Genomic DNA, 144,179 nt, shown 5'->3' on the forward strand with positions numbered 1-144,179 from the left:
ATGAAATGAGATAGGGCAGCTCTGATCTTGAATTATCAGCATGGAATCTTAACATTAGAAAAGACTTTGAGGCAGTGATTCTTAAACTTTTCCAAAGTAGATGATATTTTATTGTGTGTGGTTTTTGTCCTCAAGGAATTTATAATATGCTTGTTTTGGAGGATCCTTAAGTTTGGTAATTCGCTAGAAGGTCTCACAGGGCTCAGAATATAGTCATACTCCCGGCTATGACTTATTACAATGAAAGGCTATAAAGCAAAGTCAGTAAAGGGAAGAAATGCATGGAATGAAGTCTGGAAGAAACTAGGTACAAGCGTCCAAGAGTTCTCTCCCAGTGGAGTTGCATGTGCTTAATTTCTCCAGCAGTGAGTATTGTCTACCAGAAAGATTCACCTGAGCTCAGGAGTCCAGGGTTTTCATGGGGGTTCGTCCCGTAGGCACCCTCAGCTTAGAAACAATTACAGACTTCCAGAAGGGAAGCAAGTGTTCTGCACAAACCACATTGTTTGTTCAAATGGTGCAGGCACAGTAAACTACCCATATCAATTAGGTAATGATGGGAACATTCCTGAAATTCAAGTTCCCAAGCCAAAGGCCAACCTTGCAAGCAAGCTTTTCGGAGATAGCAGTCTCAGCCTTCTGGGTTAACTCTTAAGCACCCTGCTAACAGAGACAAAGCACATCTTTGTAAAAAGCTAACTAAGAAATGTGTCCACATAAAAACTTCTATCTGAATGTTCATAGAAGCGTTATTCCTAAGAGCCAGAGTGGAAGCAACCCAGATACCCATCATCTGATGACTGGATGGATAAAATGTGGTATATACATACAAAATGTATTACATGGGAATGATACATGCTACAACATGGGTGAAACCTGAAAACATTATGCTAAATGAGGAAGGGCAGTCACAAAAGGACACAACATGTATGATTCCATTTATATGAAATGTCCAGAATAGGCAAATCTATAGAGACAGGAAGATTAGTGGTTGGCGAAGCTCAGAGGGAAGGGTGGGACTGAGTGCTATTTGGTACTGGGTTTCTTTTTGGGGTAATAAAATATTCTAAGATTGCAGGCGAAGGGGGCAAAACTCTCTGAATATACTAGAAAATAGTTAGTTAGTCCTCATCTGAGGATATTTTTCCCATTGATTTTTAGAGAGAGTGGAAGGGAGGGGGAAAGACAGAGAGCGAGCATTGATGTGAGAGAGACCCATTGATTGGTTGCCTCCAGCATGCACCCCGACCAGGGCCGGGGATCAAGCCTGCAACCAAGGTACATGCCCTTGTCCAGAATTGAACCCAGAACTCTTCAGTCCACGGGCCGACTCTATATGGACCTAGTCAAACCAACTATGGCATAGAAATCATATATATATATTTTTTTCTTTTTTTTCTTTTTTATTTTTTTAAATTTAATTTTATTTTTTTAATTGTTTGAAGTATTACAAATAGTAGTACATATGTCTCCTTTTTTTTTCCCCCATTGACCTCCCCCTGGCCTCCCCTACCCCCCAGTACATGCCTTTACCTGCCCCCCCCCCACCCCAGTGTCTTGTATCCATTGGTTATGCTTATATGCATGCGTACAAGTCCTTCAGTTGATCTCTTAATGCTGACGACGCCTTGCCACGCTAGCAGTCAGCAGCTGTGCGACGCAGCAGGTTGCCTAGGACTAAACCAGAGAGGGTCAGACCTGCATTGCCACCATGCGCCCACCATCCAGATATCATTGCTGACATGTACACATAAGGAACTGTTTGATATTGAAACAGGGACTCAGAACTGTTGGACATATATATATTTTTAAAAGCTACCTAAGATTGCCCTGGTTGGTGTGGCTCAGGTAGTTGAGCATCATCTTACGCACAGAAAGGTTGCCAGTTCGATTCCCAGTCAGGGCACATGCCTAGGTTTCAGGTCAATCCCTGGTCAGGGTGCATGTGGGAGGCAACCAATTGGTGTTTCTCACATCAATGTTTCTCTCGCTCTCCCTTTCTCTCTCTCTAAAATAAATAAAACCGTATTTTTTTTTTGTTAGAAAATATTTAAGCATAAGACCACCAAAGATGAAACATTTTTAAAAAAGGCTACCTAAGATTATAGGATGTGACAGGCTAAGTGCCAAATGAATGGTATGAACAGGCCAAGAAGGGGAGGAGAGCATGCTGCTTAATTCACCAGTCCTTTACATGCACCTGTTACTGAGCTCCTCTGGCATTTTTACTCATGGAGATGCCTGGCATGAAAATTCATGGTTTGTTTAACAAATTTTATTTAAAGCATTATCTAGATGTAATCTATCTCTAACCCCACCTTTCTTGGTGGGGTTTGTTAGAAAATGAATAATATAGAGGGTCTGTGGAACCGCTGACCCACTGGAACTACCTGGAAACCAAAAAAGGTTAATGTCTGCAAGCCTATACCATTAATTCTGGACTAATGGGAGGTTATTCTTTATGGTTGAACTCCTAATATGTCACGTATTCTTTCTGGATCTGTTAGTATCAGTCAAATCAGAAGCTAGGTGACTATGCAGACGTTCACTCATTCAGTGCATTTTTTTTTTTTTTTAACTCTACTGTGTGTCAAGATTAAATGATCTCTTCCTTAACTTCCCAGACTCTCTGGAAAGTTAAGGATAAATCTGGATAAGGATATTTACAAGTATAGTGGACCCTTGAACAAGGTGGGACTTAGGGGTGCTGACCTCACATGCAGTAAAAAATCCACGTATAACTACAGTTGGCCCCTCACATATGTGGATTTCCTTGAAGCCTTGGAGTGACCCTTGAAAAAATGTGAGTTTGAACTGTGTGAGTCTATTGAGAAAAACCACACATGCAGTTTAAACCCATGTTGCTTAAGGGTAAGTTCTACTGAGACCCCCAGAAGCAGATTATCTTCAAAACCCAGTTATTCTCTATTAAGCATTATAGTAGGTTGGTTTTGATTAAATACTGAAAATGTGGTGTGTGTGTGTGTGTGTGTGTGTGTGTGTGTGTGTGGTGCGTTGTGTTGTTTTTTTTTAAAACAGGGAGAAGTGGAAGATAGGGTGGAAGAATTAAAATTTGATCGTTACTCCATATTTAGACCTGGGTGAGTATTCACGCTACCTAAGAACACACCACTGTTGGTTATTCCCTAGAAGGGAGTTTTCATTTGAAGAGGCTGACAACTAAGATACCTAGGACATTAAAGAAGTTGTCTGGAGTTGGATTTTTCTCTGAAAAGCCCACCTTTTGGCTTTGAAGGAAGGGGTGGGCAGTTGGTGGTGCCAGGTTCAGAACAGTGTGGAATTTCCTGGGTGGCTTTTGCTGCCTTCTTTTTAAAAATCCTTTCCATGCACCAAATTAGACCTTTTACCCACTGTGTTAGTCTGCTCAGGCTGCCATAACAGAATAACTCCATAGACTGGGTGGCTTACACAACAGAAATTCATTTTCTTGCAATTCCGAAGACGAGTAGTCCAAGATTGAGGTGCCATCAGGGTTAGTGTCTGGTGAGGCCTCTCTTCCTGGCTTGTAGATAGCCTCCTGTGTGTCCTCACATGATCTTTACTCTGTGTGGGCAGAGAGAGAGAGAGAGAGATCTGATATCTCTTCCCCTTCTGTAAGGACACCAGTCCTTTCAGATTAGGGTCCCACGCAGGGGTCCTCAAACTTTTTAAACAGGGGGCCAGTTCACTGTCCCTCAGACCGTTGGAGGGCCAGACTATAGTTAAAAAAAAAAAAAGCTATGAACAAATTCCTATGTGCACTGCGGGCCCGGGACGAGTCGGCTGCTAAGCAGGACAGGCAGCGGCACCCGGCGGGCCGGATAAATGTCCTTGGCGGGCCGCATGTGGCCCGCGGGCTGTAGTTTGAGGATGCCTGACCTAAAGTAACCTTAATTACCTTCCTTAAGGCACTGTCTTCATATGCAGTCACACTGGGGGTGGGGCTTCAACATGAATTTAGGGGAGACACAGCTTAGTCTATCACACTCTCTGGTCTGAATGCAGTTTACCATCTTCTTCTCTGCTTTTTTTGTTTTCTCTTTAGAGTTCTGTTATGTGATAGGCAAGAATCTCGCCCAAGTGAGTGGTTGGTTAGGAAATTCTTTGGCTCCTTACCAGAATCTTGGGCCAGTGGGCATTCTGTACCAGTGGTGACTGTGGTTAGAGCGATGCTGAACAACGCAGTGAGACCAAGTGACAAGAAGAAGGAACTGCTGGACAACAAGGCCATCCACGACCTGGGGAAAGCCGATGGCTCTCTGAAGCCATGATCACACCTGAGAAGTGCTTTTTTGGTCAAACTCAGCACCCATCATCTAATTGCTAATTTAAAGGTAAAAAAAAAAGCATGCTTTAACTGAGGTGTCACTATTTTCAGTCATCTGGGTCCAATTAAAAAATAACTGTGCTCTGCCACAGCAGTTTGGAGCCTGGTTGTTGACCCTTGAACAACATGAGTTTGAACTGAGCACTTCCATTTATATGTGGATTTTTTTTCAATAAATACTATAAATGTATTTTCTATTCCTTATGTTTTATTAACATTTTCTTTTTTCTAGCTTATTATTGTTATTATTTTTTTTGGTGGGGAAATCAAGTTCTAGTTCATTTTATTGTAAGAATACAGTATATAATACAAACAACATACAAAATATGTGTTATTTTACTATTTATGTTGTTGGGGAGACTTCTGGTCAACAGTACACTATTAGTACAGTTGGCCCTCTACATCTGCAGATTCCCAACCTCAGATCGAAAATATTGTTTTCAATCCACAGTTGCTTGAATCTGTGGGTGTCAAACCTGTGGCTATGAAGGGCAGAGTGTAGTTAGGTTTGGGGGGCTCAAAAGTTATATGTGGCCCTAACCAGTTTGGCTCAGTGGATAGAGCGTCGGCCTGCGGACTGAAAGGTCCCAAGTTCGATTCCGGTCAAGGGTATGTACCTTGGTTGCGGGCACATCCCCAGTAGGAGGTGTGTAAGAGGCAGCTGATCAATGTTTCTAACTCTCTATCCCTCTTCCTTCCTCTCTGTAAAAAATCAATAAAATATATTTTTAAAAAAAAGATATGTGGATTTTCAACTGCACTGGGGTGGCACTCCTAACCCACATGTGGTTCAAAGGTCAACTGTACAGCACCCAGGGAGCTTTTCAAACATGGAGCTTCATAGGCCCTGTCTCTGCCTCAGACCCTCTGAAGCCAATATTTTGGGAGTATGGGCACAGGAATCTGTTGTTTTGTGTAAGTTTCCCCTGGTGAATCTGATGCCACTGGTGCGGAGGCCAGCTCTGAAGTGCTTGTCTGCAGAGTGATGGCAGCAGTGCAGACCTTACGTAGCATACAGACGAGTTCTGTTCTAAAATTGTTGACATTCGGGTCTTCAAGATACTCAGTGCTGACTGCATATAATTGTGTAAGTGAACATTGTGCCTTACTACTTCTTTAGAATATATAATAAGATGTATTATACAACTGAGCTTTTATAATTCCTAATTAAATAGAGGAATAAAAATGAATGGACAAGTCCTGGGTGCCTCTTAGATTGTTAGGAAATGCCCAAGTATCAGTGGTAATATGCAGTATTTTGGCCAATGGGATGATATAATAGCAACTAATATTTATCAAGTGCTTGCTAAGTGTCAGCCTTTACACATGCTATCTGTCCTTGAACCCTCCAAACAATCCTTGTAATGGTTATAGGTGGTGCTTGCTGTTAGTGAACAAAGGTTCACTGCCCACAGCACACAGAAGCCAAATCATGGCATAGGCTTTTCTTTGAGAAAAGAAAGGAGCTTTATTTGCAAGTCAGTGGCAAGAACACAGGAGGCAAGGCTCAAATCTGTCTCATCCCGGGCTCTGGGTGGGGTTTTAAGAAGTAGCAGTTAAGGGTTCACAAGTGTTGCTGGTGAGTGGTGTTTCACAAGTGTTACTCGGAAGTGGTGTATTCAAGGTCTAAACGTTGGTTCCGGGCCTTGTTAGAAACAGGATAGGACCAGGCTCTGTGGTTACACTGTCATCCTCATATCCTAGATGGAGGAAACTGAAACTCACTCATTAAGTGCCTTGCCCAAGGGGCCAAAGCTAAAGACCTGAAGCTAGGAAATGGCAGAGCCAGCATTCTAACCCAAGTCAGCCTGATCCCATGACGTGTATTTTTAACCACTCTGCAAGAGCATCCACTATTTGTATAATTCCAGAGAGCTGCAGTGAATATTTGCTGGATCAGTATGTGCTGTGTGTGAATTAAATAAAAATATTTGGGTTTCTCCCTATAATGATTAACCACAAAATGTTCACATAGCAGTGAAAGTACTTCTCAAAGTGCTGCAACTTAAAAACTATGGAAAAGGAAGGGAAAAGGCACAAGGGTCAAAGTGAAGAGGAGCACGCAGTGATAATTTCCATCATGGAACAAAGGATGGTGGTGAAACTTGTCTTAATGTTTGTCCCGGGAGAAGCAAAGTTATTTGAATGGTTCAATCAATTTTTTCAGGGTCTACAGTATGCCAAGTACATTTCAAGTTTCTGTGGGCACTGGAGGATAAAGGCCAGTGGGTCCCCCCCCCCTCTCCCCCCCGGTTTGGGGCCAGTGGGCTTTAGGAAGGAGATGGGCCATCTTCCTCCTGCCAGGTGGGGTTCCTTTGGGGCCAGACTCTGAAGAGCCTGTGTCTTCGGGTGATAACAAGCATGGGCTCCAAGAAGCAAGGCTGAAGTAATGGCAGTTAAATCCAGTGGCCAGTTTTAAGTTATTCTCTGTATGTTATTTCCTTGCCCACAAACCTTCTGTTGGGCCTTGTTCAACACTCTATTCTGGTCTTAATAGTGAGTGGGATGATACGGGAGAATCTGGGCTCATCTTTAGAGCAAAGAGCTACTCCCTCCCAAGCCCAGCTTTATGGTGAGGCATAAACTTGAAGGGACAAGATCCTGGCCCAATCACCCCTCTAAACTCGGTGTTACTTTTTTGTTTTTACTGTTAACATTGAATGATCGGGTGTCACTAAGGCAGTGGTTCTCAACCTTCCTAATGCCGCGACCCTTTAATACAGTTCCTCATATTGTGGTGACCCCCAACCATAAAATTATTTTTGTTGCTACTTCATAACTGTAATTTTGCTACTGTTAATGAATTGTAATGTAAATATCTGTGTTTTCCGATGGTCTTAGGCGACCCCTGTGAAAGGGTTGTTCGACCCCCAAAGGGGTCACGACCCACAGGTTGAGAAACGCTGCACTAAGGGGTTTAGCAGGCTTCCCTTCAAATGTTATACTGACAGGGAGAAGATGGGCCTTGCTGGAGAGTTTATGTCAGAAAGATGAAGGAAAAAGTTGGGTGGGCCTTGGTAATGAAAGGCCTTGAATTCTTGCATTCATTCAGTTTATTAAATACCCCTGACGTGCCATGGGGCACATAGGCCGTTCGGATATATCAGTGAACAGTAAAGCCAGCAATGGAGCCAGCAACTATTCTGACAATGCCCTACGATGTAAGAGGCTTCAGACTTAATAGTTGATGAATTCTGTCCTCTTGGAGTTTACAGTGAAGGGACAGAAGTATATGCAGAAGAGTTTCATCATAATACAAGGCATTTGTTTCATTCAACATATTTATTGATTGCCTATTATGAATTAGGCCATGTGTTATGTGTCAGAGAAATGAAATAGAGACGTGGCCTTACCCTCATGGTGCAAACAGTGTTGTCGGTAACAAAGAAGAAAAAAAAAAGAGAGAAAAACAAGCAAATGGTAGGTGCTAAGAAACTTAACAGGAGGCTGTTGGAATGACAGTGGATCCTACTTTAGAAACAGTGGTGTGAGGAACTTTCTGCTGAGACAATAAGTACCTACCTATTTGTAGAGTATTCTTAGCAAAGGCCTTGAGGTGGGAAAACGATGAGTCCAAAGGAAAGGTTGGAGGATGGGGCCCAAGATGAATGGTTGAGTTGGAACATTAGGCAGGATTATGTAGAGCCTGGTAGGCCATGGCAGTCGATTTCATTTTAGAAACATGTGCCATAAGCATGCTAGCCTCTGGGGTTAGAGTTTGGAACATTACCTACTGAAATTACTGTTGCCCACTCCCACCTAATAAAGCAGTCTATGGTTTGAATAGATATAGGGAAGGGAAGAAAGACATGAGGCATGGAAAGGTTTGTGTTCCTCCCACACAGCAGCCAGAATGATACTTTCTAGCGATTTTCAACAGGTGTGCCACAAGATTTTTAAAAACATGCAATACCTGACTAGTCAGGGGCACTGACCTCTTTTCCCTCAGACTGCCACATAAAAAATGACAACTACCAACACAGTAGCCATCTGGTGTGAATAAATAAAAATTATACCTATTTTGTCCTGGTCGGGTGGCTCAATTGGTGGAGTATTGTCCCATACACCAAAAGGTTGTGGGTTTGATTTCCAGTCAGGACACATACCAAGGTTTCAGGTTCAATTTCCAGTCGGGGTGTGTATAGGAGGCAACCCATCAATTTTTTTTCACATCAATGTTTCTCTCTCTAAAAAAATCAATGAAAACATATCTTTGGGTGAGGATTAAAGAAAGAAAAAAAATCATACCTATTTTTTGTCAGATAGGCAAAAAAACATATTTTTTTTGGTGGGCCGCAGAATTTTAGTGATTAGTTTATGTGCCAGGAGATGAAAAAGGTTGAAAATCGCTGTACTAAACACATCTGACCGCCCTGGCCGGGTAGCTCAAGTGATTAGAGTGTTGTCTGATACAACCAAGGTTGCAGGTTCGATCTCTGGTCAGGGCACATACAATAATCAACCAATGAGTGCATAAATAAGTGGAAAAAGTTGATGTTTCTCCCTCTAAAATCAATAAATAAAAACTTTTAAAAAATAAAAATAAATAAGTAAATACATCTGACAGTATTACTCCCTTGCTTAACCAAACAGGTCAACTGCTTACCGTTATTGAGGATAAAGTTAACACTTATGTCTAAACACTCTACATGTATTAACTCATTTTTATCCTTACAATAATCCTGTGGTTAGTGCATTATCTCCATTTTGTAGTTGAGGAAATGGAGGTAGGGAGATATCAAGTAACTTGCTGAAAATTATAGAGTTAGGCAGTGTCTACAAAAGAAATATCCAAACCTGTAGAGAATTTTAATAAGTTTATTTGAACTGAACTGATGACATATGCTGGGGAGCAAGATCTCAAGTGCTCCGGAGAATAAGTCTTGCAGGTTCTCTTATGCATTTAAAATTAAGGAGGGAATGTAAGGATGATTACATAAAGGTGGGAAAAAGCAAGGCCAGGATTGGGTTACCGGATAGTTAACGAGGTTCTGTGCTTTCTTGAGGGTGGTTATGGTTAATTTCAAAGGTGTATTAACCCAGATGCACAGAAACAATGGACAGGGCTCGCTTAAGGCAAAGATGAATCTTTTACTAAAAGTTATATGCCTGGGGTTGATTACCCAACCTGACTTGCCCAGTTAGGGATTGATGGTCAGATCACGCTGTGAAGTTACTTTCCATGGAAAAGGGATAGACGAAGGAATCAAACCAAGTACTAGTAGGTTGGCTACGGAGTCCATGTTCTCACTTTACCACTGAACATGAAAGACTGAAATCCTTAACGCAGCCTGCAAGGCTTTGGTCTGTATACACCCACGCTGGCTCCCGCAGTTCCCTCTCCCCCAGCTTTATCGCAGGGGGAAGGGTGGGGGGAGAGAAGCCCAGGAACCAGAGGAGTCCGGCTCCTGCCTGCGTTCTGCCTCCTCCGACACCAGAGGGCGCCGCGGGCCGCTCTCCCCTCCATGAATCCAGAATGGGGGAAGCTCGGCGGGCGACGTGCCGACTGCAAAACCACTGCGGCGTCTCCCCACCTCTGGGCGCAGGGCTGCGGGCGAGCACCATCCGCTAAAGCCTGTGGCAGCGGGAGGAAGAAACTAAAGTCGTGTCCAAGGCTGAGACGCTCAGACCTCTTTTCAACGCGCTGACTCCGGGCGCACTGCGTCAACACTGCGGCGGGAGGAGGCGGATCTCGGGCCTCAGCCCCGCCCACCCCGGGCTTTGCCACGCCCTCCGATCACGTGATCAGCGCCGCCATCTCGGGGCCGGAAGCGCTCCCGAGCCCGCGCGCGCGCTCTCGCGTGTCTAGGTGCCCGTGAAGTGCCCACAACTCCTTCCCTGCTGCGCGCGTGCGCGCGCCCGTTCCTGGGCCCCGGTCCGGGAGTTCCGCGAGGGCCGCGCGCGCCGCTCAGCCAGGTCCCCGCCCCCAGCACGCCGGGCTCCCGGGACACCTCAGCCATGTGCTCGTTAGCGTCGGGCGCTACTGGTGGGTACTCCCGGCCCCTCAGCACCCGCGCCTCCGAGGGGCTGGTGAAAGACCCTTTCCTCCCGGGCGGTGGGGCCTTGCTGGGGGGTGTGGGGGATGGGGGAGGTGCCGGGGAGCGGGACGCGGGCGGCGCTCCCCTGCAATGGAGCCCTCTCCCCACCCTCCTCCTCGTGCGCCGGGCCGGCCCTGGCATCCGAAGCGAACCTGACTTTTGCGTGTGCTAGGAGGCCGGGGCGCTTTGGAGGATGAGGAGGACCTGCCAGACCTGTCCGACAGCGGGGACGAGGCCGCCTGGGAGGATGAGGACGAGGACGATGCTGAGCTCCCCCACGACAAGCAGCAGACCCCCTGCCTGTTCTGTGACAGGTTCGTCCTCCTCAGCGCCGGGCTCCTGCCCGGGGGTGCCCTGCCCTCGAATTCTCCAGCCAGTGGTTTGGAGTGAGGGCTTGTGGTGAAGGAAGACCCCAAGAGATATGGAGGGAGGAGCCCTGAACTGGAAGCCAGGTTGTCTTCGGCGGGCCTCAGTTTCCCCGTGTGTAACATGGTAGGGTTTTGAACTGGATCTGTGGTTCCCAATTCTGGTTGTGTACCTTTGTCACCTGAAACACTTAGAAAAACACACAGATGCTGAACTCTGCACCACAGTCCTTCTAAGTCAGGATTGCGATCCAGGAATCGTCTCTATTTTTATAAAGGCCCCAATCTCAGAGTCACTAAACTAATCTCTCAGGAGGACCCTTCTAGTTTACCACTCTGTAATTCTCTGACAAGCAGAGAGCTTCTCAGGTGCAGTGCTTGATTTGAACCATTTAAAGAATAACCCTTCTCAGGTAGGGCTCCTCCCCTATTGAAGGGGAAGGAATTGATGCCTTTTCACTTAGGTTAAAAAAAAGACTCCGATATCAGTAACTTTCTCAAGGTCACACAGCTGTGGTTTGTCATATCCAAATCCATGTTCTTTCCACGTACAATTCTGCCTCTTCATCTCCACAAGCATTGACTTTGGGTGCTGTCCTGGCACGTGGGCATGAAAGAGGCCTGTGTGGCATCCGCCAGGGTCACTTGAATAAACATTTTCCAGTTTTCCTTAAATCTGGGCATGGTGCTGGTTGGTGGTATGTTCGCCTCTATGGATTCATCATTGTTTGCACCTGTCGCCTCATTTGGGTAGCTATAGATGCGTGAAATTTGTGGAGCATCAGGACGGACTTCTTTGTGACAGGCTGCATAAATACTGAAAAAATGACTGGTCTTGGTAAACATTTGTTGAAAGGTCACTGCTGCGTGGCACCGTGCGAGGCATAGAAAAGAGATAAGGCAGCTTCTGTGCTGTGTATGCCTACTTTGCGTCCTTCAGTTTTGCATCCTTCAGTTTTGCAGGTCACATAATCGAGACTTGGTCCTCACAGTACTTGTAATGCAAGTACTTTGGGAACACTGCAAGATCACCTTTGAAGTACAGCACTTAGGGAATATGCCAGCTGTAAAATTACATTTTATGCTTTATTTCTGAAAGTACTTTGAGCTTTGCCAGTTCAAAGCCTCCAAAAACAGAATTGACACTTAAGAGGAGAAAAGAGACCTACGTAGGGAATTTTCATATCTTGAGAGAAACAGAATCTATCAAAGGGAGTTCTCTTTCTTAAAAGACTTTTGGTAAATTCAGTGCTTTTAATTGGCAAATGAATTACCTTTGACATTTAATGAGTAGTTGGGTTTGTTTTAGGTGTAAAATGGAACTGAGAAGTACTGATTCCCTTTAGAAGTTCTGGTTCCTGACTCTACAGAGAATGTTTTCTCTTAATTGGGAATAAAACTAGAAACCAGCAGGTTGGGGGGTAAAGGGAGTGTATGTTTAAAATAAAATCAATATTTAGACTTCCTGTGTACTTTTTCATGAAGCTATTTATTGCTTGATTTTTCAGGTTATTTACATCTGCTGAAGAAACATTTTCGCACTGTAAGTCTGAGCATCAATTTAATATTGATACCATGGTCCGTAAACATGGTGAGTATTTTTTAGAATAAGGAACATTTTAGTTGTGAAATGTAAGTTCAAACTGTACTTTTCCAGACCTTTCCTTTTCTAAACAGTAGTGAAATATATAGCAACACCCTACTTTTTTTGACAGTGGCCTTTGAGGAAAGATTAAATATAAGTCATTCTTCTAGGTAGGATTTCACTGTAAGCTTATATTGACTTCACAACTCAAAAGGGAGTCAATATAATGATTGCATTTTTATCATATAAATATTAGAATTAAGGAGAGTAAGAGAATATATTAGAATTAATGGGAATAAGCATAAAGGTGGACTTGGGAAAGGAGGTGGAACATTATGAAAAAAGACAACTTGCCAAGTGAAAGCTTAACGTGAAATTCAAGGCATACAAGGTCGAGTTTTATAAGGAGTTTGGTAAAAGATTATAGAAAAAGGATTGATGAAATTAAGGTGGTAAGTAAAATATTTAGATGATTCTTTTGAGACTTGCATTTAACCATACCTATTTTACTAATAAAGCCTTCCACTTCTTTAAATGGATGTAGAAGACCTGCACTCTTCCTCTAAAATTAAGTACAGAATTGTTTTTTTGGCCCCTGTATTTACTAACAACTGCAAAGGACATTACATAAACGTGATATAATATGTTTATAAATTATAAATTTAAGTGCAACTACTTTTGAAAGGCATGGATAACTTAGTCTCATTGGATTTTTTTTTTCATGTTTTTAACAAGCATTTTTAAAGTATGACTTGGAATCATACTGTAAATATAACTTTGTACTAGAGGTCCAGTGATCAAATTCGTGCACCGGTGGGGTCCCTCGGGTGGCCTGCAGGAATAGGGCCCCAGCTCATGCTCCCAAGCTCACAACCCCAGCTTGTGCCCCCAGCCTCGCTGCCCCACCTGGCACCCCGCCTTGGCTTGGCGCCGCCCCCTCACCTGCTCCACTGTCCTGCCTGTGGGGCGATCGATTGGGGCTGGGTTCCCTGCCTGGCTCCCTCAGCGCCTGGGAGCCAGGCGGCAGCCCCATCCCCCACCACTGCCGCTGGTTGCCATCTGTGGGGTGATCGGTGGGGCGATTGGGTCCCTGCTCGGACCCACCTTGGCCTGGCACCACCCACTCACCTGCTCCACCATCCCGCCGCGGTCCAGCTCTCATTGGGGCCCATTGGGGCCAGCAGCGCCTCCACTGCTGCCCACTGCCAGCGCTGCGTGGCTGATGCCTGCCATGTTCTGCACCACCCCCTGGTGGTCAGCACATGTCATAGTGAGCGGTCGAACTCCTGGTGGGACAATTTGCATATTAGGGTTTTATTACATAAGATTTTTTTCTCACCACATAGGGATTTTTATATGCTATTATGCACATAAAAACATTATGTATGCTATTATGTTCCTCATACAACATTTCTTAGGAGAGATCTGTTGGATATGCTAGTGACTGGAACTCAAACCTGAGACCCTTCAGTGCTTAGGTAGATGTTCTAACCACTTAACCACTGGCCAAGGCTGTTTTCCCCTGTTTTAAATGCTGTTTCATTTCTGGAAAGATATGGGAACCAGATAACAAGCCTCATTGTTTTCCAATATGTATCATTTAACTTAATGTTAAAGCTCATATACTTTGTATATTCCATATTCTGGCTAAATTATAATTTGGTAGGCACTGTAAAAACTGGGGATGTAGAAACTAAGTTCTAATATTAACTGCCCTATACTTGGAAAAGTCTGTGACCTAAGTTTCTTGATTTGTAATGCTCTTAGAAATGAGAAGAATTCTAAAAATTAATTTTCTATATTTTAGAAATGCAAGAAAAACATTAAAAATTGTCATTTATGCTAGCTGTTTCTCAATTACAATATTGAGAAGTATCAAAATTACTATTTCTAGTTCTTAATAAGAAATTAAAAATATTATAAGTTGTAGTTTAGAGGACAGAAATATTTTATTGTCTAACCAGAGAAGCCACTATAGAACAGATCAATTAAACAAAACTCATCTTAAAATAGGTAAATTATCTTTTTTTCCCCCTTTAGGACTTGAATTCTATGGATACATTAAACTAATAAATTTTATTAGGCTTAAGGTAAGTTGGTGACTTAATTTACAATTTTGTTTTGAAACTAAAGAAATACCACTACCAGTGGTGACTAAAAGAATATGAAGAACTGCTTTACAAGAAACTGTTTTAAATTTGTCAGACATCATGTTGGAATTATGGACATTAGGAAATGCCACAATATATAGGACCAAGTATATCAGGGGTGGGGGAACCTTTTTTCTGCCAGGGGCCATTTGGATATTTATAACATCATTCATGGGCCAAAATTATCAACTTAAAAATTAGCCTGCTATATTTGGTCAAACATTTAATTAACTCACCCCTAATACCTTGGCAGGGTCAGACCAAATGATTTCACGGGCCTTATAGGCCTGAGGGTGAGATGTTCCCACCCCTGAAGTAAATGGATGCACACTATGCTTAGTAAGTGTCATTTTTAACTGCATCTAAGAGATGAATCAATGTTATATAAAAAAGTAATTCAGAGTCAGATAAAGGGGAAATACTGAAAGTGTTTCTGTAAAATTCGAAATAATTCCTAGTGTGATTTCAAGTACTCTCTTTGTTCTATTTTTCAAATACTTTGTTCTTCTTTCTGTTCTATTCAAATGAGTATTTATATTGCCACTTCCTCCAGATCCAAATATAACATTGTGCAGTGATACCATTGATTAAGCAGTCATCCAATCAAGTTAAGGAAATGACAATTGAACATAGAGATTTTGTGTAATGTCAACATGAATTCCTTTTTTGTTTAATTTTCCTAGTTTTTGCTAAGGGAATTTTATGATGATACTAGGGGCCCAGTGCACGAATTCATGACCTTGAAAGGAACTGTGGGCTGCGAGGCTACAATGGGCACAGGGGCGGGTCTCGGCCCATCCTTTGTGCCCCCGCCCGGCCCTTCCACCACTGCCCCCGATCCCCTCTCTGCCGGCAGCCCCACTCCTGCCGCCGCCGCCACTTCCACATGCTGACGGTGCTGGTCCCGCTTGCACCCGCTGACAGTGCCAAGTGTTTGTGACCGGCACCAGGTGCCAGCAGTGGGTGCAAGTGGGCTGTCGCCGGCAGCCGGTGTGAGAGGCAGCTGCTATCCCCGATTGCCCCTTAGGAGCAGGGGGAGGTGAAGAAGCCCTGAGGGGTGATCTGGGCTGGCAGCTGCCTTTTTCACCCGCTGATGGCGCTGAGCGATCGGGACTGGCACTGGGCGTTGGCAGCGGGTGTGAGCGCCAGGCAGGACCGTGGCACATGGGAGCAAAGAATTTTCAGTAACCACCAGAGCTTTGCCCCATGACAGTGACCAGCATCCCGCTTTGGCCTGGTGCCCCTGCTCACCTGCTCCTCCATCCCACCGTGGCCAACACCTGCCATGTCCTGCCTGCTGCCAACGCCCGCTGAGTTCCACATGCGGCCCCTGGTGGTCAGTGCACGTCATAGCGATCGGTTGTTCGGTTCTGCCGTTCGGTCTATTTGCATATTAGGGATATATATATATATATATATATATATATATATATATATATATGCATTGAAAAAACATGCAATTAATTTTACATCCAGAATCCTACAGTTGAGTATATGAATTCCATATGTAATCCAGTGCCTTGGGAAAAAGAAGAGTATTTGAAGCCAGTATTAGAAGATGACCTTTTACTTCAGTTTGGTAAGATGAATATATCCTTTGTGGAATATGTTTCAAATATTATACTTACTTAAAAAGTAAACTCCATTTTATTCACTCAGATTTCATTAGTTTTTCCCTATTCTCCCCTTTCTGTTCCAAGATCCCTTGTAGGATAAACAGTATATTTAGTTGCCATGTCTCCTCAAGCCCCTCTTGGCTATGACAGTTCTCAGGCTTTCCTTGTTTTTGATGACCTTGACAGTTTTGAGGGTTACTAGTGTACAAAAATTTAAAGTGGAACATGATTTGCATAGTTCAAAGTATCGTCCCAAGAAATTTATTTTATTTTTGTTAATCCTTATCCGAGGATATTTTATCCATGGGTTTTTTTTCTGTTTTTTAGAGAGGGTGGAAGGGAGGGAATGGAGTGGGGGGAGAGAGAGAGAGAGAGAGAGAGAGAGAAACATTAATGTGATAGAGAAACATCAGTTGGTTGGCTCCCACATGCCTGGGATTGAACTTGCAACCCAGGTACATGCCCATGACCGGGAATCAAACCCAAAACCTTTTAGTGCACAGGCCAGTGCTCTAACCATTGAGCATACCAGCCAGGACCCAAGCAATTTATTAATTACAAAGGAAATGTTAACTTTTCAGTGGAGGAATCCAGTAGACCGCAACCAAGTGATTGAGGCAGGCATGAGTTTGAATCTTAGTTCCTTCATTAAACAGCTGTATAACTTTGGGCTAGTCTCTTAATTTTTCTAAAATTTATTTTCCCCATGCATTAATCCAGGGATAATTTTTTATAATTTAGCTTTCCTTTGAGGATTAACTGAGATGTAATGCATGTATATGAAAGATAGCTGATAATCAATAAATACTAGGGTTTTTTCCTTCCACTTTTTTGTTTCTTCCAGTATTTGGTTCTGTATAATTAATGCTTATTTATGTGTTCAATTTAGCCAACTAATGAAAAGCATAAACTAACAGCATGCTCTTTAAATTCAAATTGAAGCAGTTTGGATTTATACATTGATTTAAAGTACTTTTACTAATTTTTTTTCAATTGGTTGCATAATAGGCATTTAGTATATATGTATTTATTCCTAACATATTTATATATTTACTAGTGGCCCAGTGCACGAAATTCGTGCACGGAGGGGGTTCCCTCAGCCCAGCCTGCACCCTCTCTAATTGGAGACCCCTTGGGGGATGTCCAACTGCCGGTTTAGGCCCACAGGATCGGGCCTAAGCCAGCAGTTGGACATCCCTCTCGCAATCTGGGACCACTGGCTCCTAACTGCTCATCTGCCTGCCTGCCTGCTCGCCCCTAACTGCCTCTGCCTGCCTGCCTGATTGCCCCTAACCCCTCTGCCTGCCTGCCTGATCACCCCTAACCACTCTGCCTGCCTGCCTGATCATTCCTAACTGCCTCTCCCTGCCTGCCTGATTGCCCCTAACTGTCCTCCCCTGCTGGCCTGATCTGCCCCAACTGCACCCCCGTGCCGGCCTGATTGCCCCTAACTGCCTCTGCCTGCCTGATCACCCCTAATTGCCCTCCCCTGCCAGCCAATTTGGTTCTGATTGGTCAGTTTCTATGCCAGTCACTGTCAAAAGCTCCACCTCCTAGGCAGCCATTGGCTCCTCAACAGTTCACCCAGATTTGGTTCTGATTGGTCGGTTTCTATGCTAGTTAGCGTCTCTGGGCCTATCTCTGGGCCTGATCAGAGAGGCGGGGCTGATCAGCAGCCCCTGCAGAGGCTCGGAGAGAAACAGGCGTGGCTGCTGGCAAAGCCCGGAGAGACAAAGAGAGGCAACGGCTGATCAACAGCTGCCACGGAGGCTGCGGATCAGACCCTGCCTCTCCAGGCCTTTCTCCGGGCCTGAACTGCAGCCCCCTTGGCAGTCAGTGGTGGGTCACTGCACCTGCACCACCGGTAGTCAGTGCTGGGTTGTCATGGCAATCCAGCATTGACTGCAGGACTGACTTCCGGTGTTCGGTCGTTTTGGACGTGACAAACCCTGGCTCTTTATACATATAGATTAAAAGATGGCCTGATAATGTCCATTTATTTTTTTAGATGTAGAAGATCTTTATGAACCAGTGTCAGTCCCATTCTCATTCCCCAATGGACTCAGTGAAAATACCTCTGTTGTTGAAAAATTGAAACATATGGAAGCCAGGGCACTGTCTGCTGAAGCTGCATTAGCTAAAGCGCGTGAGGATCTTCAAAGAATGAGGTAATTTATCAGTCTATAAAAAATTAATTGTTTAGACCCACCCAAAATAATACAACTAATAATAAGATAGGATTTGCTAAGACATTTTATATACTGGAAAATACAATGTAGATATTTAATTTAATATGTTAAAGGGATACAGCAATATTTTTATACATTGTGACATTGTTGATTAACATAAAGTTCTCATATACTTTATCATTTTATACTAATGATAATTGTCTTCTTAAGTGTTTTTGTTCTTTGATGCTGCCTTCCTTTGAATTACCCTATTTTTAATAGATTTCTCCATTTTACTTTTCCTCTCCTAGGCTTTTTTGTTGTTGTTAATCCTCACCCAAGGATATTTTTTCCATTGATTTTTAGAGAGAGTGAAAGGGAAGGAGGGAGGGGGAGAGAGAAACATCGATGTGAGGGAGACATATTGGTTGGTTGCCTTCTGCTCACGTCCCAACCTGGGGGCTGGGGGTCGAACCTGCAACCCTTTGGTGTGAGAGCCAACGCTCTAGCAACACCGGCCGGGGCTGCTCTCTCAGGCTTTTAAAGTGGCAGGATTAATATTTCTATGTTTGGGAGGAATATGGGGTTAAAATGTTTGTTTATAAAGAATCAAAATATAATTATGGTATAGTATTTAATCAGAAAACCAGACACATATGATGGTTTTCTCCAGTGAGTAAATGAGCATTCTACTGGCTTAGTACTTCTCAGAATTTAATGTGCATGTAAATCACCTGGGGATCTTGTTAAACTGTAGATTCTGATTCAGGAGGTCTCTAGTAGGGCCTGAGATTTGCCTTTTTATCAAGTATACCTCTAGCTTTACCTCCTGGATTTGTAATTTGGTTGTTGCCCGAGTACCCACTTGATGGTTTGCCAGAATGTTGAGTAGGAAGGATAGTATAGCTGATTGCAGTTTCCCTTGCCTGTTTCTGAGATTTTATGCTGGGTAACCTAGTAACCACCAATAACTCTACTGTCTGCATCTTTGCACTTCTTCCACATGCATACCTTACAGATTCTTAATATGTGATCAAAGAGGGAATTAAGTTTTAGAGCTGCAGTGGATGGTGTTGGTGTATGTAAATCTCAACCTTATCTGTCTGTTGAGACTCCCAGTAGATAGTACATGTGAGTGTCTTTAGCACAGTATTCAGGAAATTCCAATATGGGTCCACTTTCTTCCCATATAACCCTTTGATGAGATAATAGGTTTTAAAGAATATTAATAGTGTTGAAATATAGTATTACATTGATTCAGCTACTAAAATAAGCTTTTGGGATATTAAGAATAATAAAGTTGAATAAAGGTAATGTGCTTATTTTATTCAGTTGAAAGATATAAACAGCTGTAATCTGCAGTTGGCAGTGCTTTGTGGTTTGCAGAAGAAATGCTTACAACTGGGTTTGAATATGCCATTGCTTGAGATCCAGCAGGGGGAGCTTTAAGTTGCTTATGACAGAATTATTTAGAAGGCTCATCACACTCTACTCACTCCTGCCCCCCCCCTTCCTCTTCCTCAACCTCTAGCCTTCCCTTTTTCATGGTCCAATAAACCTGTCTCAAGGGTGTATTTCAAATTGATTACAGACAATTTGCTCAGGATTTTGTGATGAACGCAGATGTCAGAACCTGGTCGGCATCTACTACTGCCATTGCAGACCTTCAGGAGGATGAGGATGGTGTTTATTTCAGCTCATACGGGCATTATGGGATACATGAAGAAATGCTAAAGGTTAGAAAAGAGCACAAATGCACCAAATCCATAATTAAGGAAAATTTTAATAAGACAAGTCCTTAATACATATGCTATAGAAAACTGGTTTCTGTTTTTTGGTGTTCTCTTTTTAAATAACTGCTTTTTAAATCTCTTTGGTGCTTGATAGCTCATCTTGGGTTGAAAATATTACAGAAGCATCAAAGTCATTTAAGTTCCATTTAAGATCATTATTAATCCTCGTTATGGAATTACTTTTGCTTTAAATAGAACATTGGTAAAAAACAACTGCTTTAGTCTTCTCAAGAACAACTATTAAATATGAATAAATAAATTATACTTTTGCCTTTAAATGTACAAAGGAAATGATTAATTTTAGTGTTTTAAATAGCTATACTGATTTCAGTTTGGGCAAATAATTCCTTGGTACAAAGTTTAATTATAAGTCATTTTCAATTGTTATGGCATAACTCTTTTACATTTGAAATCATTGATATATAGAGAAATTTTCTAAATTGCTTAAATCAGGTATTTAAGTTTGGCTGGTTTTAATTTTTATAATAGTAAAGTCCACATAAAATACAAGTAGATTTCTAGTTATACCTGGTAGTTACAGATTTCTAGTTATATATTTCATCATGTATTATATTATACATTGTAAACTAGTAAGATGTAATTTTTCAATTAAATAAAACTGAAAATATCTCACTAGAGTAAAACAGATGTTCAAATATAAAACTTATTGAAAATTTTAGATGTTTATCTCTGAATTTTAGAATCCACGACTTTTTCTTGAAACGAACAAACAAATAATTCCTTTCTAAATGATTCCTCAAAAGATTGTTTTGTTATGGAAGCCTCAAGACTATGTTCCCCTAAAACATATATGTTTGAAATAACCAGGGGATTTAATAATGTATGTATTTGGTTCCTTCAGTTTTGTAGATTCAAAGAATGAAGGCTTGCTGATTAATAGTAATTGTAATTAAGGTTTTTTTTTAAAGCAGTGCCATGTCATTTTTTTTTTTTTTTAGTAATGACATGTCATGTCATGATTGTGCTTCTTGTTGTCACTTGGGTAATGGCATAGCATTACAAATAGTGGTTATCTTATTAGAACTAACACATTAAGTCCAGAGTGAAATTGTATAAAAGAAATTCACTTCATTTTTTTTGTGATGGTTGTTAAAATTAATTTTATTGTGTCTAGAATATTTTCCTTGAAGTAGTTAATCTAAGCCCATGTTTGTCCTTTTACATCATCCCATCAATCTGAATGCCATAAACCTTTAATGCCTTTGGCATAGAAATTGTGTTGCATTTTACAGACAGATAAGGTTGAGACTCCCAGTAGATAGTACATGTGAGTGTCTTTAGCACAGTATTCAGGAAATTCCAGTTTGAGCACTTATTTCCAATACTCTGTCCGGGATACTTGTAGCTATATATCAATAACTAAAAGATCTTTTTTTTTAATTTTTTTATTGACTTTTAGAGAGAGAGGAAAGAAAAGAGAGAAACAGAAACATCGATGAATTGGTACATATCATTTATGCCTTCATTGGTTGATTCCTTTTTTATTTTAATTTAAATTCTTTATTGTTTAAAGTATTACATATGTCTCCTTTTTCCCCCATTGACCTCTCTCTGGCCGCTCTCAATACCCAGCACATGCCCTCACCCCCTACTGTCTGTGTCCTTTGGTTATACTTTTATGCATGCATATAAGTCCTTGGTTGATCTCTTACCCCCGCCTCCCTCAACCCTCCCCTGCCTTTGCTCTGAGGTTTGACGGTCTGTTCAATGCTTCTATGTTATTGGTTGATTCTTGTATATGCCCTGCCTGGGGATCAAACCTGTAACCTTTGTGTTGTATGTGACAATGCTCCAACCAACTGAGCCACCCAGAAGGGTCTAAAAAATTTTTTTTTAATAGTCATAGGAATAATACCATGACTCTTACTAGTCTTAAACCACAGTCTTGCTTTGTAGTATTGGAGCTCTAATTTTATTCTTTTTTGTGTGTGTTTCTTGGTTTTAATATGTTGGTGCAAAAGATGATTTTTTAAATTTCTGTTTAGTACCTTATTTTGCAATTAAGTGTTACTCTTTTGATGGAATGTATTTTTAGAAATGGTTATGAGGGCTAGTCTTTTATGTTTACATTTTCGTATTCAGTAGATTTTTCTTTAAAACTTCAGTTACTAAATTCAGACTGCTCTGTCTGAGGCACTATGTTAGGTATATTTTGGGTTTCATGGCACCAGGGTGAGCATATGAACAGTAACAGATGGATATATAGAAAGAGCCTGGATGAAGGATTATAATTGAGCAGAGCAGCAGTGCATGAACTTAGGACAGGAGTTGGGATGCTAATGATTAAGTTGGAGCAGTGGTGAAGCAATGTGATTGGTGAGGGTTTTCCAAGTGACTGGCTTCTTGACTGATGTTCCCCATTTATAGGTTTTATTGTGTCAGCAAAAATTACTGCTTATGGTATAAGAAGAGTATAAAAATGGCACAAATGTATGAAATGCTATGTTTTTTTAAGTTTTAAAATTAGTTAATATGTGTAAACGTATTTAAACATTAGATTTGTTTTTATTAATTCTTAAAATCTTTCTGGGAAAGATTTAATAAACCTGATTTAAAATGTTGTTTAGAAAGCCATTAGTAATAACCATCAAAAAGGGTGGAATTAATTATGGAATTCCCCCTTTTTAGATCCAGTATTTAAGTAAAACAAGTTTTCTTTTAATTTAAGCCTTCTTTTAAATGTGTTTTTTTTTTTGTGTGTGTGTGTGTTGTTTTTAAATCACAATATTGGCATAAAATTTTCTTAGGGGGGATGTATGCCTTATATAAATTTTATATTGTAGTATTTTGTGTAACTATTTTTTGTTTTAATTTACCTAGTGTGAAACCCAAAACTAGAATTTCTAGTTTGAGATATTTTTTTCATTCTCATTTTACTCCCTTGACAACAGAGCCCTTTGCTACTTAATTTGCTGTTCATATGTATCTCAAGTGAGGTAATTTAAAAGAAAATCAGCTCTGTTCATGAACCAACATAAATGTTAGCATTCAGTGCCTGCCTTGTCACAAGTCATGTGAGAATCCAGAGTGCAGAAGTCTCAGAATGTGAGCTGTAGGGCTCAAATGATTTACTTTTAAGCATCATTTCCTACTACAGACATTTGTAGAAGCAAGACAGGATTATAAATCAGATAGGTGCTGACAAATGACTTTCTTAGAAAAACCATACTCAGTTAAGCTTCATTTTTCATATGTAACTTTACAGTTACCTATTTTGTGTTTTTTTTTTTCCTCCAATATTTTAACATAACTCTAATACAGGGAGCCACGTTCTAGATTCCAAACCTATTTAAAGGAGCAAAATATCATGTTTATCTTCTATTAGCTTTAACTATCAGTTGAAGTCTTATGATAATGCATGTCAAGATGAAAATGTGTACATTTTTAAGAACTTAGATTTTATTTGACTTTCAGTGATATTCTTAAACTTTTGTGTATGTTTTGTTGCTATTTCTTTTCTTATTGTTTTCTTTTATGAAAATAAAATTAATCTTGGTTTTCCAGGCAGAAAGTAGCTATGGAAACTAACATGTGTAATAAAATACCAAATACCTTTCTAAAAATGTTTTTATTTGTTTAGACTATTCTATAAACACAAGTTTTTCTTTCTCCACCACAGGACAAAATACGAACAGAAAGTTACCGAGATTTTATATACCAAAATCCACATATCTTCAAAGACAAAGTGAGTGTCATAGGCTACAGATTTGTACTTTTCATGCAGATCTTGGCAAGTAGAAATCCTCTCTTGAGTTATTGTGATAGCCATTGATTGATTTAGTGTATTCTGGCTTTATTTCATGGAAGACTTTTATGATGTTGCTCTGTGGTGCAGAATACTGATAACAGAAATGCTGATTGGTACTGTTGTCATTCAGTATATTTTTTTTAACTGAAATCATTAATTACAGTGACATAGCTTAGTTAAACTTTGGTTATCTAGATAATATTGCTTAAACCATATTTTTTATTTACTGTGCTTCTTGTGAATTTCAAATATCTGATAAACCCCATACCAAAGCACACTTTGCATTATTATTCCAGTTTGTTATTTAGTTAAAAATTAATAATTTTAAGAAGTTACTGGTATGTAGGGACAAATAATGTATCATGTGCTTTCTTTTAAGACCTCATTTATTTGCCCCTTTATGAGACACTTTAAATTTTTCAATTAATCTTATACTGCCTCAGGTTATTTCAAAGATGATCTTTCACACTGTGTGTGTTTATGTTTGAAATTTGTATAATTTGTTTTTCCTCGTGAATTTTTTAAAATATATTTTTATTGATTTCAGAGAGCAAGAGAGAGGGAGAGAGAGAGAGAAACATCAGTGATGAGAGAATTATTCGTCATTGACCGGCTGCCTCCCACATGCCCCCTATTGGGGATTGAGCCTGCAACCAGGGCATGTGTCCTGACCAGGAATCAAACCATGACCTCCTGGTTCATAGGTTGATGCTCAACCACTGAGCCATGTGCACTGGGGAAGACAGAATTTATTTTTAAATAGTTTTTCTATTTACATGCAAGTATTAGAAAAATTTTATTTAATATATGTGTCTAAAAAAACACTTTGGCCCAGCCATTGTGGCTCAGTGGTTGAGTGTTAACCTATGAATGGTTCAATTCCCAGTCAGGGCATATGCTTGGGTGGGGTGCCAGCTCCATTCCCAGTAGGGGGCATGCAGGAGGTAACCAATCAATGATTCTCATTGATGTTTCTATCTCTCAATCCCTCTCCCTTACTCTCTGAAATCAATTAAAAAATATTTTTAAAAGTTAGAATTAAATAAAAACAATTTGTTTTTAGTGAAGCAGTTACCATTAGAAATTTTGCTTTATATTTATAATGAGATTATGCTCAGATTTTAATTTTATTTTTTTCTTAATATCTGAACATAGAAATTAAGCATGTACTGGTCTGGGAATCACTAGTCTTGCCTGGCTTCTCAGGAACTAGCTATTTAATAATTTTAAAGAAGTGGTGAATGTTTTTGAGCCTCATCTGTAAAATGATTTTTAAAGCCCTTTTGGTTCTAAAATTGTATTATTTTTGTTATAATAAAAGCACCATCATTGTCTTTCTTTGACTTATCTTTTCTTAATACTTTTTACTATGTATATATAACATAAGAACTTAAGTGAAGGTAAGTTAGGATCACAAGATTAATCATTGAAAAACTACATAACTATGAATATTTCTATTTATATGGAGCACATCTTACTGGGTTCATAGACCTTATACACAATCACTTTCTGCTTCTTGTTTTTTATTTGTGATAGTATTATAGAAATGTTGTATATATTATATTTTCAGACAAAATACATGACCAGGGAAAACATAGAATGTTTATTACCATTTTGTCTTCTGTGTGCTGCTCTTACTGAAGATATTAAATCTGCCAAAGTCAGAAAAGAGCTTATTAATAAGTTGGGAGTATATTTTTTTAGTTCTTTGCTTAAGACGCTTTTATTTAACTTATCGATGTGCAATTAGTTTTGCTTGGCATTTATGGTTTCTCAAAAATATACTGGAATGTAAAATATTACATGTATCAATTTCTAACTCCTTAAAGCACATTCAAGGGATGATTTTATGTAATTAAAAATATTAAATCTAGGGCTTTCATATTTTTCAATGATTTGGGATACTTTTCTATTATACTATGGGTACAGATTTAGAAAACATACTACCATATATTTAAATAGCATTTGATAATTTATAGGTTACTTCCAAACATGTTGCCTCATTGTTCCTATACAATATTTTCTTTACCTCCATTTCACACATGAGGAATCTTGACGCCAATACGGTAATTGACTTTTCCTAAAATAGGCCATTAAAAATAAACAAACGTGAAGGGTTTTAGTCCTAGTCTAGTGCCCTTATCATATGCCACTACACTTTAGTACCATTATGTTGAAATAGAATGAGTAATTAGGGTGGCATTCATTAGTTATATTTCAAGTCACACTATTTTTTATATAGGTCATATAGTTTCTGTTCACAAAATTACTTATATATAATTCTTTTCAAATGTATGAAATAGGGCTCTCTTAAGTTTTATTACCATTGTTTTTGTTTGCTTTATCTCCATTAGGTAGACAAACTTTATTTTCACAACACCTAGCTTCTATATCATATTACATAGTGCAAGAAGAGATTTATTTTTCAAAAAGATGTTATACTTAAAAGTGTGTTCCTTCCTCCTTTTCTTTCCTTCTCTGTCCATCCCTCCCTTCCTGTCACTTTCCCTTCATCCCTTTCTTAATATTGTTTCAATTCACAGCTCCTGTGGAGGCCATATGGTTTCTCAGATTTAATTTAACTTTGGGGGGCATTTAATTGTATTATCACCCATTCGTAATTAATTTCCATTTGTGGTCCATTGAAGAAATTCACAGTGAGGTGCCTCCTTTATGCTTTTGATTATTATCTACAGTTAAAATTCACTTTTTTCTTTTTTAGAAAAAGTGAATCAAATTCTTTCATGATTTTATGTATTAGTTTATTCTGTTATCATTTGTACCTCTTTGATTCTATCAAGTTTTAGTTTATTTCCTCACTTATCTAATTCCCAGCTAGATATAATAAGCTGGTGCATGGATTCGTGCACCGGTGGGGTCCCTCAGCCTGGCCTGTGCCTTCTCACAATCCGAGACCCCTTGGGGGATGTCAGATAGCCGGTTTCAGCCTGATCCCCGCAGGCCCGATCCAGATAGGAGGGAGCCCGATCCTGTGCATTGAGCTGAGCGTCTGCCCCCTGGTGATCAGTGCGTGTCATAGACACCAGTCGATTGCTCGTTCGGTCGCTTAGGCGTTTATATATATAGATAAGATAAAATTAAAAATATAATTTAAAATACTGTAGGCTTTAGAAACAGATTGACCTATATTTGAATGCTAGCTTTACAAATTACCATGATCCTGGACCTGTTTCTTCCCCTCTCTGAAGTTCACTTTCCTCATTTGCAAAATGAGGATTAAATAAATTATATATATGCACAATTATATATGTTTGTGTGTGTGATAGTCTTGCAAAAGAATACAAACTCTAATTGGAGTGTATAATACATATCCTTTTGTACTTATCTTTCATTACTCAGCAGTTTTTCTTAGAGATAATTCTTTTTTTTAAATCCTCACCAGAGGATATATTTTTATTGATTTTTAGAGAGAGAGGAAGGGAAAGAAAGAGAGAGAGCCTCTTTTATAAGTTTACTAATCCCATTCATAAGGGCTCTGTCTTCATGACCTAATCACCTCCTAAAGGCCCCAGCTTCTGACACCATCACCTTGGAGTTTAGGATTTCAGTATATAAAGTTTGGTGGTGGGAGAGATGGCATACACAAACATTCAGACTCTAGCAACCATATATCAAATCAGTGGGGGAAACAGGCTTTTTAATAACATGTTGGGACAACTGGTTAGCCTTCTAAACAGAAGTAATTTTGGAAGCATACCTCAATGTATACCATGATAAGAAAACAAACTGTATTAACGAAACTATAAATGTACTAGAAGGAAATGTATAAGGATGAAATAGGAGAGAACAGGGGGAAGATCATTCTAATTATGATCAAAATCCAGAAGTCATAAAAGAAAAGAGTAATGAGTTCGTTAGTAAAGAATTTCTTCATAGCAAAAAATCACTGTAAGCAGAATAAAAAACAAATATATGCTGAGCAAAAACATTGCAAGTCATATTGAGAAGTATAATCTCCTTGATTTATAAAGAACTCTTATTTGATAAGACTTGGTAAGAAATATTTGATTAGAAAATTGATAAGAAAAGGACTTAGTACAGCCTTGGGCAAACTACGGCCCGTGGGCCGGATCCGGCTATTCTATCCGGTTCTCTTGCTCTCCCCTCCGCTCCTTTACTTTGAATTTACATTAGTTCACACAAACACTCCATCCATGCTTTTGTTCTGGCCCTCCGGTCCAGTTTAAGAACCCATTGTGGCCCTCAAGTCAAAAAGTTTGCCCACCCCTGACTTAGTAACAATGGAGAAAGGTTATAAGTAGATAGTTCACATAATAAAGGACTACAGATGGCTCTGCAATATATAGAATGATGCTAAACTCCACGATAATGGAAATGCATATTAAAACTGAACTGGTATATCATTATTTTACATTTGCCAGATTGGCAGAATACAAAAGTTTATCTGTTCCATGGGCTAGTCTCGCCTATGAGGAAATTGGCACTTAGACATTGCTGGTTGGAGTCTTCATGAATAGAATTGCCCTGTGAGGGGCAACTTGGTTATGGTAAGCAGGGTTATAAATGTGTATATACTCTCTGACACAGTATTTTTAGTGTTTTCACTTCTAAAAATATATTCTATTGATTTACTCATGTGTGAATGGGGTTAGATATGAGGTTACTTACAGCATTGTCATAGTAAACTTTCAAAAGGTCAACTATCTGCCCCCTGGTGGTCAGTGCACATCATAATGAGCGGTTGAGCGGCCTTAGCATATCGTTAGCATATTATGCTTTGATTCATTGAATGGCCGACCGGTCGACTGGACACTTAGCATATTAGACTTTTATTATACAGTAGGTCCTCAGGTTATGTCAGAGATCCGTTCCTACGGCACAACGTAACGCGATTTTTGCCATAACTCAGAACCCACCTACATAAGCACCTACGTCACTCACATGGAGCACATACACAGCAGTAATGAAGTGAAACAGTAAAAAAAATTTAAAAGAAAGATAACAATTCCTGACCTTTACTTGTGGTAAATAATAAAAAACATAAAGCACATCTGTACATACGTCGAAATGACAGAACTTTTTTTTTTATATATATAAATGGGAGATGGCAATGTAGCTATGAAACGACGTACGTCGAGTCCAACCTAACCCGACGACTGCCTGTATAGGATTCTTGTGACCATTTTTAACTCTGTTGAATCAGGCTATCATGCTTAATTCCTGCCTTTCAAACGAGGTAGTTTATGTCTGTTAAAATTTAGAATTACTAAACCCAAATTAGTGCATGCATATATAATAAGGAAATTAAAAGCAAGACACTTTTCTATTAAGAAGTCTGTGGAAACTGCTTATTTCATATAAAACATCTCTTAAATTTACATTGTTGTGTCCAATTACAACAGACTATGGCCAGATACACTGTTATGAATTTAAAACAACCCACTTTAATGATATCTTTAGAAGTTACCATATTTGATAAAGTTTTAAAATTTAATGATCAATTCATAGTCAAATAGCATACTATATAAATAGAATTTAAAATACTAGATCTTTTCAATAACATCTATTTGTTTGTTTTTTAATTTTTATCACACTAGGTAGTTTTGGATGTTGGTTGTGGAACTGGAATTCTCTCTATGTTTGCTGCTAAAGCTGGGGCAAAGAAGGTTCTTGGAGTTGATCAATCTGAAATCCTTTACCAGGCAATGGATATCATAAGGTAGATGAATTTTAAGGCGTGGTTTAAGATTATTTTTAAGTTTGATGACTGTCAGGTTTTCTTGTCTTTAATAGCTGTCTAATGCCGACTCAAGACATTTATCTTTTAGTAAAAATTTATTCCAGAATAGTAAGATTTAGACATGTGTGATCTATGAGTAATCTTTTCACAGTTCTCATTGATGAAAATTATTTTTATATAACTTTCTGTCTTTCCAATTATAGCTATATGTATGCTAATCTATAATAATAAAAGCGTAATATGCTAATTAGACCAGACATCCTTCCAGATGTCCTTCCGGACAACCTTCTGGATGAAGCCAGTAGCCGGAGGGAAGCCGGGTCTTGGGTGCCTACCGGTGGCCCGAGGGAAGCCGGTGCCAGCAGCCAGGGGAAGGAAGGCCTACTTTTGCATGATTTTCATTCAGCGGGCCTCTAGTTATAAATAAAATTAGAAGTAATTGACATACATGATAATATTGTTAGAGGACTCTCTACAGAAATAAATATTCATATCAGTAATATTTCCTTTAGTAAACAGCAGTTACACTAAACCCTAAGGGTATCCTTTTCTTTTTGATGATATTAGATTCCTTTACATTAAAATAAGTAAATTCCAAAATGGCTACAAACAAGGTAGAGTGGATTTAATTTTTCCTCTAAAACTTAATTTTATTCTCTAAAAATATTTCCTCTCTTTGAGGAGGTAAGTTAGGTGATTGATTTTTAAAAATATATATATATTTTTGTATTGATTTTAGAGAGGAAGGGAGAGGGAGAGAGAGATAGAAACATCAATGATGAGAGAGAATCATTGATTGGCTGCCTCCTGCACACCCCCCAATGGGGTTCGAGCCCACAACCCAGGCATGTGCCCTTGACTGGAATCGAACCCGGGACCCTTCAGTCTGCAGGCCGACGCTCTATGCACTGAGCCAAACCAGCCAGTGCTAGGTGATTGATTTTACGATTGGCCTATGTCCTAATAAAAAGACCTTTATTTGAACTACAGCTTATTGAACTAGATTTCTTTAGTTGTATACTTAACAAAAGCACCTTACATTTGGATCTTACAAGTAATTTTCAGGATAAATAATTAATAGGAGGCCCCTCAGCTACTCTTTTTTCCCCCAACTTTATTGAGAATTGTCACACAGCACTGTGTAGGTTTGAGGTGTACAGTGTGTTGCTTTGATACATTTATGTATTGCAAAATGATTACACTATAGCATTATCTAATACCCCCATTGTTTCACATACCTACCATTTCTTTTTTGTGGTGATAACATTTAAGATCTACTCTCTTAGGAAGCTTAAGTACCTACTGCTGTAATCACCATGCTGCACTGTACCTTAGACCCCCCAACAGCAATTCTTAAATGATCTTCACTGATACTTATGTTCTATTTTTAAAATTGAATAATATTTATCTTTTCTGGGTAGTATAACATCCTATCTAATAAAAGAGTAATATGCAAATTGACCATCACTCCAACACACAAGATGGCTGCCCCCGTGTGGTCAAAGATGGCTGCCCCCATGTGGACACAAGATAGCCGCCACAAGATGGCCAGCAGGGGAGGGCAGTTGGGAGCAATGGGAGGCCTGCACAGGAGGGCAGTTGGGAGCAATCAGGCCAGCAAGGGAGGGCAGTTGGGGGCAATCAAGCCTGCAGGGGAGGGCAGTTAGGGGTGACCAGGCCGGCAGAGGAGGGAAGTTGGGGGTGACCAGGCCTGCAGGGAAGGGCAGTTGGGGGGGGGACCCAGGCCTGCAGGGAGGGCAGTTGGGGGGGGGACCCAGGCCTGCAGGGGAGGGCAGTTAGGGGTGACCAGGCCTGCAGGGGAGGGCAGTTAGGGGGTGATCAGGCCGGCAAGGGAGGGCAGTTGGGGGTGACCAGGCCTGCAGGGGAGGGCAGTTAGGGGTGACCAGGCCTGCAGGGGAGGGCAGTTAGGGGTGACCAGGCCTGCAGGGGAGGGCAGTTAGGGCCAAACAGGCTGGCAGGGGAGCAGTTAGGCATCAATCAGGCTGGCAGGGGAGTGGTTAGGGGGTGATCAGGCTGGCAGGCAGAAGCGGTTAGGGGCAATCAGGAAGGCTGGCAGGCAAGCAGTTGGGAGCCAGCAATCCTGGATTGTGAGAGGAATGTCCGACTGCCTGTTTAGCCCCGATCCTACCAGGCAGTTGGACATCCCTCGAGGGGTCCCAGATTGGAGAGGGTGCAGATTGGGCTGAGGGACACCCCCCCGCACCGTGCACGAATTTCGTGCTCCGTGCCTCTAGTTTAAATATGATTATGTAAAATGTTTAATTTTTTGGATTTTATGTCATAATATAAAAGTATAGATTTGTGGTTAAGAACACATGGTTTGAATCAGGCTTGGATTCAAGTTCTTTTTTTTTTTTTTTAAATAAATCTTTATTCAGATTATTACAATGGTTTCTCCTTTTTCCCCCCATAGCTCCCCTCCACCCGGTTCCCACCCCACCTTCTGCCCTTACCTCCCCCCCACTGTCCTCATCCATGGGTGTATTATTTTTGTCCAGTCTCTTCCTGAATCCCCCCATACCTCTTTCCCCCTGAGAATTATCAGTGCACTCCCTTTCTATGCCCCTGATTCTATTATATTCACCAGATTATTCTGTTCCTCAGGTTTTTAATTCACTTGATTTTTAGGTTCACTTGTTGATATGTATTTGTTGTTCATAATTTTTATCTTTACTTTTTTCTTCTTCCTCTTCTTTAAGAATACCTTTCAGCATTTCATATAATACTGGTTTGGTGTTGATGAACTCCTTTAGCTTTTTCTTATCTGTGAAGCTCTTTATCTGCCCTTCAATTCTGAATGATAGCTTTGCTGGGTAGAGTAATCTTGGTTGTAGGTTCTTGCTATTCATCACTTTGAATATTTCTTGCCACTCCCGTCTGGCCTGCATAGTTTCTGTTGAGAAATCAGCTGACAATCGTATGGGTACTCCCTTGTAGGTAACTAACTGTTTTTCTCTTGCTGCTTTTAATATTCTCTCTTTGTCTTTTGCTCTTGGCATTTTAATTATGATGTGTCTTGGTGTGGTCCTCTTTGGATTCCTTTTGTTTGGGGTTCTGTGCGCTTCCTGTCTATTTCTTTCACCAGGTGGGGGAAGTTTTCTGGCATTATTTCTTCCAATAGGTTTTCAGTATCTTGATTTCTCTCTTCTTCTGGCACCCCCATAATTCGGATGTTGGTACACTTGAAGTTGTCCCAGAGTCTTCTTACACTATCTTCAACTTTTTGGATTTCTTTTTCTTTTTGCTTTTTCGGTTGAGTGTTTTTTGCTTCTTTGTATTTCAAATCTTTGACTTGATTCTTGTGTTCCTTTAGTCTGTTGTTGGGTCTCTGTATAATATTTTTTATTTCAGTCAGTGTATGTTTAATTTCTAGTTGGTCCTTTTTCATACCTTCGAGGGTCTCGTTATATTTATCGGCCTTTTCTAGGATATTCTTGAAAAGCCTTATAACCGTGGTTTTTTTTTTTTTTAAACATATATTTTATTGATATTTTACAGAGAGGAAGGGAGAGGGATAGAGAGCTAGAAACATCGATGAGAGAGAAACATCGATCAGCTGCCTCCTGCACACCTCCCACTGGGGATGTGCCCGCAACCAAGGTACATGCCCTTGACCAGAACTGAACCCGGGACCCTTCAGCCCGCAGGCCGACGCTCTATCCACTGAGCCAAACCGGTTTCGGCTATAACCGTGGTTTTTAATTCTATATCCAGTCGTTGGTTTTCCTCCATTTCTTTCGTTTGTGATCTGTTTCTTTGTCGCCGCATTTTCACTGCTTCCCTGAGTTGGTAGGGTAGATTTGTGTGCTAGGTTTCCTACATGGCCCAGTGGGTCGGCCTCCCCAGTTAACCTGAGGTGGACACTCTTGGTGCACCCCTTTGTGGACTGTGTGTACAGCCTTGTTGTAGTTAAGTCTTTATTGTTGTTGGTATCACTGGGAGGAATTGACCTCCAGGCCAGTTGGTTGTAAGGATCAGCTGTGTCTACGCTGGGAGAAGTTCGGTGTTGGAGACAGCCTTATAGGATTAGACTTGCCAAATTGCAATAGCCTCTGTGCTCAGCTTGGATGGGGTGGAGTCTCAGGGCGGAGCAGACAGTCTTGGCTTCCAGTCAGCCTTGCCCTTGTGCGTGTGCGCGCCTACAGACCTCTGCCTTCCCTGGCTTCTGACTCCCTTCCACTAGGGAAAGCCTGTGGCAACCTCTGCAGCCTTTGTGCGCACTGGCATGCGCGCGCCTTCTTGCCTTCCCCAGCTCCCGAGTCTCCGCCCGAGAGTCCAGATTCCCCCCACAAGAGCGTGGGTCCCCAGGGGCTCACCTGGAACTGGGGTTCAGTGCAGTCAGAACTGGGGCTCAGTGCAGTCAGGAGCTTCTGACTCCCTTCCACTAGGGAAAGCCTGTGGCAACCTCCGCAGCCTTTGTGCACACTGGCTCGCGCGCCTCCAGTACCCTGCCTGCCGGGGCTCTCCTGGGTCTCCCCCGGGTCTCCGAGTCTCCGGGTGCCTTTCTCTCTACCTGACAGTCCAGACTCCCCCTGTATGAGCCTGGGTCCATGGGGTTTCGCCCGGGACTGGGATTCAGTGCAGTCAGAACTGGGTTCAGTGCGGTCGGGGGCTTCCTTCCCCCTTCCGCCAGAGAAAGTCAGCCAGGCTCTCAGCCGTCCTTCCCTCTGCGTGCACAAAGACCCTTTGCCGTACCTCCAATTCTCTGTGAGCTTTTCTCTTTCCTTCTAGTTGTAGAATTTTCACTCAGCCATGTTTCCTGTGGTTCTGGATGGTGTCCGTTCTGTCTTTTAGTTGTAGTTTTGAAATTGTTGTGCGAGGCAGCAGTTTAGGTGCTTACCTATGCCGCCATCTTGGTTTCCCCCTGGATTCAAGTTCTCCCTCTACCATTTGAACTTTGATTATATGTAGCCTTATTGAAGTCTTAGTTGTTCCACTGTCAAAATGAAAATAATAATGACTACCTCATCTGCTTAGGACAGAGGTTGGCAAACTGTGGCTCGCGAGCCCCATGCGGTTCTTTAGCCCCTTGCGTGTGGCTCTTCCACAAAATACCACGGCCTGGGCGAGTCTATTTTGAAGAAGTGGTGTTAGAAGAAGTTTAAGTTTAAAAAATTTGGCTTTCAAAAGAAATTTCAATCATTGTACTGTTGATATTTGGCTCTGTTGACTAATAAGTTTGCCGACCACTGGGTTAGGAGTAAGGTAAATAAATTATGAGTAAAATATACAAATTTTTGGCTTACTCCTTGCACGTAGTAGGTATTCAAAAGTTAGCTACTATTACTGTTAATTAACAAGTGCCAAATTAATTTTAATGAAGAAAACTATATTGATCTTGCTTAGATTATTCATAGATATAGGTTTGTGGTTATGATTTTCATGTTGGAGAATATGCATATACATTTATGTGCATATATATATGTGTATCCTATCTAACAAAGAGGGAATATGCTAATTGACCTTCATGCCGTTGCAAAGATGGCAGTGCCCACAGCCCAATAAGGAGGGAATATGCTAATCAACTGCCCCGCCCTCAAAGATGGTGGCGCCCACAGCCAATAAGGAGGGAATATGCTAATTGACTGCCCCACCCTCAAAGATGGTGGTGCCCAGTCCCCTTAGCCCCTCCGCGCACCTGCCTCCAGAGTCCCTCAGTCCCCTCAGCCCCCCAGCCACCCAGGGCCGGCCCGAGGTGCAGGCAAGCCTCAGATGGCGGCTGCCAAGCTGCCCAGGGCCACCCAAGGCTCAGGTAACCAGGGCCAGCCGAGGCTTGCGCTGACGGCAGTGGCAGCAGCAGAGGTGTGATGGGGCGTTGCCTTCCCCTGATCACCAGGTTGCCTCCCGTCCCTGAGGGCTCCCAGACTGTGAGAGGGGGCAGGCCGGGCTGAGGGACCCCCCCCCCTCCAGTGCATGAATTTTTATGCACCGGGCCTCTAGTGTGTGTGTGTGTGTGTGTGTGTGTGTGTGTGTGTGTGTGTGTGTGTGTGTGTATGTATATATATATATATATACATATATATATGCAGTTTTATAATTTAGTAAAAAAAAATTTCTAGTTGTTACACTACCATTTAGTATAACATCATTTTTGGGGGCCCATAAAGAGCATCCTCACTTGCTTGGGCATTGCTATCCAAACAATATGAGTGCCATGTCCCAAAGAAAAGATTGTTTTAGAGGATTATCAAAAATGTATTGTTGATAATAAGATTATAGTAAGAATTTCTATTAGAAGTTCTCATCTTATGGAAGACCATGTCTATGTATTAATTTGTCCTTTTTTATTTCTATTAAGTAAAACTAGATGTGCTCTCATTTTAATTTCTTTATGGAAGAAAAGAAAAAGAATAGTGATAACACTCATTTTATTTTGTATTGTTTTGTTTCACTTTGATTCACTCTCCTTATTTGTAGTGGAGCCAGGGTTAGATCCCAGGCAGCCTGATCCCACAGTCCATCTTCTCAGTCAATTGGTTGCTTTCAATAGTTTGATTTTACTTAGAACCTATAGACTTTGAAAATCACCTTTTTGTTTGGATAAGTCAACATTGTACCGTTTCTTCAGCAATGTTCTCCTTTGTTTCTTATGTTGTGAAAAGATATTTATTTCCATTGTGTTCATAAGTATCTCTTTGTCTTCCATTCAAAAACTTGAAATTTATACTGTAAAGTGAATTAACCTTTGTTATTCTGTTTGCAAATCTAGTATATTTATCGAGGCATCACTGCCTCAAATAATACTTTCTATTTGGTTGGTTATATTTCTAAAATGATTATTTATTACAACTATCCTGCCAAAATATAACTCTTTTCTGTATTGTTTGTATTTTGTAGTTTCTATTCTCTTACACTATAAAACTTTAAACTTTAGCCAGTGTTATTCTGTAGTCATTCTCCTCCCTTGAAATCTGCTCTCAATGTCTCTTACAGTTGTCTATTATTGCATACTAGAGACCCAGTGCATGAAATTCATGCATGGTGGGGGGGTGTCCCTCAGCCCGACCTGCACCCTCTTGCAATCGGGACCCCTTGGGGGATGTCTGACTGCTGGTTAGGCCCGATCCTGGATCAGGTCTAAACTGGCAGTCAGACATCCCTCTCACAATCTGGGACCGCTGGCTCCTAACTGCTGGCCTGCCTGCCGGCCTGCCTGATCACCCCTATGCCTGATCGCCCCTAACCGCTTGCCTGCCTGCATGATTGCCCCTAACCACTTGCCTGCCTGCCTGATCGCCCCTAACTGCCTCTGCCTTGGCCCCCACCCGCCGCTGCAGCCACCTCTACCTCGGCCCCTGCTGCGGCTTCGTTCAGAAGGACATCTGGAATGATGTCCGGAAGGTCATTCAGCTGTTCAGTCTAATTAGCATATTACACTTTTATTATTATAGATTGTAGCTTTCTAGAACTACCATCAGTCAGTGAAAACAGCTCTTCCAATTAGCAGGCTGTGAGTTGTCTTTAGCTCTTCTGAAACTTCTTTCTCTGTCAAAAATCTGTACACAGCAGAATTTCCATAAAACTCCATAAAGTTACATCTGTAAAAACACTTTACATGCTAAAAGGTAGATACTTTTTAAATGCATATTTCATTATTCTTTTAAATGTATTCTATTACAATCCTTGAATTGTGTTCAAAATAATTTTTATCTCTTTTCTCTATTTAGAAAAGAGATCTAACATCTCTAAAGAATTGAGTTTAGAATGGAGTAAGTTTTTTTTTTTTTAATAAAGTAATATATATATATATCTTAGGGCTTATATGTATAGTATATATCAATTATAAGTAAAAAGAGAAAAAGGTAAGACTTATAATTCTGAGGTTGCAGACATGTATAAAGAAGAATATAGATGTTCAAAGGTGTTATATCAGCAGGACCAAATAGAGCTCAATGTGATACATAGAAGGAATGAGAAATTGTTTTTTATTCTTGCTGTCATATTTGGAACTCTGCAGTGAATGGTCCTTTCAGAAACATAAACCTACCTAAGGATAGCAAAGCCATTCAATTGCCAGACAATTGTACATTTTCACGCTCAGGAAGCAGAGGTAGCTTCTGGTAATATTTTTATTATTTTGGTTGTTTCTCATCAGCTCTGTCATGGAATTGCTCATTATTCAGACTTTTGAATGTTATTGCAGAGGAGTTTTCGTAACAAGGTTGATCCATCATGTAGCTGCAATGTAGTATTTTCAATCTCAGTATGACATTAAAGATGAAATCTTTCATATTGCCTGTGTCTAGGATACTGTTAGAAATGAAACATTAAGAAAAGCCAAGAGAATATTTTGATCTGTTGTTATGTTTATGTGTCCTTCTTTAGTTTCTAGGATAGGAGCTTTGTCTTCTTAATCTTTTTAGCCCTATCACCTAGCAAATTGATACATGCTAGATGATGAGTATTGGCTTTTTAGAAGAATAAAGTAACAACATAATGATTTAAAAAGTAGTGATGTGTGTGTGTGTGTGTGTGTGTGTGTGATGGGGAACAAGAGAACAAGATACATCAGGATAAAATTCTTAAAGTAAGGGATGTTCCTTTATATTTTGTTTCTAAATTTATTTTTTTAATATTTTTAAAATATATTTTTATTTCAGGGCAGAAGGAAGAGGGAGAGAGAGAAACATCAATGATGAAAGAATCATTGATTGGCTGCCTCCTGCACACTCCCCACTGGGGATTGAGCCCGCAACCTGGGCATGCGCCCTTGACTGGAATCGAACCTGGGACCCTTGAGTCCGCAAGTCGACGCTCTATCCACTGAGCCAAACCGGCTGGCTAGGGCTTTGTTTCTAAATTTAATAGAAATTACAGAAAAGTGAGTTTAAACTGAACAGAATTTTGAACCACTGATGAGGCTAAAATGACAAAATATATTTTGCTGCTCAGAAGACACAGAATTCTAATGAAGGTTGCCAAGACACCTTACAAGGAAACTAAAATCATTTCTTCTCCCACCCTACCAACTCCTTAATTTCCTGTCCATTCAATGGTCCTATCTTGGGGGAGTCCCATGACTACCTAAATAGTTCAGTGGCTCCCTAGAAGAACTCACGTGACTCAATAGAACGTTGTATTCACAGCTAAGATTTATTACAGCAAAGGATATAGTCCAGTGGCAGCAAGAAAAGGAGAACCATTAGTAAGAGGTCATGTACAGGCTTCGAAGTAATCCCTTTTTCTCTGTAAGAGTACAGATGTACTTTTCTTTGTACCCGTGAACTTCAGAGGTCCTTGTAAGATGTCTCTACCCAAGGAAGTTGGCTTGAGTTTTAGAGTTCATAGTTTTCAAAGGGCTGGTCACATAGGCAGCACATACTTGCTTTGTGACCAGCCATAGTGTAAACGCATGTCAGATACCAGGTGCACATCAGGAATCTTCATGTTTACTTTAAATATGCTGTCATCCTGGTTTATCTTGGTTCATGGCCTCAGGTATATACAATAGCATCATTACCCAATAACTATGCGAATGCCTTAATTCACATTTTTACATTTCTCACCTGAATTAACACATCTGCATGTAACTGACTCAGTTATTTGTTCTTTGTCTTTGCTTCCCACAGCTCTGTCATTCGTTCTCTCTAATGCAGCCAATTTGACTTCCCTACCCAATTCTCCTCCCTTTTAAATTAAAGAAAGGGGAGATGTTTTTATGTTAAGAAGACATGAGAGAGAATAGAGAAGAACTGACAATTACCTATGATCTTGTTATGAGATAGGAAAGTGTTGATTTTTCTAACAAATTTTCACTCAAAAATTAGTAATTTCTTTGCCTATTGGATTAGTTAAGACAGTGGTCAGCAAACTCATTAGTCAACAGAGCCAAATATCAACAGTGCAACGATTGAAATTTCTTTTGAGAGCCAAATTTTTTAAACTTAAATGTCTTCTAACGCCACTTCTTCAAAATAGACTCGCCCAGACCATGGTATTTTGTGGAAGAGCCACACTCAAGGGGCCAAAGAGCCGCATGTGGCTCGCGAGCCGCAGTTTGCCGACCACTGAGTTAAGAGATTTACTTAAGATACCTTTTTATATTGCAATGTCATATTTCTATAGATTAAAGCTATGGTAGTATTTGAGCAGGTGTTTCCAGAGATAGAATTCATTTAGAATGTTTTTATGCTAAAAGTAAGGTTTAGTGAGAAGCTACTTGAGAATAGTAAGTAAAATCTATAGTTTTTTCATGAATGAGATATTAGATGGTGATTAAGGTAAATAGTCTCGTGAAAGAGGTTATCTATGTAAATGATATCTGTGTTAAGCAGTCTTAATACAGAATTACTGGGAATTATGGTCTTTGTCATTTATTTTCTGTGTATTCCCTGAAATCTTAATCTTTCCTGCTATATTTATATTTGAACAAGTAATTACTGATGCAAATAGGATTATGTCTTGTAGGAGACAATAAACAACCTGAGCAGATGGCCTCTTACAGAGCACATCTTGTTTCTGCATAAGCATTCTGAAGATATTTTTAGGCAATGGGAAAATTTTTCTCTTTTAAGAAGCTTGCTTTTGTTTGCTTTGAAGTGTTTGTAACTGTTAAAGCCTTAATAAATATTTCAGTCAATAATAAGCAATTGTAGCAATTACTTCAGAAAGAATTATATTAAATATTTCCTTGAAAAAACTCAAATATGATATAGGCATCCTTTTTTAAACTTTTGTATGAACTATAACAAACATTAAGTGTATGAAACATAAAAATATGTTATAATATGAATAACTAACAAGAACTATAATGAATGTATTTTATTTTAGAATTCCACCCACCTCCATTTCACTATACATAAATCTGACAAGGTTTTTATCCAGAACATGTAAAGAACTCTTTAAAACTCAATAATAAATTGCAACTGAACAGAGTTTTAAAATGGGCAAAAAATTTGCACAAAAGACAGTACAGGAAAATGACCATTTAGCATATTAAAATATGCTTTGTTATTAGGAAAATGCAATGGTGAAATCTCATCATGCTGTTAACATTTAAAATATTGCTAAATGTTGACAAGGATTTGAATGACCAGGAATGCACATATATTGTTGATGGGAATGTAAAATTGTACATACACTTTGTAAAACAAATGGGCAGTTTCTTTAAAATATTAGATATACACTGCCATTCGACAGAGCAATTCTACTTTCACACAAATATTTATAGCAGCTTTATTCTTTATAGCTCAAAGCTGGAGACAGTCCAGAATTCCATTCACAGTGGTGTGGATAAATAAAATTGTATTTTATCATGCAGTGACATACGACTCACCAATAAGAAAGAATGAACTACTTACATACACAAAAATATGTATGAATCTAAAAGGTATGCCTGTTGAAAGAAACCAGACACAAAAGGATACATTCAGTATGATTCCATTTATATGAAACTCCTCAAAATACAAATCTAAGATATAGTGGAAGGAAAGAAAATCGGTGGTTGCCTGTAGATGGGAAGATTTTTCTGGGAAGGAGCACCTATGAATTTTTTCGAGGAGATAGAAATGTTCTATATATTGATGATGATGGTGGCCACCCAAGTATCTCAGTTTTAAAATTCAACAAAATTTACCCTTACAATGATTGTATTTTATTTTATGTTAAAAATACCTTGATGAAGTTGAGGGGGAAATTTTCTTTTTTTTAGCAGAAAAAAAATCCTTTATAATTCACATGTACGTCCTCTGATGATTGAGAATTTATTTAACTAGATATAAACTTAGCTTGCTTTTAGCATTTTGAAATGATCTCTTTAACTCCGTTACTTATTTCATATTACAAAAGAGAGGGTGAAAAGTATGTGCTAATATTATAATCAAACATATAAAAATATCTAATGAATATCATTGGACAAAATTAATTTATGATTGGAGCACAATTTCAAGTTTTATACAGCATACATCACTTCGTTATGATAATATCATTACCATTATGTAGTGCTTGAAGATATATATATATAGCTTTCATAAATATTTGATCCTCATAGTAAGTCCTGACATGGATAGAGCAGGTATCATTATTTTCTTTTACACATGAGCAATAGGCTCTGTGAGATTATTATAATTCACTGAAGATCACTTAGCTGACAAGTGCTAGAAAATCTGGGATTCAAAGTAAGGGCTTCTGGCTTCTAATTCTCTCTTCAATATGACACACTTCCCTTTAAAACATACTTTTGTTGGCTAGTCTGTCTGTCTCCATCCCTCCCTTAAAAAAAAGACCTAGTAACTTTATTGACATCTACTCTTGATAAAATTAGAATTTCTTTTCATGATGAAGTTTTTTTTAAATCCTCACCCAAGGATATGTTTTTATTGATTTTTTAGAGATAGAGAGAGAGACATCAAGATATCAGTTGCCTCCCATACAACCAAAAAGCTAGGTATGTGCCTTGACCATATGCCCTGACTGGAAATCAAACCCACAACTTCTTGGTGTAGGGGACAACGTTCCCACCAACAGAGGCACCCCGCCAAGGCTCAGGATGAAGTTTTAAATATTTGTTCAGTGTATTGTAATATTAACTAACAATAATCCTGGGCATTCATGAAGTGACCAAAAATTAATTGCATGCCCAGGAAATAAACTTTGAATCTACTTTCAGTTCCACAAAATAATTTGAAAAGTTGTCAAGAAATTATGTAATTTAACTAGTTTTCAGAATCTGTTTAACATACTAATTTAATTCATTATGATAATTTTCAGACTAAATAAACTTGAAGATACTATCATACTAATTAAAGGAAAGATTGAAGAAGTTCATCTTCCTGTAGAAAAAGTGGATGTTATTATATCTGAGTGGATGGTAAGTATCGGTAGAAAAAGTACTTTTATTGGTTTAAAAAAAACGGGTAAGGTAGCAGTTTTCTGCATTTAATTTTATTTGATAAATGGCAGAATGGTGGCATTATTTTTAAAGCAGCTGTAATTTTTCTGTGGTACTTGATTCTGAAATAGCTCTTATTTACTGGCCATTCATAATCTTTTTTTAAAAAGCATAAATCAACTTTATTTTTTTTACTTTTAAAGTCATAATAATTACTATATTATTTTTCTACTTTCTAAATTTTAGAGACCTAAATATGTTTGCCTAAAAGCCTCCACAGACTAGTAAGGACTAATTAGTACTGTTTTATCAAAATTAACATGATGTTGCTTTTATTGCTATCATACTGAATGTCCTGTCTTTCTGATCTGTTAGGCCATACTATCAGTGTCTTTTATTGCATAAAGTAGAATTTATTTGCGTTATTAAAATAATAAAATTAAGGTACACTATAGAACTTTATAATTTACTTTTGAAATAAGTCAAAGCAGGATATTTATTTTTAAATGTGTAAAGTAAAATTAATGTTATTTGACAACTGATTTGACTTATTGATATGCCAATTTGACAAAGATAAGGTATATAGTATTTCTACATAGACAAAATTTTAACCATTTAGACAGTTTTAAACTTTTGTAAACTGTATTTGAGCCCTAGCCAGTTTGGCTCAGTGGATAGAGCGTCGTCCTGTGGACTGAAGGGTCCCAGGTTCATTTTCAGCCAAGGGCACATGCCCGGGTTGCTTGCTCAATCCCCACTGGGGGGCGTGCAGAAGGCAGCCGATCAATGATTCTCTCTCATCATTGATGTTTCTATCTCTCTCTCTCCCTCCCCCCTCCTCTCTGAAATCAATAAAAGAAATACATTTAGAAAAAACAAAACAAAAAAACTGTATTTGATACATATATTTTCATTAAATGAATTTATCAAAAATTAAAAATAATCTGTTTTATTTTATAATTATAAATTTTGAGTAAACAGAATTCTAGCCAAATAGCTGGGATTTCAGGGAGATTTTGAAATGTTCAGATTTAATGTAGTGTTAAGTTCCAATCTGGAGCCAGTGACAGTCATCATTGCTACTCTTTTGTACATGAAATAGTGTGTTGATTTTTTAATGCCTCTTATAACCTCCTTTATAGTTTCTAATGTTTTGACTTTCTGGGCTGCACTCTGGATAATTTTTTTTCATTTCAGTCCACCAATTTACTAATTCTTTCTGAAGTTCTTTTAAAAAAAATATTTTATTGATTTTAGAGAAGAAGGGAGAGTGAGAGAGAGAGGGAGAGAAACATCAATGATGAGAGAGAATCATTGATCGGCTGCCTCCTATATGCCCCCCACTGAGGACTGAGCCCACAGCTGGGCATATGCCCTTGACCGGAATCAACCCGGGACCCTTTAGTCCGCAGGCTGACGCTCTATCCACTGACCGAAACCGGCTAGAGCTCTAAAGTTATTTCTAATAATTTGTTAAACTCATCCATTGAATTTTTTATTTCAATTTTGTTTTTGGAATTTTTTTTGTTTCTTTTAAAACTTAGCTCGCTTATTATTATCTTTAAGCTTCTTTCCATTTAATGAATCATAACATACTTATTTTACATTTTATGTTTTTGATTGCAGTATTTGACATTTTTGCAGGGCTGCTTTTGCTATTGTTTCTGTTGCCCCTCACTCATGGTGCTTTGTTCTTGTGTATTTTGAGTGTTTAGTGCTATTTAATGGCTATATATTTTCCCAGGAAATTACCTGTGGAAAATTCTTTTATGCCCGGGTTTTACCTTAAATGATTTGCACTTTTTTTTTTCCGTATTGCCATGTGCCTGGGATAATGACACCGTAAATGCAAAGCCACTGCATTTAATTTTAATATTATAAAAGCAGTTGACTAAGGAACATTTTAATGTAAAAAAATATAGAATGAATGTTTCACTGAACTTCATGCACCCATCATCTAACTCAGTGGTCGGCAAACTCATTAGTCAATAGAGCCAAATATCAACAGTACAACGATTGAAATTTCTTTTGAGAGCCGAAAACCGACTTCTGCGCATGGGCCACGAAGTTTCAATCGCACTGTACGTGCGTGCCTGCACGTGGTATTTTGTGGGAGAGCCACTCTCAAGGGGCCAAAGAGCCACATGTGGCTCGCGAGTCGCAGTTTGCCGACCACAGATCTAAGTTATCAGCATTTGCCCTTTTTTGTTTTATCTCTCTCCATGCTATTACCCTTTTCTTGCTATCTCTAACTGCTAAGGACTTTTAAATTATCAGTGTAGCCACAATTCCATGTTACATGAAAAATTCATGTAAAATTATCAGTGTAGCCACAATTCCATGTTACATGAAAAATTCCTTAATATCTAATCTGTGTTCACATTTCCCTGATTGTTTCATGAATTTTGTTTTTACACTTCATTTTTTTGAATCAGGATCTGAGTTGGGTCCACATATTGCATTTGATTATTTGTTTTATAAATTTTTATTTCAATTAAGCTTTTATTTGAGATAATTATAGATTATCACATGCAGTTATAAGAAATAATACAGAGATCCTTTATACTCTTTACTCATTTCTGTCAATGAGAATATCTTGAAAAACTATTGCACAGTAGAGCCACCAGGATCTTGATATTGATACCATTGAGATACAGAACAGATTACTGGCAGCCAGTAATCTGTTCTGTTCTCAATTTCTATAATTTTGTCACTTCAAGAATGTGGTGCAAATGGAATTATGCAGTATGTAACCTTTTGGGATTGGCTTTTTAAAATTAATATAATTACTTGGAGATTCATCCAAATTATGGTACCTATCAATAGTAGTTCCTTATTTCTGAGTAATATTTCATGATATGGATGCACCATGGCTTAACCATTTGACTTTTGAAGGATATCCATTTTGGGGTTTTGTCTCCTGTTTTCCTATGTTCATTCACTAGGTTTAGCAAATGCTTTCAAGGTGAAAGCCAGCTTACTGATGCATCTAACAAGATGCTCTTTTTATTTCTTCTATCATATTTGTTGTACTTAGAGGAGCATTAGCTCCCAAAATGCATTGTTGCTGGAAATGGAATGAGATCTTATTCTTTAAATTCAGAGTCAGACTGTTAATATTGTTCATCTTCTCTTTAGCCTCAAAAGTGTATAATTTATAAGCATTATAGAATCACTCTGTTATATATGGGTACCTTAACATAATTTTCTCTAATAAAAGTGCTATCTAATAATATAATTGTATTTTTAAGAGAATATCCGGTTATAATTAATGATTTTTATCAACCACAGTGGGGGTTGGGAATTCTATATAATAAACGCCTAATATGTTAAGTGTTCAACCATTCATTCTATTAATCGACCAGTCGCTGTGACGCTCACTGACCACCAGGGGGCAGACGCTCTGACCAGTAGGTTAGCTTGCTGCTGGGGTCCAGCTGATTGGCCCTGGAGCCTTCCCGTGGCCCCTCCCCAGCTGCCCCAATCCCCAGATCAGGACTAGACAGGCCAGACATGCCCTGGATGAATCCATGCACCAGGCTAGTTGTTTCAGAAAACTACATTCATCCTCTACCCTTGTCCTTGGAAACTGATTCTGTGTGTCTGGAGTAAGGTCCACATGTACATTTGGAAAGATCTCCAGGTGATTTACTTTTTCTTTTTTTTGTAAACTTGCTGATTGGACAGTTAGCTGCAGTTTGGGGAAAAGGGCTAATTAGACTTGTCAGTCTTTTGTTGATTAAAGTGAGAGTGCCATCTAGTGGAGGAAAGACTTAAACTAATAAATGTGTTTCAAACCATTAGAAGAGTATGCAGAGGAAATCAGCTCTTGTTCTAGTTATGTTCTCCACAAGTCCATGCCATTGAAAAATGAGAACTGTATGTTGTAAGGGATGAGAAGAGGAAAAGGAAGTAGTCATGCAGGACAATTGCAAGCGCACATAATAGGTTCCTAATAAGTGGTAGTTATTACCATTATTCTCATTCTTGCATTGAAGCTAGTGATTAGTGAAATAATAATGAAGTAGGAGCTGCTCTGACAAATATTTGTGATATACATATAAAATTTATTTTTGTTTTTGGACTATGTAATAATACAAAGAAGTTACAAATTTTGCCCCTTCCTACCACTCAGGACCTACCTTGAATCTGCCAATAAAGTCTGTTACCAGTTTTTAGTCTATCCTACCTGAAATATTTTAATCCATTTTAAATATGTATGTGTCATCCCACCCTTTGGCACACTCATTCATTTAACAAATATTGTGTGGCTGCTATTTGCTGGGCATTGCCCTAGGCAGGATAAAGCAGTGAACAAAATAGGTTACAAACCCCACCCTTATATTTAGTGCAGGTAAGCATATTCTACATATTTTTCTATACCTTGTTTTTTCCACTACTCTTAAACCTTCAGGTTTTTCTTTATGACTGCTACAGCAACATCCCACAATTGTTTTTATTAAATGCAAAATATTACCCTAGTGATTTCTGCTTTAATCCACAAATTATTTGGAAGTGTGTTGTTTAATTTCAAGTATTTGGAAATTTTTTAGATATCTTTCTGATATTGATTTCTAGTTTGATTTGGTTGAAATCATAGGCCATACTGTATATGTTATCATTCCATTAAATGTGTTCAGATTTGTTTTATGGCTCAGCATATGATGTCTCATTGAATGTTCCACATTCATTTAGAATGAACATGTATTCTGCAATCCTTGGGTGAAATGTTATAATTGTCTGTTGGATCATTTAATCTCTTAAATATTTATTAAGTTTGCTTATTAAGTATTAAAAAAAGAATAATGCGGTTTCTACTTACAGGAATTGTTTGCTTCTCTTGTCAATAGTCAGTTTTTGCATCAGATTTTTTAAAAATATATTTTTATTGATTTCAGAGAGGAAGGGATAGGGAGAGAGAGATAGAAACATCAATGATGATAGAGAATCATTGATTGGCTGCCTCCTGCATGCCCCCTACAGAGGATTTAGCCTGCAACCTGGGCATGTGCCTTGACCAGGAATCAAACCATGACCAGGTCCTGGTTCATAGGTCGAAGCTTAACCATTGAGCCACACCGGCCAGGCACATCAGATATTTTTATGTGTTTTTTAGGATTGTTATCTATTCTTGATTGAGCTTGGCCTCTTTCTTATTCTGAAGTATTGTATTTTTTCAGAGATAATATTTTTGGCCCTTTAGTCTACTTTATCATTTTTCTAATTAATTGTGTCCTAGAATTGTGTACTATTCTAAGCATTTATAGACAGATATGAATGTGTTCTGTTTACATTATTGCATAATATGTAACTAGGCATATAACTCTTCCTTTTAATAACCTTTTTATGCATAATTACTTTTAAAACTCTGTAACTTCATTACCATATTTGTGATGAAGTGCTTAGCATCAGTACATTTTAAAATGAAAGCATCAAATTATAGACTGGGGAAATCACTAAAAAACTTTGCAATTCAGGTGTTCAATATCTAAGGCTATTATAAATGTAACAGTGAAATAAATAGAAGTTATTTTACATCCTTATAAAATCTTCTGAGATCAGACAAGATCAGACATATCCTATAAAATTTTAAGTTGTGTACATTTTTAGCTAATAACACTATAGATGGGAGAAAATGCTTATCTAATTACTTTTTTTGATATCTCTGGAGCAGTGGTTCTTCATGGAGGGAGGCTGTTCAGTTTTGCCCTCCTGTGGTTATTTGGGCAGTAGGAAATGTCTGGAAACATCTTAGGTTACAATGGGGGAAGGAGAGGGTAGCAACAGGAGGTTAGTACTGCTGGCCTCTAGCAGGTAAAGCCAGGGATGCTGCTAAACATCTTACAATGTACAGAACAGTCCCCACAATAACGTATTATGTGGCCCCAAATGTCAATAGTGCCAGGATTGAGAAACCCTGCTTTAAAGATCTCATTTCTATGCATTGTTAATAACTCAGCCTCCAATTTAGATGATATGATAAAGGCCACCTAACCTAATCTTAGGTATCAAAGAACACTTTCCTTAAAAGGTGAAATCATGATAGTATTTTTTGTCACATGGTTATGCAATTGAATTGATGTTCTGCATTCATTTTGTATAATACCTGTTAGATTCTTATGGCTACCTGAACATTTAAACCTAATAAGTTGCCTTCTGTATGCTGTTCCTCTTTTGTCCTTTCAGTTGGGTTATGCATTTACCAAGAGCTTATTGCACTGTTCACCTGCTTATTTATGTAAAATCAGCTAATACTAACATACATATTGAACATGATTGTAAAAATCCTATATAATAAAGAGGTAATATGCAAATTGACCATCACTCCAACACACAAGATGGCCGCCCCCATGTGGACGCAAGATGGCCGGCAGGGGAGGGCAGTTGTGGGCAATCAGGCCAGCAGGGGAGGGCAGTTGGGAGGGACCAGGCCTGCAAGGGAGGGCAGTTGGGGGCGATCAGGCCTGCAGGGGAAGGCAGTTAGGGGTGACTGGGCCGGCAGAGGAGGGAAGTTAGGGGTGACCGGGCCAGCAGGGGAGGGCAGTTGGGGGCAACCAGGCCTGCAGGGGAGGACAGTTAGGGGTAACCAGGCCTGCAGGGGAGTGCAGTTAGGGGCGATCAGGCTGGCAAAGGAGGGCAGTTAGGGGTGACTGGGCCAGCAGGGGAGGGCAGTTATGGGCGACCAGGCCAGCAGGGGAGAGCAGTTAGGGGTGACCAGGCTGGCAGGGGAGAGCAGTTAGGGGCAATCAGGCCGGCAGGGGAGCAGTTAGGCGTCGATCAGGCTGGCAGTGGAGTGGTTAGGGGGTGATCAGGCTGGCAGGCAGAAGCGGTTAGAGGCAATCAGGCAGGCAGGCAGGCAGGCAAGCAGTTGGGAGCCAGCAGTCCTGGATTGTGAGAGGGATGTCCAACTGCCCGGTGGGATTGGGCCTAAACGGGCAGTTGGACATCCCTCAAGGGGTCCCAGATTGGAGAGTGTGCAATCTAGGCTGAGGGACACCCCCCGCCCATGCATGAATTTCGTGCACCGGGCCTCTAGTGTTGAATAAAGTAATCTGTAAAGCAAATCATGAAAATATAGGTGTGGGAGGGTGAGAGTTATAAAATTCAGGGACTCTTACTTGGTAAATGGCCTCAGATTCTTTTTCTATAATTTTATTTTTTTACTTTTTATTTAATTTATTGGGGTGACATTGGTTAATAAGTCTTTTCTATTTTAAAATAACCCAAACTGGAAATTATTTACAATTCCTTTTGAGTGAGGTTTATTATGCAAGGAAGACGGTGAGGATTCCAATCACTAGATCCATCCTCAAAGGGTATTGTTAAACAAATTTGCATTTATATGTTTTTACTGAAAGTATACTGTTTTCCACTAACAAATGACTAGTAGTCCTAATTAAATTGGATAAAATTCTATCTACAGCAAATCTTACAGAATTTATAGTAGTATTGGAAAAAATGTTACCAAATATTGATTATACTTCAGAAACATACTAAGAATTAGGAATTAGATTTTGTAGGCTTGTTTATTTATTGGAAGTAATCTTTTATTTTTATCTTTAAGTCAAGATTATTGACTATTTGTTACTAAACTTTCTACAGATTCACTCTTCATTGTACTTGTGCTTTCCCTTGCCTCACTCTTTTAAATAGTTAACTCTACCTAGTGGTATATCAGCAATTCAGTTATTTGAACGGGAAAAAATAAAGACAACCAAAGAAACTTATTTCGAAGATATCACAAGTTTCGTTTATTACGAGAAGATATGAACTGGGAAATAAGGCTCTAATTTTAATGAATAATGTTAATATTCTAGTTCCAGATTTAATCAATGTATTCCTTTCTCAGTAATTAATTTTTTAAGTGTAAATGCAAACTTTAATTTTGAAAAGTAAATGTCAGTTTGGAAGGAAGAGTGCCCTATGAGCATTATGGGAGAAAATACCGAGTATAATTCTCTTCCAGATGGCACCCCTACAGGTGAAGCAGCAGCCTGTGAAATTATAGTCTTGAGCAGGGCATTTGGAGCAAAGCCTTCTGGTATCAGTAATGAATGTCTTGGTCAGAACCAAGGACAATTCCCAGGAAATTAAAGGCTATACTGTCACGGAGGGAGCCTATAGTAAAATGAAGTTTAGCAAAGTGGAAAGTTGAGAAAAAGGACACTAACCATTAGCAATACATATATGACTCTTCTCATCTGCTAATATTTTTAACTAGGCATATTAATTTATCTCACAAATGTCATATATTGATTCTACATATAATCTGGTACTTCAGTTGATTTTTCTAAACTGATAATTTTTACAATAAAATGGTGGTAATAGTTGCCAACTAAATTATCAATTTGAAATACTATGAATCATATACCTACTGTAAATTCAATTCTTGTTTAATATGCTCTATTGGGAAATTTTTTATTTCAGAACATTTGAGTACTTAATTGTTACTGTAGTAAATCTTATTTTCAATCCAGCAAATCAATTTAAGAAGCAACATAAAATAATGATTCAGAACTTGGTCTGTGTTTTTACACCACAATTCACATCCTGGCTCATTCAGCTGTTTCCATGATTATGAGCTGTTTTTTAAGGCCTTTTAAGTTGTAATTTAACATTTTTAAGCCTTATTTTCTTATCAGTTAAGTGGAAATAACAATAACATGCTTTAGGGAAGAATTAAATAAGATGATACATATGAAGACATTTAACACAATGAACTTAAACAGTCATCACCACTATTATTTGAAATTTTTAATTTTAGAAAGCAAAACAATAATTCTAGAGGAAAATGTTGTGTTTTTTGTTTGCTTTTAAAATATATTTTTATTGATTTCAGAGAGGAAGGGAGAGGGAGAGAGAAATAGAAACATCAATGATGAGAGAGAATCATTAATCAGCTGCCTCCTGCACGCTCCACACTGGGGATCGAGCCCGCAACCCGGGCATGTGCCCTGACCGGAAATTGAACAGTGACCTCCTGGTTCATAGGTCAACACTCAACCACTGAGCCATGCCGGCCAGGCAGTATTTTTTAATTATACACCAGTGAAGAGCAAAAATGATTTAAAAAAAGGGGGGGGGGGGAAGACTTGCTGTGTCCTTCTGCTTCTATATAGCTTTAGTCTAGTTCTAGTAGCTGACTCCCATATAGTGACTTCCACCCAATTAAAGAGCTCTGCCATATGGTCTGTGTGTTAACTCTGTGCCAGGCACTGTGCTGAATGCTTTCTTTACATATATCAGGAAGAGCATTTGATGATTTACTTTCATAAATTCTCTGACCCTATTATGTTGGCTGATTCTAAAAAATGAGAAGCAAAGACATGGTATTTGTGATAGGGTATTTTTACTGCCAGGGATGATGATTTTCTTTCTTTTGTTTGTTTGCAGTCTGTCTCACTATTGAGTTTAGCAGCATTGAGAATTGAATCTTAAGGCCACTGTTTTGTAAGAGATGCTAAAAATTTTACAGTGTTGTTTTTCCATCAACGTGATATAAAATAAGTTACCCTCTCTAGTACTGATTTCTCTCATAAGAAGACTATCTCTAATATTGTCTTATCAGGATTCTAATCTTAGCTAAGGTAATCATGAAGGGGTGAATAGAAAAATGCCTATTGGTTTTTATTATATTAAATGAAAGCAAGTAGATGGGAAAGTCTTAAGTTATAAATACAGTTCAGAGTATTAAGTAAAATTGATTTTTTGGCCCAGGCTGAGGGGAAATCTCTGTGATTATCTTTTTAAGAAGAATCTTGGAATTGCACTAATGTTTCCAATTTGATCAAATTGTTTTGATAGGGTTTTTTAAACTTTATTAATTTTAAATAATTTTTAGCAGATGTATATGTAGATATATAATTACATACATGTTGTGGTGTATATATACATACACATAGTCTTGGCTGATGTGAAAAAAAAGTGACACAAGAAAATGTGATTTGATTAATTCCTGGGGAAAAAGGAATTTTACTGCTTACTCATGGATTATAAGATTCACTAAATAAATGTTATTACATCAATCTGGACAGTCTGGTAAACCTGTATTCTCTAATATTAAACATAATTTCAAAATTCTGATTAGCCTTTACAAATATGTTTTTTACATAGCTCTTAATTTTTTTCAGCTAATAAAATTTATTGTTCTAAACCTATTACATGTATGAACATATTTAATCCTCACAACAACTGTATGAAATACAATGTCATTGTCACTGTCACTTTACAGATGAAGAAACTGAGGCATAATGATGTTAACTTACCCAAGGTCACATAGAAAAGGGGGCTTATCTGGGATTAAAACCAGGAATCCGTCCTCTCAACCACTATACTATTGGTATTGACCATAATACCAATTTAAAATATGGTGTAATTTAATCTCTGATGAATGGCTAATAATATCTTTATCTTAAATGCAATAAAGGAGCGTGTTGCTAGAAGGAGGTACTTTCACCTATTGATTAAAGACTTTTTTGGTTTGTAGTACATGAAAGTAAGATGGTGTTTGAGCATATGGAAACAAAGTACTTAGATTTAGCTAACTGCTTTGAAAGAGTAATACTAGAAACAGTTTTGACACAGTGCCAAATCAGTAACCGTTTTTAATACCCCCTTCCAAAAATGATTGGAATGTAATGAATACTTAATTTGTACCAAAATGTGAATTTATTTTATTTTTTTATTTTAACATTCAGCACTCTTGCAAATAGGGACTATTTTTTCTTCACCCTATTAACATGTTTTATCAGCAGATCTTTTTCTCATAGGGCAAATGAATGCCTCCTCTTTTGTTGTTGTTGTTATAAATCCTTACCCCAGGATGTTTTGGTTTTTTTTTCCATTGATTTCTAGAAAGAGTGGAAGGGAGGGAGGAAGTGCAGAGAGGGAGAGAGATAGAGGAAGAGAAACATCTACAGGAGAGAGATATATGGATTGGTTGCTGCCCCAGGTACCCTAATAGGGGAACCTGCAACTAAGGCATGTGTTCTTGACTGGAATCGATCCCACAACCCTTCGATCTGCAGGCAGACTCTAACCGCTGAGCAACTGGCCAGGGTGATGCCTTCTCTTTTAATAATTCCTTAGCATAAATTATAATTCACCTTAGTCAGTTGGTGAATGCTTATTTATTAGCACTTGTGTGTATAGATCTGCATGTCATGTCAGATTGATAAAGATTTATTTGAATTCCAAAAATCTCTTATGCTTTGAATACTCAGATGATGTTAAAGGGGTACTAACTTGAAAGAGTTAGACATATTACTGAAGAAATCTATCTAGAGAAAGACTTTCCACCAAATCCTTAATTTTCCTAATGTAAACACATCGGTAAAAGCTTTGTTGCAAAATCTTTCTTTCGTAGGCAATTATTTTCTTATCAATGAATTAGTGCGTTGGGGGTAAATGCCAAAGTAGAGTTGCTAGCGGCAATTTAATTAGCTTCCTTCATAAGTGACTCAAGCATGAGAGCTGTGTTTTTTGTAATTTAAATTTGCTGTTAATCTCTTGGGAAGATTATCCATCTGGATTTGCATTTCCTTGTTCTAGAGAAACCATTAAAAAAACTTTTTATTGTGGTTAAAGGCAGTTGTATTTATCCTGTCAAACAGTTATTTGTACACAAAGCAAATGAGTGAGAACAGTTTTGATTTAGAATGCTAACATCAGGGTAAAATTCATATTGGTTCACCCTGACCAATAGGTATAGTATGTGCTAAGCTCTGCACCGAGCACTTAATTTTCCTTGCTTATCAGGGCTGTTGGCGGATGGGCCCCTAGAAGGAGAAAGACTAACTGAAACTGGCATTAACCTCTCACTTATGATTACTTTGTCATTTATTTAATAAACTGTAGCATACTGTTAGAATGAACTGTGTTTGTGACACCAGTAGGGACAAGTTATCTTTTCTTTTGTGCTATGATTTTTCTTTCTTGGCAGAGGATTCATTACTGTTCTCTAAAATCTGGAGTGCATTGGGGCTATGTTTCACGAACTGTGTTTCAAACAACACTAGCTGTGCAAGGTGTTGATAGATGTTAAATAGGAAAAAAAAAGAGGTGTCTAGTCAAAGAGTGTTTAAAATATGTTCCTCAGTGTTCTTTACCTTAACACTTCTTAGAACTCTTATTGTGATAATGTGCACTATGAATCTCTAAGAGGAGGACGTAGCATCTGGTGTTTCTCAAATCTCTTGGATTAAAGCCAATTTCCCCCTCCCCTTTTTTTCTTTTAACCAAAGGGAGAGTCACTGGGGCGGGAAACTGGGAAATGATGTTCTAGACCAGATTAGATCAACCAGGATATATCATCTGGGGCCAAACAGTTCTTTGTTATGGGGGCTTTTCTGTGCATTGTAGGATGCTCATCAGCATCCTTGGCTCTCTCTACTAGATGCCAATAGCATCCCTCCACCCCATCCCCATTAGTGACAATCAAAATGTGTCCAGACGTCCCCCAGAGAGCAAAATCTTGAGGGCCACTCTAGATTAATTTTGCAATATTCCGGAAAGTTACAGGTTTTGTTAACCATTTCCATCTGAAATATTTATTTGAATGAGAAAGAAACAATAGTCTAGAAAGTGGAAGCACAGATAAAAAAGGTTCAGTAGATTCTACTGTAATAAATTTTCTGGATTCACTTTATACCCTGGCCTGGTTTTCTAACAATTATTATGTAGAGAACTTACTGCAAAAAATAATTTCAAACTTCACAGAATATTTTATGGCATAGACAAAGTATATACAGTATATTTTTATTAAAAGAGTAGGCAGATATTTAAATTGATCTTCCTGTGAGGATATTACACATTTCCAAACTCCCATTTTTTTTTTTTTTTCTGTTTTCTGCAGGGTTATTTTCTTCTTTTCGAATCTATGTTAGATTCAGTTCTTTATGCAAAGAACAAATACTTGACAAAAGGAGGATCGGGTAAGTATAAAATTCTAGTTTTAATAACCTATTTTAGTCTGACAGTACCAAATGAACCTTTGGATTTCAAATAAACTATGCATGACTGAGAAAGTTCCCAATAGAGATGAAAGATGTTTCCATTAAATGAAGCTATAAGACATTCGTTCAGTATACTGTTGATAGTAGAATATTACATAAGATATGCAGGACTCAAAGTTAATGATATTCTCAAGAACACTTTTTTTTAAAAAACATTAAGGACCAGATTTTGAAACTTTTTGATATTCAGGTCAAAAATGTCACAATTTTTTTTATTTTTAATCTTTATGACATTTAGTTTTCTTTTTTTCCAAAAGAGTATTGCATGCTAGATTGGACATTATTCACTTTAATGGCAAATTTTCCATGACTTCTAAATATATAAACCTGGTTTCTGTGTGATTTAATGAGAACATTTAAATAGTGACTGGCTTCTACTAAGTTGTTAAAAACACAACATACCCAATCAGTATTTTTAAATGGACCTCAGTAAATTTGGAAGGCTTTCTTTTTATGAACTTTTAATCATGTTAACTCTGCTTATTCAGAGTGAGATTAGGTTTTATAGGCCTTCTGCTGGGAAGAGTTGTATACAAACAAAATGTTCTCCTTCAGGGCAGGGACTATATTTTGCTCATCTTTGACTCTTCAGTGAGCTCCACAGCTCCTGCAACATAGGTAGAACATCATACATGTTTACTGAATTGAATCATTAAAACTGAATTGAATAGCATTGGTCTTCCTTCATTCACCTCTCCCTGCACCTTCCCTTTCTCAAAATTCAGGATCAACAGATGGTATCCATGGTCAGAGTACAATTGATAAAAGTGTTATATAAAAATAGATGAAAAGAAGATATTTGGAAGTAGTGACATAAAGCACTGGACCATATTATGCCTCCTGCTGATCTGTGGTCTATGAAATTACTTTGGTAGTAATGGTATAATAGAAATCAATAAGGCCAAAACATAAAACACAGAGAAAATTCTCCAGTATAGTAGAGTCCTTTTTATAATAGCATTTAAATGGATTGCCGTTCTTTTTTTATCACTATATTTTCTGCAACCATTTTAAGATATGTCCCTGGTCTCTGACATGAACCTGGCTAGAATTTTTAGATATATTTTTCCCTGTAACTTATTAGTTATATCATTCTATAAATGCAGTAGCTTTTAAAAAAAATGAGAACCACACTTAATAACTGTTGATTATCTATACAAGCTGCCAAATAATATACTCTACCTTTACTTATGTTATTACATGTAAACCTCACAACAGCTCTTTGAGGTTTTAGAAACAAATGTGATCTGGATGACACATATTAAGTGGTCAGGCCTTCATTTTTTTTTTTTTAAGTCTCAGATTTGCTGGATCTTTCTTTTCACTGTTCATCATTTCCCTACTAAAATGTATTTTATTGAATCTGATTTTTGCCTTGAGTTCTTCTAGGGAAGATTCAGAAAACTGTTTCCATACCTCCCTCGGTGATATTCATTGATCTTACTGAAGGAGTGACAGCAACTTAATACATTTAAATTGAATTGTTGATGAAATTCATTAAGAACTTAGAGCATGTGAATAATGAGGTTGTAGTTGAAGTAGTGGCAGAGCTTTTTCCCAGCATCAGAGGGATAAAATGGAGGCTCATAAGTCTAGCTCTTTCCATATTTTTATATGACTAATATTAGCACTAAGATAATCTGGAGGTATACTGAAAAGAGGTCAGCATTACCTGCCTAAGCAGTGCTATTGATTGTTATTTGTTAACACAAGAGAAAAGAAGAAGTCAGAAGTGAGTAACATGAAGTGGTTTAGCCTATTTTGTGCATTTGAATATGCCTTGATGAATATCACCAATCAACTAGATTCGCATTCTGCTATTGCAAAATAGAGTTTTCTGTTATGTTTTGCTAACGGAAAGATTTACTAAGCAATTAGCAGTGCAAAGATTTTAGAGAGATGATTGAATTATGAGAGAGGGGGAATATTGAAGACCCATGTATGCATGAAGGGACCACGGCTTACTTTTATGTTAGAGTTCACTTTATTCTCATATCTATAATGGCATAGAGTAAATAAAACCTTTATGAAAACACAGTCAGCCAATAACTTGAGTATTCATTCTCCTTGTTATCACCAAGAAATTACACAGTACTTGAGAGGTACTCATTTATTACTATTACTACTAATAGAAATAATTTTGTATAGTTAATGAAATTGGGCTTACTAAAGACTGCTTATACTAATTTTAGCTAAGATTTACTAATGCTAATTATGTGTTTGGAATTGTAGTGTTTTACATTCAACCAACAAAATGATGAGGAAGAAAACTATGAAAATGTTTGGTCGTAATCAGTGCGTATTTTTATAGCTTGAATTAAGACAAAAACATAGGATGACAAAATAGAATACAAATGTTTTATAGCCTAACAATGTCAAATACTACATCTCAGAAAAATTGGAAAGGGAATGCTGAGGGCAAGTGGAAGGAAGTGCGTATACTTCAGTAGCTTTATCTTTAGCAGCAAGAATTTATGGAGTATCACTTAAAGCTGACAAACAGTAATTCCATTGAGAAATAAATGAATAATCTGAAAGTTAGATTAAGAATGGGACATTTACCTAGTTTCAGAAAACTTCCCCACAGACTATCTTTTAATTGCAAAAGGGAAAAGAGTAATCAGTGTAGAAGCCTAGCAGACTCTACTTTGATCATATAATCAGGCTTAAAATCCTCGAGAATGTGACACATTGAAATTGTGAGCTGATAGGAGCACATAGAAATAATTCATTTTTTTGATTCATAAAACTGGTAGTAGTTTTTTGAGATCACAATTACTTCATAGAAAATTTAGGTGCACACTAAAGGAGAAAAGAAAGTCATTTTCACTGCCTTTCATTACAAGCAAAATGAAAGGTTTCCTCCACACACACACATAGAACTAAACTCAAAGTTTTAATGGAGTCCTTCAGAATATATACCTTCTTTGAGTTATAACCATCGAGATTATAAAGTTGAGGACTATGTCCAATACAACACAAAATTACTAAGATAGCCATTTCCTAACTCACTGTTTCCTAATATTGACAGATCAACACAATCTCTATGGACCTTTTGTTAAAAATGTATGTTCAGGCCCCACATCAAAGCCTTTTGAACCCAAAACTAGTGGAACAGCCCTATTTTAAGAATTTATTTACAATGTATGTTTCCCTCTGCATAAATAGGGTTCTTATTGGAAGAAATAGAACTCTGCCCTGGCTATTCAAAAGAAAAGGAATTTATTAAAACAATAGGGTAGATTAAAAGTTTGTGTGAGAACGAGAAAACCAGGCTCTAAGTTTATACAGTTAGGAACGATGCTTAAAATAATCTCATAGGACTGATTTAGAAGTGATACCACTTCTAAGGCTGAGGACTAGCTGACACATTGCAGTGCTGATCTCGCCAACAGTAGGCCTTGCTGCCTTGCCTCTGAAAGATAGACAGAGCTTTAGGTGCATGTCATTAGTGGGGCCTAGCTTCTGTGAGCATGCCTCGCCTACAAGAGAGCGAGGGAAAGCAAGTTTCTGTCATTTTTGAGCTTCTGTAGAGGGAAGCAGGCCCTGTCTCATAACAGGAAATTTTGCAAATAATTCAGAAGGGGGCAGCAATATAGAGTGAAGATATATACCATTCTCTGATAGATCTGTGCCTCTCATAGTTTGTACACCAAGGTTTTACATTGTACTAGTAATTTGATTGGAAGCCTGATCTACACTAATGAGAAATGGCCTCTGTTATAAATTCCAGATTTGCAAATATGCTTTCCTTGCTGCTGGAAAACTGAACAGTACAGTTTATGTACTCCTCTCTAATTTCTGCTTAATTGCTTTCCTTTTAGTGTTTCTTTTTGTCCATCTCATTTTTTTTTTTAACTCAGACCGAGTAAAGCTGAACATTTCCATTTTCTTCATTTTGCCCTGAAATTTTATTAATCTCCAATTCTTCTCAACCCTTTCCTCCTCTTCCTCTTCCAATAAGTGTCCATTTACCTTAGGAAAATGGGGTTCCTCTTTCTCTGTTTTCCTTTTGAAAAACATAAATGTGGCATAATGGAAAGCATATATATTTTGCAGATAGGTTGTAAATTGAATCCCTGTTTTGTCAATTGACTAGTTATCTAATTAGCTGATGAAGGCCAGTAATTTGAGCAGGTTAGTTTATCTTTGTGAACTTCAGTTTCCTTATCTGTAAAAAAAAAAAATCTGTAATCCACCTTTATAGAATCAGTCAAAAGTCTAAATGGCTTGACATAACATAGTTACTCAATAAATGTTAATTTCCCTCCTGAGTTACAGCTGGTAAACAAGAGATTAGTGTTAGTTTTTTTCACTTTATAAGAGTAGGAAGTAAATATAAGCAATCATGGTATTAACACCTGCCTTTTACATAGCACTTGACTTTTGCATAACTTATGTCAGTGTGCCATCAGCTTGTGGCAGTGGTTCATAGTGCTTTGAGGTTTCTTTTAGTGTTTCCAGAACTCACTGTCTGCTTCCTCATTGTCAGATCTGCTTTGTTCAGATTTATTATTTTGGTTTCTTCCAGTGATATTGCAGTAGTATTAACATCTCTTTTTTTTAGTACATAATTTTTAGGTACATGTTGCAACTCTACGTTTTAGCCTAGCTATGTTTTAGTGGCTTAGTCACTATTATAAATTAATGATGGGAAAATGTTTTCAATTTCCAAATAATTCTTGTTTTTTTAAGATACCCTTATTAAGTAAACTGGAATCAAATTTTAAGCTTATTCTACTCGCAAAATATTTACTGATTTAGTGACTTAGAACTACATTTTTTCTTCTGCCTATCAAAAATTTTATCATGGACTATTATTTCTATCAAATATTTCTCTACTAGAGGCCCGGTGCATGGATTCGTGTACCAGTGGGGTCCCTCAGCCTGGCCTGCGCCCTTTCACAATCTGGGACCCCTCGGGGGATGTTGGAGAGCTGGTTTTGGCCCAATCCCTACAGGCCAGGCTGAGGGACCCCCCACTGGTGCACAAATTCGTACACTGGGCAAGTTTTGGCCCAATCCCCGCAGGCCAGGCCAAGGGACCCCACTGGTGCACAAATTGGTGCACCGGGCCTCTAGTATGCATATAAGATCTTTGGTTAATCTCTTCCCACCTTCCCCCTGCCCCCTTTCTCTTTGAGATTCATCAGTCTTCCATGTTTCCATGCCTGTGCGTTGAGCATCTGCTCCCTGGTGGTCATTGCGCGTCAGAGCTACCAGACATTTGGCCAGACGGTTGGCTGGTTGGACGGTCACTTAGGCTTTTATATATATAGACTAGAGGCCCAGTGCATGAAATTTGAGCAAGGGGGGGGTGTCCCTCAGCCCAACCTGCACCCTCTCCAATCTGGGACCCCTCGAGGGATGTCCAACTGCCCATTTAGGCCCGATCCTACCAGGCCTAAATGGGCAGTCAGACATCCCCCTCACAATCCAGGACTGCTGGCTCCCAACCGCTCGCCTGCATGCCTTCCTGATTGCCCCTAACCACTTCTACCTGCCAGCCTGATTAATGCCTAACTGCTCCCTGCCAGCCTGTTTGCCCCTAACTGCCCTCCCCTGCAGGCCTGGTCACCCCTAACTGCTCTCCCCTGCAGGCCTGGTCACCCCCAACTTCCCTCCTCTGCTGGCCCGGTCTCCCCTAACTGCCTTCCCCTGCAGGCTTGATCGCCCCCAACTGCCCTCCCTTGCAGGCCTGGTCCCTCCCAACTGCCCTCCCCTGCTGGCCTGATCGCCCACAACTGCCCTCCCTTGCAGGTCTGGTCCCTCCCAACTGCCCTCCCCTGCTGGCCATCTTGTGGTGGTCATCTTGTGTCCACATGGGGGAGTCATCTTTGACCACATGGGGACAGCCATCTTGTGTGTTGGAGTGATGGTCAATTTGCATATTATTCTTTTATTAGATAGGATTAGATAGAATAGAGGCCTGGTGCACAGGTGGGGGCCGGCTGGTTTGCCCTGAAGGGTGTCCCAGATCAGGGTGTGGGTTCCCTTGGGGCATGGAACGGCCTGGGCAAGAGGCATGTGGTGGTTTGCAGGCCGGCCACAGTGATCTGGGATTTATTTATCTTCTATCATTGAAACTTTGCAGCCTTGAGCGGAGCCAAGCCTCCTGCTCACTCCATGGCCACAGCCATTTTTGTTGGGATTTATTTATCTTCTATAATTGAAACTTTGTAGTCTTAAGTGGAGGCCAAGGCAGGCCAGGGCTGCAGAAAGCTTGGCTTCCTCCATTGCCGGGGGCAGCTCAAGCCTCCTGCTCTCTCCAGGTCTGTGGCTGCCGTCATTTTTGTTGGGATTTATTTATCTTTTATAATTGAAACTTTGTGGCCTTAAGCAGAGGCCAAGGCAGGCCAGGGCAGGCGGAAAGCTTGGCTTCCTCCATTGCCGGGGAAACCCAAGCCTCCTGCTCTCTCCGTGGCCGCAGCCATCTTGGTTGGGTTAATTTGCATACACACGCCTGATTGGCTTGTGGGCGTGGCTTGTGGGTGTAGCGGAGGTATGGTCAATTTGCATATTACTCTTTTATTATATAGGAAATTGTAAAGCGGACAGTTTATTTTTACTTTTATCTCCTTTAGTTCTAAACTTTTTACTCTTGTTCTATACAAGTAATGATGCTAGTGTTTACTGGAATTGTTTCTTTATGCAGCTCAGTCTTATCCTTTCATGTCCAAAAGTTTGTGAGGCATTTCTAAGGGATAAAGGCTTTCCCACCTTTATCTATTCACAATGTGAGCTGTTCTAGTGACAAATGAATTCTGGGCAATGAATCGAGAAGGACACAGATGTCAAAGCTGTGAATTTATAAATGGTCTGTTAAGAGGGTGCTTTTGTCCAATCACCGCTTTGTTAATTTCACCTATAAGGAGGAATAATTATTCATTATGCTTCTATCTGACAAAAATCAAATGACAAATGTGTCAGAACGTGAAGGTAAAGGGTTAGTCAGGATTCTGGCAGGTGGCCCAACATTTTAGCCAGCTGTGAGGAAGTGGATATAGAACCAAACACCTATAACACTGATTACAAGTCCTTTATGAATACTCATAGAACTTACTAACTGAAAGATAATTTCATTTCTAAATTCTAACATATAAAAACTATGGTATTTCTGTACTTTTGTGAAATGTGATTAGCTTGAAATATGATTAGCTCAACAGTAGAAAAAGTAAAAACATATTCCTCTTTAGATTTTTTCTTTATCATCAACATATTTTTAAAACTTTTAAAATTACTCTTAGTGAGATACCATTTTTTCCCTTATGAAAAACTTACCCTTAATTCTTAGTAGTATTAATTATTAGTACACTAGAGGCCCAGTGCACAAAATTTGTGCACAGGTAGGGTCCCTAGGCCTGGCCGGCAATCAGGGCCAATCTGTGGGGCAACTGGCAGGACAATCAGGGGGCCCCCACTGGCACCTGCCTTGGCTGGCCTGGTACTGCCCACTCGCCAGCCCTGCCCCCATCGCCGCTGCTGGGCAGCTCCTGCATTGAGTGTCTGCCCCCTGGTGGTCAGTGCGCGTCATAGCAATCAATTGTTCCTCAGGTCGTCTGCTATTCAGTTGATTTGCATATTAGGCCTTTATTATATAGGATCATATTGCTTAATAGATACAAAGCCAGAAGTTAGCATACTTTTTCTACCAAAGGGCAGATCGTAAATATTTTCAGCTTTACTAGTGTAGGCCACACAGTTTCGTCCCAACTACTCAGCTTTACTACAGTAACAGCCATAGACCATGGCAGTGTTTCAATTAAACTTATTTATAAAAACAGGCAGTGGGCTGAATTTGACCCATGGCCTGTCATTTGCCATCTCCTGATAAAGAGATTGATGATATTTTTTAAATTTCACTAAGATTTAAAATACTATTGTACAGTAGAAGGACTCTATGAACCATGTTAAGTAAATTAAATGTTTGTGCACTCCAGAGGATATTCGATTCCCATAGACTGCAGTGTGAGTGGCACTCTCTGAAGTAGTACAATATGGTGGCCCTGATACCTCCCTCATCCATTTCTCTATATCAGAGGTATATATACCTGGCCTGCTGCCTGTTTTTGTAGATGTTTTATTGGAACATAGCCATGCTCATTTATATATGTACTAGATGCACGAAAATTCATGCACTGGGCGGGGGGGTCCCTCAGCCCGGCCTGCACCCTCTCACAGTCCAGGAGTCCTCAGGGGATGTCTCTCTCTACGGGAGGCCACCGGGTGGGCTCCCGATCGCCTCTCTACCACCGCTGGTCGCTGCTGCCCCCCCCCCTCCATCCCCATCGCTGTTCCCTCCCTCTGCCTGCTGGTGCCACCTGCTTGCCGGCCCTGCTCCCCCCCCCCCACCACCAACCAGTCATTCTGCCATTCGGTTGATTTGCGTATTACACTTTTATTATATAGGATTATTATATAGGATTGTCTGTAGGTGCTTTAGCAGCATAATGTGGGAAAGCTTCTACTATTATCATACTGTTTCCCAGGAAGGATGCATAAAGAAGTTTCCAAATATCTAAAGTTGCTTCGGAATACTGTTTCTTCAGTGTTTCTCATCTTAAAGATCTGGTAAGAAACTAAACATACTTTAATGTAGCTGATTGTGCCGCATTAGCACAGCCAAGGGTTCGGCGAGCCTGAGGGAGGGCCGGTGAAGGATGAAGAAAAGACAGACAGAGAATAAGCTGGGTCTAGGACAGCTGTGGGCAAACTACGGCCCGCGGGCTGGATCCGGCCCGTTCGGCTGTTCTATCCGGCCCACGGAGCCAAAAGAGCAGAGGGTTCTCTTGCTCTCCCCTCCGCTCCTTTACTTTGAATTTATATTAGTTCACACAAACACTCCATCCATGCTTTTGTTCCGGCCCTCCGGTCCAGTTTAAGAACCCATTGTGGCCCTCGAGTCAAAAAGTTTGCCCACCCCTGGTCTAGGAGGATCTTCTGTGCCTGGCTGAGACCACAGAACAGATCCAGACTGCAAGCTAATGCTCTATTTTATAGTCAGAGGTAAACAAGGTAGTGGTCACCATAGTTACAATGTTGTGAGTTTCACTTGTTTTGACAGCACTTGCTGCACCTCCCACAGGCCATTAGCTACCCAGGAAAGATCTAGGGAGCAGTCACAAGATCAAGCTTAATTATGCTAAGGGGGCTGTGCGCTCTAAGCTGGGACTTGTTTGCGGCTTTGCCAGTAGGTGGGTCTGAGGTTTAACCCTATAACTGCTCCCTACATCTCGCCCTTCTTTTAATTTTAAGCTACTAATAATGGAAATAAAACTTAAACATCAAGACAAAGTTCTGACTATTAAAATATTAACAAAACAATGCCAATGCAAAACCCAATAACAAAACAATGCCAACGTAAAACCCAGACATGGTTATTAATACAACAATGCCAATACAACACTACAATAATAGAGAAATCAAACTACAGTAACTTTCATTTTTCTACTAAATGAAAGTTTCTTTTGCTGATTTACTCAAGAGTCCTCGGACTTGGCTGCGCAAGAGTTTGCATAAGATTGGCAGCTAACCAATGCTAGCATGGCCAGAAACATGATTGAGGGAGTAGCTTCCACTTGTTGTTTTTCTGCCATCTGCTGGGGCTCAGTTTTTAACTTCTTCAGCTGACCCCATGTTGGCACCTCGGTCTTTTGCATAGCCTTCGTCATCTTCCTTTTCCGCTTTGCTGTCATCGGGGCAACTCTCAGTCTTTTGAACGATGGGACAAGTAGCTTCTCTGGGTCCATTGTGGTGACGTACGTAACGCTCTGGCACCCAAATTGGCTGCGCTGCTCCTTCTGGAAAGATACAAACACAACCTCTTCCCCACATCATTACTGGATCTGGTCCAAACCATTGTCCAGTTTGTGCATCCTTCCATCGGGCTAACCCAGGGGTGGGCAAACTTTTTGACTCGAGGGCCACAATGGGTTCTTAAACTGGACCAGAGGGCCGGAACAAAAGCATGGATGGAATGTTTGTGTGAACTAATATAAATTCAAAGTAAACATCATTACATAAAAGGGTACGGTCTTTTTTTTTTTATTTCAATAGTTTTATTCATTTCAAACATTTTAACAAGAAGAATGTAAACACTAATTATTATAATTTGAAACTTCAAAAAATGGAGGAATCATAGCACAATAACATACCTTATATTGAAGATGGCAAAGGCAAAATAAAATTGCCTAACAAAGGAAAGGTACAAAAGCCTTTCAAATTAAACTTAAATATAAATAAATAATTTAAAACTAAAACAAATAGAAAAGAACAAAATGTGTAAACAGTAAATTAAACATTTTCTTTAGTGCAACTTCCAAATTATGCCTGGGACGTAGATGTAGATGGCAGTGTAGACTGGGTTGAAAGGTTTTTGGTCTTTAAAACATCAACTTCAGTGGGAACAGTGTTGTTGGTCTCCTTTTTTAGCTAATGCATCAAAGTCTGGAGTTAGTTTTGTTGTGGCTATTCTCAGGATAGATCTGAGGTGTTCGTCAGTTAAGCTGGATCTGCGAGAGGCTTTGTTGATGTTCATGACGCTAAATGTCTGCTCACAAACATAGGTTAACCCAAACAGCACCAGTATCTTCTGTGCCATCCTCCGGATGTTTGGAAAAGTGGCTTCATTAAGTGAAGCATAAAAGTCTCTTAGTTCAAGAGAGCTGAATTTCTCCTTTAGGACAAAGTCAGACTAAAGATCAATGAGTTCCAGTTGCACCTCTTCTGGTGCTGTTTCAGGGTTTTGTGACAAAGGACAGGCCACCAGTTGAAGTGACTAAAAGCTGAAAGTCTTCGTTGTTTTATTAACAAGTCATTGTGATGTACAGAATGTGGGAACAGGAAAAAATTGTGTTTGAGTAGAGCTCTTAATCTTACCTCAGAAAGGCTCTGATACTGTGCTTTCCAGGGGTGTGTCTCCCTACATCACCACGATAATGTGTCTACGCATTCCCATGGTGATGTTGGGGGACGTGTCCGCGGGCATTACAAGGAGCCTCTGGAAGATTGAGAGGTTGTTCCTTCTACTGAATGGGCGGATATAAATCCGCCCACTCAGAAGAAGGAGCTGCGGCCGTGTTTCCCGACGTTGCCATGTTAACACTGCTGCTGGTGAAGGAGCGGAGGGGAGAGCACGAGAACCCTCCGCTCTTTTGGCTCCGTGGGCCGGATAGAACAGCCGAACGGGCCAGATCTGGCCCGCGGGCTGTAGTTTGCCCATGGCTGGGCTAACCCCTCGGAGGCTATTGTATAGGAGGCCCGATGCCTTTTGGCTGCTGTATGACCCTCTGCATCGCAATTCAAAAAATTTAAAGTATAAAGAACATGACTGAGTTTATTTTGAGGTGACACGTAACATCCATCTCCCCCTTTCTGTTTTAGTAATTGCATTTTAAGAGTGCGATTTGCTCTTTCCACTATTGCTTGACCTTGAGGGTTATAAGAGATACCAGTTTTATGACAAATTTGATATTGCTGACAAAAATGTTGAAAAGCAGAACTAGTGTATGCGGGTCCATTGTCTGTCTTTAGCTCTAAGGGAGGACCTAGTACCGCAAAGGCAGCTAGGCAATGATTAATTACATGCTTGGCCCTCTCTCCCGTTTGGGGAGTCGCAAAGATAAAGTGGGAGCATATATCTACATTAACATGTACCCATCTATGCTTCCCAAATTCCGGTATGTGGGTGACATCCATTTACCAAATTTGATTAGGTTTAAGACCCCTAGGATTAACCCCCAACGATTGTACAGGGCAACGAATTACACACTGAGAGCACTGCTTAACAATTTGATGAGCTTGCTCCCTAGAAATATGGAATTGTTTGCGTAAGGCAGCAGCATTTTGATGATGCAAAGCGTGGGAGGACTGGGCAAGAGAAAATGGGGTAGCCTCTTGCATTACAGCAAGGAGGCGATCAATAGCATCATTGCCTATAGCTAATGGACCAGGGAGACCTGAATGAGATTGGATATGACCAATAAAGCAGGGAAATTGTCATTCTCTAATGACTTTTTGAAGGTTGAAAAATAAATGAAAGAGTTCCTCTGAATTAGTGTGCCCTATAGTAGCCGTTTCAATTAGTTTGGCCATACTTACCACATAGGCACTATCACTATATAGGTTAATGGGCTCCGTAGCAAAATCTGTCAAGGCATAGATAAGAGCTTGTATTTCTACCCGCTCCCTACAGCTGATATTCTTGTTCAGTTAGCATTTTCAATAACAAATCAGTTACTTTGAAGAATTTGTATCAATCCAAAATTTAAGCATAGGCAAGAGGCTTACCGAGTCTGTTGAGGAGAGTAGAAGTACCTGAATTTGCATGGAAGTAGACTCTAGCCCAGCTCTCATATCTGCCTGACATGCCTCGGTAAGGAGGACTGGAGAAACTTCTTATCAATGGCACAGCACCAAGTATTTATTCTTGGAGTCTCGCATGTCAGGTGTGGAAGAAGCAATTGCTTTGATGCCAGCAGATCTTATCATGGGCTTTATTTGGAAGATAATTTAGTGCTGTTGTCATTGAATAAATAATAAAATTCCTAAGGCTGTGGATAGAAACAAAGTTTGGGGGAAAGAGAAAGTTATTTCTCTACTGCTTAAGTCTGAAGGCTAAGTAATAGCGATAAAATTACTTCTTTTGTGCATTTCTTTGGTACATATGTACTTGCTTTCAATTTGTTTTTATAAGAAAATGTGATTTATATTTTAATTCATGATAATATGGTGATAATTCATGTTGATACATTTGAAGGACAAAGTTCATTTTTTTATTTATTAGTAAAAAGAAATCAGTTTTATTTAAAAAATGTTTGTTATAAAGATTTATTCTTGTTATTAGAGAAGAGTTCCTTCCTGAATCACTCTCTTCCCTTAATGCTCTTAACACTTGGTTTTCCTCTTACTCCTGTGGCCCCAGGTTCTCAGCCATTTCTTCTCAACATCCCTTTCTTCTACACATCTCTTAAATTCTGGTACTCATCATGTATTCTCCTTGGGAACCTCATGAGCTCCCATAACTTAATTTCTATTTATATGCTCACGGTCCCAAATTTATATCTTGAGCCCAGATCATCTCTTTTGAATTTCAGATCTACTATATTCAGCTGCTTAGTGGATATTTTTACCCATTTGTCTCATAAGCATTAAACTCTCGTATTTCTCTTGAATCTGCCCTTATTTATTACATATTATAATGATTAGTACCACATTCTGCCAGTTATAAAGCTAAAAACTGTCATCCTTGACTCTTTCCTCTTCCTCACCGCCATAGCCAGCCAGTCTTACAATCCTATGAATTCAACTTCCTAAATATTCCTTGAAAATATCCCCTCAGTGATATGAGGTGGTCTTCTACACAACTATAATATTCCATCACATGAATTTTTAAGATATTAACTTTTAAAATGATTTGTCCCTCTCTGCATGTTTCAAAGCTAAATGTAAAGATCTAATACCTTTTTAACGTCAGCATACTGTAAATTTAATATTAATAAATATGTCCATTTCAGTATTACCTAATTATGCCATTCTCTTTTAATTATTTTAATAGCAACCCATTGGTGAAATCCTTATTTTAATCTTACCATCACAATGATGGAAATCTTTTTTTTTTTTTTAAGGGAGCTACACGATGGAACTTGGTTATTTTCCATGAGCTACACCTTCATAAATCCCCCACTGCTAGTAATCAGTTGCTAGTGAGCCATACTGATGGACTTGATACTTATATTTAGCCTTTTAAAATTCTGTTTTATAATAAAGGGCGTTAATGCTAAATTGTTGGATATTTTATTTCTTGTAGTCTACCCTGATATTTGCACTATCAGCCTTTTGGCAGTAAGTGATGTGAATAAACATGCTGATAGAATTGCTTTTTGGGATGATGTCTATGGCTTCAACATGTCCTGCATGAAGAAAGCAGTTATTCCAGAAGCTATTGTGGAAGTTTTAGATCCAAAGACTCTTATTTCAGACGCTTGTAGTATTAAGGTAGGTGTTTTACCAATTTTATTTTCTCTAATAGTATTGCCACATTTCTTAGTTTTCACTTCTGAGTTCAGTACTTGAAATTAATGTTGATTTTATATGTGAGATTTCAAACAGTAATCTTCCTATTTTAATCAGTCTAAAACAGTGGTCGGCAAACTGCGGTTCTCGAGCCACATTCGGCTCGCGAGCCATAGTTTGCCACTTTGTTGACTAATGAGTTTGCCGACCACTGGGATAGGGGCTCAATCACAAGGAACAACAACAGCCTGTAATTATTGGAATAAACAACTTAAAGTCATAATATTTACCAGTTGACTATATCATCCCTTTGAAATCACTTCTCTTGATTTATTGAAGTTTCTTATACTCCGGGGGCTGAGTGATTTACTTTTGACTTAGTGAAGGTGAAAAGTCCTGTCCTGCTATATAGTCATTTCTGCTTCATCACCACCTCCTGGCTTTATTCTAGCTTCTCTTTACTAGTCAGATAATTCATTCATATCATATATTCCACACAATTTAGCTTGTCCTTCTATCCCTTGCAGAGTAAGTACAGTGAATTTGTCCATTGAACTAAATAAACTATGTTCAGAATGTTCAGTTAATTTCTTTAGTGTTTTAATATTTTATTTTTCACGTTGTAAATATCCAGTTTTATGAATTTTGCTATGTCAAACTTACATGGGTTGAATAATAACATATTGCTTTTCTTAAAACTCCTTAATTTGTTTGTTTCAATTAAATAAATATAGATTGTTTAGTGTTTGGTTCAAACATCGTTTCCTCTTTTTATTCACACTGTTTCTTTCATAACATCAATAATTGTTTTCTACACAAAGAAGATATTCAGTAAATGTTTATCAATTCTCTTAGATGGATAAAGTATTTAAAATTAGCATAGAGTAATAAACATGTAAAGTTTTTCAATAAGAGCAAGCTTATTAAAATTGCATTCAGCTTTTAAGAAAAAAATACAGCCTGCTTCATGATTATAGGACTATTTAGTGCTCTGGTACTGATAGTAAGGGATTTATTTGGATTCTTTGGCTCAGGGTAGGAGTGTACAGTTATAGCCAACTCAGCCTTAAGGCTGAGCAGAAGGAAGAGGATTATGTGGGGGAGGGAAGGGCTAATTTCTCTCCCTAGTGATCTCTTTGCTTAAGTGCCAAAAATGCTGTGAATAAATAGTGGAAATACAAAATTGAGGACTGAAAGATGAAGGTGTTTAAAAAGTATACCCTTTCTCTTTTTTTAAACATTAATCAGTTATTTATTTGTTTGTTTGTTTAGGTAAATACGGTTTATTCTGTGCTCCTAATCCCCCTATAAATAAAAGGCAGCTACTTTGCAACTTTTAAATTTTCTAAAACTATCTAAAATAGAGTAATGGTTCAGGTATATAATCATATGAATTGTGTCCACTGTGTTATAATCTACTCATGTAAAGTCAATTGTTAACAATCTTACAACATATTCTGGTCACACTACTATAACTGATTCCATCTACTCTCCATAATAAAGTGGAAAAGGACTTAAACCAGGGAAGATTGGGAAAATAAGAATATTTGACTTATTTTTAGTTGAATCTTCATAGTTGGTTTGCTAATATCTAACAAACTTATCTTCAACTGCCATTACAAAATGAATTCTAAATCATTCTATTCTTTTCATTAGTACTAGAGGCCCAGTGCACGAATTGGTGCACCAGTGGAGTCCCTCAGCCTGGCCTGCGGGATTGGGCCGAAACTGGCTCTCTGACATCCCCCAAGGGGTCCTGGATTGTGAGAGGGTACAGGCCAGGCCGAAGGACCTCACCGGTGCATGATCGGAGCCGGGAGCGGGGGACGCGGGAGGTTGGCCAGCCGGGGAGGGACCATAGGAGGGCTCCAGGGTGTGTCCAGCCCGTCTCACTCAGTCCCAATCGGCTGGACCCCAGCAGCAAGCTAACCTACCAATTGCAGCATCTACCCCCTGGTGGTCAGTGCATGTCATAGCGAGTGGTTGAGCTACCTTAGCATATCATTAGCATATAATGCTTTGATTCATTGAACGGCCTATTGGACAACGGGACACTTAGCATATTAGGCTTTCATTATATAGGATATGTTTTCAAGTTGGCATTTCCTATAAGAAATGACTGTTATCACACAATTTCTAGCCAATGTACTGCACTAGTGGTATACACAATTTTAATTGGAAAACATTTTTTATTTGAAAGTACTTTATTATGTCTTAGAAAAATCTTGACCACATTAGAGCCGTGATTTGAGCCACTACACTATTCTTACAAAACGTCCAAGTGAATAATACTAATGTGATTTTTTTTAAAAAAAATGAACCGATAGTGCTAGTAACCCTTAAATTTGGAAACAATCCCAAAAGTGGGTGTAAATGACTAAAGTTTGAAAAACATCAGTTTACTGTAATCCTTTTTGCACAAAAGGAAGTATTTATCTGTGTTTGTTTTGTTTTTATTATTTTTACTAAATTATTTTCTCCACTCTTTTAATGGGTAGCATATAGATTGCCATAAAACATCTGTCTCAGATTTGGAGTTTTCTTCAGATTTTACCCTGAAAATCACGAAGACATCCTTGTGCACGGTAAGTTATTTCATTTGACTTTTGCGAATATCACCAGCAGTGCAGTTGACTGTCAAGCTAATGAATTAATTGCCACTCTTGTGATAAATGAAAAATATTATTGCCTTTGACAGTCTATCTTTTCCTTGGTTAAGCTATTAAATAGATCTGTTTTAATAGGCCAGTAGACTTCAAAAAAGTTAGTTTAGTTCAGAAGAGAAAGTATTAGGAAACAACATTTACATAATGATTTTTCTTTATAAATTAGTCATTATTACCTACTAGAGGCCTGGTGCACAAAATTCGTGCACGGGGGGTGGTCCTTCAGCCTGGCCTGTGCCCTCTCGCAATCTGGGACCCCTCGGGTAGGGTCCCTAGGCCTGGCCGGCGATCAGGGCCTGTCTGGGCTTTCCTTCCCCCAGCTTCTGGCAGCTGGCCCCGCCCCCGCTGCTGCCACTGGTTGCCATCTGTGTGGCGCTGCCCCCCATCCCCCGCCATCAGTTGCCTCCCTCTTCAGGTGTGGGGTGCGATCGCTTGGCTGGCCTGGACCTCCCTCTGCAGAGCAATTGCTGGCCAGCTCCGCAGACCCGCCACAGTGTCGCTGGCCAGTGGCCTTGACCTCCCTCTGTGGGGTGATTGATTGCGGGGCCCCCAGATCAATTGCCCTGCAGAGGGAGGCCCCACCCACCCAGCCGGGGCTCTGCAATCGATCACTGTGCAGAGGATGGCCTGGGCCTCCCTCTTTGGGGCGATCTCAGAGCCCTCCCCAGTCCCCGATCGATTGCCCTGCCAGCCAGTGGCCTGGGCCTCCCTCTTTGAGGCGATAGATCATGGAGCCCCTGCATTGATCACCCAGCAAAGGATGGCCTGGGCTCCCCTCTGCGGGGCGATTGTGGGGCAATGGCGGGCTCCCCGACCAATCGCATTGCACCCTCCTTGACTGGTCTGATGCTAGTGCATGTCATAGTGTGGTCATTTGGACGTATGTTCTGCTGTTCGGTCTATTTGCATATTATACTTTTATTATTATAGATCATATAATTAATTGAAAGCACTCTATCTTCATAGATCAGAGTTCATGTCCTGGTCCTCCCAATAACTCTTAACACTAAATTGAGATGGAAATAAGATATTGTTAGGTACAACATTTTATTTTTATGTGTGAAAAATAAAGAAACTAATGATTTCTCTTTATTTAAAAAAGCAACCTGGTATAATAAGAAAAGTATAGGCTTAAGAAAAGGTAGATCTGACCTGGCCAGCATGGCTCAGTGGTTGAGCGTCAATTATATCATTTTAAAAATACTAAATATATCTTCAGTAGTTAAAATTTTTATTGAAAACTGCTTTGTTAGAAACTGTGTAAAACAGATTATGGTCATGTTAACTTTGACTCTTCAACCAATTCTTTTAAATATTTGTTCAGATTGGCATACAAAAGAGTTATGGCTTGCTTTAAAATAATTTCAGTTCATTTTGATCCAATAATTTTATATCTAAATAAGTTTGACAGTGTGCTTTGATATTTTGAGAAGTTCTTTATGTAGAAGTTTGTTTTACAATTTTTAAAAGTTAAATATCTAGATCCCAGATTTATAATTTTGGGTCACCCATTATAGTTATTTATTTAATTGATGAAAAGCAAAATTTCATCCTTCCCTTTAATTTTTCCCAGATTTTCTACTGCTTTCAGTAATTGAAATATGATCAACTGAAATTACAGAATAAAGGTTTTGACTCCTAAACTTACTCTGATTTGATGTTAGTAATCTTTATGAGTTAAAAAAGACCTCTTGATTAATAACAACTGACCAATCCTGTAAGGGAATTCTTACATAGAAATTAGTTGTCATATCACCACTATTATTAAATAATATTATTTCAAATCTACTATCAGTACCTTCAAAAATGTAAAACTGTAGTGAAGACTTTTAAGCACTGTGTTTGTTTTTAGTTATGCATGTTTTTGAAATTTATATAGACAGATGAGTTTATTGAGTTTCATTGATAAGTTCTTTATTTTCTGGGTATTGGTCAGGGTTCTTAGTTTCAGACAAAAGTCCAAATCGGCTTATTTAAGCAGAAAGGGATTTATTTACTAAAGAGAATGAGATAATTTCCAGACATATTGGGAGAGCTAAAGGAAAGGATTATATTTTAAATTTCTAGAAACAACTAAACACCATAGCACTAGCCTGCTACCAAGCTACCAACTCTAATGCTCCTGACCCACTCAGTACGTGGTAGCCACCACTGACAACCCCAGATGAATAAAACTCTACTACCATCCTGTTCTTCCCCTACCAACTCAGGCTGTCTAGTTCCTCCTTACACACATCTTCATTTAGCACATCTGCTTGACTGAACCTAGATTGTGTTGTACCCTGGCTATCAATATGTCTTGGAAAGTAGTTTTAGCTATAATATTGTTGTGTTTTAATAGTAGATAGAGTACAAGAAGCTTTAGGTTAAAAAATTGCATTTATCTTTCAATGATCTTAGTTTTATTCTAAAAGAGTAAAATAGAAACAAAACCAAAAAATGAAGTGTGTTTAATCCAAAGATTATAAAAAATTTTATATTGAAGAATAACGTATCAAATAGGTACTTGCTGCATTTGTCCCTATACAGAGTTCCATAAGAAAAAGAATCAGAAACAAAGTTATCTTGTAGATGTAAAGAACCTTTTATATTTACACTAGAGGCCCAATGCACGAAATTGGTGCAAGGGCCTTGATCCCGGCCCCTGCCCACCACCGCTGCAGCTGGGGGCCTCTGCCGCGGCCCCCGCCCGCTGAGGCTTTGTCCAGAAGGAAGGATGTCTGGTCCAATTAGCATATTATGCTTTTATTATTAAGATTTTTATTTCTAACTTGCCTGAATGGTTTTAGTATAAAACTCTGGAAATGAGTCAGGCTTAGGGTTTGGGAGGAGGTAGCAGGAAGTGGGAGTAGATTTGTATATGTCTGATTACTGCTGAATAACTCACATTGAGAGGAGTGTATAGTTTCAAACCATATTTATTGGATGCATGCCAGGCACTGACGATGTAAATTTTAGTAATTAACAGTTAGTGTTAACTATTCTGAGATTATCCTGTGAAATACTTAGTCAATATAAATTGTCTTCCCATGGTGATAATATCTGAGTCATTGATTCTTGCATATCAGGCAATGTGCTAATCACTTTAAAAGCATTATTTCATTTAGTCCTCATAATAACTATGAAGTGGGTACTAATACTACTCCTCATTTTATGGGTGAAGAAAAAAATCACTGTAAAGTTTTACTTGTGAAATATCCTTACTCTTTTTTGACCAAAAAAACCTTCTTGGTGGAATGCACAAACTTTTAAAGGAGCATAAAGTAATGTTATGAATGAATGCACAAACTTTTAAAGGAGCATAAAGTAATGTTATGAATGAGATTTTCTAGGTGTGGAAAAAATGAAGTTGCAAATTACATTTAAAACAGACTTGAAAAATTTTACTGTTGGCCAATGGTCTAGCAGTTGTTGGAAGGGAAAGGGAAAGGGAATGTGTTCTTCCTCAGCGATAGGACTGACAGATTTATATGATAAAATAAGTCACATATCCTTTTTGTAGCAGAGAACAGTAGACCTTGAATTTTTTTTTTTCTTTACACTTTCAGAGTAAGCTTGTAGTTATTTGGTTAAGCATCTACATTTTCTTAGAAATTTCATTTCCTTCCCAGCATGCTTACTCTAATGTGAGCCTGACATGAATAAGAGTTTGTTGCCTAATGCTTTTAGTACATTTTCATTATTTGTGAGTCCCAACTATCCACCCATATCCACTCCAGCAATTTTGTTCTTTGAGGTGGTGCCAACTCCTTACACTTTCCTCTACGACTGTCTGCAGCTAATTATTATGCAAGCCTACTTTTGAATGATAGATTATTCCCCCAGTTACTTGGGAATAATTCATAACAAAGGTATTAAAAAGGATGAGTGTCTAATTGGAACATTGTTTCTCCTATTAGTCAGAAGAATTAGTGAAAATACTAAAAATAAAAACAATGCCTGGTAAAAGTTGGAGGAAGTTACTTTGGGGAGGAAGAGGTGTGGTTTTTTTTAGATTGAGTGAAAAAAGAAGTATCCAGTTTTGTATTGCTAAATACAAACCTTCAAATATATGAAATAGTTTTTTTCTTGTGCTTGAAACTTGAATGCATAGCTTAAAAATAAGAGGGACAATGTCTCTGAGTTGCTAAGGCCATTTTAAGTATATACATAACCATTTATTTCTTAATGGGATTCTAAATTGGTGGCTTAATTAAAATATTAGAGAAAATTGGATTTTTCAAATTAACAAGATGCTAAGAACACCCCCATTGCATTTAATTTCAATAGCATGTGTGCTATAGACTGATAGTGTTTTTAGGTGACTTTCTCAAGCTTATTAGAATCTTTAATGATGTCCCTCACCAGCACAGACACAGAAATACACACATACACCCACCAAAGAAGAAATTTGGTAGCATTCTTCTTCTTTTTTTTTTTTTTTTTAATATATTTTATTGATATTTTACAGAGAGGAAGGGAGAGGGACAGAGAGCCAGAAACATCGATGAGAGAGAAACATCGATCAGCTGCCTCCTGCACACCCCCTACTGGGGATGTGCCCGCAACCAAGGTACATGCCCTTGACTGGAATCGAACCCGGGACCCTTCAGTCCGCAGGCCGACGCTCTATCCACTGAGCCAAACCGGTTTCGGCTGGTAGCATTCTTAATTTAATGTTGTACATTAACAAACTTTATGTTAACGTGATATTTATATGTACATGTCTTGAGTTTGGTTGTCTATAATGGTTAAAGGCTAATCTTCCAATGAATATTAGTAACACATGCATAGTAATTTCTGAGCATTTTTTACTGTATTATACTAGAGGCCTGGTGCATGAAATTTGTGCACTGGGGGAGTGTCCCTCAGCTCAGCCTGCACCCTCTCCAATCTGGAACCCCTTGGGGGATGTCTGACTGCCACAGGGATTGGGCCTGAATTGGCAGTCGGACATCCCTCTCACAATCCAGGACTGCTGGCTCCTAACCACTCGCCTGCCTGATTGCCCCTAACTGTTTCTGCCTGCCAGCCTGATCACCCCCTAACTGCTCCCCTGCCGGCCTGATTGACACCTAACTGCTTCCCCGCCGGCCTGATCACACCCAACTGCCCTACCCTGCCAGCCTGATCGTCCCCAACTGCCCTCCCCTGCTGGCCCGATCGCTCCCAACTGCCCTCCCCTGCCGTTCTGGTCGCCCCCAACTGCCCTCCCCTGCCGGCCTGGTCACCCCCAACTGCCCTCCCCTGCCTGCCTGATCACCCACAACTGCCCTCCCCTGCTGGCCATCTTGTGGCGGCCATCTTGTGGCAGTCATCTTGTAACAATATGGGGGCAGCCATCTTGTGATGACGTGAGGGCCACCTAGGCTTTTATTAGTATAGATTATTAACAGTTTCACCTTTGCTTTTATGGTGCTATATGAAGGCTTAGTTAGCAACTGACTTTTGTCATATCAGCCTGCCTAACCTCACAGTAAATGAACAATAAAGCCCATTATTTTAATGGAAAGTTTATAGGTTTTCAAAAGCAAATGATTTAAGGCTATACAGTTTGGAACTAACATTTTATCTTGTGAATTCTAGTTTATTTTTAATGTCATCTATATAATTGTATAATGTTCTCTTTATGTTCCATCAGTGTTTATATTAGCATCTATTTAAGCTTCTTAAAGATAGAGACAAGCATCCTTTTTTATAATCCTAGGTATATATTAAATAGCTTTTCATACTGCCTTTTCTAGAACAAATGTGTTGTTCACCTTAAAAATGAAAATATTTAAGATAGTTTTATCAGGTTATATGCTCATGTACATCTATATTATAAAAACTCAGTGGCCCTAACGCCGTCACGGCCAAAGACCGGTCATCAGGAGGCTGTGTGCACGGCGAGGCGCGCACAGGTGGCAGGAACTTGACACTGTGTCCCGCGGCACCGGCGGCACTTGACGCTGCATCCTGTGGTGGCGGCACTTGATGCTGGGTCCCGCGGCACCAGCGGGACTTGGCTCTGGGTCCTATGGCGCACTGGGTCTGGGTCTCACCCAATTTCACGTGCTAGGCCCCTAGTAAATAATAACTTTGACATGTAAAGAGTTTCATTTGTTATATTATCTCTTAAAAGCAATCATTTTTATATCTTAACTTCATTGTATTTTATTTTATTCTACCTTTAACATGCATTGGAATAATGACTGACACAGCAATGTTCAGTTTGTATAAACTTTCATTAACATGTTTTTAAACCTTACTTAAAAAAGAATGTTATTTTTCCTAGGCATTTTTCTTTTACTACAGTTGTTAAAGATGAACCAATGACTTAAACCAAAAGAACAGGAGACTTAAAAACAATTTTTTCTAAAACTTTTAAATTTATTTTTAAATTATAGTTACCATAAAGTATATTAGTTTCAGATGTACAACATAGTGATTAGTCATTTACATACCTTATGAATAGTAGACTTTTTTATATTTGTACTTAAAAACCTCTTACAGTAAACTCTTTTATTTTAGATTCTACTCATAAATATTAGTACAGTGGCATTTGACTTAATTAATTTTTTATTGCAACTTTTAAATTTTGTATATTAATATAAAATTTATATTAATGGCTATTTCAGTTTGTTAAATATTAAATGCTGAGTATGTGCCTGGTCTGAAATCTGTGGATGAACACACACAAAGGAAACATAAAACCTATTCTTGTCTTGAAAAGGCATTTAATTGAGAGAAAGGAGGTAGGTGCTAAGAACATTTCAGTATGAATATAACGATATGAAGAGACATATATATAGGTTGGTCTGGGACTGGGAGCGCAGAAAAGAGGTATTTTCTGGAGGAAAAATTAGTTTGTCATTAAATTTTATAGCCAATGTTCCATGAGAAAGAAAAAAAAATTTACTCTTCTTTATCCCTTCAAAAAAAAAAAAAGATTTTATTTCAAACAAGCCTAATTTTATTTCAAACAAAGAAGCCTAATTTATATGTAAAGAAAGGCCATTTAATTGCACTTTCGTATAATTTCAATTCATCTGTTAATTCACTGTTGTTTTCCCTTTTTAAAAAAACTAGAAGCCCGGTGCATGAAAATTCATGCACTGGAGGGGGGTTCCCTCAGCCTGGCCTGCCCCCTCTCACAGTCCAGGAGCCCTCAGGGGTGGGAGGCGACCCAGCGATCAGGGGAAGGCGATGCCCCATCACACCTCTGCTGCTGCCACTGCCGGCAGTGCAAGCCTCGGCCTGCCCTGGTTACCTGTGCCTCGGGCGGCCCTGGGCAGCTAGGCAGCCGCCATCCAAGGCTTGCCTGTACCTCGGGCAGCCCTGGTCGGCTGGGCAGCTGCCATCCGAGGCTTGCCTGCACCTTGGGCCGGCCCTGGGCGATTGGGGGATTCCGGAGACAGGCAGACGGAGCGGCTGAGGGGACTGGGCGCTACCATCTTTGAGCGCGTGGCAGTCAATTAGCATATTCCCTCCTTATTGGCTGTGGGTGCTGCCATCTTTGAGGGCGGGGCAGTCAATTAGCATATTTCCTCCTTATTGGCTGTGAGCTCTGCCATCTCTGCGATGGCGTGAGTGTCAATTAGTATATTCTCTCTTTATTAGATAGGATGTTTTGATTGATTTTACAAAGAGGAAGGGAGAGGGAGAGAGACAGAAACATCAATGATGAGAGAGAATCATCTTTTGGTTGCCTCCTGCACAACCCCTAGTGGAGATCAAGTGCACTGGGGCACGTGCCCTGACTGGGAATTGAACTGTGACCTCCTGGTTCATAGGTTGATGTTCAACAACTGAGCCACACCAGCCAGGCTCACCGTTGTTTTCTTAATCTGTATTCTTTCTGCTGTTGATAGCCAGTAAATATTTTTATTTTAAATACTACATTTATTAGCTCCAGGGTTTCTATTTTAATATTTTGAGTTATCATTTTTCGTCTTTTTAGCTAATTATATCAATTTTTAAAAACCTATATTCCTTAATATGTTTATAATCATTTTTAGGGTCTATTTACCAATTCCCTGAGCTATCTGTAAGTCTACTTCTTTTACTTATGGGCAATGTTTTGTTTTTATAATTTATATTTTATGCTAGACATTGTATAAAAGACTAGTACAGACTACAGTAGTTAATATTTTCCCCTAGAAGAGCCTGAACTCACTGCCTGCTAGCTAGGATGCGGGGCTGATTCTTTTATCTAAACTGGAGTTGAGTTTGGTCAGAGCTTTGTACCACTGTTAGTTTCCAGTGTCTTGAGCTCAAGATTAGGCCTCTTTCTCTTGCCAATTTTCTGGGAAGACCATCAGAATAAAGCTGGTTTTAGGGAAGAAGACAAAGTCAAGATTTTATGAGGTTTGGGAGATCTGATTTTTGGTGGGTCTTTCAGTGTGGAGCAAGAGGTTAGAGCGAGAGGAAGGTGCTGGTCTGGATTTGGCATGGTTCTTTATCTAGTTGAGAATTGGTGGACATTGTGAGGGTTGGCTTTCTGAGTGAATTTAGAAGAATAAGTGGTCTAGCTGAGTCATCTATTCTTGAGAAAATGTATTTACTCACAGGTTTAGTTGAAAAGTCTCTTGTTTAGCCCTAACCGGTTTGGCTCAGTGGATACAGCGTCAGCCTGCAGACTGAAGGGTCCCAGGTTCGATTCCGGTCAAGGGCATGTACCTTGGTTGCAGGCACATCCCCAGTAGGGGGTGTTGCAGGAGGCAGCTGATCGATGTTTCTCTCTCATCGATGTTTCTAACTCTCTATCCCTCTCCCTTCCTCTCTGTAAAAAATCAATAAAATATATTTTTTAAAAAAAGTCTCTTGTTTATATAAATAGGTTTTCTTGAGTGACTGAAACAAAGAATCTCTTCTTGGGCAAGAGTTTCTGGAATAGCAGAGAGTTGAATAGTAATGTGATGTTAATGGTGATGGTGAACTGTGTAGTTGCAGATGATTTTGGCTTTGGGATCTAAGCACTGAAGGAAAACCTCTCTCTTCCTGCTTTTGGAGCATAACCACCAGTTTCATCCACATTCTTGATTTGCAGAGAGGACTAGCTCTATTTTTCAGGCTTCTCTAAATTCCTGTGCATCATATTAGCCCAGACCTGGCCATAAAAAGTGGCTGGGTTCTTGTTCAAGCATTGTTCCTGTGCTTATGGTTATTTGTTTGTTGGTTCATTCATTTTTTCCTTCCTTCTATTTCTTCTCCTCCCTCCCTCCCTCCCTCTCTCCCTCCCTTCCTCCCTCCCCTCCCCTCCCCTCCCCTCCCCTCCCCTCCCTCCCTCCCTCCCTCCCTCCCTCCCTCCCTTCCTTCCTTCCTTCCTTCCTTCCTTCCTTCCTTCCTTCCTTCCTTCCCATAGACCCAACATTAGATAAATTCCCTCAGTTATGAAAGCCACTATTTCTGTCTGCTCAACTAGAAAGGGCTCATCCCTCGCTGAAAATTGTTTAAACTTATTTTCTTCCAAGGCTATTCGATGGTTTTCATGGAAAATATGAGTGTTTTCTTTCTGTTACATCTTCACTAGAAACAGGAGTCTTTTTTAAAATTAGGAAAAGTAAGTAAAAATAAACAAAAGTTATTAGTGAACCAGTAATAAATTGTATGTTACCTCCCAATTCTCATTTTGGTTTTTTCCTCTTTTTTTTTTTTAATCATATACTTGATAAGTACTCAAAAGATAAATTTATCTTTGGATGGAGTAAAAACAAGTCTTTGAGTTACTGTTTTCTAAGGCTAATGTAGATGTTACTAAAAGAAACTTTTAAATGTTACAACAAATTTTTAGTGATTCCTTATAGTACTCTTTGTTTTCATTTTACTTTTTAATTAAGCTTTAAAATTTTCTAATGGCTTAAGAAAAAATCAAAATGAGCCTATTTCTTTGCAATAGTTTTCTTTAAGTCGTCTTTCAAGGCTTTTAGAAAATCTCTGTCAATAGAAACCTACTAATTCCAAACTCATTCTTGAGTATTAAATCAGTTGTTAGTACTTTGGGGTGTACATTGACCTAATTTTGACCTTGCAAAGCTAATCAGCTAAAGAAACTTAATTATTAAATCACATCTGTGCTGCTTAGAAATAGTAAGACTTGTCTTGAACTTGCATCATAGACTTTAGTGGGACATCTGGTATATATTTCAGTAGGCTCCATTAAGTAAATTTTATGTCTTGAAGGGGGAGAGCATTTTTAATGATGTGATTCTACCTTTATAACCAGTTTTAGGTTTCTCCTTGTATGAATGACCATATAATCTAGAGCATGGTCCTGAACTTTTTTCTTTCAGGCTATTTAGGCTAGGATGGTGGTGGAATACTTAAATCTCTTCTTTTAAGTATTCCACCAAGGCTGACAGGATGCTCCTTCAGAAGGAAGCAGCAATAAAAGCACCCTGACAAACGGGGAACCATCCTAATAAACACACTTTGGATTTAAAATATAGAAGAATTGGTTGTTATAGAATAGTCATGGGGATATAAAGTACAACATGGGGAATATAGTCAATAATCTGTATATATAAAAGGCTAATATGCTAAGTGTCTGACCATCCAACGGGTCGCTATGATGCTCACTGACCACCAGGGGGCAGATGCTCAACACAGGAGCTGCTGTGCTGCACACTGAACATTTACAGAGAAATGGCACCTTGGACCTGGCATCCAGAAAGCAAAACTCGGCTTCCCCCAAGTGGGACATAGGCCCCGCCACAACTCTGGAGTAACAACCCACCAAATTGTAGCTGATGCTGCCAAGACCCCCATGGTGCAAAATGTTGCCCACAGCCCAGCCCAACCTGGAAACGGTGGCTGTGGGCGCTGGGTAATGACGTCATGTAGCAACACCTGGCTTCCTCTTCCTAGCTACGACTAGACTCCTTGCAGTTTCTTCAGCCCAGGAACACGACTTGCTTTATAGCCAGGTGCAGACATTTCACACTTTAACCAAATGTCTGTGAAGTGTGACATTTGATCCTGAAGTAGGTAGATAAGAGACTCAGTGGAATCCTATTTTCTTTTCATTAGCTGAAAAACGGAGATTTAGGAAGTTTAGAAACTTGACCCGACTGAAAAGAAGTAAGAAATTGTGGACCTTGAAAATGACTTCAGGTTTTCTCACTGTGCAGAATATAGTCAAACACTGCTGCAATTAAATATTTTACCCTTTGTTCTCCCTGCGTGATCTACAATAATCTGCTTCATGTTGATATTTACTGCTTTATTGCTGACAATTACCTGAAAGAGAAGTTGGGGTGCCTCACTGGGCTGGAAAAAGTTTAGCTAAATCAGAAAGCAGGTCTAATTAAGCAAGTTTATTCTATATATATAAAAGGCTAAGTTGACTCGCGCATGCACAATACATATAAAGGTCTTGCTGGCGCCAGTCACACACGTGTGTTTCGATCTGTCATTGTCGATCGTGAATTTGGTTGACACTTCTATTATAGAGAAAGGGCGAATAGCAACACAAAAATATTTCTTCTAATTAATTTCCTTTTAGTGTGCACAAATTTGTGCACCAGGCCTCTAGTATTTAATAACTATGTAAGGTGTCAGATGGGTACAAGATTTATCAGCAGATCACTTAGTAAGTTATATAATGTCTAAGCACTGGGGTGCATACCTGAAACTAATATAATAATGTATATCAACTCTAATTGAAAAGTACAAATGATTTTTTAAAATTAAAATAAAGAGCAAATCCAATGGAATAGCATCATGTACTAATTATAACTTAAACTAAATTAACTATTTACACTTAAAAAAAAGAGTCTGTGAAAGAAATAATGGTTTAAATAGTACAGATGACCATACCCTCCATTTTATTTAGTGAACATGTGCCCATTTAGGGGCAGATGAGGTGGATATCAGCTATTTTTATGTACTGTTCAATCTATAAATAATCACTTTTCTAAAATTTATCAAACCACCTTCTAGCCTCATTCCAGGGGTGTCTTTTAGGTCAGAATGCAGCATCTTTGCTTGTTCATATATCACTGCCTCCAAAATGCTGTCACTGGCTAATTGCTTTTTCTTTATCCAAATTAACAACAGTTTCCCTATATCTTCAGTGGCCTGTGATCGTTGTTTCCTTTACACCCTTAGCAACATTAACACTCTTGATGGCCTTTTTATGTTTTAAAATTGTGCTAATTGTGCTTAATCTTCTTTTGAAAGCCAAGCTTACAGCTCCTTTGAATCTGCATTTTAAAAAATTCATTAACATTGATTTTGAGCTATATTAAAAAAGGACTTGAATATCAAATTGTTCTAAAATATAATGAGTGGAATGTTGAAATTCTTAAGCTACATTATAATCATACTTTAATTGTAGATAGGTATAGGGTTATACTTGAAATCAGCAATGTCAATATTTAGAAGAGAAATAATCACACTCAAACAGGACTGAAATACTTATCTGAAGCATAGCAATAAGCATAAAAATGGTTTGTTTATCAAATAATCAATAAGAGTAGACTCTTGATTAGAGATGACAGGGAAAGAGTTCTCCCTAGACTTATCTCAGAGACTGTCAATTAGAATTATTAGGTTGTGATAATAAATGAGTTTGACCAGGTATTTTCCTCTTTGATTCAGGCACTTTCCCTAGCATAATGACCTGTAAGGAAGTAATCTTCCCAGTTCAGATTTTCTTTGACTTAATCTTCTGGTACAAACCATTGTAAATATTGCCATCCAGATTTTCAAAAAATCCTAAAGTACCTATGTTTTCAGATGTCTGATATATGTATATCTGTGTATTCACAGGAAGGACTAGTCCTCGTGGGAAAGTGAGTCAAGAATTGGAAAAATAAAGTACCTTTAAGAAATTTTAGACCTATTGTCTGTTTTGCTACAGACCATGTTGCTAGGTCTGTTTCTAAACTACTCAATTTGGCAATATCCCTTGAGAAGTATATGGCACTTAATGTGTATTGTTCCCTAGAGGAATTATGAAAGAAAGAAAAGATGCAAATTTTCTCTTGGGATAAAATAGAAAATTAATTGAAGAAGAAAGAGTCCATAATTTAAGGTATAATTAATATTGGGAGAAAATCCTAAAATGTAATTTTCATGTTTGTTGATCATGCTTTCTTAGTTTTAATGCCATTTATCACTAGCCAAGTTGATGCTTTTTTGCAGTAGCTTGTATGTCTTTTGTTTGTAGTTTCATCTGGTTGGTTTATATACAGTGATGTACGCTAAAATAATCATTTTTATGCATTATCTTCTTACTCTTTCTTTACTTGCTTTAGACCTAGCAGTTGGCTTTTGAATTCCATTTTAAGATTCTGAAAGAAATACTTCCACAAAAAATGAATTGTATTTTTGTTATAGTGATTCTGCTGCATGGATTACAAGCACTCTGTCTCCATGCTTGGATAAACTCCATCAAAAGCACATTATCCTCCTACTTCTGTGGACAGCTGCCTAATTGTATCTGCTGTAACCACACGCTGTTGGAACATGATACCAATGAAGAACAGAAATGATAAATTACTCCCTGCAGGTGATAGTGATAATGATAATTTTTAATTTCCTTCTTTCTCATAAGGTCTAGTCTGATCTTATTTCATTGGCTGCCATCCTGTTATACACACACATACACACACACACACACACACACACACACACACACACAATACGGTCTCTTTAAAGAAATACTCATCACACCAAAATACATGAGAAAGTAATTCATTTTTATTTCAAATCATTGTTCTTCAAATGAGCATTGTTCTTCAAATGAGCTGCATCTACCTTTATAAGTGTTGGATTAAACAAGCAAATTGTGTCTTAAAACAGATATTTTAATGATTCAGTTTACAAATGCTGTGAATTTTTTTTCTTTTTGTGCAATGCACAAAGAGATGAACAGATCATTCTGAAACTATTCTGATGGTTAGGAATATTTAAGATGCACAATAATGTTACATGTCTTATTTTTCTATGTACTTCAAAGTAATTATGGAGGATTTTCAACAAATTATAAGTATTGATCAAACTGTTCTAGAAATTTACTGTATGCATGTGTTTTCCTTTCATTCTGTTTTTTTTTTTCCCCCATCATCATCAGTATTGTTCTTAATTACCACTCATTTTCCTTTCTCTCAATCTAAGGGCTGTTGTATAATTCAGTGAAACTTTATTTATTTAATTATAACCTTGCCTTTGCAGATTAACTCAGCTCTTACAGATATTTGATTTTAATGTTTATTTTTTCCCTCAGCTGTTCCTTTTGCCCCTGACAAGATATATATGTGGAACAAAGAGGAATTTATTCTGTGGTCAGGTCTTCTAACATATCTGATCTTTTTTAAGCACATGTCAAGCTGTGCTGCAGTTATTTATTACCATTGTCTATTAGTCTTCATTTTCAATTTCCTATGCTTGTTGTTTTTTTTTCTTATTGTTGAATGACGTCCACAGAGAAAGGATAAATTTATTGAAATTAACATTTGAAAGATCTAGAGATACCCTGTTAACGTGATGGCATGATGATAATAAGGTAGTGAAACTATAAGTGAAAAAAGGTGGCATATTCATATTCTGAAGCAAAATAGTTTTGTTCCCAAATCAACTGACATATTTGGTTATAATGGCTTTGCAGAAATAAAAACACTAGTTATAGGTCAATTGGTTTATATAATTATGTTTCAAGGTTAAGGTTTATTTTTCTCTTTTCTAACTTCTATTTTAATTATTAAGGATCAGTTATACAGCAAAAAGAAAATAAGATTTTTAAATACTGTTTTCTTTGTGTGGCATTCTAGGTCTTGCTTGTGTTTGAGGGTAATTACCAATTTTTTAAACCAGAAATTCCCTTTGGGTTTTCAGAGTAAGAGTCTTTCACTTTCTCAGTTAATGTGAATGCTAATCAATAAGTAGATTATCTGCACATACCTATTTATCTATCTATCTATCTATCTATCTATCTATCTATCTATTTATTTTTAATTGATTCCAGAGAGGGATAAAGGGGGGAGAGAGAGAGAGAGAGAGAGAGAGAGAGAGAGAGAGAGAGAGAGATAAACATCAATGTGAAAAAGACACATTGATTGGTTGCCTCCCTTATGCGCCCAACTGGGATGAAATGCATACCCTAAGGATGTGTCCTGACCTGAATCAAACCTATAACCTTCTGGTGCACAGGGCAAGGCTCCAACTAACTGAGCCACACCGGCCAGGGCTGCACATAATTTTTAATCTCTGGTGAATTTCTTCCTAATGTTCCTCACGTTTCTGCTTAATGTGTGCTGGAGAACTGATCTTAACATTACCCTCAACCAAACATCATTAGGAAGGTAACTCTGCATGAGGAGCTGAAGATACTATGATGCATTTCCAAGGAAACTATAAAATAGTATATTGTGACTTTTTCCAAATCAATAAATATTTATAGGATTACTTTTGATGGCCAAATGACATTTCATTGTATGGAGATTTTATGATTTATTAATTGGTCACCTATTGTTGAAAATTTGAGCTAAAATTGACATCCTATGGCTAAATCTTTGCAGGCATACTTAATAATTTCCATAGAATACTTTTTAGAATTCCTGGGTCATTGAGTATATACATTATGTAAACATTTTAATTGAATATATAACATGCACTTAGAAAACAGAAAACATGCACAAATCATAAGTGTAGTTGGATAAATTTGCCCAAAGTAAATATTCACCATGTACTCAACTCAGCTTAAGAATATTAACAGCAAACCAGGAGTCCACCAGGTAACCCCTTTCAGTTTCTATCCCTATATAAGGATAACTAATATACTGACTTACAATACCATAAGTTTTGCTGTTTTTGAATATTCTATATATAAATGGAATTATATCATTTGTACTATTTCATGTATGACTTCTTTCTAATACAAATGTTTTGTCTTTTTGTTTTTATTGATCAAATATTTTGTCTTTTAATATGTATTGCTAAGTTCCCTTTAGAAAGGTTATTTCAGTTTATTTTCCCACAATGAGTGCCATGTTTCCCACTAAACTGTGAATATTATCATTTTAAAAAAATGTTTTGATTATTTTAATTTACTCATTTTTCTCTAAGTAGGTCAAACATCTTTTTTCACATGCTTATTAATCAGTTGATTTTTCTTTTAGAAATGTCCTTTGTCTTAATTTCTTTTGACATATTGTTTTCTTACTAATTTAGAAGTTTAATGTACAAAGAACACGTGACCCTTTGTTTTATATGTATTACAAATATTCTCAGATTTGTTGCCTTTCAATTTTGATATTAAAGTTTTAAATTTCCCTTACATTAAGTCTGCCCATGTGTAGCATTTAAAAAACCTTCTTCAGTTCCAGATTTTATAAACACTTACATATGTTGGTGGGATTTCACTTTTCCTCCCTCCTACCCTTCCACCTACTGCACTGATCTTTATGATTATATGTGTGAATTGATAACCCCACCAGATGATGTTGTAATTTTGCCTTAAACAGTTATAAGTATTCTGAAGGGAAAAGATGATCCTTTATAAAACCTAATTATTTATTACTCCTATTGGTCTTGTATTATATTTGATGTTTCAGGTTTTCCTTCTAGTATTGTAGCCCATCAGCCCGAAGAACTTCTTTTAAAATTCTTCTAAAAAGTCCATTGGCAATGAATTATTTTTGTTTCCTTTACTTGAAAGTGTCTTTATTTTACCTTTATTCCTGAAAGATATTTTTGCTGGATATAGAAATGTAAAAGGTGTTTTTTTTCTGCTTCAATAGCTTTATCTTTTCCATCATGACCACCAATTACATGTATGTTAGCTTTATAGTTCCCTGCAACTCTGTGCATTCTATTTCAATCTTTTCCCCTTGGTTTTTAAAATTAAATGATTTCTTTTTTTTTTAATATATTTTATTGATTTTTTACAGAGAGGAAGAGAGAGGGATAGAGAGTTAGAAACATCGATGAGAGAGAGACATCGATCAGCTGCCTCCTGCACGCCCCCTACTGGGGATGTGCCCGCAACCCAGGTACATGCCCTTGACCGGAATCGAACCTGGGACCCTTCAGTCCGCAGGCTGATGCTCTATCCACTGAGCCAAACCGGTCAGGGCAAATAATTTCTATTAATTATCTCCATTCTGCAATTCAACTCCCAAGCAAGGGAGTTCTTTTGTTTCCATTATTTTTCAGTTCTCAATATTCTATATGTGTTTTTTTTATTAGAGGTCCAGTGCACAAAATTCGTGCATGGGGTAGTGTCCATAGGCCTGGCCGGCGATCAGAGCCTATCAGAACATTCCGGCTGCTGGCCAGGGCCTTCCTTCTCCCAGCTGCCACCTGCCGGCTGCTGGCCGGTGACTTCCTTCCCCCAGGTGCCGGCTAGCTGCTGGTTGGAGCCTTCCTTCATTCCGTGCTGCCCCCTGGTGGTCAGCGCACGTCATAGTGAGTGGTTGAACTCCCGGTCGAACTCTTGAGGGGACGATTTGCATATTAGCCTTTTATTTTATAGGATAGTTTCTATTTTTTTTATGAGAATTCCTATCTTCTGATTCATTTCACTGTGTTTTCTATTAGATGTACATGCTTTGTTGTGTGAATTCTTGTAATGTTATAATTGTCCGGATAATGCTCATGTTTGGTGTTAGCAGGCAGTCAGACCATTTCAAGTCAAAGCATGAGTTTTGTTAATAGTGTCTGTGCAGAGAGTGGTTCAAATCTTAGTCATTCTCTAAGCATATGTTACATTGTTTTGGGTCTCTCCTGCACATATGCACTTAAGGAATTAGTCTGAGATTTGTACAGGTTTTTCCAAATCTTAGTTCAGTTCTCTACGTCTTTGCCACTTGATTTGGTTTTTTTTTCCCCACACACATTTATTCAGGGTTTAATCCTAGGAGTTGTGCCAGTGATTGAAGTTTTAGTTCAATTTTTTCAGCCTCTGTTATGTTGGTTTGGATCTCACCTGAGCTGTGTAGCTCAGGGGTTAGGCTGAGACTTGTGCAGCTTTATACATAGAATTAGGGGGTCCTCTGCTATCTTTCTTCCCCATATTTGATCTACACTCTCCATTTTTTTCAGAGTTGAAAATTATTAGTTCCATTCTAAGTGTAGTTATTCAATCATTTTGTCAAGTGCACTATATAATGAGGCTAGTTAATTTAAGAAACAAGACTAAAAAAATTTATTTAAAATTTATTAAGAATCTGCTGTATAACAGATTTGTGCTGGGTAAAGGGCATAAAAATATAAATTACTCATAGGCTTTGCTTATAAATAAGTTACAGTCTGATAGGGCAAACTAACTAAAATATAGATGATAAGTACTATAATAAAATTGTATGTCATAGCACATTCAGTCAGCAAATATGAATTGTGTACTGCTCTGGCCACGAAGGATATAGTGGTGAACAAGATAGACATATAGGAATAAATTTAAGAAAACAGTTAAATTAGTCATTGGAGAGGTATCAGGAAATCAGCTGAAAAAAAAGGTTGTATTATTTTAGAAATGTTCTCGTTAGCTACATGATTTTCTGTAATAACCTATAGCTGAACACTACGTTGCTTTGTAATCCTATTTGACAGAACTATAAATAGCGTTTCGATTTTTCTCTTGGTATCTAAAGTATAATGAACCTGAAGGTTAAATATTGAATTTGGTTTGGATTCAATCCATATTAACCTACAGATCAATAAAACTTCACGTTCTCAACAAAAGCAGCAGTGTCCTGTTTTTAACACTTTAGGAGCTTTATTTAATGCCAGTTTTAAAAATATATTAAGTCAAGCTAGTCCCAGTAGTGAAAGAAAAAGGAATGGTATTTAAAGTTTAAACAAAATAAATGAAAATTTTATATTCATCTAAATATGTTAATTTCTTTTAGAGACTTTTTGTACTATCATAGTAACCCTTAGAGTTACTTTGGAGTTTCTCTTTTGGCTATTTGCGTAAACATAAGTTTTTTTTGAGTACTATTACTGATTTTTATTTTATTTTCAGAAGAAGAAAAGTAACTTTTAAATACTCCATAATCTCATTGCAAAAATATTCATAGTGGTTTGCTTTAAAATTGGATGCATAATAATATCAGAAGAAATTTAATGAGCTGTCTTTGTATGAAAGAGTATGTTTTAGTTCTCTATTGCTGTTTTACACACTACCCCAAAACTTAATGCTTTGAAGTCACAATCATTTAGATTTATTGGTTTATGATTCTGCAGTCTGGACTGGATTATCTACTAGTTTTTCTGCTGGTCTCTCCTGGGTCTCTTGAGCTGCTGCAGTTGTCTGGAGGTCTGACTAGAACCGCAGGGTCCAGGATGCCTTACCTCGCATGGCAGCATCTCAGCAGGAGAGTCTGGAGCAGGGGTGGGCAAACTTTTTGACTCGAGGGCCACAATGGGTTCTTAAACTGGACCGGAGGACCGGAACAAAAGCATGGATGGAGTGTTTGTGTGAACTAATATAAATTCAAAGTAAAGGAGCGGAGGGGAGAGCAAGAGAACCCTCCGCTCTTTTGGCTCCGCGGGCCGGATAGAACAGCCGAACGGGCCGGATCCGGCCCACGGGCCGTAGTTTGCCCACGGCTGGTCTGGACCCATAAAAGGCTGCTGAGCCTCTCTCTCCTTATAGTCTTTAACCTTTCAGTAGTCTACCATGATCATTTCTCTAATAAAGCATATTGATTATTTGATTAGCCTTGTTACCCTTATTATTGTGTTGTTTCTGTGGGGAAGAGCCAAATTATATTACTTTATTTTTACTTATAACATCTTTTCCAGAAAAAATGGTGACCTGCCATAAGTTTAAGAGGTATCTGGTCTTTGAAATGTTTTTTTTTATTTGCCATGTTTTAAAAGACTGAATAGTAAATTATGTCATGTAATTTGTTTGTTTATTTATTTATTTATTTTTAAAAACAGGCAATTGCTGGTTACTTTGATATATATTTTGAGAAGAATTGCCACAACAGGGTAAGTATTATGAGTTGTCTCATAAGAATTAATTATGTGAAATACATTGCATTTTACTTTTGTGCCCCAAGGTGTTTGATCATAAGCATTTTGCTATTGTAAGCAATTGGAGCTTGTATTTGATGTAGTAGATTAATGTACCATGATATTAAATATCTTGTACTTCATCAGATACTTTTGAACTCTACCATTGCAGGTCGTGTTCTCTACGGGCCCCCAGAGTACCGAAACACACTGGAAACAAACAGTATTTTTATTGGAAAAGCCATTTTCAGTTAAAGCAGGTGAGAGAGAAAAAGGGGGTAAAGTGTCTTATTTATTCTGAAGCATATACAACATTCATTCATTCTACAACCACTTTTTATGTACCCACTCTATTTGAAGGAGTATAATAGATGCTAAAATAAGATGTTCTTAGAGCTTACCATCTAAATAAATTTTAGATGGCATATCATTTCATTAAAAAAGTAATTTTTTAAATTTTTTATTTTATTGGGGTGACGAGTTAATAAAGTTATACAGGTTTCAAGTGTACAATTCTATAATACATCATCTGTACATTGCATTGTATGTTCACCACCCAGAGTCAAGTTTCCTTCTGTCACCACTTATCCCCCCTTTACTCTCTTCTACCTCCCCCTCCTTCTGACAATCACCACACTACTGTCTATGTATTTTTTTCTTAATCCCTTCATCTCTTTTACCCAACCTGCCTCCCATCTGACAGCTGTCAGACTGCTCTCTGTATCTATGAGTCTTTTTCTGTTTTATTTGTTTATTTTGTTCATTAAATTCCACATATAAGTGAAATGAATGGTATTTATCTTTCTCTGACTTACTTATTTCATTAGCATAATATTCTCCATGTCCATCCATGCTGTTGCTAAGGATAAGATTTCTTTTAAAGAAGTAATTTAAAAGAAAACTTATATTTACATCTAATTTCTGCCAGTTAAAATGTATGTTACATATTATGTACTTCTTATTTTGAGTACCACAGAAGAATTCAGAAAACTTTTCTTTAACGATAACTAGTATTTACAAAGTTGCAAATATAACCAAAAGAAAATATAATATTTTCATTTCCCAACTGACTAAAGAGTAATATTACAAATAAAGCTAAAGTACAAATAAAAGAGAACGTTCTTCAGTAGTTAGCATATTCAAAATATATTTGTCTGGAATTCACTCAATTGTCTCCATCTCCTCAAATCCTACAGTGTTCAAGGACTGGTCACTTCTACCTTCCTTTGTTTTATATCTCATTGGTCGTTCGCTTATATGAGCACCCATAGTTCTTCCATATTACACATTTAGCTCCAAAAGTTAGAATTTGGTTATAAAACCTTTTTTTAAAATTTAAGTTGCTTATTACATAAGTCTTCTTATTTCAGTTTTATGAAAGCTTCCTGACTATAGGAAAGCTGAAAGTACAACAAACTTCAATGAAGAGTTATTCAACATCACTAGTAACTCAGGAAAAAGATAATTAAAACGAGAAGACACTGTTTCTTATCACTATGATGGGGAGGGGGGGAAATACATAAAATTTAACAGCGCCACGTGCTGGCAATAATGTAGGCAAATGTAACTTTTATACTCTGCTGCTGGTAGTCTTAATTGGTACAACAACTTTAGAAAACAGTTTGATACCATCAAGTTAAGAATACATGTAACATCCCTACAACGACAGTTTTTTCTAGGCATGTATTTTGACAATCTCTCCCACAATCTTTCACAACAGTGGTTTGTAGAGGTGAAAAATTAGAAGCAACCTTAATGTCCATCAGTAGAAGATAGATAAATTTGGTAGTTGCATGCAATAAAATATAGTAGATAAAATAAATCATATATGTGTGTCTATCAAAAGCAACATTGCAGAAAAATAGTGGCAGAATGATTCCTACAATATACCATTTATATGAATTCTAAAAACATACATACACACATAGTAGAGGTAAGAAGCAGCACTTAAGAATGATAACCGCTGAATTCAGTGTAGTGGTTACCTTTGGGGAAGGACAGAAATAAGATCAGGGAAGGCTATGAAGGGGGTTCAGTGCCAGGTATCTGAACTATTTATTTTTAATATTGAAGGAATTGTGGGAGAATGTTAGTATTGAACAAAGCTGAGTAGTGGGTCCCAGGTAGTCATTATATTATTCTCCATACATTTAAAATATTTCATAAAATTCTACAGTTTTGATTTCACTGTTGATGTATAAGTTGAATTTAGTAGATGCAGGTAAACACTATTAGGTAAGTGAGTGGCTGTGACTATGTTCCAATTAAATTTTATTTATAAAAACAGGTAGCCAGCATCAAAATCTTTCCATAAAACAAATCTCCAGGCACAAATTGCTTCATTGCAAATTCTCTCAATCACTTAAAAAAGAAATAACACCAAAATCTATACAGTCTCTTTCAGAAAAGAGAACTAAAATTATGAGAGCAGTGTTATGTTGATAACAAAAACTAGACAAAGATAGTACAAGAAAATTAAACTACAGACCAATATCCCTTATGAATATAGATGCATAAATCCTCAACAAAATACTAGCAAGTTGAATCCAGCAATATTGTAAAAAGAACAATGCCATGACCATATGGGGGGTTTATTCCAGGAATGCAAGGCTTATTCAATATTTTTAAGTCATTTAATGTGCTCCATAAGCTACCAGTCTAAAGAAGAAAAAACACATGATCACACCAATGACTATAGAAAAATCATTTGATAAAATTCAATGTCCATTCCTGATAAATACTCAAGCAAACTAGAAATAAAGGAACTTCCTCAACCTGATAAAGGCATCCACACAAAGTCAACAGTAGCAAACAATATACAGATGATGTATTGTAGAATTGTGTACCTGAAACCTGTATACTTTTTTAACCAATGTCACCCCAATAAATACATTTTTAAAAAAGATAAACATTCTAAGCAATAAATATGTTTATAATGTAAAAAAAGAAAAAAGTAAGCAAAGACAATGTGAATAGGAAATTTCCCAGACTAAGATTCTACATTTGGCCAATAGCAAGATGGAACTGTACAATAATGAGCCTAGTTTGTTTTTGTTTTGTTTGTTATTTTCTTTACAATGTAGTTAAAAAAAAATAGCCCCAAAAGAAGTGCTCTAAACATTTGAGCACTTCCAGCATTGTGGGAATAAGAATGAATACTCTTAAAAGAGTTAGGGAACGCTTACTTTAATGTTAAAGTCAGATCGTATGTTTTTCTTTTTCCTTTAAAAATAATGTACAATTTTATTTTACAAACTAATATGGCAGTATTTACTTAAAAAACCCAGATCATTTTTGTGTTATTTGACTTTGGAAATATGATTAAAGTCAGGCTATTTCTCTTTCTCTGTATATACCTAGTAAGTTTTTAAATGGAGAATCCATTTATTTTTTCTTTCTTTTTTTTTTTTTTTAACTCTGAGCTTTAATAGTGACAATAATGAATTTTTTTGTTCCTTCTGGGGAAATAAAATGTCATTGCTCTGAATGAAAATAACTTTTAAAAACCACTGAATTTAAACCACATGAAATGAGATTAATTTTGTTCTTGATTGAACTGCAGCACTGCTTTGTGGTATTCTAATAGCCGTCTGCCGATGATTAAACAAGGTGGTACAGCTCAGCTCCATAGAGAATGTCCTTCGCAGCTCTCACCACGGTATACACGCTCAACAACATCAGTCATTTTATATCTATTTGACACTGATTAATTACTTCGATCTATTCTGGTGCTACAGGCACTGTCCTATACAATTGAAGGGAGTTCAGCAGTGTGAATTATGTATTTATTACTGTGACCCTTCCTGCTATTTAATTAACTTAAATAGATGGTATTTGCACCCTCATTTTGAAATTAAGGTTATTGTAAAACCAGCTATTTTACTTGTATTTCACTTTAAGACGTGAAAATTATACTGAAATTATAAGGCAATGTTTTGCCTTTTAAATTATTCAGATGTTTTGCTTGTTTAATAGTGATGCTTAAAATTTTGTGTTTGAAAATTTAACAAAAATATCCATTAATGGTTTATCTTGACTTGGGCTCTATGTCTAAATTGAGGATTGCACAGAGCTCTTGTAGGCATATATTCTAAACCTGAAATGAACTTGAAAACCTGCTTTATAAGCACCTTGGAACATTCCTCTTTTGATCCTTACACTAAGGATTGAACAGAACATTTACAAACAAGCCAGCTTAGATATTTTTAACACTTTGGAGGCAACTTAAATCAAAGAGGAGCAATCATTGGATATACCAAATGGAAATATTTGTAAAAATACCTCATATACATCAACAAGAAAGTCTCTAAGATAAATGTACAAAGGATTTGTTTTTAGTTTTTATTGATTTCAGAGAGGAAGGAAGAGGGAGAGAGAGATAGAAACATCAATGATGAGAGAGAATCATTGATCAGCTGCCTCCTGTACATGCATCGTCAGGATTCCAGCCCACACCCGGGCCTGGGCCCTGACTAGGAATTGAACCCTGACCTCCTGGTTCATAGGTCAACACTCAACCACTGAGCCACCGCAGCCAGATCACAAAGGATTTTTTAAGATAATGGTTAGACATTCTAAATAATACCCATCACCATGGATAATCACTGACATGCAAATCAAAGCAATCATATTCTGATGATTGTTTATCTCAAAACAGGTATTTTTAATTGTTTAATGTTCTTTATTCATTTATTTAGTAATAAACAAAAGTATTTTATTGAAGTGGGAGACAGACAACAGGTGGTATTTTCTTTGGGCATCTTCCTCTGAGGGAGGCTGGCAAAGCTAATGGGGCCATCACGTGGACTTGAGGAAGATGGTTTGGTTACTAATAACACCCAATGTTGATGACAGTGGCAGAGTAAAATGAATACATTTGTGCCTTTTATTAAAGTGTCCCACTTTTGGTAATACATCATAAGGAGTCTATTCAAAATTCACACTTATTTTTTATTCTTTGATATTCTAAGAAGTGAAAGTAACATTGTTTTCATTCGTTTGCCTTTCTTTAAAGTATCTTTATGGAACTTTTGTTCATATTGTCAAATCTTCAACCTTTTCCTTTTGGTTCTGACTTTGGTTTCATATTTTAAAATATAGCATTACTATGTTTACATGGTTTTATTGAATCCTTTTCCTCAGTGGTTTCAAATGTCCAACTTGCCATATACTGAATCTCCTTAACAGATATTAAAATTTTTCTACATTATATATATATCTGTGTTTAGTTCTAAAGCACCATATTTTAAAAACATTTTTATTCTATAATTTACATGCAATAAAAATTCACATTTACATTGTATAGTTCGATGAGTTTTGACAAATATATGCACCACCCTTATCTATAATAATAGAAGGGTAGTATGCTAATTAGGGCAGACGTCTTTCAGACATTCTTCTAGACAAAGCAGCAGCAGCTTCCCGAGGCTCAGGCAAACCACTGCCAGGGCTGGCCCAAGGCTCAGGCAGGCCACAGATGGTGGCTTGCCACTGCAAGGGCCAAGGCTCAGGCAATGAGGGCCGGGCCAAGGCTCAGGCAAGCCACAGTGGCTGCATGGGCTGAGGCTCAGGAAGCCGTGGTGGCCGGCAGTGGCAGCAGCAGAGGCATGATGGGTGCATTGCCTTCCCCGGATCAGCTGGTTGCCTCCCGCAGAGGGAGGCCAGACTGTGGCTTAGGCCTGCTCCCCACTAAGCCGTCTGTAGGACATCCCCTGAGGGCTCCCGGACTGTGAGAGGGGGCAGGCTAGGCTGAGGAACCCCCCTCCACTGCACAAATTTTCGTGCACCAGGCCTCTAGTCCTATATAATAAAAGGGTAATATGTAAATTCACTGAATGGCGGAACAACCGGTCACTATGACATTTACTTACCACCAAGGGCAGATGCTCAACACAGGAGCTGCCCCCTGGTGGTCAGTGTGCTTCCACAGGGGGAGCACTGCTCAGCCAGAAGCTGAGCTCATGGCTGGCGAGCACAGCGGCAGTGGCAGAAGCCTCTCCCGCCTCCACTGCAGGTGGGCGGTAAGGAGCAAGGGGTCCTGGACTGCGAGAGCCCCAGACTGCAAGAGCCCCAGACTGCAAGAGGGATGTCTGCCTGCTGGCTTAGGCCCTGTCCCCGGGGAGCCTAAGCCAGCAGGCGGACATCCCCCAAGGGGTCCAGGACTGCAAGAGGGTGCAGGCTGGGCTGAGGGACACCCCTCCCTCTCCCCCCAGTGCATGAATGCCATGCACCAGGCCTCTAGTAAAAATATAAAATATTTCCATCCCACTTTAAAAAGTTTCCTTATTGAACCCTTATGTGGACATCCCCAACTCCAGTACCCAGAGCAAGGCAACCAGTGATCTGCTTTCTATTATTGTATAGTAACATTACTAATTAGCATCACTAGTATTAAAGTACTAGAGGCCCGATGTACGAAATTCTTGCACTGGGGCGGGGGGTCCTTCAGCCCAGTCTGCTCCCTCTCACAATCTGGGAGCCCTCAGGGGATGTCCTACTGACAGCTTAGGCCTGCTCCTTCCGGTGTCTTATAAAGTTAATTTGCATATTACCTCTTTATATACTATATAGATTAGTATTCTTTCAGAATTTTAAATCAGTGGAATTACACAGGATGTACTCCTGCTTCTTTTGCTCAGCATGCTTTCATCTGTGTATCAGTTCTTGGTTCCTTTTTATTGACAAGTGGTATTCCTTTGTATGAATGTACTCCAATTTATTTATGCACTCCGCTGCTGCTAGTCTTTTGGATTATTTTCCGTTAGGGATCATTATTAATAAAGTTGCTATGAACGTTCATCTAAAAGTCTTTGTGCAGACTTGTTTTCATTTCTCTTGGGAAAATACCTGGGAGTAGAATTATCAGGTCTTACGGTAAGTGAATGTTTAACTTTATAAGAAACTGGCAAATTTTTTCAAAATGACTGTACTATTTAACGTTATCTACCACCACTGTATGTTCAGTTGCTCAAATTCTTGCCAACACTCACACAAAAAAGTCAGTTCGTTTAATTTAAACAATGCTATTGTATATGTAGTGACATTATGCTTTTAATTTTCATTTACCTGAGGACTAATAATGTTGAGCCTTTTTTCACATGCTCATTGGCCATTCATATATCTTTTTTGTGATGTTTCAGTTAAAATATTTAGCTCAATTTTTAAGTGGGTTGTTTGTCATCTTATTATTGAGTTGTAAGAATCTTTATATATATGGATACAAGTCCTTTGTCAAATATATGTGTTGCTAATATATTTATTCCAATTCGCAGCTTTTCTTTTCATGGTCTTAATGGTTTTTTTTGAAGTTTTGTACTTTTGTGTGTTAAGAAATCTTTGCTACCCTAATATCACAAAGATATTTTTGTATGTTTTTGTCTAAAAGTTTTTATAATTTGGCCTTTTAAATTTAGGTCTATAGTATATTTTACGTTAATTTTAATATTAGTTGTTTCTTTTCCCAAATGTGTATTAGGTTGTTCCACCATCATTTCTTGAATAGACTGTCCTTTTTCTATTTAATTACCTTGGCTAATTGACCATGTGTGTACATAGATGGGTCTGTTTCTGGGCACTATTTTGTCCCATTGATCTAGATGTATGTTCTTTTTCAAAATTGGTTTTGTTATTCTAGAATCCTTAAATTGCTACATACATTTTAAAATCAATTTGTTAATTTCTACCCCCCAAAAAATCCTGTTAGGATTGTGATTGGGATTGTGTTGAATGTATGGATTACTTTGGGAAGAATTGCCATTTTAACCATATTGGGTTTTTCATCCATAAGCAAAATGTGTCTTTCAACTTAGTTTAGATCATCTTTAGTACTGTTTCATAGTTTTATGTGTCTAATTCTTGCACATATGTTGTGACATTTATCTCAAGTATTGTATGTTTTTATGATACCATTGTAAATGCTATGGTGGTTTTTTATTTCAATTTCTAATCCTTTATTGCTAATGTATAGAAATAAAACTAAATTTTTTATATTGACCTTATATCTTAAGACATTGCTAAACCATCTTACAGTTCTAGTAGCTTTTTTTCATAGTGCTTTAAGATATTCTATATATAAGAAATGTGGTCTATAAATACAGATTGTTTTATGTCTTTTTTCCCCCTCTAATTTATATCCCTTTTTTTCTTCTCGTGCACCTTAGTGCCCTTACTAGGGCATCCAATAGAATACTAATTAAAAGTGGTCAGAATAGACTTCTTTTAGAATTTTTAAAAGGAAGAAAAAGTCTTCTATTTATCACTTACCTAACATTTTGGGCATTGTTTATTTATTTCTTTGTGTAGATCCAAGCTTCTTTTTGGTACCATTTTTCTCTTGTCTGAAGAACTTCTTTTTAACATTTCCTGTAGTGCAGTTCTACTAGGAAAAAGTTTTGTCTTTTACTTCTTTGGAAAAAGGGCCTTATTTTACCTTCATTTTAAAAAGATTTTGCTGGATATCGAATTCTTAGTTAATACGTTTTCTTCTTTTATCACAAAAATATGTCTAGTGATGGAAAACTGTCAGCTTTACCTTTTCTTTAGGATATATAGAATGTATCAATAATGATATCTTTATACTCTGAAGTAAATATAACTATTAGATGGTTTTGTTATGTTTTACTGTGCTGTTTCACTACCATATTGAAAAACATCCAGATTCATTATCCCTTAATATTGGGGCACTTGCAGTTTAAAAAAGAAAAGTAAAATATTGATTCAGTCCTTGGGTAGTTTTATATAGATTTCTTAGTCACTTTATATGGACTCTTCCTGTGTTCATCCAGATGGTGAAGCTATACCTGCTGTTACTGGGGGTGATCTTACTCTTATTAAAGCAAGGAATGGTGATTAGTTGCAACTTAGTAATCTCTTTTATTATTTTTAAATAGCTTTTGATAAATAAATGAAAAAAAACTTAAATGAGAAGTATTTGTACTCAGAAAAGCACATATATGTAATATATAATTCCATTTTAGAATAAAATAAAATTAGTAGCATACTGTATAAGATTTTAGGGAATCAGTTTTTACCTTTAAAACAAATATGTAATTTTTTTTGTGTTTACTGTTTTCACCTGTGTAAGTTCTGTTTTCCATTTACAATGTTAGTACCTTCAAGGCTAACAGCCTTGTCATATGACTCTATAAAATATAAATTTATGTTTTCTCAACTGTAGTTTTCTGTACCTGAGAATGTCATTTTCTGAAAGCTCTCTATAACATGTGTTTTCTCCCTTAAATGCCATTCCATGTGCATTCCTTAAGTTAATCATGATTTTAGCCCTCAGGTCATTCTTTTATTAATTCTTGTGAAACATGCCTTTACTGCCTTTCAGCCATCCCCAATTTTCACGCGCAGCACACTTTAGACATAAACCTGTTGTGTAATTGTTGGTGTAGCTATTTCTCTTTACCTGGACATCATGTGAACTCTTTGAGGGCAGGAATCATATCTTGTATCTTTCTGTGTGCTCAGGACTCACCATAGGAACTCGTATTCAGGAGTTCAATAAAACTACTCCCCAACCCCACATGACCACGAAGTTTTGCTCTTTCTCAAGGATTTGACAACTTAAAAGTTTTTGAAAATTAGTGAAACATCTCACAACAACAACAAATAAAAACAAGTGCTGGTGTACATTATTACTTTTCCGTTAGGACTGATTTCCTTGAATTCTTAAACATATTTTTTGCCTTTCTTCTATAGGTGAATCCTTGAAAGGAAAGATCATGGTCCAGAAGAATAAGAAAGATCCACGTTCTCTCATTGTGAACCTCACATTGAATAATTCAACTCAAACTTATGGTCTCCAATGAAAAAGCCACAAAAGCACAACTAACCTGCCGTTTTTATTGTGGGGGTGGGAGCATTGTGGGTGAAGGGGGAGAGGTTTTATGTGAGCACATGGATGCTAGATCCTTTCCTAATGAGTCTCCTCAGTAGAATTGTGGCAGGAATCCAATGTAATAAACCCATGGAAGGGAATCCACTCTCAGTGGTCCACCTACATAGCCACATTCTTGGAAGTCTGGTTGGTGAGATTTAACCAAATGTGACCCCTACATTAAGTTTAGCTTTATTGAAAATCAATTGGCCTAAATATGGAACAGACATGGTCTTTGTTATTCTTTAAAAGTTTCCTATTACAAATTTTAAACAGTACTTAGTTGTTATCTAGGTAAAGTTTTATTAAACTAGTAACTACACACAAGGTATTGCACATTTTATTGCAGATTTCCTCTCTGAGGAGTAGTTTTTAATTGTATTTGTTAGAATATCAGTATATAATAGATTCAAGACCAAGTGTAAGGGATTAAACTATGGAAAAGCGAATCACACAAATCATATTTGAAGACAGCTTAGTTGATTACTTTGTAGTTCTGTAGTTTTCATTTTGTAGCTTCTCTCTGCAAATATTCTTTAGCCATTTAATTTTCTAGCATTGCTCAGGAAATCTAATTTCAATATGTTTATTATAGGTTTCAAAAAAGTTTTTAAAATTTGGAATAAATGTGTACTTATTTACTAATATAATACCTTCATCAAACTAGATTTTTGTGCAAAGTTAAATGTGTAACTGTTGATATATCATCACTCTTTACAATTGTGTTATTTATCGTTGACTCAGTTTGAAACGCAGATAGAAAACATTTAATAAAATGTATACAACAGCCATTAGCATTATAAAATGACATTTCAAAATATTAAGGCCTTTTATAAAATCAGAATTATAAAAATTTTATTAAAGTGTACTCGGCATACAATATTACATTAGTTTCAGAAGGTGCAATATAGTGATGCAACATTTATTATAAACATTATAAAATGATCCCCACAATAAGTCTAGTAGCCATCTGTCACTATAAAATGTTATGGTGTAATTGACTATATTCCGTGTGTTGAATGCTACTTTCCTGTGGCTTATTTTATATAACTGGAAGTTTATACCTCATCCGCCTTCATCATTTTCACCCATTCTTCCTGCTCCCTCCCCTCTGGCAACCATCAGTTCTCTGTATCTATGAGTCTGGTTTGGTTTTGTTTTAGATTCCATATATAAATGAAATCACATGGTGTTTATCTTTCTCTAGCTGACTTATTTCATTTACCATAATACCCTCTAGGTCCATCCATGTTGTCAAAAATGGTAAGATTTCAGTCTTTTGTATTTCTGAGTAATATTTCATTGTGTGTATATACCACATCTTTTTTTTTTAATAAATCTTTATTGTTCAGATTATTACAGGTGTTCCTCTTTTTTTCCCCCCATAGATCCCCTCCACCTGATTTCCCCACCCCACCCCATGCCCTTACCCCCCGCCACTGTCTTCATCCATAGGTGTAAGATTTTTGTCCAATCTCTTCCTGCACCCCTTACACCCCCTTCTCCCTGAGAATTGTCAGTCCACTCCCTTTCCATGTCCCTGATTCTATTATATTCACCAGTCTATTCTGTTCTTCAGATTTTTTATTCACTTGATTTTTAGATTCACTTGTTGGTAGGTATGTATTTGATGTCATTTTGTTGTTCATAATTTTTATCTTTACCTTTTTCTTCTTCTTCTTCTTAAAGAATACCCTTCAGCATTTCATGTAATCCTGGTTTGGTGGTGATGAACTCCATTAGCTTTTTCTTGTCTGTGAAGCTCTTTATCTGACCTTCAACTCTGAATGATAGCGTTGCTGGGTAGAGTAATCTTGGTTGTAGTTCTTGCTGTTCATCACTTTGAAATATTTCTTGCCACTCCCTTCTGGCCTGCATAATTTCTGCTGAGAAATCTGCTGACAGTCATATTGGTACTCCCTTGTAGGTAACTAACCGTTTTTCTCTTGCTGCTTTCAAGATTCTCTCTTTGTCTTTTGCCCTTGGCATTTTAATTATGATGTGTCTTGGTGTGGTCCTCTTTGGATTCCTCTTGTTTGGGGTTCTGTGTGCTTCCTGAACTTGTAAGTCTATTTATTTCACCAGGTAGGGAAAGTTTTCTGTCATGATTTCTTTCAATATTTTGCTCTCTCTCTTCTTCTGGCACCCCAAAAATTCGTATGTTGGTACGCTTAAAGTTGTCCCAGAGGCTCCTTACACTATCTTCATATTTTTGGATTCTTTTTTCTTTTTGTTTTTCTGGTTGGGTGTTTTTTGTTTCCTCATATTTCAGATCTTTGGTTTGATTCTTGGGGTACGTTGATCTACAGTTGAGTTTCTGTGTATTCTTTATTTTAGACTGTATGCTTAATTTCCGACTAGTCCTTTTCCATTTTTTTGGCATTCTCATTAAGATCCTTAAAGGTCTCACTAAGTTCCTCAGAGGTTTTTAGAAGATTCTTGAGTAACCTTATAAATGTGGTTCTGAACTCTATGTCATCCAGTAGTTTGCTTTCCTCCATTTCTTTCATTCATGACATGTTTCTTTGTCTCCGCATTTTGGCTGCTTCCCTGTGTTGATGGAGTGGCTTTGTGTGGTAGGTGACCTATAGGGGCCAGTAGCTCATCCTCCTCAATCACCTGAGGTGGACGCTCTTGATACACCCCTTTGTGGGCTGAGTGCAAAGTCTTGGTGTAGTTAAGCCTTGATTGCTGTTGGTACACTGGGAGGAATTGACCTCCAGGCCAATTGGCTGTGAGGACCCGCTGTGTCTATAATGGAAGAACTGCTGCGCTGGAGACACGCTTATGGTGCAGTTCTTGTTTCAGTGGGGCTTTGGTGCTCACTGAGTCTGCCTCTTGAATGTGTCACTTATAGATGTGAGGAGTTGAAATCTGGTGTCTCATACTGACCACTAGGTACACTGGCTTCTGGATCTCCAATGGGGTGCAGGTCAGCTACTGTCTGAGGCCACCCAGCAGGAGCTGCAGTGAGAAATACAGTTTTCTCCTCTTTGCTTGGGGTTTGGAGGTTTTGGAGCTGTCTGATCTGGGCTGCAAGTTTGCTATGTTAAGCTGCGATAGGGCAGGCCATTCATATGCTAAAGCTGCTGCTTGGAGCCTGGGTGGGTTTGTAGGTTGTACGGGGCGTGGTCTCAGGGCATCACTAGGCTAGGGCGTGGCAAACAGCGATGGCTGCCAGTTAGCTGGCTCTGCATCTCTGACCACGTCCCCGCATCCCACGCCCCAGCGCAGTAAACAATTATTTCTGCGCGCAGCTCTGTAAGCAAGCCACCCTCACTTTCCAACCTGATGGCAGACAGTCCAGCTTCTCCCCGTAGGAGTTTGGTTCCCCCACGTCTCCCCAGAAACTGGATTTCAGAGTAATTGGGGGCTTGTCTCCCTTCGGGTTGAAAAAAGCAACGTCTGCCGCCAGCCCGGATCGCGCGCCTCTGTACCTCAGCTTTTCAGTGCTTGTGCACGTCTCGATGCTTTTTTCTCTTTCCTTCTAGTTGTAGAACTTCCACTTAGCCAGCTTTCCTGTGGTTCTGGGTGATAGACGTTTTGTCTTTTAGTTGTAGTTTTGAAATTGTTGTGCGAGGCAGCGGTTTAGGTGTTTACCTACGCCGCCATCTTGGATCCTCCTACCAGATCTTCTTTATCCATTCATTTATTGATGAATACCTAGGTTGCTTCCATAATTGGCTATGCTATATAATAAAACCCTAATATGCAAATCAACTGAATAGCGGAACGACTGGTCGCTATGATGTGCACTGACCACCAGGGGGCAGACACTCAATGCAGGAGCTGTCCCCTGGTGGTCAATGTGCTCCCACAGGGGGAGCACCGCTTAGCCAGAAGCTGGGCTCACAGCTGGCGAGCACAGTGGCAGTGGCGGGAGCCTCTCCCACCTCTGCTGCAGGTGGGTGGTAGGGAGCGAGGGATCCCGGACTGCAAGAGGGATATCTACCTGCCTGCTGATGGGCGGACATCCCCTAAGGCGTCCTGGACTACGAGAGGGTGCAGGCCAGGTTGAGGGACACCCCCATCCCCAGCGCACGAATATCATGCACCAGGCCTCTAGTTGTAAATAATACTGCAATGAACATAGGGGTGCATACATCTTTTCAAATTAGTGTTTTACTTTTCTTCATATAAATACTCAGAAGTGGAATTTCTGGGTTCTATGGTAGTTCCGTTTTTAATATTTTGAGGGATCTCCATACTGTTTTCTATACAACAGTGCAGGATGATTCCTTTTTCTCCACATCCTCACCAACACTTATTATTTGTTGACTTTTTAATAGCCATTCTGACAGATGTGAGGTGATATCTCATTGTATTTTTGATTTGCATTTCTCTGATGATTAGTGATGTTGAGCATCTGTTCATATGTCAGCCATTTCTAAATTGGATTGTTTGGGGTTTTTTTGATGTTGATAAGTCTTAATGGAATTGTTTTTAAGAAAATAGGGATTTTTAAAGAGGTGGGTCACATGCTTCTTCTCAGTTCAATCACTGGTATTTTGTTTTGTTTGTTTGTTTGTTTCCAAACAAAACAGGCAAGGCCATAGTGGTGAGAAGTATGAGCTCTGGAGCCAGTGTGTAGGTTGAAGCCTTGGCTCCAGGTCTTACTTGTTATGTGATCTTAGTCACATTCCTAACCTCTCTCTCCCTCCATGAATGTGCCAATTCATGAGTTAATGCATTTTAACTACTTAGATCAGTAGTTGACACATTGGAAACAGTCCATGGAAGTGATAGTGTCATCATCATCATAGTCAAGAACCCCTCCAAAGAATATATGACATTTACATTAGTTCAGTTGGAAAATTGTCAACCTCATTAAAAACTACCCTAATACATGAGTGGGTGGGAAGATTACAACAGAAATTAATATTTAATGTAGCAAAAATTGTATTGAAAAGAAATTGTCTTTTGGTCTTTATTAGGGAACTAGACTTATAACTTTTCAGACGATGATGTTTCAGACCACAGTCTCTAAAGTTATTCTTCATGAGCGTGATTTTTATTTTTACTGGGTTAAATCAGCCAGCTTGTTTTCACCGTGAATTTGTATTCAGACCATTACTGGAAATGTATGGTGCAGATAGTACAGCTCAAAGTACTTGCAATTTTGTTTGGAATGGCTTCATGAACAAAGTTGAGTGGGGTAGGGTGATAAAACAAAAATAAGGAAGCCTGTAAGAAGTTTAATAGATTGTTAAAGTAACCAAAAACTATCTAATTTTTTATTTTGTTTTTTTTTTCTTGTATATATATATATAACCATTGTTTTCTGCTACTTAAAAAGTTTTATCAGAAAATGATTACTTTTCAAAACTCTTGTTTAATTGTCATGGGATTTTTACCCAGTGGCTCTTGATTGTTTTCTCCTAATTATAACTAGCCCAACCATAGTTTGTGTACCTAAACATTTTATGAAAATTTCAGAGTCCAAATATTAGTTCTTCATTTGGAATTTCTGCCATTGAACTGCTGTGAAAAATAAGTACTTTGTCACCCTTGACAGAGGTAACATAATGTCCTTTCATGCTGTGACAGATGGGCGTTTATAGATAGCAAATTACTGTGTCCCAAGAATTCTCTTTTATTTCCATTAAGAAAATACATTTTTTTCCTATTTTCCTTTGTGAACATTGACATTATAATGTTGTAATATGTGGAGTTCATTCAAGTATAGCAGTCATCTCTATTGAGTAGAGCAGTATTTTCTGAACAGAGCATTTTGGAAGGAGTGTTCCAAGCAAACAGAACTCTGCAGGTGTGCAGCATTGCACAAGTGGTCCAAAGCAGCCCCGATTGCCAGGAACACAAATAAGTCATGGAGCTGTCATTTATTGCTTAAGGAATTTATGTTTGATGCATAGGGCAAGTAATTCTGATCCAATTGGTGATAGACATTGTCCTGCAAAAGACAAGAGTAAGCTTGTTCAAATAAAACGATAGAATTTTTCGCTAATAAGATTCAAGTTTTCAAATTAGAATTTTGGAAAACATGTATCCACCACTATGAGTTTGCTGATTTTTAAAAAGACTGAGATTAGTCATACAAGAAAGGAAAAATATTTTTTTCTATCCTTTTAAGTTCTCTCAATACTAAGTTCTTTTAATATAAGTTTTACATGACACGGGAGCCTTCAGAAGGAAATAAACACCTGAAGAAACAGTTGAACCTGACTTTTTATGCCAGGTTTGCTGAAGAGTGCCAAGTCATGGTAAGATGTGACAGGACAAAGGTGAGGTCAGTATAGTAAATAGGGGCAAACTTCGCAAGGTCCGATCGTTCAGATTCCTCTCTGTCCCTTCATTTTCAGAGATACTCCTTTCCTGCTGGTGTAGGGAGAGCACCTCTCGCGCAAGGGTTTTATGAGTGGCTTCAGGGGAAGGTCAAAAGTCCTTCCTGAAGGTGAAAGAAATCATAAAGACTGATCAAATATATGTTCTCATGGTGGCTGTTGAACACTGGGTTCACCTGTTTACAGGGAAGCAATAGGTCATAAGAGGTAACAAAACAGAAAAAGGAAAGTTCATCTTTCATTCCTCACATTCCTTGAGCTTGAAATATCCAGTATGCTAAGTTGCTGTATTTTGTGGTAGTGTGCTCTAAACCTGGTCAGCAGTAATAACAGTAGTGATTTTTTTATCCTGCATGATAAAATGAATCAACATTTTGAAGATCTGCATCACTCAAGGAACTAATATCCTCCCTCCCCCCCAAAAAAAGAAATACATAATGTTACAAATATCCATTCAAAGTGCAAGATAAATTACTGGGTTCTAATGAAACAATAAAAATTTATTGATGAAGTTTTAGGTTTCACATTGCCACTGGCCTTTAAGAAACTACCTGTCAAGCTTGGACTTAGTATTCAAGAAGATTATATGAGGCTAAATTTTCCTTATGTATCTCAACCAAAACAACATAAACAGACTGAATGCAGAAGCAGTTATAAGAATACAGCTGTGTCCTTTCTACTAAACCAGGTAATAAAGTGATTTGTAAAAATGCTAAACACTACTCTTATTAAATATTATTTTTGAAAAATTTTTTTTTCATTAAAAGTTATTTCTCAATGAGATTTCTCTGTCCAATTTAAAGTTGTAAAACTCACACTCTCCCTCCCCCTTCATCCCCATACCTCTTGTTCTCCTAGCACTTATTGCTATTTAGTGCACTATCTGTATTTTACCAGTTTGTCTTTTTTATTTTCTTTTTCCTTCCACTAGAATGTGAGCCCCAGGAGGATAGGGATTTTTGTTCATTTTATTAATTGCTGTATTGTGCACTGGCATACAGTAGGAGTTTAGTCAATATCTGTTGAAAGATATTGGCCAATAATCTAGACTGGTGGTTCGCTGTAATTAACCAATGATACTATGGCAGTTTCTCCCCTTTAATTACTTACTTTGTTATCTATAAATTACTTTATTTTGCCTTTCTGAATTAGGACACCTCTAATGTATTAGTACATGTTTAAATTTTCTTTTTTTCCAACCACTGTGATGGTTTAAAATTCACAGCCTAAGACCATCAAATGGTTCTGATCCTATATAAAAACCCTAGATTTACTTATGGGTGGATCATTTAGTCAACATATACACATTTAAATCATTTTTAATTTACTTGCACTTGATCCTTTTCACAAAGTAGATAATTTGGTATATTTTAGAATTGGCAAAGGGTAATAATTGATAGGTGTGAAAATTGCTTGCACAGATATACTATTTTAAAAATCAAATTATTTATAAAACTTAATATTTTCTTTATGAATTAAACAGGAAACAAGGACAAAATTAGGAGTGACTCCAAAAATTTCAACATATAACTTCATAAACTAATAATGTCAATAATTAGGAATATTTTAGCTAATGAGAAATCTTGATCAGATAACTTTTAAAATTTTTTATATAGATAATAGTTTTATAACATTAGTAACAGCAAGAATTTTTTTCTTTTTAATATATTTTATTGATTTTTTTACAGAGAGGAAGGGAGAGGGATAGAGAGTTAGAAACATTGATGAGAGAGAAACATCGATCAGCTGCCTCCTGCACACCCCCTACTGGGGATGTGCCCGCAACCAATGTACATGCCCTTGACCGGAATCGAACCTGAGACCTTTCAGTCTGCAGGCCAACGCTCTATCCACGGAGCCAAACCGGTTAGGGCAGCAAGGATTTTTTAAGTGGTATTTTTATCCTCATCTCCATCCTTAACGTTTTTGAAAGAACAAAATCTTTGTGTGGCTTGAGTGCCCTTGGAATGATTTCTGAAAGCAAACAGCACATTTTCCCCTCTTTGAAACTGGAGCTGAGATCACAGGAACATGAATGGAGCCCCAGGTCTCTGTTTCATTAGTGTGTGTGTGTCTCCAATGACCCCCTGCTGGGAACCCTAATAGGATTTCTTCCCCTTAACACCTTCCTCTGCCCCTATCCTCATGCTGTTTTATGGTATTTGGTTTAATGAGACAACTCCTGTGATCCAGAAAAGAAAAAAAGCCTATCGTTTCCTTAAATAGACAAAAGGATAGCTGAGGGAATTCAAAATTGTGTTCTGTTTCCTGCCATTTTATTGTGACCGACATTTGATGACAATCCTGAATATGCTGAGCCAGGAAGATCACAGTAGCCACTTATTCTCAAAATCTCAGGCATGGTTGGGCAGATTGCCTCTCACAAAAATCCATTTAGCATTAATAATGTAGAGACAGAAGACATTAGCTGAGAGAGGAAATGGGTTGGTGCAGAAAAGCAGAGAAGAAAGTAGAAACCCTAAAATTTTTCCTATGAAGTGAGAACTTGAAACAATCTAGTGTCGATGGAATAATTGATAAAAGTGCATGTAAAATGTTTACAATAACCAATTATGGAAATAAGAATAATAGGTACTGGGAAGTTTAGGGTGGTAAAAGTAAGAAAAATTCTATCAGAGGAAGATAGTGTCTAAAATGGATGCACCAAAAAGTAGACATATAAACATTATTTAGGGATGTAAAAGTGACCATGAGAAAATTTAAAACAAATTGTTTAACAAATTAAAGAGGTTGGTTCTGGGTAGGAATTAGGTTACAGAGGACTGGATAGAGGGACTCTTATATTATTTATGATCTCTTGTATTCTTTGTATTATGCCAGGTTTTCTGAAGAGTGTCAAGTCGTGGTAAGATGTGACAGAACAAAGGTGCTCTACCTCTACCCAGCCCTCACTCCATATTGTGGAGCTATTGTGTTGGATAAAGATGGGCCTATTTACATATAGTTATATGGTAATAAAACATTTTAAATTGAACCAAAACTAGTGCCCATCTGACCCCCAGTCACCTTGGGGCTGGGTAGAGGTGGAGCATGGTCTGAGAAGTGCAGTTGGAGCTGGACAGAGATGGAGCATGGTCTGAGATAAGGAGTTGGGGCTGGATAGAGGTGGAGCATGGTCTGAGATAAGGAGTTGGGGCTGGATAGAGATGGAGCATGGTCTGAGATAAGGAGTTGGGGCTGGATAGAGGTGGAGCATGGTCTGAGATATGGAGTTGGGGCTGGATAGAGATGGAGCATGGTCTGAGATAAGGAGTTGGGGCTGGATAGAGATGGAGCATGGTCTGGGATAAGGAGTTGGGGCTGGATAGAGGTGGAGCATGGTCTCAGATGTGGAATTGGGGCTGGATAGAAGTGGAGCATGGTCTGGGACAGGGGTCCTCAAGCTTTTTAAACGGGGGGCCAGTTCACTTTCCCTCAGACCATTGGAGAGCCGGACTATAGTTTAAAAAAAAAAACTATGAACAAATTCCTATGCACACTGCGGGCCTGGGACGAGTCGTCTGCTAAGCAGGACAAGCAGCGGCACCTGGCGGGCTGGATAAATGTCCTCGGCGGGCCGCATGTGGCCCACGGGCCGTAGTTTGAGGACGCCTGGTCTGGAATGTCTGGCTCAGGGGTCTGATGCAGTATATCAGCTTTTGCCATTAGCCTTGTTCAGGTATGGATGATGAGCAAAAGGGTTAGCACAGTCTGCATTGGTCCAGGTGTCTTGGCCTTCTGTCAAGATTTGGATGCAAGACAGCTTGTGATAGTAAAGAGCATTACAAAGTGTGATGTCATAATAGTTCTTTCCATATCCTTTGCATGGCCTAGAAAAATGGTCCTCTCCTTGTTGAGTTACTTACAGAGCAGTGATTTTCAACTGGTGTGCCACAAGAATTTTAAAACATGCAATACCTGAGTATTTAGGGCACTGACCTATTTTCCCTTAAATTGTCAAATAAAAAAAATGACAACAGCCAACACAGTAGCCATCCTGGGTCAATGAATCAAAAGTGTACCTTTTTTTTTTTCTTTTGTCAAATTGGCAAAAAATTATTGCAGTGTGCTACAGAATTTCAATAATTAGTTTATGTGTGCCATGAGATGAAAAGGGTTGAAAATTGCTGCTATAGAGGATATAGACACCAAATAACTCTGGTGGGGGTGGGAGGCCTTTCTCTGCCTCAGCTATGTAATAAGTCACACTTTGGAAAGAGAAATCTTGATTTTGTGTTTGCTGCTTATGCTGCAGCTGGAAGAGAATACAACTCTTCAGAGTTTGTTAGTCCAGAAGTCTAGATATTATTTTCTACTGGTGGTTTTAACCACTTGTTCCCAAATGCAGGTCTGCATTTCTAGGGGAGCTTTATTTAAAGTGCAGGTCCCTGGGCACCTTCCAAGGAGAAACTCATGCTATAGGTCTTGAGTGGCATTCAGGAGTCTAGTAATTCTGATATGCAGACAGATATGGGGACCCCTGCTTTAATCCAGTCTAGTTTAGGTAACCCTCAAAGCAATCTTAAGAAATAGAAGACCAAAGTTTAAAAACATTGAGTCATTTTTCCAGAAATTGCACTTACAGTGACATCAATATTTTAAGCATACGTATCTGCAGTAGGGTGCTGCTAAATGTTTAACACCTAGTTCTCCAAAAACAGAACTCCTCACCTCTAAGGAGCTTTGACTCAGAGCCTTTGCCAATTTCGGTGGTGTAAATACTCACCATGGCTGATTTCAAGCTACAACAATGATGTCACTGAACATAGAATTAGGAAGAGATGCTCAAGAGCACACAGATATTTCCACCATGTAGACACTGACATAGACACTTATAGACATAAATAACCTTAAAAGCATAGAGTATATTAAAGTGTAGTAAAATAATTAAGTTTTGAGTATTCATTACCTTGGTTATATAATTTATTTAATTGTAAGTTTATATAATTTAATCCTATATAATAAAAGCCTAATATGCAAATCGACCGAACAGCGAAATGACTAGTCACTATGATGCGCACTGACCACCAGGGGGCAGGCGCTCAATGCAGGAGCTGCCCCCAGCCTGCAGGCCCCAGGCCAGCCAAGGTGGGTGCCAGCGAGGACCCCCCAAATCACCCCACTGGTTGCCCCACAGATAGGCCCTGATCATCGGCCAGGCCTAGGGACCCTACTTGTGCACAAATTTCGTGCACTGGGCCTCTAGGTTTTAATAATGACTGAGTTTAACAACTGGGTTTCGTAATCCCTGAAAATTTAGCAATTGGCTCAATGAGCTGATGCAAGCCCTGATTCAAAAGCTCTCTATACTAGTGTTTAATAGCATGTGGTCTGTGGAATATACGTTGTTTAAAATTTTTTCTGAAACAAAATTGTAAAGGTTCAGATATGTTTGGGAAATGCTGCATGGTTAATTTCTTCTTTAAAACCCACCATTTAGATTGGCATGTTATAGGTCCTGAGCAGGGCTGAGGTAGAGACCTTATAAACCTCAAACCTAACTTTCCTTTCTCATGTAATATCAGTAAGCATCCTACAGGAGCAAAGAGATTACAGCATTGACTTGAGCCATATTATCTGAGTTTGAATTCTGGCTCCACCATTTACTAATTGTGGGTCTTTGGGCAAATATAACCTTCCTGTCTCAACTTTCTCAGCTATAAAATAGGAATAATAATAATAATAATGCCTATTTCATATGATTGTTGCAAGACTCAAATGAGTTAACATATAGGTGAAGTGTTTAGAGCAATGCCAGGCACCTGAAATTCCTATATGCCTGTAGGCTGTTGTTATCATTGTTGTTATCCTCATACCGCTTGCCCTCCAGCCCAATCATGCCAGTGTCCTTGACTCTCAGGTTCCCTGTCAAGTGATATGGAAGAAGGCAAAGGGATGGGAAGGAAGGGTCTCTTGACATTCTTTCCTGAGTTCAAAGCATTTCTAGCCACACTAGGAGGATTTAGGATTTGCCATCCTGACCAGAACCTGCCAACTGGGACTGGGATTTTAGATGTGCATACACTTAATTAAGAATACCCTTAACTAGAAACCATTTAGAGGCCCATGCCAGTGGTTAGGTATTTTCTCTTGTCATCAAAAAAATAGCAGTGGTTTTGCAGTAGGCTTTTTCCTTCTGAGTCAGCATCCTCAGGAGCAGGAATTGTCACTGTTCACAAAGACTTGCTCCAGGTTCTGACCTTCTAACTGTCATATCCATAGCTTTTTCCCAGTCGAGTGAAGGGCACAAATCCCTTCAATGCTTTGCCTTGTTGCCAACCTAGCTAATTGCATTCTGCCTTAGGAAAGGGGATGGTGGTGAGTTAACAGCACACAGAATTCCACAAGGGTTGGGTTAAGAAAAGCTAGCTGTGACTTCATCCTAGTTTTGTGAAAATCAGATTTTATTTTTAAAAGAGTAAAGGGCATGAAGAGATGATTCAAAAATAAAAAAGGCCAACAGACATAAAAATATTTCTAACCTCATTAATAATAAAAACATATTTAAGATATGTTTCTTCTGTCAGAGCAAAGATTTTATTTTTAATTGATAAAATTTAAAGTAGTGGCAAAAGTATGAGGAAACCAGCACTCTCACACTGTTAGTAGGATTATATGATCTTTTTAGCATACTGTTAGACAATATATATCAAGTAGAGGCCCATTGCACTAAGAGATTCATGCAATAGGCCTTCCTTCCCTTGGCTTCTAGCACCAGTTTTCCTCCAGCACCCGGGACCCAGGCCTTCGCTCCAGCCCGAGTCTGCCTTCTTCGTCTTCGCTGCAGACTCCGGAGTCTGCAGTCTTGTCTCTGCTGCGGCACTCCGCTCCTGTAGATCCCTTCGCGGCCCCGGCACCCCCTCTCATAGCAGGCGTCCTGTCCCGCCTGGCCACTCTGCACCTGGAGCAGCTGGGCGGCTGCCATCTTTGGCCTTCTAATTTGCATACTCACTCTGATTGGCTGTGGGCGTGGCAGAGGTCCGGTCAATTTACATGTTTGTCTATTATTAGGTAAGATATTTGAAATGCATTGCTCTTTGGCATAGCAATTTGACTTTAGAAATTTATCACAAGAATATAAATTTGGGCAAGTAAACAGTGTATGTTTAAAGAGGTTCAAAATGTCTCATAATTTTAAAAAATGGAAACAAACTAATTATGTGTGTGATAAGTTGAATTGTTGGTCTCAATTCTTCACCCCAATCTGAACTCACATGTCTTGATCATAAGCAAAGTCTGTTTCTGCATCGCCTTTGTACTTGGCCATGTGGTAGGCTCTGAGCAATGGTCTGTGGGCAGAAGTAACATTAAGCCTAATCTTTAAGAGGCCTCAAGTGTTTCTGCTTTCCCTCTTGTGTTTCTGTAAACGTCACAGCATGTCCCAGCTGGTTCTTTAGCCCTAGAAAGGGGATGAGACACACACAGAGGAGAGCCACTCTTGCCAGCCTATAGATAGAGCAGCTATGAAGTAAAGCAGTACTGCTCAGCTGAGGCCAGCCCACATCAGCCAATCTCTGGCCAATCTGCAGATGTGATGTATATGCCCATCTATAGCTCTAGAAGGAATTTATATGGGATCTGTATCATTTACATAGAATATGTATTATATATAATATTTATAAAAACTATTTTAAGCCACTGATCTTGGGGTTGATTTGTTATGGAGCAGTATTAACTAATCCACTCCATCAAGAAAACATATGTGATGCCATACTATGCAACTGTTATAAATAATGATATGATCTGTATTCACTGACATGGAAATATGTCTATTCAATATTGTTAAGTGAAAGAAATTAGATTTCAGAACACTACTTACACACAGATATAAGAAAGTGGTTATTTCTGGGGGGTGGGGTCAGGAAATTTCCTTTCTTTGCTCCATAGTTTTGTGTATTGTTTGATTTCATTTTTTAAAGAGCATCCATCTTTTTTATAATTGGAAGTATGACAATGATTATGATATGTACTGAGAGGACAGAAAGACACGTCTTTGTAGAATAAAGAGAAAGGCAGGCCCTAACTGGTTTGGCTCAGTGGATACAGCATCGGCCTGCAGACTGAAGGGTCCGAGGTTCTATTCCACTCAAGGGCATGTACCTTGGTTGTGGGCACATCCCCAGTAGGGGGTGTGCAGGAGGCAGCTGATCAATGTTTCTAACTCTCTATCCCTCTCCCTTCCTCTCTGTAAAAATTCAATAAAATACATTTTTTAAAAATTAAAAAAAAAATGAAATGTAGTGCTGTGGCTTTCAAACATTTAAAAAAAAGAGAGAGAAAGGCAGTTAGAGAGGAAAAGAGGAGCCCAGTTTACATGCAGCCTTGACAGGAGGATAGAGTTCAGATTTGATATATAAAGAACTAGAAGTAGAAATAATAATAGTTAACATTGATTATATCGTACTCTGAGTATGCTAGTAAGTGAACTATCTGGTTTAGTTCCCTTAGCAACTCTACGAGGTCATAATTTTACCTTTCCTTATTTTATAGAGAAAGAAACTGAGGTTCAGAGAGGGTAAATAATTGGCTATGTATCACACAGCTTGGATTTGAACCCAGGTCTGTCTCCAGAGCCCATCTTCTTTCCAGTTCAGGCTTATTCTCACTGCATGGTTTTGAGCAGAAGGAGGGGCGTGGATGAGTGACAAGGAGGCACCAGGTATGGAACCCCAATACGGGAGCTCTTACAGATAAAGGATAGATGGAGGATGTTATCTCAGAGGAGAGGTCACAGAAGCTGAGGTCATATTCTACATCTGCACCTGGGAGCTGAGTAATCATGTACCAGTTGCTTAGGCTCCTCTAGCCCTGGATTTATAATATAAAATAAGTAATAAATACTTTCCTCATAATCATGGGAATCATTTCAGTGCCTGACACACAAGCTGCCATTAAATTGTTTGCTACTATTTTAATATGGGTAAAAGCACCTTGAAAACAGTGAAATGCCAATCAGACACTATAGTTGCAACCTACAATTTTAATGAGCACCATATTTAAATAAAATTGATGGGGTGGGCTGAGGTTGGAGTTGACTGAGAGACTGCTGGCCTTGGCCAGGAGGCCCCTGATGAGAGCTTGGCTAAGGGCTGGCAGGGGGAGTGCCCATCGGGCAGGGAAGACATTCCAGTGGGAGGATCCACAGGACTAGGCAAATGGCTGGTACCTGGAGATGAATGAATGTGACAGATTTAAAAAGTCACCAAGGTTTCAAATCTGGAAAAATAGTGTAATGTTGATGACAAAAGCTTCATTATTATTAAATGGTGGGACATGTGTTGAAAAGCCAGGGAGAAACTCTCTAGGAAAGATTTGTTTTTCATTCATTCATTTACCACTATTTATTGAGTGCCTGCTATGTGCCTGTCACTGTAGTATATATAATCAAGCAGATGATGGTGGGTGGTGGTGGTGGTGGTGGGAAACAATTCATAATCAAATAATCACAAAGTAAGTGTAAAATGCACCTGCAATGCAGAAAGAAGAGGCACGTGGGGTTATGTAAGCATAGAATCAGAAAATGTTTCCTGAGAAAATGATGATTCAGCTGTCATCTGAAGGATGAATAGAAACTTAGAGTTTAATTCAGGTTGTTACTTTGTAGATTCCCAGACCAGCTCTCCCAGAGGCAGCTTACTAGTATATTTAGCCATGTCAATCACAGGTTCTCCAACTTGAGTGTGCACCTGAGTCATCTAGAGGGCTTGCATTGGCTGCTGGGACTTACCTGCAGTTTCTGATGGCAGGTGTGGGCTGGGGCCCAACAATGTGCATTCTAACAAATTTTAGGTGATGGTGCCGCTGCTTACCTGGGAGTCACACATTGAGAACCACTGCTCTAAATTAACCCCATGCTACCTCTTGCCAACTAGCTGAACTTAACATGAGCAACTTCTAACAAATGTTTTCCAGGTTGCTCACCACAAAAAAAATCAATTTCCAAAGTTTTTGAAATGTTTTTACACCAGGTTGAATGTTAACATTACATGTTCAACCTTTCTCTTTATTGAAAAAAAATAAATAAATACCACTGTAATCATAGAATCGCCCTGCAGTTAGCTCTGGCTGAATAAATGTCAAAGCACTGTAAACAACTCTAATGGGATCTTTGAAAGGGGAAGATGAGTGCCTGGCCTCTGAGACTGTTGGGGGTGGACACAGGATCATTTCAGGGCAGAACCAGGCAAGGCACGTGCTGGGGAATGGGTGAGAGCAGGGACTGGTTCAGGATGAACCTATAATTTATGGCACAGGAATTCTGTTCCTTAGAAGTTGGGAAAAGGGGAACCTGCCAGCAATCAACCACTAATATTTTTTAATACTGTAAAAAAACAATCTTTAAGATTACACAGTAAATGCATGAATAAATTGTCCTTTTTAAAAATATATGTTTATTGACTTCAGAGAGGAAGGGAGAGGGAGAGAGAGATAGAAACATCAATGATGAGAGAGAATCATTGATCTTCAGTCTCCTACATGACACCTACTGGGGATTGAGCCCAAAACCTGGGTATGTGCCCTGACCAGGAATCAAACCATGACCTCCTGGTTCATGGGTTGATGCTCAACCACTGAGCAACACCAGCTGGGCTAAATTGTCCTTCTAAAGATACCTAACCAGTATAGATAAGGCCTCCCCAACACTAATTCTCTTCCTTTCCCAGAACTAATTCATGTTTTCATTTTGGCATTTGTTTCCAGACACTCTTTTATGCAGTTTCTATGGGAACAGTCGATTATTGTTTCCTCTGATGGTATCATATTCTGTATTGTTCCACAACTTACTTTTTTTTTTCACTCATTGGTTTATCCTATGGACTTTTCCATGTTAGTACATAACTCCACCACACTCTTCTTAATTTTTTTGCATATTATTACATAACAGAACTAATGAAGTTCATGTAGACAGGCATTTAAGCTGCTTCCTCTCCTCCCGTTTTGTTGTTTTGTTTTGTTTCCCAGGGATGACAAGCAGTGCTGAAGGAAACATTCTCATATGTGCCTTCCCCGAGACAGGTATGGGTGCTTCTCTGAGGGACATACTGAGGAAGAGAACTGCTGAGTCCCAGTATTTGAATGTTTTACATTTTAACAGATATTATCATATTGCCCTCCTACTACCACCAACAGAGTCACTGCTTCCTTATATGTGTGCCAATCATTGGCAATACTGAATATTTATGTGTTACAGTCCAGTGGATGAAAAACAGAATTTCATTCGTGTTTTAGTTTTCATTTCCCTTGTTACTAGTAAATTTGAGTGTGTTCTCATATTTCCGTGCTGCATTGAATTTTCTTAGTTGTGAATTGCCTAGTCATGACCTGCTCATCTTTCTTCTGGGTTAACTTTTTCGTATTGATTTGAGGAATTCCTTATGTAAACGAAGCAGGTGTCTTTTGTCTCTGTGTGTTTTACAAATACTTTTCCCCAAGTGTTTTTATTTTAATGTTATTTATGGTATCTTTTGGGACAGAGAAATTTTAATTGGAAATAGTCCATTATATCAATCTTTTTTTTAAGGGTTTTGCTTTCTGAATCTCGTCTACGAGGGCCTTTATCTCTCTCTTCAATTATTATGGATCCACTGTGAATTGTCTTTGTGGATTGTCTTTCATATCAATAAGTTGCAGACATAGAAGTTATCTTACAGATGCTGTAATCTGATCATTTCACTTTACAGAGGAGGAAACTGAGGCACAGCAGGGAATCTGATGTGTAACATTAACACAACTTCCCCACCCTGCAGCTGAGTGGCAGAGTCAGGCCATGAGCCCAGGTTTTCAGATTCTAAGGAAGATGATTCAAAATCTTTCCCTGATGTAGCCAGCATGACTTTAACAAACGAATACAGGGAGGCGTCTGATTAAGAGAAAGATCAATTACTGTTGGCACTGGGGGCCAGAAAGTCAATAGGCTTGGGGGACATGCCTGCCTCTCCCCACAGCCAGGCTGCCTGTCACTCCCTCATGTGGAAGCAGTGTAGCTCCACTATGTACACCTTGAGGAAGTGCTGTGTTGCCTCAGTTTCCTTACTGGAACAGTGGAGATAAATAACACATACTGCAAAGGGGTACTGTGAGGTTAAGTGAAATGATTTATCTGTAAGGACTTAGTACATAATTTAGATCCAAATTATATTAGCTATTATTTACTAACTAGAGGCCCAGTGCACAAAATGTGTGCACTCTGTGTGTGTGGGTCCCCTCAGCCCAGCCTGTGCCCTCTCGCAGTCCAGGATCCCTCTCGCAGTCCGGGACCCCTCGCTCCTTGCAGTCTGCCTGCTCGCTGCTCCTTGGCGCTGCTGCGGAGGCAGGAGAGGCTACCGCCACTGCCCTTGCCAGCTGTGAGCCCAGCTTCTGGCTGAGTGGCGCTCCCCCTGTGGGAGTGCACTGACCACTAGGGGGCAGCTCCTGCATTGAGCGTCTGCTCCCTGGTGGTCAGTGCGCATCAAAGCGACCGGTCAGTCCGCCTGTCATTCCACCATTTGGTCAATTTGCATATTAGGGTTTTATTATATAGGGTGGCAATAACAACATAATTCCATTGTTCTTAGTACTGATACTCCCATTAGTCTGGCTAAATCTTGAAAACAGACTTTGTTGCTTTGAAATTCCCAGTTTATAGTCTGGCGCTTCTAGGCACTCAGAGTGTTTTTCAGGTGAATGAATGAGATAGCAGATAGTTCAGGTGCAGACCAGCTCAGCAAGGCTGGGTAACACGGAGGCCCCTAAATGCATACTTAGTAGTTATTTGTCCCTTCTCAAGCCTGTACACTCAGGACAACAAGGACTCCTTGTTACAGCTGTATCCTCACACCTAGAAGAGAGCTCAGCAGTCAGCATCAAAGACCCCTATTCATTTACCCCAAGGGTTTCTTCAACAGGTATTACTGAACACCTGCCAGGGAGACAGTGTAAACAAAGTACTCCCAGACCCAGGCTTCAAAAACTCCCTGATGGTGGGAGGTATTTTAAATTAAAATCCCACACAAACAAAAGCCCATTTGGCTACAAACCAACCTATGCTGTGCAGAGAAGCACCGAGTGGTCCATCAGAGCCTATCAGGGGCATGTCCAGCAAGGACATGACAGAGAAAATGACAAAGAAGCAAAGAGCCAGGTGGTTTGGAGGCTTCAGCCAAGTGAAGGGGGCTAGGGAAGAGGGAAGACAAGGCAGAGGCAGTAGCCTATGGAAAGACCCTGAGGAGGGGATGTCCAGCACATGAGTGGAAATGAAGTCTGTGAGAGTGATAGGACAAGTGATTGAGAGGAGGGGCACGGGATGAAGTACAGAGGAGGCAGGGCTAGGTCACACAGGATCTCTATCTTTCAAACCAAGACTTGGAGTTTCAAGGTGAGCATGGAGACTGAGTCCCATCACAAACACTTCATAGCCCCTCCAAGATCTTCCTTCTTGCCAACTAAAAGGTACTTTCCATCCACTTGGTTCCCAAATAATCTTTTTTTAAAATAAATCTTTATTGTTCAGATTATTACAGGTGTTCCTCTTTTTTTCCCCCCATAGCTCCCCTCCACCTGATTCCCCACCCCACCCCATGCCCTTACCCCCTGCCACTGTCTTCATCCATAGGTGTAAGATTTTTGTCCAATCTCTTCCCGCATCCCCCACACCCCCTTCCCCCTGAGAATTGTCAGTCCACTCCCTTTCTATGTCTCTGATTCTATTATATTCATCAGTCCATTCTGTTCATCAGATTTTTTATTCACTTAATTTTTAGATTCACTTGTTGGTAGGTATGTATTTGTTGTTATTTTGTTGTTCATAATTTTTATCTTTACCTTTTTCTTCTTCTTCCTCTTCTTAAAGAATACCCTTCAGCATTTCGTGTAATCCTGGTTTGGTGATGATGAACTCCTTTAGCTTTTTCTTATCTGTGAAGCTCTTTATCTGACCTTCAATTCTGAATGATAGCTTTGCTGGGTAGAGTAATCTTGGTTGTAGTTCTTGCTGTTCATCACTTTGAATATTTCTTGCCACTCCCTTCTGGCCTGCATAGTTTCTGTTGAGAAATCAGCTGACAGTCGTATGGGTGCTCCCTTGTAGGTAACTAACCGTTTTTCTCTTGCTGCTTTCAAGATTCTTTGTCTTTTGCCCTTGGCATTTTAATTATGATGTGTCTTGGTGTGTTCCTCTTTGGATTCCTCTTGTATGGGGTTCTCTGTGCTTCCTGAACTTGTAAGTCTATTTCACCAGGTAGGGAAAGTTTTCTGTCATTATTTCTTCTAATAGGTTTTCAATATTTTGCTCTCTCTCTTCTTCTGGCACCCCAATAATTTGAATGTTGATACACTTAAAGTTGTCCCAGGGGCTCCTTACACTATCTTCATATTTTTGGATTCTTTTTTCTTTTTGTTTTTCTGGTTGGGTGTTTTTTGTTTCCTCATATTTCAGATCTTTGGTTTGATTCTTGGGGTATGTTGATGATCTACAGTTGAGTTTCTGTATAATCTTTATTTCAGACAGTGTATGCTTAATTTCTGACTGGTCCTTTTCCATTTTTTTGGCATTCTCATTAAGGTCCTTGAAGGTCTCACTATGCTCCTCGGAGGTCTCATCAAGTTTTTTGGCGGTTTTTAGAAGATTCTTGAGTAACCTTATAAATGTGGTTTTGAACGCTATGTCCAGTAGTTTGCTTTCCTCCATTTTTTTCATTCGTGACATGTTTCTTTGTCTCCACATTTTGCTGCTTCTCTGTGTTGATGGAGTGGTTTTCTGTGGTAGCTGACCAGTGGTTCAGCCTATCACCTGAAGTGGACACTCTTGGTGCACTCCTTTGTGGGCTGAGTGCAAAGTCTTGGTGTAGTTAAGCCTTGATTGCTGTTGGTACACTGGGAGGAACTGACCTCCAGGCCAATTGGCTGTGAGGACCCGCTGTGTCTATAATGGAAGAACTGCTGTGCTGGAGACACGCTTATGGTGCAGGACTTGTTTCAGTGGGGCTTTGGTGCTCACTGAGTCTGCCTCTTGAATGTGTCACTTATGGATGTGAGTAGTTGAAATATGGTGTCGTCTCACACTGACCACTAGATACACTAGCTTCTGGATCTCCAATGGGGTGCAGGTCAGCTACTGTCTGAGGCCACCCAGCATGAGCTACAGTGAGAACTACAGTTTTCTCCTCTTTGCTTGGGGTTTGGAGGTTTTGGAGCTGTCTGACCAGAGTTGCAGTTTGTTAGGTTAAGCTGTGATAGGGCAGACCATTTATATGCAAAAGCTGCTGCATGGAGCTTGGGTAGATTTGTAGATTGTGCGGGACGGGGTCTCAGGGAGTCACTAGGCTAGGTCATGGCAAACAGCGATGGCTGCCAGTCAGCCGTCTCTGTGTCTCCGCGTTTCCAAGTCCCCGTGCTCCAGCACAGTAAAAATGATTGCTGTGCGCACCTCTGCAAGAAACACACCCTCACTTTCCGACCCGATGCCCTACAGTCCAGCTTCTCCCCGTAGGAGTTTGGGTCCCCAGTGTCTCCCCAGAGACTGGAGTTCAGAGTAATCGGGAGCTTGTCTCCCTTCAGGTTGAAAAAAGCAGTGCACCCAGTCACCTGCCGCCAGCCCAATTCGCGCGCCTCCATACCTCAGCTTTTCAGCACTTGTGCACGTCTCAATGCTCTTTTCTCTTTCCTTCTAGTTGTAGAACTTCCACTCAGCCAGCTTTCCCATGGTTCTGGGTGATAGACGTTTTGTCTTTTAGTTGTAGTTTTGAAATTGTTGTGTGAGGCAGCAGTTTAGGTGTTTACCTATTCCGCCATCTTGGTTCCTTCCATCTTGGTTCCTTCCTTACAAGAAGAGTGACAGCCTGGGTTTAAAATTCTCTGCCTCTTATTGTTAACTGTGTTATTTTGGACACATTACTTTAAAAGCTTTCTGAGCACCATTTTCCTCATCTTTATTATTATTTTGGACACATTACTTTAAAAGCTTTCTGAGCACCATTTTCCTCATCTTTATTATTATTTTTAAATATATTTTTATTGATTTCAGAGAGGAAAGGAGAGGGAGAGAGAGAAAAAAACATCAATGATGAGAGTGAATCATTTATTGGCTGACTCCTGCACGCCCCTACTAGGGACTGAGCCTGCAACCTGGGGAATCGAACCCAGGACCCTTAGAGTCCACAGGCTGACACTCTATCCACTGAGCCAAACCAGCTAGGGTGAAACTACATTTATTGAACTCCTGTTATAGGCCAAGGAGTACCCTGAGCCTTTTACCCATCTTACCTCATTTACTGCCCAACAACCTGTGAGATAAGTAGTATTACTTTCTTTTGAATAAGAAAAGAGAGACTCAGAGAGCATAAGTAACTTGCCCAAAGTCACACAGCTATCAAATAGTAGAGCCAGGTCTCCGAGCGCAAAGTCCTGATCATTTACTCCATATTGTTCAGACCATGGGGTCCCAGTGGTCTGTTTCACTTGGCCTTGTTAGTGTCTCAGGAAGCCACTTTCCTGTGCAGTGAGATACAGTTTCAGGCAGCAGGGAGCTGAAAATTACAGAAAGCACTCTTCAACCCAGTGTAGAGTTCATTAAGCTCCAGGGGGCACTTAATATCTTCAGCATTTTTAAGCAGCTCTAGGCTCCATGAGTAAAGGAAAAAGCTTATACCCACCCCCTAAAAGGTGAATGAGTCTTTGCTAACTAAATACTGCAGAGAAGCAGCTTCCCCATTTGGCTGCAATTACCTTGGTCCCCAGTTACATCATTGCTAGTGAAATGATTAACAAAATAATGGTAATGATGCTGATGGTAAATTAAATGGAAATAAAAGGAGCTCAGTGTACTGTTCAATTTCCCACTTGGGGACCACTCCTAAATTGTGTTCTTCAGCTTCCCACTGGGAATTTCCACATGTAAATAAATACGCCTGATTGGAAAGGCAAACTTAGACCTCTGTCAGTGGCTAACACTGAAATCCAAGGTTGGGATTGCTTCTCTTCCATCCAGGGAGAGTTCCCAAGGCTGATGTCAGTGAAGATGGATTTTCCTCCTCGAAATGTTCCAATGCATTCTGTAAATAAAGACGAACACCTTATAGGACTGACCTCTGCCACAGAATTTGACATCCTCCTGCCCTAGCCAAACCAAGTGGAAAATTGGATTTAAGAAAAAGAATCAGGACTTCATTGCAACCCAGATGCTTTGTGGTGGCTGGGTTCTCCCCACTGCAAATCAAACCAGCCCCACCAAGAGAAATTACCAACAGATGTGACAAAGAATGAGCATGACAGTTGGGATCTAGTCATGTCATCAGCAGGTTCCTATCTTGTCAGAGGCCCTTTATTAGGGTATTAGTCGTAATCATTAGTTTTTCCTAATAGGAAAACCTTACAAGAAGAGTGACAGCCTGGGTTTAAAATTCAGCTCTGCCTCTTATTGTTAACTGTGTTATTTTGGACACATTACTTTAAAAGCTTTCTGAGCACCATTTTCCTCATCTTTAAAATAAGTGTAATAATAATGCCTGTTTATTATATTGTTCTGTTTTTACAAAATCTTCAGAGATAATATATATTAGTAGTTGTCTAAGGCTGGAGAGGAAGTGTTGGGGGGAATATGAAATGACTGCTCATAGGTACAGTTTTTTTTGTGGGGGGTACTGAAAGTGATTTAAAATTAGATTATAGTGATGATTGGTCAACTCTGTAAATATATGAAAAATGTTTGAATTGTACACTTAAAACGTTAAATCATCTGGACAAGATGATATATTTGGATCTTGCCCAATTTATGGAATAGAAGCACATCCTTAAATGGAGCTTGGTCCTACAGAAAAATGCCCATGTTCATGTTAGTGCACAACAGAGGGAGAGGAGCTAGGTAACCTAAGCTGCAGGCAGTGACAAAATCCCACTACCCTACTATAAAAATTAGCTAATTCACAGGTCAGCTGCCATATATGAAAATTGGTGGTCAAGCACTTAACTACCAATGTTTGATGAGATACTATCATATGCCTGGTCCTGTTCTAAGCACTTTCCATGGATTTCATCTAATCATAACAGCATTATGAGTCTTCAGATGAGAAACTGAGGATTGGAGGATTACAAAGACAGGAAGTTGAGGGGTCAGATGCAAATGCAGACACAGCTGGACTCCAAGGCCTATGGTCCTTACCTCTTTCTGTCCTGCCTAATTTTCATCATACTTTATTGCTTTCTCTATAATCTATCTGTGTGCAAGGAAAGTGCTTAATCACCAGTGAGCATATAACTGAGTTAAAAATAACTCATGTATCGTTTCTTGCTCTAGTTCTTAAATGCAGGGAGTATGATCATGTCTCTTTTTAAGCCCTGAGTTCAGTTTCTTGATGCCCAGACAGGTTCTGCGATTTGCTTGCAAGATACACACTCCTGGCTCCTGAGGGCTAGATGTGCACCTCTTATCTACACCAGGATAACTATTCTTTTTTCTTTTTCCTTTGTAAATATCTGTAATCCAGCCTCTACCCAAATTTGCTACAGAAGCCCTAAAGAAGCCAGATTTCAAAGTGCCTGCTATCTGTTTTTCTCTCACCTCCTGTCATAATGCATTGTTTGCTACACAGTAATTTTTCCACAGCCAGTGATTCCTCCGTCATAAACACGAGAAAACGACTCTGGCAATGTAGTGAGCAGTTGGGAGATGACAAATGGTGCAGGCCCGGCCTTTACAGCAGACTGCCCTGAAGTCAGAGCCTGCGCTACATGGGTGCTCACCTCTCCACAGCCCTCCCCTTCCTACTACACTGGAGGCCCAGCCCAATGCTACTATCAGGCCAGCCCTATGCTACTATCAGGCGGTGGCTCAGGCTGAAGCCCAAGCCCCACAGAGGCTGCACAGAAAGGCCCCAGTGTCTGTTTCTGGCATGCTTACAACTGGGAAACCTTAGGCCAGCTTTGGAGCTTACCATGGATGTAAGATGTAAGGAAGGGTGTTGCCTAGCACTGGACAAGTATTGCCACACTTCATTTGGGCACTTGGGCCTCCACTATGCGGGCAGCCCAACAGGCCTCGGTCCTGCCCAGGTCCCAGCCTGCTTCCTATTCCCTGGTGAGGCCACAGTGCTTTTGTATTCTAGGAGCGCTTCCCAGTCTCCGTGGCTCAAGGGACCCCCATGGGGCACCACAGGCTCCTTTGGAATGATGCTTTATTTATAGATAACAAGCCCTTGCATGAATATATTGCCAAAGTCTGGGTTTGTGTTTTAAATAAAATTCAAAATCTAAAAACCAGAGTTATATGATGACCTCACCTGAGGTGACAAAACAACACTGACTCCTGCCCCTTCCACATGCCCCCTTCCAGTGAGGACCCCCCTGGGGTGCTGAGCCCAACCTTGGGATTCCCTGTCCACACCTAACTTACAGGTGATCCAGAGGAGGTCCCAGGGCCATGTATGGGTCTCCTTCCTGCATGGCCTGATCTCCCAGGTTAAATTTGCTGCTCTAGTGGTATGGGAGCTAAGAGCCTGACTGGGTGCAGAGCCAGAACAAGGGGTGAATCAACTACCTCCAGTACCTGCGAGGAGGGGGCAAAAAAGCACAGAATGGGATGGAGGTCACTGTGTTTCCCAGGACTCCATGGAAGTCAAGTACCACAGACATGCTTTGATAAACCACTTGAAGTGGATGGAGGTAGTGAGACCTCCGCAACACTTCTGCCTGAGTAACAACAGGTAAGTGCTGCCTTCTTACCCTGGGAAAGTTGACCACATTAATTAGGGGGTGGGGGCAGGACAGGGAAGCATGGGCCAGAGCTGCTTGAGCAGGAAGGAAGGAAACTGAGTTCTGTCCTCTGTGCTCTTGGTCTCAGCCTTCCACCCCCGCACACAGACACCACCCCACCCCACCCCCCCACCCCCACCACCCCCACCACCCTCAGGGCTCAGTCTCTTCTCTAAATTAGTAAAGAACATCTGATTGGAGAGACATTTAGTGTCAGGCTCCTAGGTTGATCCCCCAGAGCAGATTGGCTGTGTTGTAGCTTGTCAACCCCTCCCTCTCACCCCAGGCCTCTCTCTCTCTGCATTTGTACAATGTGGAGCTGGACTGCTTGAGTCTCTCAGGACCCAGCCTGCTGGGTCAGCCTGAGAGTCTGATTTATTCTGAAACCCAGGGCAAATAACAGAACCTGAAGGTCTTTCTGTACTTTTTCATGATGGTTCTCTTGGGTTTGCTTATCCTGCTCTGTCTCTGATTCTGGCCTGAAAGAACTGGGCCACAGTCTGATGATCAAAGCAACTAGTGCAAGACAATTGCTTTCATTTGCTGTTTGCTTCGAATCAGGATGACTAGTTGACTTTGTAATTAAGCCTCTTTGAGCACAGGATTAAAAACTCACAGGTATCAGGGACCTTAAAATCACCAGTCCTTCCCAATCTGTCTCAAGACTCCCTTTCTATAAAAAATATAATACCCTCTTTACTATCCTGAAATGAAACTCATAAATAATATAAGCTATCTTTAATTTAAAAAAATTGTTATAATATCCATATTATATCCATTATGTTAAAAATAATGTATTAGAAATAATATATACTGCAATATGTAAATGTCTGGGTACAACCCCACTAGAGACATCATGAAGAAGTCAGAAGCCTGCACCTATGCACAGAACCATGCATATGATTCGACGTATACAACTGCGACTGCTCCAAATGCATGTGGGTGCAAGAGTATTGTACTTCTAACTCATATACCATGAGCAGTGTTGATTTACCAAAATGAGTTCCAAAAGAATATAAGCAACTCTTGATTAAATAATAATAATGTAAACCCATCAAATGTCACTCCTAAGTACGTGCCCAGGAGAAATGGAAAGATATGTCCACATAGAGACTTGAACAGGAATGCTCATAGTAGCATTAGTCATAGCAGCCAAACATGGAAACAATCAAAATGTCTACCAACTGGTGATGGATTTAAAGAAAAAAAAACGTGGAATACTGCAATGGAATACCATTCCGCAATAAAAGGAAACTAATGATCCGTGGCATGATGTTGATGATTCTCAAAGATTATGCTAAGTAAAAGAAGGGAAACACAAAAGACTATATATTGTATGATTCTATTCATGTGAAATTTCTAGAAAAGACAAATCTGTAGAGACAGCAGATCAGTGATTGCCTGGGGCTGGGGGTGGGAATGGGAATTGATGGTAAACAGGCACAGGGGAACTGTGAAGAGTGATGGGAATGCTGTGAAACTGCACAGTGGTGATGGTTGCTCAACTTAGCAAATTACTAAATTCAATGAAGTGATTAAACATTATTGATGATGCTTTAAAAATGAGTGAATTTTAGAGTACGTCAATCACAACTCAATAAAACTGTTTTAAAAAGATGTACTTTACCCTTGATTTGCCTTTTTATTATGTACCCAGGTGGTTTATAGATTCACTGACCAGTTACTCCAAACTCATGGTTTAATACTCAGAAGGAGTATGTGAAGAGGGGGCCCTTGGGAAATCCAGAATGTATGGTTTGGTTTTATTTGGAATCCAGTGACATTGATCATCGAAGCTTCTGGTATTCACATGCTGGCTAGCAGGTACCAAAAAAGACCATGGTCGTGCAAGGGCCACTTCTTCATTCTTCTAAACATAATGTTCTCAAACCAGACACCCTTTCTTTCCTCCCAAGTTCTATTCTATGTCCTGAGTAGCCATAGAGTAATGAGCACTGAATGATGAGCTCTGCTCTGAGCTTAAAATACTACCAATTATAATTAGAGCCATCTTTCTTTTTGTTCTTCATATGCTGGGCCAGAAACACCCCCACTTCCTACCAGGTTAAAGTGATCACAAAGTCTCTTTGAATAGTTAGTTCTCTTTCCTGGGGAATAGGAAGAAAAAGAAGCAACCCAGACCAGGTGGATCTAAATTGAACACACTTTTCTTGGCACTTAATTTTCCTTACACAGAGTGCAAAAGACATTGGCGGTCTCCTGGGAATACTTCCCAAGCAATGCCTGGAGTTGTAACCATTGGACAGCCATTAACCATATTGAGCCTCACAGGGCTTAGCTCTCCACCCACCACCGAGGAACATAATCAGAAACTACCATTTACCCTGGGAAAATGTCCTTTAAGTAGCACCAACCAATCTTCCCCAATAAAAGAAGACCGTAAACATTGCTGACAACCATGCTCAGCAGAGCTTCAATCTAAAGATGCAGAGGTGAAGAAAGAGAAATATCCAAGATAGCTCCTGGAAGCAAACTTTTCCATCAGCATTCATGGGTCAAAGGTGCATCAATGGGAGGTGGCATTCTCAGACATTGTTTCTTCTTCACGTCTCATATCCAGTCAGTTGTCAGGTCAAATCTACTCAGTGATGGGTCTTGCATCCCTCCCAATTTTTGCATCTCTACTGCCTATTTCCTAGTTCAACAAAGTGTATTGGAACCTTTGGGACTTTGTGCACAAATTCTAACTGCAAATGCTTCTTACTAATTGTATGACCTCCAGCAAGTTGCTTAACTTCATTAAGTCTTGGTTGCTTACCTGTTAAAGGGGGAAACCATTGCCTAATGCATTGTTATTGTAAAGATTCAATGAGAGCGCACTAGGAATGCTTGGGGCTGCTACCTACAAGATACTCAAAAAATATCTCTTGGGCTGATGAAAGAGAAGTGGATAGAGACTTCCAGTTAAATGTGATAGAAGTGACATGTATGTTTACTTTTCCTACTTCCCAAAACCATGCTAAATTGGTAATGAAGGGGTAAAAATATGTGTAAACTTACAAAGACACATAGAATAAAAACAGCATAGTTTTGCTCTGTGTGATCTATAAATGCAAAGGAAACAGAGAAAGCTTCCATGTACCATCTATGTGCCCGTCATCGCTTGCATAACAAACCTCCCCAAAACTTAGTTGCTCTAAAAAAAGTCGTTTTATTTGCTCACAGTTGTGTGTGTCAGTGATTTGGGCTGGGCTCAGGTGGTGGATCTTCCACTGGGATTAACTGACCTCACCCATTTGTAGTCAGTGGGTAGCTGGAGTGACTGAGGGCTGGGCTCTGCTGGGATGGTGTGGCTTCTCCATGTGGTCACTCACCATCCAGATTGCCTTTACTTCTTCACTGGGTGGTCTCAGGATTCCTAGCAGCCAGAGAACAAAACCCACGGCATGAACCTCTGCTTGCTTCACATTGGCAAGTCATAGAAAGTGGCCAAGCCCAAATTCCATGTGGGAAAGGTTCCACAAGATTCCTTGTGGAACATTAGTGCCACCATCTACCACAACCTCTAAAGCACATTTACCATATTTTCCAATTAATATGATCATGTCTCTGCTGCTTTTTGTTTATAGAGGTGCTATCCAGGTCAATGGTAAATCAAAAGAGATAAAAGCGGGGTGTGCCAATTAGTACCTTATTGTCTCATAGCTGCAAATCCACACTTTGATACTCTGCTTTGTGATGCTGAAGCCAAGATTCTGAAAATCCCTTTCACCGTGGCCAGCTGGCTCCCTGGGAAGCGCTGCTGAAGGGGAGGGTTTTACTAGGGGGACAGGGCTGGAGGAAGAGACCTGCTCCCTCCTGTTTGCTTCCAGTCTACTGGCAGTTCTTGAGACCGTCACTCTGGCAGGTCTTCACCCTGGCCGAAACAGTGCCTTACTTGAGCAACAGTTGAATCCAGTTTGCAATTTTCCCAGCACTTGCAGAATCAACTTTCCTGTGCTCCCTCAGATACCAGCACCACCTAAGCCACCCCTTCAATCCACACGCACACAGTTAAAATAGCTGTCTTGGTTTCCAAAGTCTGACAATTATACAGGGGATCCAATACCGGGTGAAAAATAACCACAAGAACTCAAAGGATGATAGCGAAAAGAGATCCCAGGCAGATAGGTTGCTTGAATTAATAGCCACAGTTGGTGACCTTCCTATATCCATGTTCTTTGCAGAGTGACTTTTCAGATTCTTCCACCAAGACTTGGATTCTGTTTCTGTTCCCCTTGATTCTGGGCTGGCCTTGTGATTTGTTTGGCTAATAAAATGTGATGGAAGTCACGGTCAGCCAGTCCCAGCCTCAAGAGGCCTTGACTCTTTCCTTTATCTTTCTTCGATCCTGATCTCCACCATGACATCTGGGCTAACCTGCTGGAGGATGAGATCATGAGGCACGCCATCCAATAGCCAGCTCCCCACCCCAGCAGGCAGAACTGCAGTGAATTGCAGGTGTCTGAGGGAATCAAGCTGAGACCTGGGGGACCATCCAGCAGAGCTCAGCCCAAAATGCCAACCTGCAGAATTGTGAGCTAATTAAATGATTGTTTGTAACCATTAAATTTTAGGGTGATTTATTATGCAGAAATAGCTAACTGATACACAGGCATAGAGAACAACCAGTCCACATTGGAACAAGAGGATTGAAGGCTCCCAGATGGATGTATTCAAGAAAAAAAAAAGTGATGTTGTTAGATAAGCTAATGTGTTGGAACATGTTGAAAGAATATTTACAGCCCTAGCTGGTTTGGCTTAGTGGATAAAGCATCGGCCTATGGACTAAAGGGTCCTGGGTTTGATTCCAGTCAAGGGCACGTGCCCAGGTTGCGGGCTCCATCCCAAGTGTGGGGCATGCAGTGCAGGAGGCAGCCAATCAATGATTCTCTCTCATCATTGATGTTTCTATCTCTCTCTTCCCTCTCCCTTCTTATCTGAAATCAATAAAAATATATTTTAAAAATAATATTTACATTCTTAGTGGAGAATTAATGATTTACTTTTAGATTAACAGAAAAATAGGCAATTTATTATCAAAAAAAGTTGTACAAGGGAGAAAATGCAATCATGTTCTACATGTCTCATCTATGAGTGATATTTCCACAGCCATAATAAAGCAAATGCTTAATATTATTTTAAGCTAAAATTATGATATAATGATGTTAAGAGGCCAGAAGGAGGGAACTGGTGTATACATGTGTGATGGGAATTGAGGTGAAACAGGGTAGAAACTTGAATCCTGTCTTCCATAATTAGAAGTCAAGAAATAGCAGAATAATTGTATTAGTTGAAAGCCAGAGATAAATATTAGAAGAAACAGCTAAAAGCTTACATAGTAGATGTCTCTGTGGAACAGCAACCTTAGAGGGTGAGTTGGGACAAAGGATTGCAGCTTCTTATTGCAAGCCTTATGGAACTGTTTGATGTGACTTATATGTATAACAAATAAAATTCAAATTTACAAAAATGAAATGGACTTTATGGATTTCTTCTATAGTAATTGCCAATTCACTGTAGTAAACTTGAATCCCCAAACTTGGCTTCAAGTGCTGTTTTGACTAGTGGAAATGCAGATGATAGTCATCAGGCATTCAATCCCAAATTCAATCATCTTTTATTCTACCTCCAAAATATTGCAGCCCAGCTCTCTCCACCACCATGCCTCTGCAAGAGCTCAGGACACCATCTCTCACCAGGACCACTGCATTTTCCACCTATTTTCCCTGCCTCTGACATTTCTTGTTCCCTAAAATATTCTTCACAGAGCTTCCAGAATGATCTTTGTAACAGCAGTGGCCCTGTATAAACTCAGGATCTCATACACGGCCCTCATGCTTTGGGCTCTCCATCATTTTCCAGCTTCATCTCTTGCCATCGGTCAAGCTTGTCTCCACTTATACTTCCCACTCCTCAGTTTTGTCATGCTCTGGTTTTCTGCTAAGTCTTTGCACATGTGATTTCCTCTACCTATTTTCTGTTTTAGCAGACCCTGTTGGCTACCTACTCAAAATTCACTCTTTTCATTTTTCCTACAGAATCCTGGAAATCCTTGGTCTCGGGGAAAGTGGGCCCAAGACCTGGTCTAGAGGTGGACATATTACCCAATTTCAACTAATTATTTGTACAAGGAAGTCACAATGAAACATCTGGAAGGATTTTCCCTACCTGATATTAGAAAGGTATGCAAGCAAAAACTCTCAACCCCTATCCCCTCTAGCTTTCTTTCCCAGAAATTGATTGTGAGGTCTGGACCTGCTGTAGACCAGTGGGAGAAAGGAAAGAGATACTGACTGGAACCCAGGTTTCCTGAAACCTCTGCACCAATGCTAGAAACTCCTACCACCAGACATTTTCTTATGTAGACAAATAACACCCTTTTGCTGTGCAACAGTTGACAGGGCATTACTTGAAGCTGAACGTATTTATGCTAGGTATAGCTACCTTTCCCAAGTGAAATCCTGCTCATCCTTCAGGACTCAGCAGAGTCACCACCTGTAATATCTGTACCAGGTTAAAGAACCCTCATCCCCGACCTTAAGTTTCTATAATTTCTGTAATTATAGCATAATGATTAAAAGCACCAGCTCTGAAGGCAGACTGCCTAAATTCAGAGCCCAGCTCTACTACCTACCAGTTAGTAACTTTTGGCAAGTTATTGATCCTCTCTATGACTTAGTTTCCTCATCTATTAAGAAGGGATAAGAATCTTATTAACCTAATCTAATTGTCACAGGGATTAAATGAGTTAATGCATGTAATGTACTTTGTAATTGGTTCCTGATAATCCATTCAATTAATGTTTGCTGTTATTAAAATAAGCTTCATCATATTCTATCACAATAGCCTAATAGTCCTCTTCCCAGAGAGATTGTAAAGATAAAGAAGGCAGAGGCTACATCTGTCTGGTTTATTGCTATATTCTTATGGATACTAGAGATATTGCCTTGTAAGTGTTTATTGAATGAATAAGCATATATCATACAGTGTGAACAGTATATGAAAAGTAAACCAAGTCAAACAGTAACCCAACTGAAAAGGCTTTTTTTTTTTTCACATTAAGCCAGTGAAGGGAGTTAAAAATAAGCAACTTAGTGTGTTCTAGAAGGCTACTGCAGGAAGAATTCCCAATGTTGGGTCAAAGGACAAAATACCCTTGTGCTTGCAAAGCCCCTGGCTAGCCAGCTTCACTCAATCAAGGAAAAAATCACTAGATCAGCCAAAAGATATTCAAAGGTCAGTTGTTGGACTACTTGTCCATAAGCCTTTTTCCTTGGCCTCTTAAGATGGAGTCTGTAATCAAAGATAGAATGTGAGAAATAACTATTAAAGCCAACCAATTCCAGATAACCATTCCCCTAGTATCTTTCTCTATGTTGATTCACCATGCTTTTTCTTGCCACTCACATTGTCAGCAAGTCAACTTCCTCTCTGTGGACCTTAAACTCATCCTTCACTTGAGCTGGAAGCTCATGACAATGTTATTCTTTGTAGAGCGTGTGTGTGTGTGTGTGTGTGTGTGTGTGTGTGTGTGTAAAAGTGAGAAGGAAAGTCTAACACAAGAGTGATTGCACACAAGTATCTTCTGGTGAGTGTGCAGTTTTATTCATGTGTGCTGACAGGTAAAATGGGAAAATACTCCCTGGTCTTCAGAAAACTTCTACCATTGATCCTCATGGTAATTTACTTTTTTATCTCTTTCCTTTCCCTTTACCTTAAGAAATTATGGCATTTTTCTTTACAGAGCTCAGTAATTGGAAAACTGGTTTACAAATCTGGCCACTTTTCTTCTCTAAAGATTTTTTTAAAATAACTTGTAGAGCTGAGGGAACGAGAAGAGAAACAGGAAAAGGTATGCATTTTAGTGAGATCCAGAAGGATGAAAATTTTTATTTAATATTCCCACTTATTACTTTGCAGGAATAATTTGAAGAAGGGAACTGGAATTTAATTCTTTGGATAACACAGGTCTGGAGCCATATGCATAATTTACCTTTAAAAATATGTGTAGACTCTGGATCAATCAGACTTTAAGTCACAGTAGTGGGAGGATGTCAGTTCCAGAGATCACTCCACAACAGAGAAATAACAGCAATAAAAACATCAGTGACAGCTCACTTCTAGGTATCAAAATCTGTTTTAATTTCCTGTGGCTGCTGGAGTTCTTGGGAGAATTAATGATTTAATACACAAAAAGCCCTTAAAACAGTGCTTTAAAACAGCATTTTTTGTTTGTTTTCTGTTATCATTATTATGGGCTTTGGAATATTTTCAGGAAATATTTTGCGGTGGTCCTTCAATAGGGGTCCATGGATGTTCTGGGGAATTTGTATGTAAAATTTGGTGAATAAGTGTAGTTGTGTATTAGTTTGCTAGGGCTGCTATAACTAAGTACCATAAACTGGGTGGCTTAAACAACATAAATTTGTTGTCTCACAGTTCTAGAGGGTAAATTTTGAAATCAGAGCATTGGCAGGATTGGTCTAGTCTGAGGGTAGTAGAGAAAAATGTCTCATTGGTCTTCCAGTCAATAAGGGTAGCAGGGAATCCCCTTAAGTTAGTTGCATGGGGACTGCCTCAGTTTGACAAAAGGCCCTTACACCCACCTGGGGTGGGCTCAGATTGATGTGTAGAAATCCAGTATGTTAGTTAGAGCAGTCTAAGCTGCTGTAACAAAGAGACCCCAAATGACAGCAGCTTAAGCTAGATAAGAATTTATTTCTCATTTATACCATAGTTAAGAGATAAGAGGTGCTGTGCTGGCAGACAGCTCTGCCATTCCTAACATGTGGCTCTTCCTTGTCAGTCCAAAGTGATGGCTGCAGATCTCGTCCTTCCAGCCAACAAAAAGGACAACCACTTGCTCAGCAGGAAAGGAGAGCATGTGCTCAAGCTTCTTAAGGCATTTGCTCATTCATATCCCATTGGCCAGAATGGAGTGACCAAGGGCTCACCAAGCCTTAAAGAAGGCTTGGGATTGTCATCTTTAAATGGATTGCCAGTGCTTAGCCAGACACTCACCTATTACGGAAGAAGAAGAGAACAAATAGTGGGGAAGACAGCTAGTACATCAAACTCATGGGATCTTTTTTCCATTCTGGGCCTATCAATGGAAAAACTCATGGGCTCCATTCCTTAGGGAAGTGACCTTCCTTTTTTTTATAATTCATTTCTGGTTTATTATTTCTGTTTCAAAGCACCTCTAATTTAATATCAAGAAAATGATACAAAAGGCCCAAATACAATGAAGGAACACATGCCCTCACTAATACCAATGACAATGCTCTTTCAACACGTGCCTGTTGAATGCAATGGGGATTTAATAAATTTAACTACTAAAAATAAAACACAGTGAGTCTCTTATCCCTTTACAACCTAGTTGCGAATTGAATGTTTATAATGCTTCAAACAGTTAAACCTGAAGTTCAATACCACACTTTCATGTTGGTAGCCCTCAGTAGGTTATCTACAGTATTAGCAGCCATTCAGAACAAATCATTCACTAAAGCAACATTGATTTGCCCTATCTGGTTTGGCTCAGTGAATAGAGCGTCGGCCTGTGGACTGAGGGGTCCCAGGTTCAATTCTGGTCTTTCCCCGGTGGGGGGCATGCAGGAGGCAGCTGATCAATGATTATCTCTCATCATTGATGTTTCTATCTCTCCCTCTCCCGTCCTCTCTGAAATCAATAAAAACATATTTTTAAAAAACTACATTGATTTAAGGCTCATGCAAGTAATACAGAGCCCCAAACTAAATGGTTAAACATATGAACTACTTGTACTGATATCTATTATTGTATTATTTCAGAACTATTAAGTTGTTTCTTAGCAAATAAACCCTTTCTAGGCAAAATTCACCTCATTTGAGGTTAACCCAGAAGTTCAACAACGATCAGGAAGCCACGGTCTTATTGGCAAAACTGATAAACAGTGTCTCCAAGTCACTATGTTCAAGGTTAAGAGCCCTGCATATTCCATTTTTACATTCTACTGGAATGTTTAACTCATGTTTAATTCATGGTTTTAAATCTCCAGGTTTTCATTCCTCCAACCTGTTTGAAGACACAGTGTGCCACAGACTCAAAACTTCCATTTCTCCCTCTATTTTCTCCAAACAGAAACCTTTCTTAAGTGTCCACATGCTCTAAAAGGGGAATCTTTCAGAGATGGCCAGTTCTTCGGAATAGTCTGATGCCGTCAGACCTCTGAAGCAAAGGGAGGGGGAAGAAAGAAAAGCTGAAACAAGGTTTATCTGGTAAGTTTTACATTAACCATTACAAGCTAGGTAGTACAAGAATATGGCTTTTTGGCCCGGCCAGCATGGCTCAGTGGATGAGCACTGACCTATGAACCAGGAGGTCACGGTTCAATTCCCAGTCAAGGCACATGCTTGGGTTGCAGGCTCCATTTCTAGCGGGGGGTGTGCAGGAGGCAGCCGATCAGTGATTCTCTTCCATCTAGATCAAGCATGACAAACTTGTGGCCAGCGGCTGCATGCGGCCCACAACGAATATTTTTGTGGCCCAGACAATATAACAGTATGTAAGAAATGTTTTAATAAAAATTTCGTAACTTAATTTTTACAGTATCCTGTTATACATAATCTATATATATAAGCCTAAGTGACCATCATGACCGAACAACTGGAACAACCAGAATGACCGGTCGCTATGACACACACTGACCACCAGGGGGCAGATGCTCAACACAGGAGCTGCCTCCTGGTGGTCAGTGTGCTCCCACAGCGGGAGCAACGCTCAGCTGACCGACCAGTTTGTTGGCCCACCTGCCCAGCAGCAGCCACTCACTTCCTCACTCCTGCAGGTATAATCTCAGGAGAACGGGCCAGGCACCTGTGCCACCTGCAGGATCTGGACAGCACTGCTGCCTCCTGGAAGTCAGCCTTGGGCACTGCGGCTGCTTCCCCTTTCTAGATGCTCTGCAAGGAAGAAATGATATAAAAGTGGCCACCAGGTGTCTCCTGACAACCAGCATGAACGTCAGCAGGATGGATTCCAACCCAAGGCCCACAAGGGCAATCTCACTGCCCACCCAGAGGGCGGATTGCATCCCAGCCTTCCCCCCACCCCACTTGGGACCCCATCTATGCATGAATTCGTGCACCAGGCCTCTAGCTATTAATAACGAACTACAATACTTGTTAATGACTGATTTCTATAGTCGTGTTGCATTCATTTCCCTTACGTGCCTTACACGTAGGTACACCATTTCTATCCACTAATACTAGCAACCAATATTTTAGCAGCTGATTGCCAGGTCATTAGTCTTGTACTGACTTGTTTGGTGTGCGCAACAGGAAATATTTTGCTTTCAGAGAACAAGAAAAATAGGTTTATTTGCATTACGCTTATTAATTTGTGCAGTTATTCAGTGTCTGGTAAGTTAATGTTCAAGAAAAAATATTAATTTTTATTAAAATGTTCTATTATTTTATGTTAACAATTACTCATTTATTTCAGCCCTTTGTATTCAGCATGTTTCTATCAAAATAAACCTACGTTTCTATTAAAATTGAAGCTTTTGTTTTTTTGCAGCCCACATAAACTTAAACCTTGTTTATTTGGCCCATGTTAGCCTTTGAGTTTGACATGCTTGATCTAGAACCATAGAGGCAAAAACTGGAAACTGGAATTAATTCAATTAGAGCAAACTTACTCATTCTTATTCATGATTCTTGGGAAATAGTGATTGAAAATAGTTGAAAAATAAGAGAGAAAGCTGACCTTCCTCAGGGATCTTTGCAGTGTCTGGTTTTTCTCTCTGACCTCTCCAAAATCCAGAAATGTTGGTTCTCTTCTGGCGATGCAGACCTCTACACCACAATAGCCTGTGGTTAGCACTGTCTCCCTTCCTTTCTTCACTAGCTAGTCTTCTCATTTCTGGATACTGAGAGTGTCTTCTAGATATAAGGAGGAGAGCAATATATTAAACTTAACACCAGGGTGCTAATGTGAAATTAGTTATTTGAGGAGTATGTTGTTTGTTTGTTTGTTTGTTTTTTTAAAAACTTGGTTATGATACTAAATGAATTTTGAATTGGTGGAATTTCAAAGGGGGTGGTAGGAGAATTCTGACATGTTCTCCACATGTTACCTCAGAGGGACCCGAGGGGGCCTGAATTCTGATTGCCCACAGTGGAGCTCACTCATTAACAATCTCTTTATTGATTCTTCTCCTGTCCCTGTCTGGGAACCCAGAACTCTGAGTGGCATGACTTCTACAACATGAGAATCTGAAAACATGCGACAAATGGACAGACAGCACCTAAGACTCAGAGACAGCATCTTGATGCTGTGGGCAGCCTAGGCTTCAGCCCACCTTGAGGTTAGCTCCATTTGACCTTGACCTAACCATTACTTGATACCTTGAGTTTTAGCTAATTTTGAGTTGGGTTTCTGTCCATTGCAATTGAAAGGGTCCTGGTGGGATAATGTTTATTTTCTTCTTTTTGCTTCTGTTTTTCTATAATGAAAAAAAGACACACATCTTAATGCCGCATATGGCAGAATAATGTTCTAAAGGAAATGTCTTTAATAGTGTCACCTTAAATAGCCAATGCGGGGACACAGTGTACCTTTTTCTCTTAATATCAGTGAAACCAGGCCTTCATGAAACAATGGGATCATTGAACCATGAGTCGTCACAGACAATCACACTCTCAAAATGCTCCCACAGTGGTGAATGACAGAGGGTCTTGCCTTTGTCAGCTCCACCAATCACCCAGACTCGTAGAATGGTTTGAATGTAGCTTCTCATTTGGCCCCAAAGCTGTGCCCAAGTTAATGACTTGGAAAAACATGTCATCATCCATATAATCTGCAGAAACCAGAGAGCACCCTGAATCAGGTGTTGCCACTGCAGAGGAATCGTTCACAAATCCTGCACACATTTCGGCAGTGTTTGCATTATTTCTCACTACTGTTTAATTAAATCCTGTGTAAACAGACGGGCTTATTTGTTTGGTCCTAATAGTTGGAAAATTTGGATATTGTGCATAGTGACATTTACAAATATTTGTATTTACCAAGTAATATTCTTTTCATTTAAAAAAATTCCTTTATGCTAAAGAGAAAGCAGATTTAGCCTTTATGGAAACATACTTGTTCTCGTGGCTTTTTATAGCCAGAGGCAGTCACAGATTGCTGGGCATCGTTGAAAGGAGGGATGGAAACAAAGCACAGAGCGCTGGCAGCCTCGGCTCAGAGTTTGGGTGCATCTTCACATACAGCTCCATGTCTGCGTTTCAGGCAGACATAAAAAGGAAACAGGTCCAGATAAAATGGACCCAATTCTCAAAAATGTGCAATTCCTTTAAATACTAATTCCATATTTAGGAACCTATGCTAAGAATCGAAATTAAAGATGTGATCAAAGATAAATGTAGATAGGTGTAGACCTGTAATGCAGTACTATTTATAAGAAATTCTTGAAACAATTCAAATGTAAAATAATTGTTTATTGGTTAAATTGTGGAGTATTCCTACTATGAAAATCTGTGCAGCAATTAAACATAATGCAGGTTTCAGGACAATGGGGCAGAGCTGTGTAAACAATATAAGTGAAAAATGCAGATTACAAATGACTATGAGTAGCATGATATCCGTTTTGTAAAAACAAAACCTACATCTCTGTGTACATGAATGTCTAGAAGGCCTTACACCAAAATGTTAATAGGATATGTTTTGGAGTGGTGGGATAAGTAAGTGCCTCAAAACACTGCTAATAAGTGGCAGAACTTGCATTTAAACTCTTGATTTATGTCTAATTTAAAAGCCCTATTTCCACTATCTCATGTTACCCGCACCCAGGAAGATATTTACACTGAAAACAGAAACACTCTGAAATAGAATGTAGACCCTAATAGATTATGTTAAAATATTTCTAAGCTCTAATGGTTACATCTCTGGAGACAGCTATCATCATGATTAGTTAACTCTGGGTTGTCTATCAAAGATGGTGGAGTGGGCTAGCCATTGTTTGATCCGGTCTCATCCTATATTGAATGCTGCAGATGACTAGAACCAACAATACCAAATTTGGTGTCAATGTCCATAGCCCCTTAGGCCCAATTTACAAGGGTATCACCCTGTGACAAAATCATAAGATCCTGAAATTTATCTATGCTGCCTGGCAGTTTTTACTGGTATATAAGGTCTTGAATTTTCAAGGTCCCATTTCCTGGATCATTGTCCTCATCACTGTGTTTTTCTGAACCTTGTTCAGATCCGACTCAATAGCATTGGTTAACTCCATCAACTGCTTATACAGTGAAGCTTCCCAACATCTGTTCTGCTCTACTTGTGGGAATTTCTGCTAGGCTTGCATGACATTGAACTCAGTATTAGAAAGCCAGGGGAAAAGGGGCATTCAAGAAAAAAAAGGGGAGAATCTTCTTTATGAACACTGTAGACATAAAATATCAATTTTCTTATACCCCATGTATTAGAAATCTCTTATTACCAATAAGGAATATATTTGAGATCGAATTTCTCTTTCAGAGTTGGTTTCTCCCATTGGGGTTTGGGAAATTTGAGCAGATGGATAAACACAGAAGACTTAAACATAGCAAGAAATTACTAAGTAGTTATGCCTAACATTTGCAACTAGTAAAGCAGAGCTACCCAAAGAATGATAAGAAAGCAGAGGAAAGAGGTGAATGTGTTGTTTATCAGAAAAGCATCAATGTTCTCATTATGGAAAAATTAGAAATCAGAAATTTTCAGTTTAGTATAATTTTATTTCATTTTATAGTTTAATGCATATAACAAGAATGAGGGTAGGGGAGCAGAGCATGGTCATGTTTTCAAGGCTTTGTCCTATAAAGGTCTTGATCAGACCCTGGTTGCAGCCCAGCAGAGCTTGGAGACAGAAACACCGGGGCTTTAGAAAGGAAGGTTAGACAAATATTGGGAACTTGAATCCTTAATTAACTGACTTTTTTTTTTCCTGAGCTCTACTCTTCAGAGAAAGACTTCCTAATTAAACTACTCTGTTTGGTGAATATCCTCATTAATTAAAGTAGTAGGTTCTAGTGATAATTTTTTTTTATTTGTTTTACATAAATTTATAAATATGATAATTACAGTCATCTTTTAAAGTACAGTCTTTCCCTTGCTTTTTCTTTTTTTGTTTAGATCTTCCCCTCCTTCACCTTTCCTCTCCACCCACACCAATGCCCATACTGCCCACCAATAATCCCAGGTGCTACCTAATGTGTGTGCTTCCACTCTTTATTGGATCTCTTTCTCACACACACAATATACACACACACCCTGGAATCATATTATACACACTTTAATGCATCTGGCTTTTCTTATTTAATATTTCATTAAAATCTGTCCAAGTCAATGTGTGGCTCTAATCAGGGGTGGGGAACCTTTTTTTTTTTTTTCTTCCAAGGGCCATTTAGATATTTATAATATCATTCATGGGTCATACAAAATTATCTACTTAAAAATTAGCCTGTTATATTTGGTCAAACATTTAATTAACTCACCCCTAATGCCTTGGCAGAGCCAGACCACCCCTGCTCCAAATTATTCTTTTAGCAGCTGCAGATCACCATGCTTTAGATATACTATTGACCTAATATGGACCTAATATATACCTAAGCTTTCATTTATCAACTATGCCATAATAAACATTCTTGCACTGTGCCACTGGGATAGATTCCTAAAAGTGGGACTGCTGGATCAAAGGACAGCATAGTTCTTTTCTCTCTTTCCTTTTTAAGGAAGAGATGCTGCTAGACTGTTTCTAACTTACAAGTGACCTTGCAGACTCAGTTTCCCTCTCTGGACCTCTGTTTTCTCACTCCTAAAGCAGATGACCTTGACTGTCCTTTGCAGCTTATTCTAAACGTCTCTGCTTCTGCGCCTGCACCCACTGTCCTGTGTTTTGCTGCAGTGAAGTGAGGATCATCACTACTGCTGACTCAGGGACACGCATCCTGCCTGTCTCAGTCTCAGGATTTTGGAGGTACATTTTCTGCACGCAGACTAGGTACTAAGCTGAATCACTGATTTCCAAGTATGAACTCTTCTGAAATGCTAAGGTGAGGGAAGCTTGCCTTGATTAGCTTGTCTTCTTGACACCCAGGGTTCAGATGAGAAATGGAAAACGCAGCTGATTGCAAAGCTCCAAGCTTCTGTCATTTATGTTTAGGTTTACCTTGATCTAAACAAAAGGTTCCTGAGAACACACTCATAGCAGCCTCTGTGTTTGAGCACTTTTTCAGAATGCTCC

The 144,179-nt window shown here is 39.1% G+C and overlaps 2 protein-coding genes across 6 annotated transcripts in view; both read left to right on the plus strand.

Annotated features, from left to right (window-relative positions):
• The window catches only part of HTATIP2 (HIV-1 Tat interactive protein 2), a 17,090-nt gene extending 12,032 nt beyond the window's left edge, over positions 1 to 5,058 (plus strand). For all 3 annotated transcript variants that reach the window (XM_080642398.1, XM_080642397.1, XM_080642396.1), the window contains exons 5-6: positions 3,040 to 3,101; positions 4,046 to 5,058. In XM_080642398.1, the coding sequence (XP_080498524.1) occupies positions 3,040 to 3,101; positions 4,046 to 4,271 (288 nt within the window). In that variant the 3' untranslated portion in view covers positions 4,272 to 5,058. The remainder of the gene's footprint in view (positions 1 to 3,039; positions 3,102 to 4,045) is intronic.
• Positions 5,059 to 10,094: 5,036 nt separating this feature from the next.
• On the plus strand, positions 10,095 to 103,240 carry PRMT3 (protein arginine methyltransferase 3). Of its 3 annotated transcripts, none has more exons than XM_080640025.1 (16): positions 10,095 to 10,313; positions 10,538 to 10,679; positions 12,239 to 12,321; positions 14,356 to 14,405; positions 15,942 to 16,044; positions 18,090 to 18,249; positions 19,841 to 19,985; positions 23,683 to 23,748; positions 29,391 to 29,512; positions 42,263 to 42,362; positions 55,237 to 55,315; positions 69,204 to 69,391; positions 71,908 to 71,994; positions 91,927 to 91,977; positions 92,174 to 92,261; positions 101,707 to 103,240. In XM_080640025.1, the coding sequence occupies exons 1-16, from the start codon at positions 10,286 to 10,288 to the stop codon at positions 101,814 to 101,816; spliced, it is 1,602 nt and encodes a 533-aa protein (XP_080496151.1). In that variant the 5' UTR covers positions 10,095 to 10,285; the 3' UTR covers positions 101,817 to 103,240. The 3 variants fall into 3 exon arrangements, with proteins under 3 accessions (XP_080496151.1, XP_080496152.1, XP_080496153.1); XM_080640026.1 differs by having other exon boundaries at positions 10,541 to 10,679; XM_080640027.1 differs by lacking the exons at positions 14,356 to 14,405; positions 15,942 to 16,044.
• Positions 103,241 to 144,179: the final 40,939 nt, after the last annotated feature.

The sequence above is a fragment of the Plecotus auritus genome (assembly GCF_963455305.1).
Source record: "Plecotus auritus genome assembly, chromosome: 9".
NCBI lineage: Eukaryota > Metazoa > Chordata > Mammalia > Chiroptera > Vespertilionidae > Plecotus > Plecotus auritus.

Coding starts and splice junctions, on each gene's coding strand:
- PRMT3 (XM_080640025.1), top strand. CDS start 10,286: ATGTGCTCGTTAGCGTCGGGCGCTACTG. Junction 69,392..71,907: donor CAGACGCTTGTAGTATTAAG/GTAGGTGTTTTA, acceptor TTTAATGGGTAG/CATATAGATTGCCATAAAAC. Junction 91,978..92,173: donor AGAAGAATTGCCACAACAGG/GTAAGTATTATG, acceptor CTACCATTGCAG/GTCGTGTTCTCTACGGGCCC.